The sequence below is a fragment of the Coregonus lavaretus genome (genome assembly GCF_964263955.1).
Source record: "Coregonus lavaretus genome assembly, contig: HAP1_SCAFFOLD_1067, whole genome shotgun sequence".
Taxonomy (NCBI): Eukaryota; Metazoa; Chordata; class Actinopteri; order Salmoniformes; family Salmonidae; genus Coregonus; species Coregonus lavaretus.
Window position 1 is genome coordinate 55,001 of NW_028165065.1, and position 115,962 is coordinate 170,962.

Consider the following 115,962-nt stretch of genomic DNA (forward strand, 5'->3'; position numbering starts at 1 on the left):
GTTGTTGGACAGTATACAGCGCAGTCTCTCCAGGTCTCGTTCCTTCTCTCTAAGGGCCAGCTGTAGTTTCCTCACCTGCTCCTCCCTCTCCTCCAGACCACTGAACTTCTCATCTATAGACCGCTGGACAGAGAAAGAGAACATCAATCATTATTAGTATGCACCCACTCGCCCACCCACCCACCTACCCATCCATCCATCCATCCAGTAAGTGTGTGTTCTTACCTCCAATGCTCTGTCCCTGTCCCTGATGCGTTCTCTCAGTCTGTCCAGCAGAGCATCTCTGGGTTTGGAGCTGTCTGCTGACTCCAGGAGTTCAGAGTACTCCTACAAAGGGTGAGGGATAGGGTTAGTGTGTGTGTGTGTTCATGTGTGCTCGTGTGTGTGTGTTTATGTGTCTTACCTGTAGCTGCCTCTCCTTGTCCTGAAGGGAGTGTTTGAGCTGGGTGATGTGCCTGTCTCTCTCCTGAACCTCCGTGTGTTTCTCTGCCTTGCTCTCCTTAAGCTGAGCCTCTTTAGCCTGCAGCTCAAAGCGAGACTGAGCCAGGACACTGCTCAAGTCCTACAGTGGGACAGAGGACAGGTTACACGCACCACCTACATCATTGCTACAGGAGTCCAGATTGTTCACGCACACACACACACACCCACCCACACCAACACATCCACACACACACACCTGGTTGTGTTTGTCGGTGACCTCCCTGTGCTGCAGTGCCTCCTTTAGGTCAGACTGGAGTCTGTCTTTAGCTCTGCTCAGGTCCTCAGCCTGTCTCTGGCTCTGTCTCTGGGCTCTCTGACTGGCCTCCAGCTCCAGACCCAGGGTGAACAGAGAGCTCTGTAACCCCACCAACTCACCCTGAAGCTGGGCTAAAGCCGCACCCTCACTGCCCCCCTCTGGAGCCTGGTAGAGCGGACCAAACAATGAAGAACCACTGGGGTTAGACTGGTCATGGAGATAGAGAAAGAGGCAAGAAAGGGAGTATCTATCTATCTATCTATCTATCTATCTATCTATCTATCTATCTATCTATCTATCTATCTATCTATCTGTCTGTCTGTCTGTCTGTCTGTCTGTCTGTCTGTCTGTCTGTCTGTCTGTCTGTCTGTCTGTCTGTCTGTCTGTCTGTCTGTCTGTCTGTCTGTCTGTCTGTCTGTCTGTCTGTCTGTCTGTCTGTCTGTCTGTCTGTCTGTCTGTCTGTCTGTCTGTCTGTCTGTCTGTCTGTCTGTCTGTCTGTCTGTCTGTCTGTCTGTCTGTCTGTCTGTCTGTCTATCTATCTATCTATCTATCTATCTATCTATCAACCAACAGTTGGGTTATTATGGCTCTTTATTAACTAGTATGCTGCTGGGTGCTTGTCTGGACCTGTCTGGGGTGTGTGAGGTCTCACCTGAGTGTGCGTGATCTGGTTGCGGTGGGCCATCTCTCTCAGCTTACACAGTGTGGCGTTCTGCCCCTCAATTAGCTGGTACAGCTCCTCGGCCTGAGGAGGACATAGAGAATATTCTGCAAATCACTACTGAGTGTGTACTCAAATGTAGTCACCTGGCTGCGTCCCAAATGGTTCTGGGGCAGCAATGTAACCTCAGTGTAGACCACACACACCTCGTTGTCCTTGGTACTGACAGAATCAGTCAGGCATTGGATGGTGCGCTCCTGGTTCTGAGCTCCCTGGCGGATGGAACGCAGTTCACACTCCATCTCACTGAGCTTCTCCTGCAACTTCTGGAGAGGGAGGGAGGGAAAGAGAGAGAGAGAGAGAGAGAGGATGAGTAAGTAGAGAGAGAGACTAAGGGACATGAAAGAGGCTGTGTGCGTGTGCATCTGTGCACATGCTTGTGTGTGTGCATGTGTGTGTGTGTTTGATGTATAGATGGGTAATGTCTCTCTGTAGCCGTACCGCGTTGTTGGCTTCGCTCTCGTGGATCTTGGTCTGCAGGGACTGGACCTGGAGCTGGGCCTTCTGCAGCTCACTGACACACTGACCTGCTGCACACTCATACTGGTTCAACTGGCTCTGCTGCTCCTCGATCAGAGTCTGGAATACACACAGAAAGACAGGGGTTAACACACACACATTACAGTCCACGTTTACCGAATCTAGCTTCTCTCACAAATTAATACTATGGGAAAGAATCAGTATTCCTATCCAACTGCTCTAGCCAGACCTGAGAGACACAGGGACAGATCTGTATAAGGAAAAGTAACAACGCACTGAGCTGGGTTGTTGGTGACTGTACTTTTGAAACCAAATGTTCTGTTCACCCATCTTTGTATGTTGTTAAAAGCAGATCCATCCTGAGGATATTCTCTTGAGAGCTCCCTATGTTCCTGTGTGTATGTTAAGTGCTCTGTGGTGCCCCTAACGTAACTTACATAACCAGTGTGTCAGCATCTCCCTTAAAGCATTTACATGTGAGCACTCACAAAGCACTCACATCCTATATTTATAGGTTTACACTATACTACGGGAGTAAATCCTACAACACACACGTAAGTAATATGAATAAGTGAAATCCCTGTTAGAATGGGAACATAGGTTAGATGTATGTGGTGGTATGTGGATTGTTATTATGAGCTGACAAAATCTCCTTATACTGTATATATACAGTAGAGGTCCAAAGAGCTACAGTACATATTATAGATACTTACAGGCCCAAGCCAAAAACATACTGTATAGCTATAGTCTAGGCCATTTGAGTAGCACGGTGAGAGATACTGCACATGCCATAGAAATATAATTACTTTGAATTAGAAAGTTATATGATTTCTAGTAGTTATATGCCTATGGTACATGCTAAAATATAATGACATCCACTAGCCAACCAGCATTGAGACAGATGCCTGGTCTGACATTGTGCGGTAGTATCAGGGCTTGCTGCCTCCAAGGCTTATTGCTGCTGTGAAAATAGGCCAATAGTGGTGCCACTCCATTCCACGTCTCCCCATGCGCTAACCTAGTTTAGTGAACAGGGCTGGGGCTGGCTGAGCCCTGAAATCACATTCAGATTAAGGAATACTCCTAAATCAGACACACACAGACACAGCCTGAATCTCTGTCACCGACTATAGTCTATACTGAGGCTCACAGAGGAGCTAGAGTCGAGATGATTGTGATTTCAGAGCGCATAGGGCTACTGTACCAAAGCACCCAATGAACCTTCATTTTATTCCAGAGGATGCTACATATCTTCTGTATACCCTGTTTGGTCTTCATTTCATGGACCTTGTGTCACGGCCTGGGTCTGGGGACTCTTTAATGTTGAGCCAGAGTGTTAGTTTCTATGTTTAGTTTTCTAGGTTTATGTTCTAGATCATGTGGATCTATGTTGGCCAGGGTGGTTCCCAATCAGAGGCAGCTGATTCTCGTTGTCTCTGATTGGGAACCATACTTAGGCAGCCTGTTTGGCACAGTTAATTGTGGGATCTTGATCTGTATAGGTTTGTGTTGGTGAACCGTTAGACTTCACGTATCGTTTTGTTGTTGGTGTTAAAGTACTCATTAAAAGATGTACGCCTATCACGCTGCGCCTTGGTCCGGTTCTTACGACGATCGTGACACCTTGGTTAGACTGCAAGGTAACATGACATTTTTTGCAGTAATACATTGAGTTTAAGTACAGGGCTACAGCTTTAAGAATCCGGGATAAAACTTGATAATGGAAAGAGTACCTGGATTATCAACACAGTTCTCACCAGTCAGCAGATTTCTGTAGCAGCCCCAAGGCAAATACCTGCTATATGCAAGTAATAATTTGAGGATATACACTGAGTATACAAAACATTAAGACATACACTGACCAGGTGAAAGCTATGATCCCTTATTGATGTCACTTATTAAATCCACTTCAATCAGTGTAGATGAAGGGGAGGAGACAGGTTAAAGAATAATTTTAAGCCTTGAGACAATTGAGACAATGATTGTGTGTGTGTGCCTTTCAGAGGGTGAATGGGCAAGACAAAAAATGTGTCTTTGAACGGGGTATGGTAGTAGGTGCCAGGCGCACCGGTTAGTGTCAAGAACTGCAACGCTGCTGGGTTTTTCATGCTCAATAGTTTCCTGTGTGTATCAAGAATGGTCCACCACCCAAAGCACATCCAGCCAACTGTGGCAAACATTGGAGTCAACATGGGCCAGCATCCCTGTGGAATGCTTTCGACAACCCTGTAGAGTCCATGCCCTGTTGAATTGAGGCTGTTCTGAAGGCAAAAAGTGTATGAAGGTGTTCCTAATGTTTGGTATACTCAGTGTAGATAGATCATACACAGCACCTCAGGTTCTACAGATGTATGATCTTAATTTGATCACCCTGTTGCGAGACATTTAAAACATGTACAGTGGGGAAAAAAAGTATTTAGTCAGCCACCAATTGTGCAAGTTCTCCCAAATAAAAAGATGAGAGAGGCCTGTAATTTTCATCATAGGTACACGTCAACTATGACAGACAAAATGAGATTTTTTTTCTCCAGAAAATCACATTGTAGGATTTTTAATGAATTTATTTGCAAATTATGGTGGAAAATAAGTATTTGGTCAATAACAAAAGTTTCTCAATACTTTGTTATATACCCTTTGTTGGCAATGACACAGGTCAAACATTTTCTGTAAGTCTTCACAAGGTTTGCACACACTGTTGCTGGTATTTTGGCCCATTCCTCCATGCAGATCTCCTCTAGAGCAGTGATGTTTTGGGGCTGTCGCTGGGCAACACGGACTTTCAACTCCCTCCAAAGATTTTCTATGGGGTTGAGATCTGGAGACTGGCTAGGCCACTCCAGGACCTTGAAATGCTTCTTACGAAGCCACTCCTTCGTTGCCCGGGCGGTGTGTTTGGGATCATTGTCATGCTGAAAGACCCAGCCACGTTTCATCTTCAATGCCCTTGCTGATGGAAGGAGGTTTTCACTCAAAATCTCACGATACATGGCCCCATTCATTCTTTCCTTTACACGGATCAGTCGTCCTGGTCCCTTTGCAGAAAAACAGCCCCAAAGCATGATGTTTCCACCCCCATGCTTCACAGTAGGTATGGTGTTCTTTGGATGCAACTCAGCATTCTTTGTCCTCCAAACACGACGAGTTGAGTTTTTACCAAAAAGTTATATTTTGGTTTCATCTGACCATATGACATTCTCCCAATCCTCTTCTGGATCATCCAAATGCACTCTAGCAAACTTCAGACGGGCCTGGACATGTACTGGCTTAAGCAGGGGGACACGTCTGGCACTGCAGGATTTGAGTCCCTGGCGGCGTAGTGTGTTACTGATGGTAGGCTTTGTTACTTTGATCCCAGCTCTCTGCAGGTCATTCACTAGGTCCCCCCGTGTGGTTCTGGGATTTTTGCTCACCGTTCTTGTGATCATTTTGACCCCACGGGGTGAGATCTTGCGTGGAGCCCCAGATCGAGGGAGATTATCAGTGGTCTTGTATGTCTTCCATTTCCTAATAATTGCTCCCACAGTTGATTTCTTCAAACCAAGCTGCTTACCTATTGCAGATTCAGTCTTCCCAGCCTGGTGTAGGTCTACCATTTTGTTTCTGGTGTCCTTTGACAGCTCTTTGGTCTTGGCCATAGTGGAGTTTGGAGTGTGACTGTTTGAGGTTGTGGACAGGTGTCTTTTATACTGATAACAAGTTCAAACAGGTGCCATTAATACAGGCAACGAGTGGAGGACAGAGGAGCCTCTTAAAGAAGAAGTTACAGGTCTGTGAGAGCCAGAAATCTTGCTTGTTTGTAGGTGACCAAATACTTATTTTCAATTTGTCTGTCATAGTTGACGTGTACCTATGATGAAAATTATAGGCCTCTCTCATCTTTTTAAGTGGGAGAACTTGCACAATTGGTGGCTGACTAAATACTTTTTTCCCCCCACTGTAGTGTATTTGAGGTTTAAAAAGGCTTCTCTACAAAAATTTCCATAAATTATAATACATATAATAATTCACATTTCCTGTTGCTGCATGATTATTTTCCTGCTTTAGCAAACTGGCTCAAATGATGGTCCTACATATGTATCTACATATGTGATATCTGATATGGTTTCCAAGTTCTAGTTTCTTTCTCAGCTTTGAACTACCAAATAAACACTGATTATTATCTACTATTTTGGCATACTTTTTGACAGAATTTTGGCTTACTTCATGAGAGCTCATTGAAAAGCACTTGCAGGCCAAAATGGCTGAAGCTACAGATGTAGGATCTTAATTTGATCACTCTTTTGTTACTGAGAAATGTCATGCACAGCAGGAAATGCAAACTCGTTGTGTATTCGAGATTTAAAAACCCTTGTAATTTCCGCTTTAAAATGTCAGACTATTTTCCCTAATTAAAAATGTATCAACCCCTACAAAATGTTTTCCATTAATTACAATACACTTAATAATTCAAATTTCCTGCTGCTGCAGGATTCTTTTCCTGCTGTAGCAAACTGGCTCAAATTAAGTACATCTGTACTGTGAAGATGACAATATCATACTATGTTTGTTAATGTGCCTCTGTGGTAGGCCAACCATGACAGCTCCACTCTCTGAGCACACACATTCATTAGTATGGCTGACTGGCCTGAGTGCTCTACATGAGAATCCCTCACTGCTTTTAACACACAGACAGACATCTGAAGGATTGTATGATGTGCATCTAGGCACATAGACACCCAAGTCATACAATGATCTCAAGACACACATGCACGCGCACACACACACACACACACACATTGATTCATGTGCTTGGAGCGCACATCCTCTGTGCATCCTCTCTGGAGAGGGAGAGGGGGTAGGAGAGGTTAAAGTGATGTAGATAGACAGCTGGATTATCCAGCTAATTAGCCAGGAGCATGGTGAGATCAAGGAATGTTCTCACGGTTGGGAGCACTGCACTGTGTGCTGAATTCACAGATAACTAACTAACCTTCTGGAATAGTCTCCATATTCTGAGATTTGTATATCTGTAGATGATTAAATATGCTACAAAAGGTTTGTAGTAAAATAAAGCATCCTATCGAAAGAAAAAAACTCATTTGATTTCAGCTACTGCTCCAGTAGCTGAAAAGTGGAAACTACAGACCAGTGGTGAACCAATGCCCAGAGCTGACTTGAGAGCTGCAGTGTTATACCTGGTGGGGACGTGGGGGAGGACACTCATGATACAGATCCTCCCACAGCTCTTCCATCTCAGCCAGGTCCAGACCCCCATCCATCCCTCCATTCTGCCTGATCAGAGGGGCCTCCAGGTCGGGCACATGGCCATGGATCTCCCCCTCTCCATTCGGACCTCCATTCGGAAAACCCAAGGCCGGCTCATGGAAGCTCAGTTTGGAGCCTTCGCTTCTGGGGCTGTGTCTGTTGAGTACAGGCAGTCTGCTTCCCTTGGGGCTCTGGACTGGCCGGTACACACAGTTCTGGACCAGGCAGAGGGCCAGTGAGAGGCGGGAGGCCGACCTCAGCGGAGTCACCAGGTGGTGCTCCTCGGAGAGGGAGTCTGAGAACCGATCATCCAGGGGGTCCTGGGGATACTCTAGCCCCTCGTCCCCGTCTTGGATTGCAGACAGCTGGCTAGATTCTCCTGCTATGTCCAGGGAGTCTATAGAGGGGCTGGAGCTGGCTCGGGCCGCCAGGGTACGGTCGCTGTCCGAAGCCCGGGAAGGAGGGTTGGACCCAGGGATCAGCGTGAGCGAGGAGGGGGTCCCCTCTGGATCTTTCTCCCCTCCTCTTCCTCTTTCTCCTCCACTCACACGTCCTCCTCCAATCACGCTAGCCGAATACCTCGTCGATGGGTCGCAGGAAATACTCCGTGCCAACTTCCTGGGTACTTTACACACAGCCTCGTAGTCTGAGTCCGCCACTCGCCACGCCGTGCACCCTCTGCATTTCCTGGGTGAACGCGTGACAATCCCACAGCGCTGTGACCCCACAGCCGTCACCTCTGACGCAGGCCCTGCGCATTGTGGGGCATGCCCATGATGATGATGATGGTGACCCCCGAACTCTAACCCCTCCTCAGCCCAGGACTCATACAGAGAGTACACCAAGTCCTCCTGGAGCAGGGCACAGTACTTAGCATGGGTCAGACTGGACATATCCACCATACCATCCCCCTGTACCCTTCCTCCCCCTCCTCCCGTATCCCCAGGCCCAGTAATGGCCCCTCCACCACTGCCTCCCTCCTCCCTGTTGGTCTTCCGGTAGAGGCCACCAATGAGGCCCCGTAGCCGGTGTTTCTCCTGGAGCAACCTCTGCAGCCGTTCAATGGACAGAGCCTCCACCCGGGCAATCACCGTATCAAACCTATACATGCGGTCCAGCATGAAGGCACACTTGGAGCAGGCGAACTCGCCGCGGCCGTCGCGGATCAGCTCTCGCCCCAGGGCGTGGGACAGGAGCACCTGCAGGTTGAGTTTGGAGGCGGGGTGGAAGATCCATCGCCGTTGGTTACCGCAGAGCTCCCTTGCGCAGATACGACACGCCTCCTTCATTCTGATGTCCAGCATTCCACACACACACACTCAAGACGGAGGTCATTCACCTGAGCTTGGTTTTTCGTGTTAAGACTTTAGTCTAATGCTGAAACACCTTTGTTTTTAATGATAAACAAGCACCTTTGTATTAAACTTCAATTTTCCTCAAGAAGAATGAATGGCATTCCCATATCCCCAGAGTTCTTCTACTGTGTCTCCTCTGATGCTCCTTGGGGGGGGGTTGAGGTCCTGGTTGCTGTTAAGTGTATAAATAATAAATAACATTTGATTGGAGGAGGTGAATGAGATAAATGAGATGCTGTTATTAGCTCCAGTTTGACTGCTCATCCATCAACATCTGTGTATTAAATCATTTAAGATGTGAATATAGACATATTGCAGGTAACAGTCCTCTTCTCTTTTTTTCTCTCTCTTCAGAAGAGATGCAAAACAAATAGCAGCCACGTGGTTTCAGACAAATAAATACCACTAAAATTCAATATTAACAACAGATAGACAGACATTGGAGAAACTAAAATATTGTTACTGGTAGCCTGCTGAGGGAAAGCAGACCGCAGCAAGCAAGAGATGATCACAAAATCCAATCCTCTAGATTTAATGGCTTTTTTTTTCTTTTCATATTCTGCCCAGAGTTGCTGTTTCCATAGGAGTATAAAGACGTTGGATGAATTCTAATAGCATATTGCTTCTTTGAGCAGCAGATGGCAGCCAGCAAATCGTCCAGTATCCTTGGTCACCGATTCTGTTGCATTCCGTAATGGAAATTCTGATGCAATGACTTAAGTCCGAAAGGGAAATATAAAGTCATTCTGGTGTCATATTCCCTTAATACACATGAGCCTTTGCTCCTTTCGCTCCCGGTTGTTTCATCTCGCGTTTCCCAACGCAAGAAAAACATGCGCCTTTCGCTGCATCACTTGGTTTGGCTGTCATGGGAGGCTCGCACTGTCAGGTTGATCATCACCGGCTACCACGGTATCCCTTTAACCAAACACCGTCACGGCAGAGAATTGACACACCAAAACAATTATTTCGGTAGCGGCAATCAGGTCCTACGCAATCCTTTGAGATTCATTCATTATTTATTATATCAACTGTGAAGATAGCGCGCGTCAGCCCGGGGGTATTGTAGATCCTTTTGGCAGATAATGATGTGGCAACGTTGTAGCACTGGCAAGAACGGCTGCAGCGGCGGAGCGCACCATTTCATGCATTAGGGGTGCAAGATATCGAATCGTCTATATCAAGAGATTAAAAAGTAGCCCTATATGACATGATAATACCGCTTTTACTGTCATATAATAAGAAGTTAATTTAAAGCTAAGTTTCGATCAAATTTGTTAAAGATGTTGAATAAAATACTTTGATAATCTACTAAATGTCCCCCGGGGTGCCATGAGTTATTTCGGTCCAGTATACACTAAACAATGTATTCGCTTCATTGAACAGGTGAAATGCCTATTACCATTTAGTAGGATATAGTGACATTAGTGACGCGCTGAAATTAAATGTCTTTATATTCACAGTGTTTGCATGAACTCTTACACGATGTAAAGTAGTAGATATATTTTAAATATATATATATATAAAAAAAGAATAACATAATTTTCTCTGATTTGGTCATTAACCACCAGATGATATTTGGCCTTTTATGGGGGCAATATAATTTAAAAAATAATATTATGATTACATTTTTACCCCCTTTTTTCTCCCAATTTCGTGATTATGATCTTGTCTCATCGCTGCAACTCCCCAACAGGCTCGGGAGAGGCTAAGGTCAAGTCATGTGTCCTCCGAAATAAACCGCGCTTCTTAACACCCGCTCGCTTAACCCGGAAGCACCAATGTGTCAGAGGAAACACAATTCAACTGACGACCAAAGTCAGCCTGCAGGCGCCCAGCCTGCCACAAGGAGTCACTAGAGCGCGATGAGCCAAGTGCCTTAGACAGCTGCGCCACTTGGGAGGCCGGCAATATCCATTTCTAAAACCGAACTACAATTTAATTTCATAAATACATAATTTGATATCACATTCAATGTGGAATTTATTTAATATTTAACAAAGCAAAGAAACATTTGCCTCATATAGCATGTTTAGATAATGGCTCACATGGCCTCCCGAGTGGCGCAGCAGTCTAAGGCACTGCATCGCAGTGCTTGAGGCGTCACTACAGAACCGGGTTCGATCCCAGGCTGTGACCGGGAGTCCCATAGGGTGGTGCACAACTGGCCCAGCGTCGTCTGGGCTAGGGGAGGGTTTGGCCAGGGGGGGCTTTACTTGGCTCATTGCGCTCTAGCGACTCCTTGTGGTGGGCCGGGAGCCTGCAGGCTGACTTCAGTTCAATGGTGTTTCCTCCGACACATTGGTGCAACTGGCTTCCGGGTTAAGCGGGCGGGTGTTAAGGAGCACGGTTTGGCGGGTCATGTTTTGGAGGACGCATGACTCGACCTTCGCCTCTCACGAGCCCGTTGGGGAGTTGCAGCAATGAGACAAGATTGAAAAAGGGTGTAAAATACACACACACACACACAAAAAGATAATGGCACACACACAGCCAGCCAGTCAGAGGGTTCACTTGGACTACAGTATAATTTCCAGTGAACAGGCAGAGCAGGCTCCATAACCTTTCCTTTCTAGCCTCTTCTATATGCAAATAAGATCTCATAAATAGACTTACAAGTAAAGGCCATTAATGCATTTCAAAGCAGAGGGGATACATTTTACATAGAGTTTCCTATTGTCAAAACATATCAGGAAAATGCTTCCATAATACTGAAGGTGGATGGTTCCGATGTTTACTCTATCTCACTCATTATTCATAATTAATGGAAGAAAACCATAAAGCTTCCCATTTATATAGTCCAGATCTGCCATGTATGACATAATTGAATGAGTGGGATATACCAGTAGTGGGTGGATAACAGTGTTAGCTACAAAACTGAACAGATCTGAACAGATGGCCTGGCCACGGCTCTCATTCCTCCGAGTGCTGCTAAGTGCTGCAATAAAGTGCTTCTATTCAACTCTACACTTAGGGCCAGGAGTATTTCCTGACGTTACCACATACCCTGACCAGGAAAAACTCTGGACCCTAGTTATAGCATATGGCAATCAAGTCATGTGGTCAAGAAAAAATCCTGGACGTATTATTGTATTGTATTGTATTATATTATAGAACTGTATATCACAGGAGGCCCAGGCTCCAATGGCTTCAACCAGGCACCTGTATGCAATGTATAGATTACTACACAAGGCTATCCATCACAACTAGCCATAAGGAACCGTGTTGTAAAGCAGAGAGGGGAATACCATGACACTATAGGACAAGGGGGCCATAAAACTGGTTACTACGACTACAAATGCTACAAGGACAGAACAAAGAGAGCGACATTAGTGGTGCAGTGTGCACAGGCACTGGTGGACGGGTGACCGCTATTGTAGCCTGTGCTGTGAATGAAGGGATGTAGAGTGATATGTTGAAATGAAGGTAAACCGGTTTTTATGTTTTGATTTAAATTTATGATTGCATTTTTGGCCACATGAGGGATGCTGCCTCATATCAATCATATAAACTCACTTACTGACAAGGGTAAACCAATGACATCAAAACATCACATTGGCTACACCGTGAGTGCACAACATTTCAAATACGGTTTGGCTGTGTGAATAAATGAGCTGTACAAAACTACATTACCCAAAATGCTTTAGGCTCAATGGAATCCACAGTGAGCAGTGACTGTGTATCCCTGAGGGTGTACAGACAGACAGTCATGCACTCACACTGTGACTTCACATATCAGCTTTGGTCCTCAAAATAACATGTTGCTTCAAAACAGAATTTTACATGGCTAGAGATTACTACTAGGCCCAGGTCTCCCTTGGAAAATTGATTTTGTTATCCCCAAAGGGACAACTTTGTTATATAAAGCCAAGAGTAAGATATGAATCACAACAAAAACCTGTGTTTGTGTGATTGTGCTCATACTTACTATGCTTCATTTTCAAACCCATGTAGGCTTGATTGCCTTACTATATGATAGTGTATGAAGAGGCAGCCATTTTCCCTAAGGGCAGAGCTGACCTTATGTCCTAGCTCAGCTCCTCATAGTGCCTGATTATGAGTGGCTTAAAATGATAGTTTGAGAGTGGTTGGGGGTCCTTGATTAAGCTTGTTGAGGATTTGGGATTTAAAATGAGGACTGTTTAAGTACGAAAAATCCTCTTCAGTAGAGTCCACTGCTAAATCAGAGTTGCTTCAAACTCCTCTTTAAGCATAGACTGCAATCAAGTAAGAGAGAGCTAGAAATAACAAATCATGACAAAAAAACAGCACTTTTCTCTCCTCTTCTTGGGAACAACATCAAATGAGATAATTTATTTCCTTTCCATTTTGTGTTCTAGCCTAAATCTAGCATAAATAGCATCAGCTGCCACTGTCCTTTCTCTACAGCCCACCACAGTACATTTCTTTCATCACATTTCTCTCTCCTGGACGGCCTGACTGTCACGATCGTCTAATGAGGAGAACCAATGCGCAGCGTTGAAGGTGAACATATTATATTTATTAAATGATCACACGATCAAAACAATAAACAACGATGCGTGACGTCTATGGTTACAACACAAACCAACACGAACAAAATCCCACAAACCCGAATGAAAAACAGACAGTTTAAATATGGCTCCCAATCAGAGACAACCAACGAACAGCTGACACTCGTTGCCTCTGATTGGGAGTCACTAAGGCAAACATAGAAAACAACAAACCAGAACCCCCAACATAGAAACACACCACATAGAACAAACACACCCTGGCTCAACAACTAGAGTCCCATTGCCAGGGTGTGACACTGACATTTTGATTGACTTCATTAGCCGTGGTGTCTGGGGAACCAATTAGAAGCTAGGTGTTAGTGTCTGTCTTAGACAACACAACTTGATATCTGTGTGTGATGTTTAGGTAATTTGCTGTCATTTATTGGGCAAATAAATACTAAGTTCAATACATGCCATTGCCTATTCCTGTTCCTCTCATTCATTCATTTTCCACTTGCAAAGACCCCTCCTACTCAGTCTTTAAAGAAACTGACATCGATTGGCCTTTAAGTGTAATAATGATCCATTCTGCCTGAGTGACAGCCAGCTAGCAGTGGGACAGCATCACTGTGTGAAATCTGAGCTGATATTGGTCCTGACAGGGACATTTGCATCCCAGAGCCAAGCTGATTTACAAGGTAAAATGCCTTTAGAGGCACATTGTGGCTTTGACTGCATCTACTGAGAAACTCCCACTACAACAAATATGTGTAGGATTCAAAGCTGCCGCCAGATGACAAGAGCCAAGAGCCTTGGGAGTCAAAGTGAGAGAAATACACAGGATCATATCATACTAATGAATGGTTATGACTAGCAATAGATAATGACTAAAAATTGATAATGGCTCAGAAGAGATACAGTTGAAGTCGGAAGTTTACATACACCTTAGCCAAATACATTTAAACTCAGTTTTTCACAATTCCTGACATTTAATCCTATAAAAAATGCCCTGTCTTAGGTCAGTTAGGATCACCACCTTATTTTAAGAATGTGAAAATGTCCGAATAATAGTAGAGAGAATGATTTATTTCAGCTTTTATTTCTTTCATCAAATTCCCAGTGGGTCAGAAGTTTACATACACTCAATTACTATTTGGTAGCATTGCCATTAAATTGTTTAACTTGGGTCAAACGTTTTGGGTAGCCTTCCACAAGCTTCCCACAATAAATTGGGTGAATTTTGGCCCATTCCTCCTGACAGAGCTGGTGTAACTGAGTCAGGTTTGTAGGCCTCCTTGCTCTCACACGCCTGTTCAGTTCTGGCCAACTTTTCTATAGGATTGAGGTCAGGGCTTTGTGATGGCCACTCCAATACATTGACTTTGTTGTCCTTAAGCCATTTTGCCACAACTTTGGAAGTATGCTTGGGGTCATTGTCCATTTGGAAGACCCATTTGCGACCAAGCTTTAACTTCCTGACTGATGTCTTGAGATGTTGCTTCAATATATCCACATAATTTTCCTTCCTCATGATGCCATCTATTTTGTGAAGTGCACCAGGCCCTCCTGCAGCAAAGCACCCCCACAGCATGATGCTGCCACCCCCGTGCTTCACGGTTTGGATGGTGTTCTTCGGCTTGCAAGCTGCACCCTTTTTCCTACAAACATAACGATGGTCATTATGGCCAAACAGTTCTATTTTTGTTTCATCAGACCAGAGGACATTTCTCCAAAAAGTACGATCTTTGTCCTCATGTGCAGTTGCAAACCGTTGTCTGGCTTTTTTATGGCGGTTTTGGAGCAGTGGCTTCTTCCTTGCTGAGCGGCCTTTCAGGTTATGTCGATATAGGACTCGTTTTACTGTGGATATAGATACTTTTGTACCTGTTTCCTCCAGCATCTTCACAAGGTCCTTTGCTGTTGTTCTGGGATTGATTTGCATTTTTCGCACCAAAGTACGTTCATCTCTAGGAGACAGAAGGTAAGTCCTTCCTGAGCGGTATGACGGCTGCGTGGTCCCATGGTGTTTATACTTGCGTACTATTGTTTGTACAGATGAACGTGGTACCTTCAGGCATTTGGAAATTGCACCCAAGGATGAACCAGACTTTTTCTGAGGCCTTGGCTGATTTCTTTTCATTTTCCCATGATGTCAAGCAAAGAGGCACTGAGTTTGAAGGTAGGCCTTGAAATACATCCACAGGTACACCTCCAATTGACTCAAATGATGTCAATTAGTGGTTGAAAAACGAGTTTTAATGACTCCAACCTAAGTGTATGTAAACTTCCGACTTCAACTGTAACTGTTGATTACCAAAATAACAAGTGACAATGATCAACCAAACACTCTTGATCAAACCGACAGGTATACAGTATGGATACACTACACTGTACTGCAGCTTTATTTCAATTGTAGGCCTGTGAGGTGTAGAGTGACACTTTTTTACATTTTAAATAAAGTTGGATTTCATTTCACTTGACACACTGTACCTATTCTATTTCTATGATCTAGCTCCACTCCAGTCAACACACACTCATAAGCCTGTTATGCTGTTATTTGTGTAATGTGAGAACCCCTCCTCTCAGAATATGACTGATGAGAATGTGTGCGGTCTGTTCATAAATACATCTTCACATCATTTGTTTACCACAGACTAAAATAACCCAGGTCCCCTCCCTTCAGGCCGACAGCTCCCAACACAATACACAGGGATTAACAGCCATAGAGACATCAACACAGACTGATCTAGGAACGCTTTATTACTCAGTTCTAGCAGCTGTTATTAACTGAGAACGTATGTGGTTATCTTCTAACAATGGGTACTTTACTTTCAATGAATTCAATGAACAGCAAAGAAACCAAAATACTTTAGTGGGTTATTTGATTTTCATGTACTTTTCTTTAGATGGTGACTACATATTCTGTAGTGCATGATGTTAACTTACTCTGTGTGACTGTCTGTCTGCTATGTGTTTGTTATCCAATAGAGGGCATGCTCTCACCAACAGAGTGGGATCTGGCTAAAGTGGGTAGTGACACTCAACAGTAGTACCTAACACCTCAAAGTGCAGACTCTTTTTTTAACTTAATAAAGAACTCAAAGCTGCAATATTAAGCAATATTAAGTACGTTTCTGTGTTCACTTCAGGATGCACTCACCTGCATCTCCTGCTCAATGCGCAGTCTCTCCCTGCCAAGCTCCTCCTGGTAGAACTGTAGGAGAAACAGCTGGGTTAGAAAATTAGGTTTGTGTGTGTGTTGTGTTTGAGTGATGGTGATATCTGTCCGACAGAGGGTAATATCTCCTTCTCAGTAAAGAAGTACAACAGCTGTAGTGATGATCAGATCCTTCAGAGAGTAGCGGAGTACACAGTGTTCTGTTGACATTCTTCCAGCAACATGCAACACTACCCCTCCCTGCCTCCTACCACAACAACACAACTTAACACATCACACAACACAACAGACAGATTGAACAGAACCAGCTGCATGGGTTACAGTAGACAAAGTGGCTTGCGAAAGTATTCACCCCCCTTGGCATTTTTCCTAGTTTGCTGCCTTACAACCTGGAATTAAAATATATTTTTTGGAGATTTGTATCATTTGATTTACACAACATGCCTACCACTTTGAAGATGCAAAATATTTTTTGGTGTGAAACAAACAAGAAATAAGATTTTCAAAAACAGAAAACTTGAGCGTGCATAACTATTCACCCCCCCCAAAGTCAATACATTGTAGAGCCACCTTTTGCAGCAATTACAGCTGCAAGTCTCTTGGGGTATGTCTCTATACTCTGGGCTCCCGAGTGGCGCAGTGGTCTAAGGCACTGCATCTCAGTGCTTGAGGCATCACTACAGACCCCCTGGTTCGATTTCAGGCTGTATCACAACCGGCCGTGATTGGGAGTCCCATAGGGCGGCGCACAATTGGCCCAGCGTCGTCTGGGTTTGGCCGGTGTAGGCCGTCATTGTAAATAAGAATTTGTTCTTAACTGACTTGCCTAGTTAAATAAAGGTTTAAAAAAAGCTTGGCACATCTAGCCACTGGGATTTTTGCCCATTCTTCAAGGCAAAACTGCTCCAGGTCCTTCAAGTTGGATGGGTTCCGCTGGTGTACAGCAATCTTTAAGTCATACCACAGATTCTGAATTGGATTGAGGTCTGGGCTTTGACTAGGCCATTCCAAGACATTTAAATGTTTCCCCTTAAACCACTCAAGTGTTGCTTTAGCAGTATGCTTAGGATCATTGTCCTGCTGGAAGGTGAACATCCGTCCCAGTCTCAAATCTCTGGAAGACTGAAACAGGTTTCCCTCAAGAATTTCCCTGTATTTAGCACCATCCATCATTCCTTCAATTCTGACCAGTTTCCCAGTCCCTGCCGATGAAAAACATCCTCACAGCATGATGCTGCCACCACCATGCTGCACTGTGGGGATGATGTTCTCGGGGTGATGAGAGGTGTTGGGTTTGTGCCAGACATAGCGTTTTCCTTGATGGCCAAAAAGCTCAATTTTAGTCTCATCTGACCAGAGTACCTTCTTCCATTTGTTTGGGGAGTCTCCCACATGCCTTTTGGCGAACACCAAATGTGTTTGCTTATTTTATTCTTTAAGTAATGGCTTTTTTTCTGGCCACTCTTCCGTAAAGCCCAGCTCTGTGGAGTGTACGGCTTAAAGTGGTCCTATGGACAGATACTCCAATCTCCGCTGTGGAGCTTTGCAGCTCCTTCAGGGTTATCTTTGGTGTCTTTGTTGCCTCTCTGATTAATACCCTCCTTGCCTGGTCCGTGAGTTTTTGTGGGCAGCCCTCTCTTGGCAGGTTTGTTGTGGTGCCATATTCTTTCCATTTTTTAATAATGGATTCAATGGTGCTCCGTGGGATGTTCAAAGTTTCTGATATTTTTTTATAACCCAACCCTGATCTGTACTTCTCCACAACTTTGTCCCTGACCTGTTTGGAGAGCTCCTTGGTCTTCATGGTGCCGCTTGCTTGTTTGTGCCCCTTGCTTAGTGGTGTTGCAGACTCTGGAGCCTTTCAGAACAGGTGTATAGATACTGAGATCATGTGACAGATCATGTAACACTTTGATTGCACACAGGTGGACTTTATTTAACTACAGTGGGGAAAAAAAGTATTTAGTCAGCCACCAATTGTTCAAGTTCTCCCACTTTTTATCATAGGTACACGTCAACTATGACAGACAAAATGAGAATTATTTTCCCAGAAAATCACATTGTAGGATTTTTAATGAATTTATTTGCAAATTATGGTGGAAAATAAGTATTTGGTCAATAACAAAAGTTTCTCAATACTTTGTTATATACCCTTTGTTGGCAATGACACAGGTCAAACGTTTTCTGTAAGTCTTCACAAGGTTTTCACACACTGTTGCTGGTATTTTGGCCCATTCCTCCATGCAGATCTCCTCTAGAGCAGTGATGTTTTGGGGCTGTCGCTGGGCAACACAGACTTTCAACTCCCTCCAAAGATTTTCTATGGGGTTGAGATTTGGAGACTGGCTAGGCCACTCCAGGACCTTGAAATGCTTCTTACGAAGCCACTCCTTCGTTGCCCGGGCGGTGTGTTTGGGATCATTGTCATGCTGAAAGACCAAGCCACATTTCATCTTCAATGCCATTGCTGATGGAAGGAGGTTTTCACTCAAAATCTCACGATACATGGCCCCATTCATTCTTTCCTTTACATGGATCAGTCGTCCTGGTCCCTTTGCAGAAAAACAGCCCCAAAGCATGATGTTTCCACCCCCATGCTTCACAGTAGGTATGGTGTTCTTTGGATGCAACTCAGCATTCGTTGTCCTCCAAACACGACGAGTTGAGTTTTTACCAAAAAGTTCTATTTTGGTTTCATCTGACCATATGACATTCTCCCAATCCTCTTCTGGATCATCCAAATGCAATCTAGCAAACTTCAGACGGGCCTGGACATGTACTGGCTTAAGCAGGGGGACACGTCTGGCACTGCAGGATTTAAGTCCCTGGCAGCATAGTGTGTTACTGATGGTAGGCTTTGTTACTTTGGTCCCAGCTCTCTGCAGGTCATTCACTAGGTCCCCCCGTGTGGTTCTGGGATTTTTGCTCACCGTTCTTGTGATCATTTTGACCCCACGGGGTGAGATCTTGCGTGGAGCCCCAGATCGAGGGAGATTATCAGTGGTCTTGTATGTCTTCCATTTCCTAATAATTGCTCCCACAGTTGATGTCTTCAAACCAAGCTGCTTACCTATTGCAGATTCAGTCTTCCCAGGCTGGTGCAGGTCTACAATTTTGTTTTTGGTGTCCTTTGACAGCTCTTTGGTCTTGGCCATAGTGGAGTTTGGAGTGTGACTGTTTGAGGTTGTGGACAGGTGTCTTTTATACTGATAACAAGTTCAAACAGGTGCCATTAATACAGGTAACGAGTGGAGGACAGAGGAGCCTCTTAAAGAAGAAGTTACAGGTCTGTGAGAGCCAGAAATCTTGCTTGTTTGTAGGTGACCAAATACTTATTTTCCACCATAATTTGCAAATAAATTCATTAAAAATCCTACAATGTGATCTTCTGGATTTTTTTTCTTCTCAATTTGTCTGTCATAGTTGACGTGTACCTATGATGAAAATTACAGGCCTCTCTCATCTTTTTAAGTGGGAGAACTTGCCCAATTGGTGGCTGACTAAATACTTTTTTCCCCCACTGTAATTATGTGACTTCTGAAAGTAATTGGTTGCACCAGATCTTATTTATGGGCTTCATAGCAAAGGGGGTGAATACATATGCACACACCACTTTTCCGTTATTTATTTTTGAGATTTTTTTTTAATAAGTTATTTTTTTCATTTCACTTCACAAATGTAGACTATTTTGTGTATGTCCATTACATGACATCCAAATACAAATCAATTTAAATTACAGGTTGTAATGCAACAAAATAGGAAAAACGCCAAGGGGGATGAATACGTTTGCAAGGCACTGTAAAAATGAAATTAATTGATTCTGAAGTAGATTAAAGCATTACATTTTACTTCGCCATCTTATGACAACTTAATTGACAACGGAATATGGATGTCCGACTCCTAAATCAAGACATTGTTCGATTTTGACAACTGATAGGATATTGAAAAATATTTTTATTGGGTAAATACCTTCAGTAACCTTTAGTGGACTGACATGGGCTTGAACACACAAATAGGCGTGTCTATGTGCTTTTTGACAGGGGTGTTTATTAGTGTGTTGCACTGTGTTGCACTGTGTTGCACTGTGTTAGCTATAACACAGCAAAACAGGTGTGTTTCCACATAATAGACAGATGTGTTTGAGTGTGTGGGGACGGGGGAGATATGACGAAGAGGAGGTGAGGTATGGGAGAAGAATGGGTATGGATAATTTTTGTTGTTGTTTTTTTTACTTCAATTTATTCAGGGGATCCCAACTGAGAACAGGGTCTCATTCACAATGGTGCCCTGAGTACAAACATTTTCATAATCAAGAAAAAGGAACATTCCAAATAAAAAACAATAATACAATTTCAACAAATAAACCATTACAATCAATCGAAACAACTGCAATCCTCAATTAATTAATTAAACACCAGAGTTATAAACTGCCCTAGTGGCACCAGGGAATCAAGATGAAAGGTTATTCCAACAATTGGGGGCAATAAAATTAAAGGAGGTCAGTGGCAACCCGTCATTCTGCCCCACGTGTTTTGAGCCCCACCTGTTTAGCTAAAAAAATGAATAAAATAACAATAATAATATTGGCCTGTTTTTCATGTTATTATGGCATTCATTTGTGTCATTTTGCAAACAATAAACAACAGATTTATGTAGGCCCTAACAGTTTATGGGCAACGTTTGTCACCAGTATAGTGCAATTAATGTATTGTTTAGTGTTTTGTAGTGGCTTTGCTGGCATGCATCTAAAAAAATTGGTTGAGTTTGCCCAACCAGGATTAACATGCTAAAATCGCCACTGGTGAGGTATCCCAGAAACCATGTGTATGAAGCGATGAAGCTATGCACCTGTTATTATAGGTCTGTACACACTACAGGAACTCAATCAGTCAAATACAGACAATACATAAAATAACACAATCAATCATTGAACCACAATCAATCAATCATTGCAGACCCGACACAGGCAATTTTCACATAATGGGGATGGTACGTACCTCTGCATCGCTCTCTTTCTGCAGCAGGGATGAGGAGAGGTCCTCTACCTGTCCCTCCAGCTCTCCCACCCTCAGTGTCAGGACACTCTTCTGTTGACTCAGCTCAGTGATCATAGCCTCCTTACAGCGCAGAGCACTGGTCAGCTCCCCGATCACCCTACAGAAGGGGGAGGAGAGAGGGGTCAGTGCCATAGACACAGTGGGCTAAGTTTGACTTCCTCAATTAGTGTGAAGGTGTGTATTGAAACTTTTAGGTCACTGGTTCAAATCTGGCTCGAATGACGATGTACAGTTGAAGTCGGAAGTTTATATACACCTTAGCCAAATACATTTAAACTCAGTTTTTCACAATTCCTGACATTTAATTCCCTGTCTTAGGTCAGTTAGGATCACCACTTTATTTTAAGAATGTGAAATGTCAGAATAATAGTAGAGAGAATTATTTATTTCAGCTTTTATTTATTTCATCACTTTCCCAGTGGGTCGGAAGTTTACATACACTCAATTAGTATTTGGTAGCATTGCCTTTAAATTGTTTAACTTGGGTCAAACGTTTCGGGTAGCTTTCCACAAGCTAAGTTGGTTGAATTTTGGCCCATTCCTCCTGACAGAGCTGATGTAACTGAGTCAGGTTTGTAGGCCTCCTTGCTCGCACACGCTTTTTCAGTTCTGCCAACACATTTTCTATAGGATTGAGGTCAGGGCTTTGTGATGGCCACTCCAATACCTTGACTTTGTTGTCCTTAAGCCATTTTGCCACAACTTTGGAAGTATGGTTGGGGTCATTGTCCATTTGGAAGACCCATTTGCGACCAAGCTTTAACTTCCTGACTGATGTCTTGAGATGTTGCTTCAATATATCCACATAATTTTCCTTCTTCATGATGCCATCTATTTTGTGAAGTGCACCAGGCCCTCCTGCAGCAAAGCACCCCCACAGCATGATGCTGCCACCCCCGTGCTTCACGGTTTGGATGGTGTTCTTCGGCTTGCAAGCTGCACCCTTTTTCCTACAAACATAACGATGGTCATTATGGCCAAACAGTTCTATTTTTGTTTCATCAGACCAGAGGACAGTTTGCAGTTGCAAACCGTAGTCTGGCTTTTTTATGGCGGTTTTGGAGCAGTGGCGTCTTCCTTGCTGAGCGGCCTTTCAGGTTATGTCGATATAGGGCTCGTTTTACTGTGGATATAGATACTTTTGTACCCGTTTCCTTCAGCATCTTCATGCTCCGGGATTGATTTGCAGTACGTTCATCTCTAGGAGACAGAACGCGTCTCCTTCCTGAGCGGTATGACGGCTGCGTTGTCCCATGGTGTTTATACTTGCATACTATTGTTTGTACAGATGAACGTGGTACTTTCAGGCGTTTGGAAATTGCTCCCAAGGATGAACTAGACTTGTGGAGGTCTGCAATTTTTTTTCTGAGGTCTTGGTTGATTTCTTTGGATTTTCCTATGATGTCAAGCAAAGAGGGACTGAGTTTGAAGGTAGGCCTTGAAATACATCCACAGGTACATCTCCAATTGACTCAAATGATGTCAATTAGCCTATCAGAAGCTTCTAAAGCCATGACATCATTTCTGGAATTTTCCAAGCTGTTTAAAGGCACAGTCAACTTAGTGTATGTAAACTTCTGACCCACTGGAATTGTGATACAGTGAATTATAAGTGAAATAATCTGTCTGTAAATAATTGTTGGAAAAATTACTTGTGTCATGCACAAAGTAGATGTCCTAACCGACTTGCCAAAATTATAGTTTGTTAAAAATAAATTTGTGGAGTGGTTGAAAAAATAGTTTTAATGACTCCAACCTAAGTGTATGTTAACTTCCGACTTCAACTGTATGTGTGTTTACCTGTCTCTATAGGTGTGTGATGCGGGGTGGTGAGACTGGGTCTGGAGATTCTCCTCCTCTTGGCTGTCCTCCATATCCTCCAAGAGGGGCTGGGAGCTCGACCCAGCCAGGGAGGCCATCCTCTCAGCCTCACTTTGCGCTAGCTGGGCCTCCTGGAGGAAACACATGAAAAGGTCTGGGTGTCCGTCTGTCTATTTAAAGCTGATCTAATAATCAAACAACTAATTTCATCTCAACAAAGAACACAACCATTGTTCGAACAGTTTAATTATGTGTGTGTACCTCCTGCAGGAGTTGTATCTTGGTCTCCAGCAACTCCTGCATGTGGTCGATCTCCTGCTGTCTCTCCTCACATCGTCTCTGCAGCTCTGCCTCATTGTGACTGGACAGGCTCTCTGCTGTCGTCCTATTAGAAGAGAGGAAAAAAGAGGGGGGATTGTGATTGGTCAGGCTGTCTTCTGTTGTCCTATCACAGAAATGAAACAAGAGGCAACATCTATCAATAACTACCAACAGTCATCCACTGTGCACGTGCACATACACTGGTGTTGCTTGTTATTGCGCCATCGGTGCTGGGCAGACCAGTGGCGTCAGACCTTTAGGTTTGTAGTACAGTCAGGTCAGGACTAAGACAGGATATGAAGTCATATGAATTATCCCTGCTATAGCTCATGGGATACCCTAAACCTCCAAGCTACGCATAGAGACCAGTCACACACCCAAGGTGTAAACTTTTATTGAGTTAACTTTTAGTTCTGTGAGAGCGCCACAAAAACTTCACGCAGACCAAGGCTGGAATTTGGTCGAACTTGCCATAGCTATCATTATCAACTATTATCATCTCTCACAGTCTCACGTCAGAATTGGACGTTCATCCATGTTTCTCAAACGTCAAATTTCAAAGTTCTTCCAAACGTCAAATTTCAAAGTGTTTAAGGTTAAGTTTAGGCATAAACTCTAAATTGTTAAGGTTAGGGTTAGGTTTAGGGATTAACTTAAGGGTAGGCATTAACTCAGAATGGTTCAGGTAAGGGTTAAGGTTTGGGATAGGCTTAAAACAAAAATCTCTAAAACAACTTTCTATCACTGGATTTCAACATGCATCCTTTAGCACCAGTGGCAGATGCCTACACCCATCTGCCATCCCCTTCCACAATGCCCTAGCAAAACCAAAACCTACTTGAAGGCAACAGCGCTCACTGTTGCCCCTAGTTGCCGGTTTCCATGTCATCTCCCGACGTCCTCAGATATGGATGGACGTCGAATACTGACTTATATCATGGGTGACCTGGATGATCATTATGCAGAGTCTTTGTTTACAAATTACTGCCCCCACACACACACACACATACACACACACAAATTTGGGTCATACTTGCGAACATAAGCAATGGTAAATGGGTTCTTCCAGCTCAAAATGCATATCAGACAATTAAAATGGTTGATTTACTTGCATGTGACAGAACGCTAAATTGTAGCTTGTCCCATCAGATAACATGGCACACGTTAGCTCTATGCTAACTTCAATAGGTGGCACTGATCATATCCTGGCACAAGTGCATCAGCAAATTAAAATCGTTGAAGTAGTTGGACATGTTCATGGATGGAAGCGTCCTTAACATACTGTACCTAAGTCCAACAGCACATTCTGATCAACAAAGCAACTATCACTTGTATTTGACTGACTGATAAAATTGCTCTCTGTGTAAAGTGCCTAGTCCATGTAATCGTCACAGATTGTGGCAAGGGTTCGAATCCCACCTTGAAATGTTGATTTACATGTATTGTGTAATAGTGTGTTGAAAAAGGACGCCAACAGCTTGAAAACTAAGATTATTCATGAATTTAACGAGCTACCCCTATCTTCAGCCTTGCACACAAACACTGCTATTACCTAATAATCATATTGCATAGGCACCAGCTACAATTCTGTCACATGCAAGTAAATCAACTTTTTTCATTGGCTGATATACATTTTGAGCTGGAGAACCCATTTAACTTTAAATGGTTGCTTCTGTTCGCAAGCATGGCCCCACTGTATTCTGAACACTGGAAGCATCTACTGTGCCTTCGGAAAGTATTCAGACCCCTTGACTTTTTCCACATTTTGTTACGTTACAGCCTTATTCTAAAATTGATTAAATAAAACATTTTCCTCAGCAATCTACACACAATACCCCATAACGACAAAGCGAACACAGGTTTTTAGAAATGTTTGCAAATATAATACAAATAAAAAACAGAAATACCTTATTTATATAAGTATTCAGACCCTTTGCTACGAGACTCGAAATTGAGCTCAGATGCATCCTGTTTCCATTGAATAAGATAACGTAACAAAATGTGGAAAAAGTCAAAAGGTCTGAATACTTTCCGAATGCACTGTACATCTGAGTCTACCTGGTGGTAGTAGTAGTGTCTGTGTGTGTATGTGTATGTCTTTCAGTATCTGTTTCACTGAGTCACTCAACGACGCCATCCCAGAATTCATGCTGTGGATCCCAAAATGGCACACGCCATCCCGTCTGCTCTGTACGTATGTTCTATTCCTCCTGTCCTCTCGTCCTCTGCACTCCTCTGTTTTTAACTCGGACCATCTGACTATCGCAGACGGCAGCTCAGATAACTAGGATTATTTTGAACCAGACTGTGTAATTGTACTGTCTGTCAGCATCGAGTGGCTGATACTGCTGGGCAGTCTAACTTGTGGCCATTAGGATAAGCTTTGGCCTTGGAACTAAACTAGATATTTATATTATGACAATGAACTAAACACACACTCCCCCACACACAGGAATACACTCACAGCACACACACACACACACACACACACACACACACACGCACACACGCACACACACACACAAACATAAGTGCTTTTACGTTGCCAAAAGGTCCTTGCATGAAGGCCCTCGCATACACTACACTTGACATACAGTCCAGTCCGTCATTGCATGTGTCCTCGGCCTCTTACCCAGACTGAAACTAACATCAAAACATCAAACTCAGAACAATAGTGCTCTGCCCAGCTCTTGATGACGCCATGTGGGGTAATAATGACTCAGCTGATCTGATTTCCATATTATTACAGTAATGTAATGTTGATTAGCTGCCATGTGAGCAGTAAGGCAGGGGGAACACAATGTACCCATCACACCAGCTGTGGAACTGGCAGTGATTAGGAGCTAGCATGCTGAAGGGTCCCCTCCATCAGAAACATATTTACTGCTGAGACCAACACACGCCACCTCTGATCATCAATCTTTCTCAGGCTATGGACTCTAGGCTGGAGGCTAGGGGTGGGGGAGTTGAGGGCACAAGCCAGCAAAGTGGACCTTTAATCTCATAGCAATCTGATGAATACACAGAATATGTCCATCAAATTGATTCCCCTTTTTAAATTCTAAGCCTAGCGGCAACAGCAGGGGTTGGGGCTGGAGGGGGTTAGGGTTGACATGCCAGGTATTGCCTTTCATATCCCTGTCTGCACGCCAAGATATCAGTGTTGCCCTTTTGGAGCTGGAAAGTGTGCGATCCAATTGGTTTGGACACCAGGAGTGAATGTGTGTGCGTGAGTATGTGTGCACCGTGTGCGAGTGTGCGTGCAGTATGTGCAATGTGCGTATGAACATGTGTGTGTACACGCTCCTGTGCGTGTGTGTCCTGTCCTCTCTCACCCCACCAGCTGTGGAAACATGATCTGAGGTGTTATCTCTAAACATTAGATTGTACGCTGTGAGGACTCCCTACTGATCACTGGTTTATGCCTCCAGTTTTAGTCTGCTATAGGCTTGTTAGCCAGCTATAACACCATCTTAGTGAGAAACAGCCTTGTTAAGTCCCATCAAACAAAGACAAACACTCACCAGGGTGTTTAACCCTTCCGTAATCACTTTGGCAAATTGTATTTCTGCATACAAGCGAAGCATGTCGTATGTAGTCATAAGTCTGTCGGTCTTTGGAAAACATTAAAATAATTGCATTAGATTGGTTTTGTACTATGTTAGAGAGGCGGGTCTTGAAGGGCATTTCAGGAAGGGTAAAAAGGACAGTATTATGTGGGTGGATACAGTATGTGGCATTGGTGATGTCATTGTTAGGCCATTAAGGCCATTCACAGTGCATGGATACAATCTGTTGGTTGGCTGTCAGTCTACATTGTAATTTAATTTGACGTCAGTCTAAGAAGTGTCAGATATTCAGATTAATGACTAAAGTCGGTCAATACATTCATTCAACAGTCAGTCTGGATGTGTTGTACTGTACTTACAGAGCCTTGTCAAGAAGGTCTTGTTTCTCCTGTAACTCCTGCTTCAAGCTCTCCACTTCTACTTTCAACTCGATGTTCTGAAACAGAGGTGGGATGGAACATGAAATTATTACTTATTGTACAAAAGATTGGAATTATGTATGATAGCACACATGACATTGTATTATCATCACCCTAACCCACATCAAAAATGATTAATCTCAAAAGATAAGAAATATCAAATATAAATTTTAAAACAAGTGAATGGAGTCATATAAACTCAAAGAAGTACAGACACCACTAGTACAGTAAAACACAGGAAGAGAGTTGCAGTCTCACACCAGCTATACATAGTGACTGATACAGAACCATAATCACAATATAGTGGCTATATACAGGAAAGCCAAAGTTCCAAAAGCTGGGCCTAAAATAGTGTATAAGAGATCATACAAAAGATTTTGTGTGACTCTTACGTGGATGATGCTAAAAATATTTGTTGGTCTGATGTGATTAATAAGGATCATCCAGATGCTACATTTGATTAATTTATGAAATTGCTTCTTCCAATTATTGATAAACATGCACCTGTTAAGAAACGGACTGTTAGAACTGTTAAGGCTCCATGGATTGATGAGGAATTGAAAAACTGTGTGGTTGAAAGAGACGGGGCAAAAGGAGTGGCTAATAAGTCTGGCTGCACATCTGACTGGCTGACTTACTGCAAATTGAGAAATTATGTGACTAAACTCAACAAAAAGAAGAAGAAACTGTATTATGAAGCCAAGATCAATTATATAAAGAATGATGGGAAAAAAAACTTTGGGAGTACTTTAAATGAAATTATGGGCAGAAACACAAACACTCCATCTTTCATTGAATCAGATGGCTTATTCATCACAAAACCATTTGATGTTGCCAATTATTTTAATGATTACTTCATTGGAAAAGTGGGCAAACTTAGGCAGGAAATGCCAACAAAGAACAGTGAGCCATTGTACTCATGCATAAAAAAAAACAAATAATGAAAGAAAATCATTGTAAGTTTGAATTTTGTAAAGTTAGTGTGGGAGAGGTGGAAAAATTATTGTTATCGATCAATAAGGACAAACCTCCTGGCATTGACAGCTTAGATGGAAAGCTACGGAGGATGGTAGCTGACTCTATAGCCACTCCTATCTGTCATATCTTTAATCTGAAAGTCTTTGTCCTCAGGCCTGGAGGAAAGCCAAAGTCTTTCCGCTACCCAAGAGTGGTAAAGCGGACTTTACTGTAGACCTATCAGCTCGCTGCCAGCTCTTAGCAAACTGTTGGAAAAAATTATGTTTGACCAAATACAATGCAATTTCTCTGTAAACAAATTAACAGCAGACTTTCAGCAAGCTTAAAGTGAATGTCACTCAACATGTACTGCACTGACACAAATGACTGATGATTAATTGAACTAAATTGATAAGAATAAGATTTATGGGAGCTGTACTGTTAGATTTCAGTGCAGCCTTTGATATTATTGACCATAACCTGTTGTTGAGAAAACGTATGTGTTATGGTTTTTCAACCTCAACCATATCGTGGATCCAGAGCTATCTATCTAATAGAACTCAGAGAGTGTTCTTTAATGGAAGCTTCTCTAATGTCAAACATGTAAAGTGTGGTGTACCACAGGGCAGCTCTTTAGGCCCTCTAGTTTTTTCTGAACTGCCACTGGCATTAAACAAAGCATGTGTATCGATGTATGCTGATGAGTCAACCATATACGCATCAGCAACCACAGCTACTGAAGTCACTGAAACCCTTAACAAATAGTTGCAGTCTGTTTTGGAATGGGTGGCCAGTAATAAACTGGTCCTTAACATCTCTAAAATTAAGAGCATTGTATTTGGTTCAAATCATGTCCTAAGTTCTAGACTTCAGTTGAATCTGGTAATGAATGGTGTGGCTGTTGAACAAGTTGAGGAAGCTAAATTACTTGGTGTTACCTTAGATTGTAAACGGTCATGGTCAAAACATATAGATTCAATGGTTGTAAAGATGGGGAGAGGTCTATCCGTAATAAAGAGATGCTCTGCTTTTTTGACACCACACTCCACAAAGCAAGTCCTGCAGGTCTAGTTTTATCCAATCCTGATTATTATCCAGTCATGTGGTCAAGTTCTGCAAAGAAAGACCTAGTTAAACTGCAGCTGGCCCAGAACAGAGTCACACGTCTTGTTCTTCATTGTAATCAGAGGGCTAATATTAATACTATGCGTGCCAGTCTCTCTTGGCTAAGAGTTGAGGAGAGACTCTTAGCCAAATAGCAACACCTCAAGGCACAACGCCTCTCCCCAATGTGACCTACTTGTTGTGTGTATATACTGACATGAACGCTACCGGTCAAAAGTTTTAGAACACCTACTCATTCAAGGGTTTTTCTTTATTTTTTTACTATTTTCTACATTCTAGAATAATAGTGAAGACATCAAAACTATGAAATAACAAATATGGAATCATGTAGTAACCAAAAAAGTGTTAAACGAATCAAAATATATTTTATGAAATAGCCACCTTTTGCCTTGATGACAGCTTTGCACACTCTTGGCATTCCCTCAACCAGCTTCATGAGGTAGTCACCTGGAATGCATGCGATTGAGCCAAAGGTAGGGGTTATACAGAAGATATCCCTATTTGGTAAAAGACCAAGTCCATATTATGGCAAGAACAGCTCAAATAAGCAAAGTGAAACAACAGTCCATCATTACTTTAAGACATGAAGGTCAGTCAATACGGAACATTTCAAGACCTTTGAAAGTTTCTTCAAGTGCAGTTGCAAAAACCATCAAGCGCTATGATGAAACTGGCTCTCATGAGGACCGCCACAGGAATGGAAGACCCAGAGTTACCTCTGCTGCAGAGGATAGGTTCATTAGAGTTATCAGCCTCAGAAATTGCAGCCCAAATAAATGCTTCACAGAGTTCAAGTAACAGACACATCTCAACATCAACTGTTCAGAGGATACTGTGTGAATCAGGCCATCATGGTCGAATTGCTGCAAAGAAACCACTACTAAAAGACACCAATAAGAAGAAGAGACTTGCTTGGGCCAAGAAACACGAACAATGAACATTAGTGGAAATTTGTCCTTTGGTCTGGAGTCCAAATTTGAGATTTTTGGTTCCAACCGCTGTGTCTTTGGTGTGGGTGAACGGATGATCTCCGCATGTGTATTTCCCACCGTAAAGCATGGAGGAGGAGGTGTTATGATGTGGGGGTGCTTTGCTGGTGACACTGTCCGTGATTTATTTAGAATTCAAGGCACACTTAACCAGCATGGCTACCACAGCATTCTGCAGCGATACGCCATCCCATCTGGTTTGGGCTTAGTGGGACTATAATTTGTTTTTCAACAGGACAATGACCCAACAAATCAAATCAAATCAAATTTTATTGGTCACATGCGCCGAATACAACAGGTGCAGACATTACAGTGAAATGCTTACTTACAGCCCTTAACCAACAGTGCATTTATTTTTAACAAAAAAAGTAAAAATAAAACAACAACAAAAAAAGTGTTGAGAGAAAAAAGAGCAGAAGTAAAATAAAGTGACAGTAGGGAGGCTATATATACAGGGGGGTACCGTTGCAGAGTCAATGTGCGGGGGCACCGGCTTGTTGAGGTAGTTGAGGTAATATGTACATGTGGGTAGAGTTAAAGTGACTATGCATAAATAATTAACAGAGTAGCAGCAGCGTAAAAAGGATGGGGTGGGGGGGCAGTGCAAATAGTCCGGGTAGCCATGATTAGCTGTTCAGGAGTCTTATGGCTTGGGGGTAGAAGCTGTTGAGAAGTCTTTTGGACCTAGACTTGGCACTCCGGTACCGCTTGCCGTGCGTTAGCAGAGAGAACAGTCTATGACTAGGGTGGCTGGAGTCTTTGACAATTTTGAGGGCCTTCCTCTGACACCGCCTGGTATAGAGGTCCTGGATGGCAGGAAGCTTGGCCCCAGTGATGTACTGGGCCGTACGCACTACCCTCTGTAGTACCTTGCGGTCGGAGGCCAAGCAGTTGCCATACCAGGCGGTGATGCAACCAGTCAGGATGCTCTCGATGGTGCAGCTGTAGAATTTTTTGAGGATCTGAGGACCCATGCCAAATATTTTCAGTCTCCTGAGGGGGAACACACCTCCAGGCTGTGTAAAGGCTAATTTACCAAGAAGGAGAGTGATGGAGTGCTGCATCAGATGACCTGGCCTCCACAATCCCCCGACCTCAACCCAATTGAGATGGTTTGGGATGAGTCGGACCGCAGAGTGAAGGAAAAGTAGCCAACAAGTGATCAGCATATGTGGGAACTCCTTCAAGACTGTTGGAAAAGCATTCCAGGTGAAGCTGGTTGAGAGAATGCCAAGAGTGTGCAAAGGGTGGCTATTTGAAGAATGTTAAGAAATATAATTTTTTGGTTACTACATGATTCCATATGTGTTATTTCATAGTTTTGATGTCTTCACTATTATTCTACAACGTAGAAAATAGTAAAAATAAAGAAAAACCCTTGAATGAGAAGGTATTCGGAAACTTTTGACCGGTAGTGTATGTGTAACTGATAGATGCACACACACACACTACGTGTTAATGTTTTTAAATGTATGTAAATTGTAAAGCCTTTTGTCTGTAATGTCTTTTTCGTTATGTGTCGGACCCCAGTAAGACTAGCTGTTGCCATTGGCGTTGGCTAATGGGGATCCTAATAAATCAAATCAAATAGACATAGTCTGGGCATATGAGTCTGGGCATATGAGTTGATTGGCCTCCTTAAGAACACTTGATGTGGATTGGCTCTCACAATGCCTGCATAATAACATTGTATGTGTTCCTGTCACTAAGCCATGAATACACTATGATAAGTAGGACAGTGTTGTGGACTGTAGTGTAGATGGACTGCGTTATGGACTGTAGCTGGACTGCTGTATGGACTGTAGATGGACTGCGGTATGGCCTGTAGCTGGACTGTAGCTGGACTGTAGATGGACTGCCGTATGGACTGTAGCTGGACTGTAGATGGACTGTGGTATGGACTGTAGATGGAGTGTAGCTGGACTGTAGATGGACTGCGGTATGGACTGTAGATGGACTGTAGATGGACTGTGGTATGGACTGTAGCTGGACTGTAGCTGGACTGTAGATGGACTGCGGTATGGACTGTAGATGGACTGTAGATGGACTGCGGTATGGACTGTAGATGGATTGTGGTATGGACTGTGGTATGGACTGTGTGCACTGTAGCTGGACAGTGGTATGGACTGTAGATAGACTGTAGATGGACTGCGGTATGGACTATAGTGGACTCTGTGCTGATGCCTCAGTGCAGGTGTTGCCCCAGTACTGAGAGATGAGAGGTGTTTGAGAGCTACAGTGTTGCTGTACAAAGCACCTGTACTGCTGTGCAAAGACCCCTGACCAGCAGAGGACACAGTATACCCTCCTTGAAACCCCTACCTTCCAAATGCACCTACTGTTTTGTCTTGTACAGTATCCATTGTCTCCTATCCCCCTCAAACACCTTCCCACTGCTAGCCAGCAACAGCAACCCTACACTCACAACCTGTCCTCTCTCCTTCTCACTCCCAACCCCCCCTCGTTACCCCTCATGCAGTAACGTTACAGTGTACAGTCAGTAAGCAGTTACACCGGCGGGTCCCGGTGGCAATAAATTAGTAAAACCAAAAGCTTACCTTGACTTGGAAGAGTTCCAGTGTTATGTTGGATAGTCATAGCCAGCTAGCTAACATAGCATCCCTCTGTTTGAGCAGGATGTTTCAGTAGGCTAATCTAGCTAGCTGCATTTGCTAGCTAAGTAAGTGAAACTGAAAGTGAAAAGAAATTACAATCTCTTTCTATGTATATTTCTCACTTGCTTCTCCTTTATTTTGGAAGAAATTAATTTGTTCAAAACTGTTCAACTATTGTCTTTCTCTCTCTTTGAGCCAACTACTCACCCCATTTTATGCACTGCAGTGCTAGCTAGCTGTAGTTTATGCTTTCAGTACTAGATTAATTATCTGATCCTTTGACTGGGTGGACAACATGTCAGTTCATGCTGCAAGAGCTCTGATAGTTTGGAGGACATCCTCCAGAAGTTGTCATAATTACTGTGTAATTCTATGGAAGGGGGTGAGAACCATGAGCCTCCTAGGTTCTGTATTGAAGTCAATGTACCCAGAGGAAGACGGAAGCTAGCTGTCCTCCAGCTACACCATGGTGCTACCCTACAGAGTGCTGTTGAGGCTACTGTAGACCTTTGCAAAATAGTGTGTTTTAATCAATTATTTGGTGTCATGTGATTATATTTAGTATAGTTTTATCTAAAAATGATAACTTTTTTAAAAAAAATTTATGAAATTCACTGAGGAGGATGGTCCTCCCCCTTCCTCCTCTGAGGAGCCTCCACTGTTGTAATGTAACATCAGTGGGAACATGGCATTCCGCTGTCACAGAGGTTATATTTAGACCAGGGGGAATGCAGAGCAGCTTTGGGGCTTAGACCAGGAGTCAGAGGTTAAGAGACACATTTTGTTTACCTGCTCTAACGGACACAGCAAGCCAGGACAGGACAGGGCTCTGAGGCTAGGGATTTGGACTGTAGATAGACTGTAGATGGACTGCGGTATGGACTATTTGAAAAATGGCTTGGGAATGTGATTGTCCAATTTTGACCCTGGAAAAGAAGAGGACAGTCTCTCTCCATCTCTTTCTCTTCATCTCTCTCTCTCGCACTCTCTCTCGTCAAAGTTAGCTCAGAAAGAGTCAAACGTTTTCTCTCCAAAATTCAAATTCAATCTCTCTCCCTCCCCGTCTCTCCCCCATCTCTCTCACTCCCTCCCTGTCTCTCCATCCCTCTCTCGCTCTCTGCCAGTCCTGTGGTATTACAGTACTTCCTCCAGTGTAAGTCTATTGAATTGTAGAAGTAGCTTTGTCTTCTAGCCAAAGGTGTTCCAGTGTATCACAGTGTATCACACTGTCACAGCACAACTATCTGTCTGTCCTTAACACTCACACTGACCCTGCTGGCTACACATGCCTATACTGCCTACACGCCCATACACACACACACACACACACACACACACGCACGCACTTTAACACAAACACTTAGGAACACACAGACACTCACTGCACGTGCCTCCATAGCTCACCCACTCTGAAACTGGCAGGACATCAAAATACTCCACATCAGCATACTCAGGGTCGTGAGTCGACCAGCTCTTGGTAATGGCACGTGGGTAATGACTATGCCATCTCCTTACAGTGTGAAATATTGATCTCTAACATAATACATTTTGGGGAATAATGTGTGAAATATTGATCTCTAACATAATACATTTGGGGGAATAATTCAGCAAAACATTGACCCAAGAGCAATGTTCATATGACAACAGTCATTTAGCAGACATTGTTATCCAGAGCGACTTTCAACAATTTCATGACAACTCATCACAATGTATGCTCTTACACATAGCTACAATTGGTATGTACAGTAGACCAATTTTCAAATCAAATCCAGTCAAATCTAGATAAGAGGAATACCTATGTGAGAATTATGTTCATTGACTACAGCTCAGCGTTCAACACCATTGTCCCCTCCAAGATCGTCACCAAGCTTAGGACCCTGGGACTGAACACCTCCCTCTGCAACTGGATCCTGGACTTCCTGACGGGCTGCCCCCAGATAGTGAGGGTAGGCAACATCACCTCCGCCACGCTGACCCTCAACACGGGGGCCCCACAGAGGTGTGTGCTTAGTCCCCCCCTGTACTCCCTGTTCACCCACAACTGCGTGGCCACGCATGACTCCAACACCATCATCATCATGATAGGCCTGATCCCCGGCGACGATGAGACAGCCTACAGGGAGGAGGTCAGTGACCTGGCAGTGTGGTGCCGGGTCAACAACGTCTCCCTCAACTTCAGTAAGACCAAGGAGCTGATCGTGGACTAAAAGGAACGGGGGGGCGAGCACACCCCCATCCATTTCAACGGGGCTGCAGTGGAGCAGGTCGAGAGCTTCAGGTTCCTCTGTGTCGAAATCACTAAGGACTTAAAATGGTCCACTCACACGTGCACAGTCGTGAAGAAGGCATGACAGCGCCTCTTTCCCCTCAGGAAGTTGAAAAGGTTTGGCATGGGCCCTCAAGACCACACCACTCTGATTACACACTCACACACACACATAACATGCGCACACGTTTATGCTGACTCTACACACACGCACACACACTCCAAAACAATCAACATTTACGATGCTGCGACTCTGTTTATCATATATCCTGATGCCTAGTCACCTTAACCCTATGCATATCTACATCTATCACTCCAGTATCCCTGCACATTGTAAATATGGTATTGGAACTGACCAGCTTCTTACTTTCTCATTTGTATTTCTGGTGTGTTGTTACTCTACCTTAAGCTATTGTTAGTGCTACATTGATTTTCAGGGGCGCAACCTTCACTGGGGATGGGGGGACGGGGAGACGGGGGGGGGGGGGGGGGGCATGTCCCCCCCACATTCTGAAATTGCATTTTTGTCCCCCCCAGTTTTATCATTGGAATGTGATATAAAACAAGGCAACGGTGTGCTTTAGGACCATGCGGACGCCTCCGAGCGGTCGGGTAGGCTGTTTGGAGTGTTTATCTGACTGGATAAAAAAATATATATGTCCCCCCCACTTCTAAAACCAAAGTTGCGCCCCTGTTGATATTGATTACTGCATTGTTGGATTTGGCGCTTGCAAGAAATACATTTCACTGTACTTTATAAAGCATTACTTTTCACATCATGAGTCACTGCTTGACAGGCAGACAGATACTGGGATGTTTTCCTGTTATCCACAAAGCTCTAAATATAGCAGTCTATCGTGCACATGCTATTGCTGCCCCACCTACCCCCTCAGCCCACAGCAACAGTTCCCGTTATAACTAGACATGCACTGGAGTGGTACGAGGCGGCCGTGATTGGCCTAGACCTGGGATTAAGAGTAGTGCTAGGCCTATTCGCTTACATACTCACAGTTCTGAAGACATGTACCCACATACAGTACGGTATATGCCACAGATAGATCCCTATACCGACATGCATGCACATAGATTGGGATGAAAAAGCACAGTCAAACCCATTGCAGAAGAACAAATGTGTTAAAAACATGATTGCACTCAAGCTTGGACTATATATAGAAATCCTCTCATTCCTACTATTGGCCTGGACAGTGAGTGTAAACCAAGACAACAGAAACTGTGCCAGGGAATTAACTGGATCATGCGGATCTACAAAGAAATAATACAACGGCAATCTTTATCTGAGACAATGAAGACAATGAAGTGACCGCATCATCATATTGTCTTGCATGGTCTTGAAGTGAGACTCCCCTTATATGTCCATTTGATGATGTGATATTGAGTCTCCAATAAAAGGTTATTAAACCGATTAAGCTTTAACTGTACAGTATGAGATATTGAGCACCACAGGGCTTAATACCCAATTATAACATGATAAAACATGAAAGTGACAGTTTGGTCGAACCTCTCTCCACTCAGTTAGCTGTGGCATGCAGAGATAGAGAAGGATAAGTCAGAGCACATTCAGGTCTTGTTTGTTTGGATCAGGTCAGCCATCTTGGAAAAATACAAACACACACGCACACACACGAAAGCAAGCATGAAAGCAAACACACACGCACACACACACACACACACACTAATCTATCTACCTATCTGGAGTGGTGGTCTATAGGGATTCTGGAGAATTGACCAATTTCCATATGCACACAGACAACAGCTGGTTTACAGAGTCACCGTAAACACACACACACACCTAAAACACACACCCCGTATATGATCTCACACACCCTTCCATCAACACCTTTCTAACATGCATCTCAGGGGTCAGGCAGCAGGCACCCTGTGCCCCAGACTGCTGCCCTTTCCCTGGGATTAGGAGCTGTCTGTGTGCCAACCTTGTCTGGGGGTAAGACCATAGGAACTATGATAGCTATACAAATACCTATCGCATGGCTCCCTGTAGTAGGACAATGACATCACAGGGGAAGGACGTGCTCCATTCTCCACAGAGGGACACACACGGTAGCCTGGTCCCAAATCTGTTTGTGTTGTCTTTCCAACTCCTCTGGTCATTTTGCGCCAAACAATACTCATCATGAAGAAAAGGCCATATATATTTATTTAAAATCTTCTTCTCTCCAGCTAGAGTTTGGCACAATTCTATTTCAAACAGGAGCAATGACAGATAGTGTGTATTAACGTGTGCCAGTTACTCACCGTTCGGTAGACATGATCACTGCTGTCCTCGTACTTCTGCTGGATCCTTTCCTCCAGGAAGTAGATGCGGAGCTTGAGGCTGAAGTTCTCCTTCTTCAGGTCATTGAGGTGCTGCGAAAGAGTACGGTAACCGTTAGACATGTCCCTTAAAAACAACGGCAACCCGCAGACATGTCCCTTATACGTCAGAGAATACGGTACCCATTTGACATGGCCGTATTATAGGAAAATACGGTAACCGTTAAAAAATATGGTAACCATTTGACATGTCCGTGATATCGATCAGAAAGTCCGGTAATCGTTAGATATGCTATGGCTTCTTCCCGGTGGGCATAATATATCAGTCATCGCTTTTGCAGTGTCAAGTGAAAAAACAATGGGAAAAAAGATAGATATATACAAATACTACAAAAGCGGCTTCCTGAACTCTAGGAAGCCACGGCGAATCCAAACACACACACTAACGCTAAAACACACACACATGGGAGTGTTGTTGGGCCGTTTAGCGACGCAGAGGGCTACTCCGCGGCCCGGGCGGTCAGAGCTGTGGCCATGATGGCTCCATGGTGTGTTCTGGAGAAGAGGGGGCCGAACACAGGAGTTTATTTTACTGACACAGACATGCCTGGAATCTCAGACAGCCAGGAGAGAGAGAGAGAGAGAGAGAGAGAGAGAGAGAGAGAGAGAGAGAGAGAGAGAGAGAGAGAGAGAGAGAGAGAGAGAGAGAGAGAGAGAGAGAGAGAGAGAGAGAGAGAGAGAGAGAGAGAGAGAGAGAGAGAGAGAGAGAGAGAGAGAGAGAGAGAGAGAGAGAGAGAGAGAGAGAGAGAGAGAGAGAGAGAGAGAGAGAGAGAGAGAGAGAGGAGAGGGGAGAGCGAGTGTGGTGGGGGCAGTTATATGGGATGACATGCACATGTGACATGTAAGGCGATCACCCCAGAGAGAGGGAGAGAGAGAGAAAGCGGTAAATAGAAAGAGGTGCTAGGTGGTCGGAATGATCGTACATATCCTCTCTCTGTCCCCTCTCCTTACTCTGTGTAAACTTTAAAGCACATGTGAATGACCAGCTGAAACTCGGTACCCTGACAACATCATTCTTATGTAACATGTTAATAAACGTAAACATTATACTGTACCTTCCTATCCCACACTCGGTCCATTCGTCAGTCTATCTGTGCACAGGTACATTGTATCTTAGGGCTGAGTCATCAAATGAAATCTATAGAAATCTGCCTTTTCACTCAGATCTACAATTGACATCAATGTATGATACGCAGTGGTTTGAGTTACACACAGATTTCATGTTCGGACACATAGACGGACTGTTGGGATGGACAGATACAGTAGAGCAGGGGTGTCAAACTCATTTTGCCCCACAGGCCGCATTCGGTCTTCACCGAGGTCCGGAGTGCCGCACTGATTTTTAAATAATATTTCTGCCTGTACCCCTCTGAAGACACCAGATAGGTGTTAGTAATATGGTGATGGCCTCTCAAACAATACGAATCATATGCATGTAAGCACATTATGTACAAGCGTACATACTTTAAAGGAGATACATATAGAATTTTCAGTGGATCATTGGCATTACAGGTATTCTTGGGGTAGGCCTAAACAATGACTTTTCAAGGGTATTTTGTTGGCTATGCACTGACTGATTGACTGGGCACCTATGACATCATCATTAGTCAACCTTGTCCCTCTGCAGATTCAGTGACTGTGTCCATTAATGTCTAGAGTTACAAACAGTTTCTTAAATAATTCACCAGAGACACGGGCCAGGCACCAAGCTTATTTAATCACCACGTAACACGAGGACGACATCACTGCTGTGTGTTTAAAAACAACAACACACACGTGGCGAGTTGCCGGGCCGTTGTAGAAAAACGAAGAAATTCTAATAACACACTGGACATTTATTTGTCGACGGGAGGTACAACAGCCACGAAGGCATGCCATCGCCCTCACACACAGTCACTTCCCCTCACACTTCCTCTGATCAAAGAACCTGTGCATCACGGTTGACAACTCCACGGTGTCCCCCTCCAAGAGTGCAAAGAACCTTGGCGTGACCCTGGACAACACCCTGTCGTTCTCCGCAAACATCAAAGCAGTGTCTCCCTCCTGCAGGTACATGCTCTACAACAGGGATGGGCATCATGAGAGGCCGCAGTGGCTCGCGGGTCTGCATACCCACATCCATACCCACATCCATACCCACATCCATACCCACATCCGTACCCACATCCATACCCACATCCATACCCACATCCATACCCACATCCATACCCACATCCATACCCACATCCGTACCCACATCCGTACCCACATCCATACCCACATCCATACCCACATCCATACCCACATCCATACCCACATCCATACCCACATCCATACCCACACATGCAGTCAGAGTTGGCCCTAGCTTTTTTTGAGGGCCCCCCACCTTGCAAGCAAAACATTTTAGCTGCATCCCTCTTGACAGAGGAGAGAAAGAAATACGTTTTAGAGTTAATTTCCTGCAATTTTACACATTTTGCCATGGGGCGGAGAGAAGATTTAGCAATTTTATAACTAATTTCATGCAATTCTACTAATTCTGCCATGGGGCGGAGAAAATAATTTGCCGTTTTATAGCTAATTTCCTGCAATTCTACAAATTTTTCCATAGGGTGGAAAGAAATGTTTGCAGTTTTTTTTTGTGACTTTGAGACAGATTATAAGCTCTATAACTGTAGCCCGAGGCATGCACTGGATAAGAAGCTGTGTTGGGTATGTTCCATCCCTCAGACAGTTTCCCCAGAACAGGTGCTTTAGCAAGGAATCTGAACAACAACAAAGACTTTCCAACATTACATGTACACGATCGGAATGACTGACCTGACCAGGAAGAACCTATCGCTAGGGTTCAGAGTTTTCCCTGGTGAGGTCACGTGGTTAAGAAGAGCACAGGGTCTTCTTAGTTATCGGTTTTTACAAATGTTTGTTGTGTAGACTGTTGTTTTAGTAGACTGAATAATTTACTGTAACATCCAGGCTCTTGCAACAGCAGCTGGCCTGCTTGTTCCACTCCTCACAGATTGGTTTTCAGTCTGCTTCATTACAGTACATTATGGGCCCACAAGATGTAAACGACAAGTTAACACAATGAGGATACAAAGGTTTTGAGCATTGAATTATGCCCCAAAAGAGAAAGAGGAGAGCTCACCTGTTCAAACTCTCTCAGAGTGTGAGGTTGGAGAGGAGGAGAGTTGTCTGTTTCATCACTACATACATCTGAATCGAGAGAACATCAGAACCATTTAAAACTTTTTTATTACATGGTAATTACGGTTATTACATAGGCAGGTAAAATTGTTATTGCAGTTTAGTCACATTCTTACTACTTTACCCTGCAACTGTTTCAAGTTTTAGTTTCCCATTTAGTGTCACATGCACACAAGTACAGTGAAATGTCTTTCTTGCAAACTCAGAATCGAACAATGCAATAATCAATAACAATGCAATACTAGAGAAAACGCTGTTCAGGAGCCTGTTGGTGTCAGATTTGATGCACCGGTACCGCTTGCCGTGCGGAAGCAGAGAGAATTGTCAATGGCTTGGGTGGTTGGAGTCTTTAACGATTTTACTGGGTCAAAGCTTTGGGACAATCAGGAAGTCAAAATAAAAGGGGTTACCTGTCATGTGACCTGTGCTCCTGGATGGGGACTCCTCAGAGTGAGACACGGTGAGTAGCCTACACACACAAACACACACACACACAGATATTTAACCAGAGTGTCTCTGTGGTCAATATTGCCTTACAGAAATAGTTGGATCATTTTTAGCATCACATACTACATTCAGTACATACACTACCAGTCAAAAGTTTGCCCACACCTACTCATTCAAGGTTTTTTCTTTATTATGACTATTCTTTACATTGTAGAATAATAGTGAAGACATCAAAACTATGAAATAAGACATATAATAATAATATGCCATTTAGCAGACGCTTTTATCCAAAGCGACTTACAGTCATGTGCGCATACATTTTTACGTATGGGTGGTCCCGGTGATCGAACCCACTACCCTGGCGTTACAAGCGCCATGCTCTACCAATTGAGCTACAGAGGACCACATATGGAATCATGTAGTAACCAAGAAAGTGTTAAACAAATATTTTATATTTGAGATTCTTCAAATAGCCACCCTTTGCCTTCATTACAGCTTTGCACACTCTTGGCATTCTCTCAACCAGCTTCATGAGGTCGTCACCTGGAATGTATTTCAATTAACAGGTGTGCCTTTTAAAAGTTAATGTGTCAAATTTCTTTCCTTAATGCGTTTGAGCCAATCAGTTGTGTTGTGACAAGGTAGGGGGGTATACAGAAGATCGCCCTATTTAGTAAAATACCAAGTCCATATCATGGCAAGAACAGCTCAAATAAGCAAAGAGAAACGACAGTCCATCATTACTTTAAGACATGAAGGTCAGTCAATACGGAACATTTCAAGAACTTTGAACGTTTCTTCGAGTGCAGTCGCAAAAACCATCAAGCGCTATGATGAAACTGGCTCTCATGAGGACCGCCACTGGAATGGAAGACCCAGAGTTACCTCTGCTGCAGAGGTTAAGTTCATTAGAGTTACCAGCCTCAGAAATTGCAGCCCAAATAAATGCTTCACAGAGTTCAAGTCACAGACACATCTCAACATCAACTGTTCAGAGGGGACTGTGTGAGTCAGGCCTTCATGGTCGAATTGCTGAAAAGAAACCACTACTAAAGGACACCAATAAGAAGAAGACACCTGCTTGGGCCAAGAAACACAAGCAATGGACATTAGACCGGTGGAAATGTGTCCTTTGTTCTGGAGTCCAAATTTGAGATTTTTGGTTCCAACCGCCGTGTCTTTGTGAGACGCGGTGTGGGTAAATGGATGATCTCTGCATGTGTATTTCCCACCGTAAAGCAAGGAGGAGGAAGTGTTATGGTGTGGGGGTGCTTTGCTGGTGACACTGTCTGTGATTTATATAGAATTCAAGACACACTTAACCAGCATGGCTACCACAGCATTCTGCAGCGATATGCCATCCCATCTGATTTGGGCTTAGTGGAAGTATCATTTGTTTTTCAACAGGACAATGTCCCAACACACCTCCAGGCTGTGAAAGGGCTATTTGACCAAGAAGGAGAGTGATGGAGTGCTGCATCAGATGACCTGGCCTCCACAATCCCCCGACCTCAACCCAATTGAGATGGTTTGGGATGAGTCGGACGGCAGAGTGAAGGAAAAGCAGCCAACAAGTGCTCAGCATACAAGCAGCCAACAAGTGCACATGGGATCAGAGTTTAATCCTATCAGGAGGTCTTACAGTCACAATACTGCTTCATCCAGCTACTCCCCAAAAACGAACACCACACAGCTGCTGCTTTCAGTGTGTCATACACGCAGCCCCCCCCCCCCCCCCCCCCCCATAAAGATAAAGGGGTGACCTAATTAAAGACAAAGGTCAAAGCCTCACTGGGTTGAGGGATATCCTGGATGAAGCAGTATTGTGACTGTAAGACCTCCTGATAGGATTAAACTCTGATCCCATGTGCACTTGTTGGCTGCTTGTATGCTGAGCACTTGTTGGCTGCTTATTAGCCAAAGCCAAGAGGGACTGAAACAAACAGACACAGAGTAAAGGAAAACCATACATTGCTTATCACCTCTTCAGTTCTATATTTGACTAAGTCTATCTCTAAAATCGTAAATTTTTTATGCAGTACCTAACCTTTTCTGCAATTAATACCATAGCATTGTTGCCTGGCCTAACAAGCAATACAATAAAAGTTACAACAAGTTTGCTAAAGTAGAATTAACTGCCACACATGCCACAGTTCTATGATTCTATGCCATAGACTGTTCCTTAACCAGTTGTTGGGCCAGAAAATAACTATGTGGTTTTTGGACAGCTGAGCAGCTGATGCCCGATTAGTGAGATGGTTAGTGCTATCCGGGATCCTTGGGACGTACCTACCCTAAACCCTAACCCCTATCCTTACCTTAAAGCCAGACTCAAGTCCCAAATAAAATGTCACTTTATAAATACACTACATGACCAAAAGTATGTGAACACTTGCTCGTCAAACATCTCTTTCTAAAATCATGGGCATTAATATAGAATTGGTCCCCCCTTTGCTGCTATAACAGCCTCCACTCTTCTGGGAAGGCTTTCCACTAAATGTTGGGACATTGCTGCAGGGACTTACTTCCATTCAGCCACAAGAGCATTAGCGAGGTTGGGCACTGATGTTGGGCGTTCCAATTCATCCTAAAGGTGTTTGATGGGGTTGAGGTCAGGGTTGAGGTCAGACCAGTTAAGTTCTTCCACACCGATCTCGACAAACCATTACTGTATGGACCTCGCTTTCTGCAGGGGGGAATTGTCATACTGAAACAGGAAAGGGCCTTCCCCAAACTTAGAAGTTGGAAGCACAGAATAGTCTAGAATGTGATTGTATGCTGTAGCGTTAACATTTCCCTTCAGTGGAACTAAGGGGCCTAGTCTGAACCATGAAAAACAGCCCCAGACCATTATTCCTCCTCCACCAAACTTTACAGTTGGCTCTATGCATTTGGGCAGGTAGCGTTCTCCTGGCACCCGCCAAACCCAGATATGTCCGTCGGACTGCCAGATGGTGAAGCGTGATTCATCACTCCAGAGAATGCGTTTCCACTGCTCCAGAGTCCAATGGCGGCGAGCTTTGGCATTGCGCATGCTGATGCTTGGCATTGCGCATGGTGATCTTAGGCTTGTGTGTGGCTGCTCGGCCATAGAAACCCATTTCATGAAGCTCCCGACGAACAGTTCTTGTGCTGACGTTGCTTCCAGAAGCAGTTTGGAACTCGGTAGTGGGTGTTGCAACCGAGGACAGGTGATTTTTACGCACTACTCGCTTCAGCACTCGCCGGTCCCGTTCTGTGAGCTTGTGTGGCCTACCACTTGGCGGCTGAGCCGTTGTTGCTCCTAGATGTTTCCACTTCACAATAACAGCACTTACAGTTGACCGGGGCAGCTCTAGCAGGGCAGAAATATCTATCTATCTATCTATCTATCTATCTATCTATCTATCTATCTATCTAAATGTATAGCTGAAAGATTCATTTGACATTTGGGTCATTTCAAAGTGATACAAATGAAGGTTTTACGAATTGTCAGTACAGCAGCTTAGTTTACAAATTTACAGGTCAGATTTATCCAGGTAATTATGATGCATAGTCAGATTGATCATTTCTCTCCCACAAGTTCTATCTGTTCCTCTGATCCATCCACAACTTCAGCAACACATCAACAATACATATATCTAGCTATATCCTCCTCATTACAAACGAGACTCATTATAAATGAAAGTTGAGTGATACAGAATAAAAGTGTAATTTAGCTGACAAATACATGTCGTAACTGTAAAAAATATTGGAGCCTGGCTGTCAGTCCATCTGTGCGTCTGTCTGTGTGACAGCTGATGATGCGGTGGAGCGCAGATTTTTTAAACACTGGCAGGTCTGTTGTTACAAAGTTGCTTTGATGTTGCTAGTTTGAGTTTCTGAATGAAAACGGGAATTGTGGGCGATTTTCATTCAGCAAGGGATTAAGAATATTTTCTTGCTAGTTGCACCATCATTTAGACTCCTCAGCACGACCAGTGCATGCTGAACACTATGGATAATAATCACGAAAGCCAGCTCTGTCTACTGGTAAGTGAAGCAACGCATTGCTAGCAAATGTACATAGCCTACCGGTGGGTGATTAGCCTATAGCCACGGGAAGTAGGGATGCTGAGGGTGCAGCAGCACCCCCTGAACAATCAGAATTTTAAAAAAATTATAATTAAAAATAATAATAATTTATTCACAAAAGTAGTGCACTGGGCCTTTACTAGTCCTGTACAACTTGCAGACTCTGGAGTTGTTAGCTGGATAATTGTTTTCCTCTTGGATGTTGAGTTTACTATTTCAACCTTTTGATGGCAAATTTATAGTTGCTGAGGGTCGACTTTTCCAGGCAAGTGTTTGCACTGCAAGAGATCAAGCAGATACAGTGAGGGAAAAAAGTATTTGATTCCCTGCTGATTTTGTACGTTTGCCCACTGACAAAGAAATGATCAGTCTATAATTTTAATGGTAGGTTTATTTGAACAGTGAGAGACAGAATAACAACAAAAAAATCCAGAAAAACGCATTTCAAAAATGTTATAAATTGATTTGCATTTTAATGAGGGAAATAAGTATTTGACCCCCTCTCAATCAGAAATATTTCTGGCTCCCAGGTGTCTTTTATACAGGTAACGAGCTGAGATTAGGAGCACACTCTTATAGGGAGTGCTCCTAATCTCAGTTTGTTACCTGTATAAAAGACACCTGTCCACAGAAGCAATCAATCAATCAGATTCCAAACTCTCCACCATGGCCAAGACCAAAGAGCTCTCCAAGGATGTCAGGGACAAGATTGTAGACCTACACAAGGCTGGAATGGGCTACAAGACCATCGCCAAGCAGCTTGGTGAGAAGGTGACAACAGTTGGTGCGATTATTCGCAAATGGAAGAAACACAAAAGAACTGTCAATCTCCCTCGGCCTGGGACTCCATGCAAGATCTCACCTCATGGAGTTGCAATGATCATGAAAATGATGAGGAATCAGCCCAGAACTACACGGGAGGATCTTGTCAATGATCTCAAGGCAGCTGGGACCATAGTCACCAAGAAAACAATTGGTAACACACTACACCGTGAAGGACTGAAATCCTGCAGCGCCCGCAAGGTCCCCCTGCTCAAGAAAGCACATATACAGGGCCGTCTGAAGTTTGCCAATGAACATCTGAATGATTCAGAGGAGAACTGGGTAAAAGTGTTGTGGCCAGATGAGACCAAAATGGAGCTCTTTGGCATCAACTCAACTCGCCGTGTTTGGAGGAGGAGGAATGCTGCCTATGACCCCAAGAACACCATCCCCACCGTCAAACATGGAGGTGGAAACATTATGCTTTGGGGGTGTTTTTCTGCTAAGGGGACAGGACAACTTCATCGCATCAAATGGACGATGGACGGGGCCATGTACCGTCAAATCTTGGGTGAGAACCTCCTTCCCTCAGCCAGGGCATTGAAAATGGGTCGTGGATGGGTATTCCAGCATGACAACGACCCAAAACACACGGCCAAGGCAACAAAGGAGTGGCTCAAGAAGAAGCACATTAAGGTCCTGGAGTGGCCTAGCCAGTCTCCAGACCTTAATCCCATAGAAAATCTGTGGAGGGAGCTGAAGGTTCGAGTTGCCAAACGTCAGCCTCGAAACCTTAATGACTTGGCGAAGATCTGCAAAGAGGAGTGGGACAAAATCCCTCCTGAGATGTGTGCAAACCTGGTGGCCAACTACAAGAAACGTCTGACCTCTGTGATTGCCAACAAGGGTTTTGCCACCAAGTACTAAGTCATGTTTTGCAGAGGGGTCAAATACTTATTTCCCTCATTAAAATGCAAATCTATTTATAACATTTTTGACATGCGTTTTTCTGGATTATTTTGTTGTTATTCTGTCTCTCACTGTTAAAATAAACCTACCATTAAAATTATAGACTGATCATGTCTTTGTCAGTGGGCAAACGTACAAAATCAGCAGGGGATCAAATACTTTTTTCCCCTCACTGTAACTGCACTACCGTTGGACCCCAGTAGGCTGCCTTTATTGTTGAAATTGTCTATGCAAATTAGAAATACCTTTTACTGCTGTTTATAGCTCACTCAACTTGTAAATGTAAATGTTACAATACATTAGAGTAGCCTACATGCTTGTAGGCTACAAGCAAACTAGAACACCATCTTCTGATACTGACTGATCAAAGGGTGGCTGGCCTAGCGGCCGCTTGAGAACTCTGATAGATCACATTATTACGTCTTGCCTGGGTTTGTTTACATTATGTCTTGCCTGGGTTTGTTTTGTCGCCCAACAGTTTGATATTGCATAAATACAAATTACATAAATGAGACATACTGAGTCTGGCTTTAACCATAACCATAACCCTTACCTTAACTATTTTTAAACGTCAACTTCAATGGGGTAGGGACGTCCCAAGGATCCCGAATGGAAATAACCTTAATGAGATGGTGGCCCACTGGCCCTGCTGCTGATGGGTAAACAAAAGGCAGTGGCTGCAGACCAGACTTTTGGGAGAAGGGTTCAACTGCAGCCCGCAATTTGGGACATTCCTGCATATGGGCATTCCTGCATCTGCAGGAACCCTTCTTATCCTTCTATCGGTTTTTAAGCTATGACTCCAGTACATAGGTGGGAGGCAGGGGGCGCTCTAGTACAGTAGAGGGCGGTAATGCACCATAATGTTGGATGCCAACCGCTGATAAATGCCACAGAAGAAGGAGAGGCGGGGGCGACAACAGTAGCTAGCTATAGCTAGTACACACCGGTAGAGTGTCCATTGCCCCCGCCTGTCGGGCACTGTTTTCCTATAATTCTATTAACGACGGTGAGGGCAGGTATTCAGCAGGTGGGAGCAAAGGATAATACTCAGATAATACTTTTATTTCCCTTTTGACTCACATACGGAAGTGGCACACAAGCATTAAGATGTCGTGCTCAAGGGGGGGCCGTTCATGCAGGAACCAATGGGGTGCTCGAGCGGGGGCTGTTCATGCAGGAACTAATGGATTGCTCGAGGCAGGGCAGGGGGGGACGGGGACGGGGACGGAATGCCCACATGCAGGAACACCCCGAATTGCAGGGCTGCAGTTGCACACTATTGACTTTTGGGGGGAAGAGCCGAAGCTTCTGCAATCTGCCCATGTGCTGATGTCGTTCTGTGCATGTGTACATTCTCTACTTTACGCGTAGAGAATAGGCTACTCAGGCGAGTAAAAACTGGGGTTACACCTCTTAAATTCATCTTAAATCATAAAACAGCGTACTTAGATTATCCTATGACTCGCCGAAAGTGGAACAACTGTGATGTATCTCGCCATCACGGTTGACAACTCCATTGTGTCCTCCTCCCAGAGTGCAAAGAACCTTGGTGTGACCCTGCACAACTGTCGTTCTCCGCTAACATCAAAGCGGTGACCCGATCCTGCAGGTTCATGCTCTACAACATTCGCAGAGTACGACCCTACCTTACACAGAAAGCGGCACAGGTCCTAATCCAGGCACTTGTCATCTCCCGTCTGGATTACTGCAACTCGCTGTTGGCTGGGCTCCCTGCCTGTGCCATTAAACCCCTACAACTCATCCAGAACGCTGCAGCCCGTCTGGTGTTCAACCTTCCCAAGTTCTCTCATGTCACCCCGCTCCTCCGCACACTCCACTGGCTTCCAGTTGAGGCTCGCATCTACTACAAGACCATGGTGCTTGCCTACGGAGCTGTGAGGGGAACGGCACCTCCTTACCTTCAGGCTCTGATCAGACCCTACACCCAAATGAGGGCACTACGTTCATCCACCTCTGGCCTGCTAGCTCCCCTACCTCTACGGAAGAACAGTTCCCGCTCAGCCCAGTCAAAGCTATTCGCTGCTCTGGCACCCCAATGGTGGAACAAGCTCCCCTACGACGCCAGGACAGCGGAGTCACTGACCACCTTCCGGAGACACTTGAAACCCTACCTCTTTAAGGAATACTTGGAATAGTATAAAGTAATCCTTCTTCCCCCACCCCCCATAAAAAAAAGGTGGTTGTCCCACTGGCTTTCATAAGTTGAATGCACCAATTTGTAAGTCGCTCTGGATAAGAGCGTCTGCTAAATTATGTAAATGTAAATATAAATGTTCAGTCACTGTATGCATGTGCCCTAAATGATGTTCAGTCACTTTAACTCTACCCACATGTACATATTACCTCAATTACTCAGACTAACCGGTGCCCCCGCACATTGACTCTGTACCGGTACCCCCTGTATATAACCTCCCTACTGTTATTTTATTTTACTGCTGCTCTTTAATTATTTGCAATTTTTTTCTTAAACTGCATTGTTGGTTAAGGGCTTGTAAGTAAGCATTTCACTGTAATGTCTACACCTGTTGTATTCGGCGCATGTGGCAAATACAATTTGATTTGATTTGATTTGAACTGGACAATTACATATCTGGAACCATGCCACTGTTTCTCCAACAATCTTGTTACTTCCACACCTCCTTAAAGATAAGAGATAATTGTGCCATCAGTTGCTATTGATTGTGTCTCTCTCATCTTGTGCATTTATTGGCTGCCTGTTATCAAGAACCCCAGTTCCAAATTAGCAGAAACTATAAAAGTATGCCATAGTATCCAAATGTTGACACTATTACGTACTTCGAGGTGTCATGTGACTGGCAGGCCGTTCTATTTGATATCGGTCGTTTTACCCTGCTCAGACGTTGCGTGCATCAACCAATGGTTGCGTGCTACGTCATCAACTGTGTCATCGACTGACAGATTGCTATAACATAATGAATTTGTTAGCTGATATGTAAAATACCTATCCAGGCGTTGTAGGATCTGGCAGGCGTGGAACTCGCCCATAGCCATCTGTACAACATCAAACGATGTATCGATAAGTAAATGTATCGAAAACCGTCCCAATCCTATTTAACTACTTGTTTTTGTAAATTACTTGTCTTTTGTGTGCTATGAAGAGCGTTGAGATTCTTTTGAAAAGCGCTATATAAGTTCAATAAATTATTATTATTACCATTATTACTATTATTATTATTATTATTATTATTAAATAAACTATACATGGCCTAATTAATGGTCTAAATTACATAGGCTATAGCTTGGACGCACGAGTTTATGACAGGGTGTTCTTATTTCTACAAAATATTATCTCCACATAATGATTCCAATATTAAATGTAAATGTAAATATACACGCCAGAAAATGTTGGACGGTTTGTAAATGTTTAGGAGATCTTGCAAATCTGCTGTCAACACCATAATAATAATAAAGGCCTTGATAAATTATCGCAGGCTGATTATTGTGGAGAAGACAATTCCAGTAGATATTTTCGATTTCACCCTCAAAGACCATTGTAATTGTGAAACCACCACCTCGGAAATTAAACCTTTATTCCGATAACAATAATTTAGACCGCAGGCTATTCAATCATGCCACCATGCACATTCTCAAGCCCGAATCCTAGAACGAGAATTGTACCTTTCAGACTCACTCCAGGTCTGTTCTGGCGATGAGGTCCAATCCATATATTCCGTCAGTTAAAGGGTAACCTTTCGGGGAAACCCGAGCATATCATCCTGCCATTAAAGGTTTCGATAAAAATACGAAATGTTTGTGATGGGTTCCCCAACCATTACTGCGTTTGGAAGAGGCTGCGTCTCGAGACGATGCGTGCCTTGAAATGGGCCACGGATGCGGCGGTGGGGGTGAGGGGGTGGGGGGTTGGGGGGGTCCTCCACACCCCTCCTCCAGCTCAAGGTAAAAGTCGCAGGGTTGCCTCAAATGTTTCTAAGGTGTCTATGGGGTTTGGGAGAATATTATGTTTAAGATAGAATGTCTGCCAACAACAATTTTTAGAATAGGCTACATATTTTTTTAATGGGTAAGCCTACGTATTTATGTGATGATTCACTGTTCTCTTTAGCCTGATTTTCAAAAAGGTTTAGACCAAATGTCATACTTCAAAATTGAGACCAGGGGCAACTCTGTTACAATCCAATAGGTTTATTATGAGTTTTGAAAAATGTGTATTTGACTGTTTTACTGTTTTGTTATTGGAATAAAGTGAAGTATGTACATGTGTGATACAGAACAGCCTACATGTGGTACTGTGTGCATGAAATGATGTTGAGGTACATAATGTGTATGATCACATAGAATGTCATGTGTGTGTGTGTGTGTGTGTAGATGAGTTGTAATGTCCCTAAGAGGCACTAGATGTCCCCATAAGCTTTACAATTACTGTTTAACCAGCAACCTAGTATGGGCTACTGTATTGTGTTTGAACAATACAATAATAACTTTAATATATCAACCATTAGAAGTGAAAGAGTCCAACATTAAAAACATATATCATATGAAAAATATCTGATACAATCTTGACACAAGCTGCAGCTCTGTACAATATGTGTCCTTTCAAATGTCTGTGGTTTGTGGTAATCACAAAGGGGGTTCAGTTCAGGCTAGAAATATTGTTTCGTTTATCAGCTGTGTCACATCAGTTTAAAGTCTTCTGAGAAAAGTCACATGGTTTCTCTGGTTCCTCTCTATTATTTTAATTTCTAGGTCCACTCCTAACTGGCTTCCACGTATGTCTCGATTCATGCGTCTTCCCAAAAACGATGCAGGTCTGGTACGGGGCGGGCGTGGCTCATTCAGGTTACCATCGGAGATGACCCAGATGGCAGGGGTGTGTTGGTTCCACTCCATGACCTGCACCTTGATGTTCTCTACTGTGCAAATCTCCTCCAGCTCTGGTTTGGTGTCTGGAAGCCAGTCAGCCATGAACCTAGCGTATCATTGTCCTCACAAATGTTCACCGTCACCTCTGGCTGCTCCCCGAACAGGACATCTGAGGGAGAGAGACGGGTAGTGGGGGAGGGAGGTGAGGCAGAACGATGGGGTCAGGTGTTAATAAATTGACAGGTGTTGCAGGTAAGCACTGTGAGGTGGATCGGAGGCAGGTTCCTGCCTTTCTAGGGAGTTTTTCCTAGCCACCGTGCTTCTATATCTGCATAGCTTGCTGTTTGGGGTTTTAGGCTCGGTTTCTGTATAGCACTAAAGAGGTACCAGCAGGTAACCAGTTAAGAGGTACCAGCAGGTGTCTTCATAATAGCAAAAGGCAGCTAGTCAGTGGTTCCTGCTCCACATGCAATTGCTTTGAGTTTGGAGTTATTAGTTAAACTATGACACCATCTGGATTGCATTTTCTAAGCAACACATATATTGTAAACTACCTTCATTAGATACACTTCGATTTCAAAACTATAAGTCCTACAAACACATGCTTAGTACTGTTAGACAGGTAAGAACCGTGGGATTATGATACAGCGTGACTATTACAGAGCCAGAGCAACAGCAGGCAAAGAAAAGAAAAACAAATATATATAGTCTACTGTATATATTGTTTGTCAAATTTTCCCCATGTTGGGGAATAAGATATTTGAAAGTCTAGGTTTGAAATAAAATATGTCACCAATTACCATTACAAAATGTTACTTAAAAAAAGTAATATCTTTTACCTAATTGTGGCGCTCTAAACATGCACAAATTCCCATAGGAACAGCCATTTTAAAACACCCTAGAGTCTATTAACGCACTGGTGCATCAATTTAAGTAACATAATTAAGAAATGCCATCAAAATCTGTCAGTTTAAACTAGAGGTATCTGTTTTTTTGCATGGGCTGTGTCTCAATCCGCCGCATCCGCTTATGTCGCCCTTCCGCATCTGTGGTGGAAAGTGTCAGAGCTACAGGCTCAGACCTGAACACAAACCCTGAAAATTGGTCTTCTCACAAAAACGTCTGTAGCATCTGAACGGGTTGGCCTATAAAACTAATCTGACCCCACTGTAGAAAGGTGACTCTCACGAACATGATGGTGTTCTCCGTTTTGCTCTATGCCTCCCACAAGTGTCACAAGACTCGTCTAAAGGTAACCCATGCAAATTAATGGAAGTATGGAGATAGTTTTGTGACAACAAAAATAAGGGGTTAAATATGTGTCAAAAAATATATATACAGTACCAGTCAAAAGTTTGGACACACCTACTCATTCAAGGGTTTTTCTTTATTTTTACTATTTTCTACATTGTAGAATAATAGTGAAGACATCAAAAATATGAAATAACACATGGAATCATGTAGTAACCAAAAACATGTTAAAGAAATCAAAATATGTTTTATATTTGAGATTCATCAAAGTAGCCACCCTTTGCCTTGATGACAGCTTTGCACACTCTCGGCATTCTCTCAACCAGCTTCATGAGGTAATTACCTGGAATGCATTTCAATTAACAGGTGTGCCTTCTTAAAAGTTAATTTGTGGAATTTATTTCCTTCTTAATGTGTTTGAGCCAATCAGTTGTATTGTGACAAGGTAGGGGTGGTATACAGAAGATTGCCCTATTTGGTAAAAGACCAAGTCCATATTATGGCAAGAACAGCTCAAATAAGCAAAGAGAAACGACAGTCCATCATTACTTTAAGACATGAAGGTCAGTCAGTCTGGAACATTTCAAGAAATTTGAAAGTTTCTTCAAGTGCAGTCGCAAAAACCATCAAGCGCTATGATGAAACTGGCTCTCATGAGGACCGCCACAGGAATGGTTACCAGCCTCAGAAATCGACAATTATCTGCACCACAGATTGCATCCCAAATAAATGCTTCTCAGAGTTCAAGTAACAGACACATCTCAACATCAACTGTTTAGAGGAGACTGCGTGAATCAGGCCTTCATGGTCGAATTGCTGCAAATAAACTACTACTAAAAGTCGCCAATAATAAGAAGAGACTTGCTTGGGCCAAGAAACACAAACAATGGACATTAGACTGGTGGAAATCTGTCCTTTGGTCTGATGAGTCCAAATTGGAGATTATTGGTTCCAACCGCTGTCTCTTTGTGAGACGCAGAGTAGGTGAACGGATGATCTCCGCATGTGTGGTTCCCATTGTGAAGCATGGAGGAGGAGATGTGATGGTGTGGGGGTGCTTTGCTGGTGACACTGTCAGTGATTTATTTAGAATTCAAGGCACACTTACCCAGCATGGCTACCACAGCATTCTGCAGCGATACGCCATCCCATCTGGTTTGCGCTTAGAGGGACTATCATTTGTTTTTCAACAGGACAATGACCCAAAACACACCTCCAGGCTGTGTAAGGGCTATTTGACCAAGAAGGAGAGTGATGGAGTGCTGCATCAGATGACCTGGCCTCCACAATCACCCTACCTCAAACCAATTGAGATGGTTTGGGATGAGTTGGACCGCAGAGTGAAGGAAAAGCAGCCAACAAGTGCTCAGCATATGTGGGAACTCCTTAAAGACTGTTGGAAAAGCATTCCTCATGAGGCTGGTTTAGAGAATGCCAAGAGTGTGCAAGCTGTCATCACATCATCACATACACGTGTTTAGCAGATGTTATAGCGGGTGTAGCGAAATGCTTGTGCTTCTAGCTCCGACAGTGCAGTAATATCTAACAATTTCACAACATATACCCAATACACACAAAAAAGTAAGGAATGGGATTTAAGAATATATACATATATGGACAAGCAATGACAGAGCGGCATGGACTAAGATACAGAATAATATTATAGAATAGAATGCAGTATATACAGTTGAAGTCTGAAGTTTACATACACTTAGGTTGGAGTCATTAAAACTTGTTTTTCAACCACTCCACAAATTTCTTGTTAACAAACTATAGTTTTGGCAAGTCGGTTAGGACATCTACTTTGTGCATGACACAAGTAATTTTTCCAACAATTGTTTACAGACAGATTATTTAATTTACAATTCACTGTATCACAATTCCAGTGGGTCAGACGATTACATACACTAAGTTGACGGTGCCTTTAAACAGCTTGGCAAATTCCAGAAAATGATGTCATGGCTTTAGAAGCTTCTGATAGGCTAATTGACATCATTTGAGTCAATTGGAGGTGTACCTGTGGATGTATTTCAAGGCCTACCTTCAAACTCAGTGCCTCCTTGCTTGACATAATGGGAAAATCAAAAGAAATCAGCCAAGACCTCAAAAATAAATTGTTCATCCTTGGGAGCAATTTCCAAACGCCTGAAGGTACCACGTTCATATGTACAAACAATAGTACGCAAGTATAAACACCATGGGACCACGCAGCCATCATACCGCTCAGGAAGGAGACGCGTTCTGTCTCCTAGAGATGAACGTACTTTGGTGCGAAAAGTGCAAATCAATCCCAGAACAACAGCAAAGGACCTTGTGAAGATGCTGAATGAAACAGGTACAAAAGTATCTATATCCACAGTAAAACGAGTCCTATATCGACATAACCTGAAAGGCCGCTCAGCAAGGAAGAAGCCACTGCTCCAAAACTGCCATAAAAAAGCCAATCTACGGTTTGCAACTGCACATGGGGACAAAGATCATACTTTTTGGAGAAATGTCCTTTGGTCTGATGAAACAAAAATAGAACTGTTTGGCCATAATGACCATCGTTATGTTTGGAGGAAAAAGGGAGTTTGCAAGCCAAAGAACACCATCCCAACCGTGAAGCACGGGGGTGGCAGCATCGAGCTGTGGGGGTGCTTTGCTGCAGGAGGCAAAACAGATGGCATCATGAGGAAGGAAAATGATTTGGATATATTGAAGCAACATCTCAAGACATCAGTCAGAAAGTTAAAGCTTGTTCACAAATGGGTCTTCCAAATGGACAATGACCCCAAGCATACTTCCAAAGTTGTGGCAAAATGGCTTAAGGACAACAAAGTCAAGGTATTGGAGTGGCCATCACAAAGCCCTGACCTCAATCCTATAGAAAATCTGTGGGCAGAACTGAAAAAGTGTGTGCGAGCAAGGAGGCCTACAAACCTAAGTCAGTTACACCAGCTCTGTCAGGAGGAATGGGCCAAAATTCACCCAACTTATTGTGGGAAGCTTGTGGAAGGCTACCCAAAACTTTTGACCCAAGTTAAACAATTGAAAGACAATGCTACCAAATACTAATTGAGTGTATGTAAACTTCTGACCCACTGGGAATGTGATGAAAGAAACAAAAGCTGAAATAAATAATTCTCTCTACTATTATTCTGACATTTCACATTCTTAAAATAAAGTGGTGATCCTAACTGACTTAAGACAGGGAATTTTTACTAGGATTAAATGTCAGGAATTGTGAAAAACTGAGTTTAAATGTATTTGGCTAAGGTGTATGTAAACTTCCGACTTCAACTGTACATATGAGATGAGTAGTGCAAGATATGTAAACATTATTAAAGTGACTAGTGTTCCATTTCTTAAAGTGGCCAGTGATTTCAATAGGCAGCAGCAGCCTCTAATAATGGCTATTTAACAGTCTGATGGCCTTGAGATAGAAGCTGTTTTTTATTTTCTCGGTCCCAGCTTTGATGCACCTGTACTGACCTCACCTTCTGGATGATAATGGGGTGAACAGGCAGTGGCTCGGGTGGTTGATGTCCTTGATGATCTTTTTGGCCTTCCTGTGACATCGAGTGCTGTATGTGTCTTGGAGGGCGGGTAGTTTGCCCTCAGTAATGCGTTCGGGAGACCGCACCACCCTCTGGAGAGCCCTGCGGTTGTGGGCGGTGCGGTTGCCGTACCAGGCGGTGATACAGCCCGACAGGATGCTCTCAATTGTGCATCTGTAAAAGTTTGTGAGGGTTTTAGGTGATAAGCCACATTTCTTCAGCCTCCTGAGGCTGAAGAGGCTCTGTTGCGCCTTCTTCACCACACTGTCTGCGTGGGTGGACCATCATCTGTCGATGACGGAATGTCTAGAATGGTCTCTGTATGAGAAGCAAATCTGTAATCCTGGAAGGAACCACAGTATACTGTTAAGGCCATCAGAATGGACCATGCTGACTTCTCTATTCGCGATAATGATGTGGATGGCGAACTGAACTGCCGAGAAGGGATGGATCCTCTCCAGAGTGGCGGAGGAGGGGTGGCCGTTGTGGAATGGAAGGAACTCCCAGGAGAGAGAATTGAAGAGGTGGAGGAGAGAGAGATGAAATGATGGTAGAGAGAGGTGTTGGAAGAGAGGGATGAAGTTTAAAAGGATGAGAAAAGGAAGAAAGGATTAAATAGAAACCTCATATTCGTTTTTTCGTCAACCTTGACAATTACAGGCAGCATCCAAGTCAACTCACTATAAGATTGTGATGAGGAAGTGGAGAGGAGGGCCACGTCAAATCAAATCAAATCAAATTTTATTGGTCACATGCGCCGAATACAACAGGTGCAGACATTACAGTGAAATGCTTACTTACAGCCCTTAACCAACAGTGCATTTATTTTTAACAAAAAAAGTAAAAATAAAACAACAACGAAAAAAGTGTTGAGAAAAAAAAGAGCAGAAGTCAAATAAAATAACAGTAGGGAGGCTATATATACAGGGGGGTACCGTTGCAGAGTCAATGTGCGGGGGCACCGGCTAGTTGAGGTAGTTGAGGTAATATGTACATGTGGGTAGAGTTAAAGTGACTATGCATAAATAATTAACAGAGTAGCAGCAGCGTAAAAAGGATGGGGTGGGGGGGCAGTGCAAATAGTCCGGGTAGCCATGATTAGCTGTTCAGGAGTCTTATGGCTTGGGGGTAAAAGCTGTTGAGAAGTCTTTTGGATCTAGACTTGGCACTCCGGTACCGCTTGCCGTGCGTTAGCAGAGAGAACAGTCTATGACTAGGGTGGCTGGAGTCTTTGACAATTTTGAGGGCCTTCCTCTGACACCGCCTGGTATAGAGGTCCTGGATGGCAGGAAGCTTGGCCCCAGTGATGTACTGGGCCGTACGCACTACCCTCTGTAGTGCCTTGCGGTCGGAGGCCAAGCAGTTGCCATACCAGGCGGTGATGCAACCAGTCAGGATGCTCTCGATGGTGCAGCTGTAGAATTTTTTGAGGATCTGAGGACCCATGCCAAATCTTTTCAGTCTCCTGAGGGGGAATAGGCTTTGTCGTGCCCTCTTCACGACTGTCTTGGTGTGTTTGGACCATGATAGTTCATTGGTGATGTGGACACCAAGGAACTTGAAGCTCTCAACCTATTCCACTACAGCCCCGTCGATGAGAATGGGGGCGTGCTCAGTCCTCTTTTTTTTCCTGTAGTCCACAATCATCTCCTTTGTCTTGGTCACGTTGAGGGAGAGGTTGTTGTCCTGGCACCACACGGCCAGGTCTCTGACCTCCTCCCTATAGGCTGTCTCATCGTTGTCGGTGATCAGGCCTACCACTGTTGTGTCGTCGGCAAACTTAATGATGGTGTTGGAGTCGTGCCTGGCCATGCAGTCATGGGTGAACAGAGAGTACAGGAGGGGACTGAGCACGCACCCCTGAGGGGCCCCCGTGTTGAGGATCAGTGTGGCAGATGTGTTGTTACCTACCCTTACCACCTGGGGGCGGCCCGTCAGGAAGTCCAGGATCCAGTTGCAGAGGGAGGTGTTTAGTCCCAGGATCCTTAGCTTAGTGATGAGCTTAGAGGACACTATGGTGTTAAATGCTGAGCTGTAGTCAATGAATAGCATTCTCACGTAGGTGTTCCTCTTGTCCAGGTGGGAAAGGGCAGTGTGGAGTGCAATAGAGATTGCATCATCTGTGGATCTGTTGGGGCGGTATGCAAATTGGAGTGGGTCTAGGGTTTCTGGGATAATGCTGTTGATGTGAGCCATGACCAGCCTTTCATGACAAGCTATAAAGGGATGATGGCAGTTGGTGACAGAGAGAGAGGTGGAACTCCAAGGAGAAAGAAGAATGAAGGAGAGATATGGAAGAAAGAAGAATGAACTGGGCACATACTGGTTGAATCAACGTTGTTTCAACGTCATTTGTCAATGTATTGTGACGTGGAATCAACGTGGAAAATACATTGGATTTGAAAAAAAGTCATCAACCAGTACTGTTTTCATCTCATTTCAACGGGCATTGTAAAAATTGGAAATAGGGTAAAACTTCAACTTAAATACACTATATGACCAAAAGTATGTGGACACCTGCTCGTCGAACATCTCATTCCAAAATCATTGGCATTAATATGGAGTTGGTCCCCCCTTTGCTGCTATAACAGCCTCCACTCTTCTGGGAAGGCTTTTTACTAGATGTTTGAACATTGTCTTCCTTCCATTCAGCCAAAAGAGCATTAGTGAGGTCTGGCACTGATGTTGGGCGATTAGGCTTGGCTCGCAGTTGGCGTTCCAATTCATCCCAAAGGTGTTCGATTGGGTTGAGGTCAGGGCTCTGTGCAGGCCAGTCTTCCACACCGATCTCGACAAACCAATTCTGTACGGACCTCGCTTTGTGCACGGGGGCATTGTCATGCTGAAACAGGAAAGGGCCTTCCCCAAACTGTTGCCACAAAGTTGGAAGCACAGAATCATCTAGAATGTCATCGTATGCTGTAGCGTTAAGATTTCCCTTCACTGGAACTAAGGGGCCTAACCTGAACCATGAAAAACAGCCCAGACCATTCTTCCTCCTCCACCAAACTTTACAGATGGCACTAATCATTTGGGCAGGTAGCGTTCTCCTGGTATCCGCCAAACCCAGATTTGTCCGTCGGACTGTCAGATGGTGAAGCGTGATTCATCAATCCAGAGAATGCGTTTCCACTGCTCCAGAGTCCAATGGCGCCGAGCTTTACACCACTCCAGCCGACGCTTGACATTACCCATGGTGATCTTAGGCTTGTGTGCGGCTGCTCGGCCATGGAAACCCATTTCATGAAGCTCCCGACGAACAGTTCTTGTGCTGACGTTGCTTCCAGAGGCAGTTTGGAACTCGGTAGTGAGTTGCAACCGAGGACAGACAATTTTTACGCGCTACGCACTTCAGCACTCGGCGGTCCTGTTCTGTGAGCTTGTGTTGCCTACCACTTTGCGGCTTTCCACTTCTCAATAACAGCACTTACATTTGACCGGGGCAGGTCTAGCAGGGCAGAATTTTGACGAACTGACTTGTTGGAAAGGTGGCATCCTATGACGGTGCCACGTTGAAAGTCACTGAGATCTTCAGTAAGGCCATTCTACTGCCAATATTTGTCTATAGAGATTGCATGGCTGTGTGCTCGATTTTATACGGGTGTGGCTGAAATAGCAAATTCCAATCATTTGAACGGGTGTCCACATATTTTTTGTATTTATAGGGTACATTGACTTAACCTGACTAACAGGTTGTTACATCAATCTAATTTCAACATAATCATCAGAACTATGTATATGTTGATACTGCGTTGAAAATTCCACTTAGAAGCATACAAAAACATTTTCATCCTATCCTCAATATACATGTATATCAAGTCTACCATCCAGATGCCTACCTCTCTGCAGAAGCGTGTATTCATGGATGCCAAGGGAAGCCAGGCTTCCCCAAATAATTGACATTAATATACAGTGGGGAAAACAAGTATTTAGTCAGCCACCAATTGTGCAAGTTCTCCCATTTTCATCATAGGTACACGTCAACTATGACAGACAAATTGAGAAAAGAAATTCCTGAAAATCACATTGTAGGATTTTTTATGAATTTATTTGCACATTATGGTGGAAAATAAGTATTTGGTCACCTACAAACAAGCAAGATTTCTGGCTCTCACAGACCTGTAACTTCTTCTTTAAGAGGCTCCTCTGTAATCCACTCGTTACCTGTATTAATGGCACCTGTTTGAACTTGTTATCAGTATAAAAGACACCTGTCCACAACCTCAAACAGTCACTCTCCAAACTCCACTATGGCCAAGACCAAAGAGCTGTCAAAGGACACCAGAAACAAAATTGTAGACCTGCACCAGGCTGGGAAGACTGAATCTGCAATAGGTAAGCAGCTTGGTTTGATGAAATCAACTGTGGGAGCAATTATTAGGAAATGGAAGACATACAAGACCACTGATAATCTCCCTCAATCTGGGGCTCCATGCAAGATCTCACCCCGTGGGGTCAAAATGATCACAAGAACGGTGAGCAAAAATCCCAGAACGACACGGGGGGACCTAGTGAATGACCTGCAGAGAGCTGGGACCAAAGTAACAAAGCCTACCATCAGTAACACACAACGCCGCCAGGGACACAAATCCTGCAGTGCCAGACGTGTCCCCCTGCTTAAGCCAGTACATGTCCAGGCCCATCTGAAGTTTGCTAGAGTGCATTTGGATGATCCAGAAGAGGATTGGGAGAATGTCATATGGTCAGATGAAACCAAAATATTTTGGTAAAAACTCAACTCGTCGTGTTTGGAGGACAAAGAATGCTGAGTTGCATCCAAAGAACACCATACCTACTGTGAAGCATGGGGGTGGAAACATCATGCTTTGGAGCTGTTTTTCTGCAAAGGGACCAGGACGACTGATCCGTGTAAAGGAAAGAATGAATGGGGCCATGTATCGTGAGATTTTGAGTGAAAACCTCCTTCCATCAGCAAGGGCATTGAAGATGAAATGTGGCTGGGTCTTTCAGCATGACAATGATCCCAAACACACCGCCCCAAACACACTTCGTAAGAAGCATTTCAAGGTCCTGGAGTGGCCTAGCCAGTCTCCAGATCTCAACCCCATAGAAAATCTTTGGAGGGAGTTGAAAGTCCGTGTTGCCCAGCGACAGCCCCAAAACATCACTGCTCTAGAGGAGATCTGCATGGAGGAATGGGCCAAAATACCAGCAACAGTGTGTGAAAACCTTGTGAAGACTTACAGAAAACGTTTGACCTGTGTCATTGCCAACAAAGGGTATATAACAAAGTATTGAGAAACTTTTGTTATTCACCAAATACTTATTTTCCACCATAATTTGCAAATAAATTCATAAAAAATCCTACAATGTGATTTTCTGGATTTCTTTTCCTCATTTTGTCTGTCATAGTTGACGTGTACCTATGATGAAAATGACAGGCCTCTCTCATCTTTTTAAGTGGGAGAACTTGCACAATTGGTGGCTGACTAAATACTTTTTTCCCCCACTGTATATAGAACAAGTATTTGATACACTGCCGATTTTGCAGGTTTTCCTACTTACAAAGCATGTAGAGGTCTGTAATTTGTATCATATGTACACTTCAACTGTGAGACACGGAATCTAAAACAAAAATCCAGAAAATCACATTGTATGATTTTTAAGTAATGAATTTGCATGACATAAGTATTTGATCACCTACCAACCAGTAAGAATTCCGGCTCTCACAGACCTGTATGTTTTTCTTTAAGAAGCCCTCCTGTTCTCCACTTATTACCTGTATTAACTGCACCTGTTTTAACTCGTTATCTGTATAAAAGACACCTGTCCACACACTCAATCAAACAGACTCCAACCTCTCCACAATGGCCAAGACCAGAGAGCTGTGTAAGGACATCAGGGATAAAATTGTAGACCTGCACAAGGCTGGGATGGGCTACAGGACAATAGGCAAGCAGCTTGGTGAGAAGGCAACAACTGTTGGCGCAATTATTAGAAAATGGAAGAAGTTCAAGATGAAGGTCAATCACCCTCAGTCTGGGGCTCCATGCAAGATCTCACCTCGTGGGGCATCAATGATCATGAGGAAGGTGAGGGATCAGCCCAGAACTACACGGCAGGACCTGGTCAATGACCTGAAGAGAGCTGGGACCACAGTCTCAAAGAAAACCATTAGTAACACACTACGCCGTCATGGATTAAAATCCTGCAGCGCACGCAAGGTCCCCCTGCTCAAGCCAGCGCATGTCCAGGCCCGTCTGAAGTTTGCCAATGACCATCTGGATGATCCAGAGGAGGAATGGGAGAAGGTCATGTGGTCTGATCAGACAAAAATAGAGCTTTTTGGTCTAAACTCCACTCGCCGTGTTTGGAGGAAGAAGAAGGATGAGTACAACCCCAAGAACACCATCCCAACCGTGAAGCATGGAGGTGGAAACATCATTCTTTGGGGATGCTTTTCTGCAAAGGGGACAGGACGACTGCACCGTATTGAGGGGAGGATGGATGGGGCCATGTATCGCGAGATCTTGGCCAACAACCTCCTTCCCTCAGTAAGAGCATTGAAGATGGGTCGTGGCTGGGTCTTCCAGCATGACAACGACCCAAAACACACAGCCAGGGCAACTAAGGAGTGGCTCCGTAAGAAGCATCTCAAGGTCCTGGAGTGGCCTAGCCAGTCTCCAGACCTGAACCCAATAGAAAATCTTTGGAGGGAGCTGAAGGTCCGTATTGCCCAGTGACAGCCCCGAAACCTGAAGGATCTGGAGAAGGTCTGTGTGGAGGAGTGGGCCAAAATCCCTGCTGCAGTGTGTGCAAACCTGGTCAAGACCTACAGGAAACGTATGATCTCTGTAATTGCAAATAAAGGTTTCTGTACCAAATGTTAAGTTCTGCTTTTCTGATGTATCAAATACTTATGTCATGCAATAAAATGCAAATTAATTACTTAAAAATCATACAATAATAATAATAATAATAATAATATGCCATTTAGCAGACGCTTTTATCCAAAGCGACTTACAGTCATGCGTGCATAATTATTATTTTTTTTGTGTATGGGTGGTCCCGGGGATCGAACCCACTACCTTGGCGTTACAAGCGCCGTGCTCTACCAGCTGAGCTACAGAGGACCATACAATGTGATTTTCTGGATTTTTGTTTTAGATTCCGTCTCTCTAGTTGAAGTGTACCTATGATAAGAATTACAGACCTCTACATGCTTTGTAAGTAGGAAAACCGGCAAAATCGGTAGTGTATCAAATACTTGTTCTCCCCACTGTATATATATAATTTTTATTTAGTCTCTCTGAGTTTCATAATTTTCCTTCAGTTCACAAGAGGCTGAATGTATCTCACAGGAGAAAGCATCCGAGCGAGCGAAACAGTGCCCCTCTGTCTCTCTACGTGTAGGCCATCTATCTGATGCTGTCTGGTCCAAACGAGTATGACATTGTTGCCGCCCGTAGCATTGAAGGCAAGGGAAGCTAGCAAGCATTTGGCCTTCCTTGATTAAAACAAGTATGAAAACTTAGCCAATCAGCATTGAGCTAAACTGAGCGAAGTCAACTGTGAATGGACCTGGCGCAGGACCTCAGACTGGGGCGAAGGTTCACCTTCCAACAGGACAACGACCCTAAGCACAGAATGGGAGAAACTCCCCAAATACAGGTGTGCCAAGCTTGTAGTGTCATACCCAAGAAGACTCGAGGCTGTATTAGCTGCCAAAGGTGCTTCAACAAAATAAAACCAAAATGTTTGTACCTTTGCCACATACCACAAGGTGGCAATAAGAACATTCTTAGTAGGCATAGGTTGCAGTAATCCATTCTCCCTGCCTCACTCCACTTTGTCGATAGTTGGAATAGTTGATGCTCATCAATTTAACAACTATTTCAAACAAGAATGAAATGAATTGACTCTGAGTACCGTAGTATGAATGTATTTTACCATAACACACTCTACACATATTCTATTTACTCATTGCGTAAAACTGTATGTAAATGGCATATATTATAGGCTATATCCTAGGTAAGCATGAAACGTGGTGATGCCTTCAAATTATGTAGGCAACGCCAAGCACATTTATCTTAAAAAATTACAAACAGTCCCTTTATAAGTCAGAATGTTGAGTTTGAGACAAAATATCCACAGGAAAGTGTTATTAACCCGACTTCAAAATGCGGGTTTCTGTGTGTGGGAATCAAGATTAGTTTACTCGTGACCAAAGGCACATGGACATGTAAGTACATGCACACAGCACATGGATGTAACCAAAGATTGTCTATTTTATTGACAAGATAGTCAAGTGACCGCTCTAACAATGGAAATGGAAATACAAATACAAAAATGGAGGAGGAGGCGCGATCAGGTGGGACCATTCTAGCCAATGAGAGGGCAGATAAGAGTGTGAACAACCGACCATAGAGCTAGATAGAGGACTCATCTTTGTATCTGTGGCTTTATAGCATTAGTAACAGCATGGGCAGCCCCATTGAGGCTATCTCCATTTTAATGTAGTCAATTTTCTTCTTCTTCATTGGTTGATTGCTCCCAACTCATAGGAATCACCTCCCTTGACTACTTTAAAATGATGGAAGTCCATGCTCAATGGCAATGTCCATGCTAAAACAGGTTATATCCATGATGAGTCGTCTATCTATCTCTATGACAACAGGCACAACAACAATTTAAAGTAATTTTTTCAAAGTAACCGAAGTCTGCAGGTATTTACATGGTTTTGCGTGTGCCAGGTGATATACATTTTAATTGCAGTACTGGCACTCTAAAAAGTTGGGTAAACAATACTTTCCTGTGGATATTTTGTCTAAAATTTCGATAGAGTAAGTTCAAATGTAATTTCATTCAACATGATGGCTTGTAAGGAAAACTTCGACGATTTTGGATTGCTATCTTTCAGACTGTATATCAAGTATTCCTATTATAAGTCTGCTTTATTAGGCAATGTCCTAGGCTGCTCTGAGAATAATCCAATCGTTAAGTTTGAGAACTTTGAAACAAAGCAGTGAACAGCTGACGTCGAGGTTCATTAAAAGCTGTGTGTGTAACTCATAGAGATAGGGCACTCATCTTTGTATCTCTGCCATTATAGCGTCTGTGACAGCATGGACAGCACCCTTGAGGCTATCTCCATTTTAAAGTAATTCATTTTCTTCTTCAAGATTGGCTGATCCCTCCTGATTACACGGTTTGACATGACTCCAACAAGGTCACTAGGAGGGATCAGCCAATGAAGTTGAAGTCCCACCCAGTTGACTACATTACAATGGTGGAAGCCCTCAATGGTGCTGCCCATGCTAATACAGCCTTTTAGCCACTATAGAGGCCTCTATCATTCTCTATGGTGTAGGCTAACTCCACTGATAGTAGTGATCACATTACCATTAATGGAGAGAAGGAGCAGACAGTGCAATCCTCCGCTGTAACTCGGTATATATCCTTTTCAGTGTACAGTTCAGATTTTTCATTTTGGATGAGGTGTTGCATGAATACGGATATTTAAAATTGTATTTAATCAATGCAATGGTAGAAAGAATTAGCTGCCGGTGGGAATATGCATTTTCCTACTGTCTCTTGTGGCTCCTGGGATTCTCTACACTATGAACAAGGTCGGAAAATAGTAATTTGACTTCATATGGGTCGTTCCACCAATTCGGTGCCTTTTGAGAAGCATAACTTTCACAAAATTTCACAAAATGACATAATGAGCACATGTTCAACTTCAAAAAACACGTTTCTCAAGAGGTTAAATAAAAGAATTACTATAATAAGTACTTATTACGTGCAAAATAAAGTAACAGGGTTGACTGTAACAGGGGGAATGGGAGTTGTTGTGTGCAACAGGAAGTGGCAATTGAATGCTTCAAAATGTTGTATTTATTTGTATCTATGGTAACAGGGTTGATGTGTTATGCTCGACCCCGCTTAGTTTTCACCAGAAAATTGCCAAAAAGCAGCTCACCTGCTTTTACACTATGATTTTTAGATGTTCAATATTTCTTTTGAATTAAAAAAAGGAATAGTTTCACCATATTAAAACGAGAGTTCAGTTCAGTTCACGTAACAGGGCTGAGCTTGAAATGAGGGACAGAAACAAATGAATGACCAATCACATGAAATAAATAATCATCTTCAGAAATGACTAGGGTTTACAATGATAGTGAAAACTTGGAGACATTTTGTGGGTTAAAATATTCCTAGAAGTCATAGAGGATGCACTGAGGGACATGTCAAAATACAGAATTTTGGTACTTTAGCAAGTCTTTATTCATATTAAAAATCTGATTGATTGAATTCTCCATGTGGTCTATATTAAGGGCACTTCATTTAATATAACAGGCTTTGAAAATTCAATATTGGTGCACAATCTTGACTTAAAATATCAAAGGGACTCAAACGGCACTCATTTGGTGGAACGACCCATCTCACTATTTTATGTTGCGTAATCATGACACGGTTTAACCTGTTAACCTGGTCTACACATTCTTAGAGGGCAGCTTCTGTTAGGTCATCATTCTTCAGTGGCTTATTCATTCATTCATTCATTCATTCATTCATTCATTCATTTAGATCAGTGTTAAATGGAGAGGAAGTGCCTCCTGCTACTTTTCAACTGTAACACCAGTGTTACACTTAAGTGATAATTCCCGAGAAGCCAGTGTTTGGAGGATATATTGGCACGGGTGTTGATGGCAAACCGTGCCAATATATCCTCCAAACACAGGCTTCAAGGGTATTATCACTTTTATACAACAGGTTACCAACATATTCAAATAGTGATTTACATATTTTAATTAAAAACTTTATTTTTATTAATTTATTCATACTGAACAAAACTATAAACACAACATGTAAAGTGTTGGTCCCATGTTTCACGAGCTGAAATGAAAGATTCCAGAAATGTTCCATATGGACAAAAAGGGTATTTCTCTCAAATGTTGTGCACATATTTGTTTACATCCCTGTTAATGAGCATTTCTCCTTTGCCAAGATAATCCATCCCCCTGACATGTGTGGCATATCAAGAAGATGATTAAACAACATGATCATTACACAGGTGGACCTTGTGCTGGGGACAATAGAAGGCCACTCTAAAATGTGCAGTTTTGTCACACAACCCAATGCCACAGATGTCTTAAGTTTTGAGGGAGCTCGCAATTGGCATGCTGACTGCAGGAATGTCCACCAGAGCTGTTGCCAGAGAATTAAAGGTTCATTTCTCTACCATAAGCTACCTCCAATGTCGTTTTAGAGAATTTGGCGGTACGTCCAACTGGCCTCACAACATGTAACCACGCCAGCCCAGGACCTCTACATCCGGCTTCTTCATCTGCGGGATCGTCTGAGACCAGTAACCCGGATAGCTGATGAAACAGAGGAATATTTCTATCTGTAATAAAGCCCTTTTGTGGGCCCACCCATGACCTGCCCAGTCATGTGAAATTCATAGATTAGGGCCTAATTAATTTATTTCACTTGACTGATTTCCTTATATGAACTGTAACTCAGTAAAATCGTTGAAAGTGTTGCATGTTGCATTTTAACATCATAGACTTAGCCGGTGGTAACTTGTGGAATAGACATTGGCTGGAATGCGGTTTTAACCAATCAGCATTCAGGATTAGACCCACCCTTTGCATTATAGTTTATACACCCTGGTGTTATATTAGGGCATTTTTCCTATTTTGTTGCCTTACAACCTGGAATTAAAATAGATTTTTTGGGGGTTTGTATCATTTGATTTACACAACATGCCTACCACTTTGAAAATGCAAAATATGTTTTATTGTGAAACAAACATGAGCGTGCATAACTATTCACCCCCCCAAAGTCAATACTTTGTAGAGCCACCTTTTGCAGCAATTACAGCTGCAAGTCTCTTGGGGTATGTTTCTATAAGCTTGGCACATCTAGCCACTGGGATTTTTGCCCATTCTTCAAGGCAAATCTGCTCCAGCTCCTTCAAGTTGGATGGGTTCCGCTGGTGTACAGCAATCTTTAAGTCATACCAAAGATTCTCAATTGGATTGAGGTCTGGGCTTTGACTAGGCCATTCCAAGACATTTAAATGTTTCCCCTTAAACCACTCTAGTGTTTCTTTAGCAGTATGCTTAGGGTCATTGTCCTGCTGGAAGGTGAACCTCCGTCCCAGTCTCAAATCTCTGGAAGATTGAAACAGGTTTCCCTCAAGAATTTCCCTGTATTTAGCGCCATCCATCATTCTTTCAATTCTGACCAGTTTCCCAGTCCATGCCAATGAAAAACATCACCACAGCATGATGCTGCCACCGACATGCTTCACTGTGGGGATGGTTTTCTCTGGGTGATTTCCATATGTTTGGGGCGTCTCCCACATGCCTTTTGGCGAACACCAAACGTGTTTGCTTATTTTTTTCTTTAAGCAATGGCTTTCTTCTGGCCACTCTTCCGTAAAGCCCAACTCTGTGGAGTGTACAGATTAAAGTGGTCCTATGGACAGATACTCCAATCTCTGCTGTGGAGCTTTGCAGCTCCTTCAGGTTTATCTTTGGTCTCTTTGTTGCCTCTCTGATTAATGCCCTCCTTGCCTGGTTTGTGAGTTTTGGTGGGCGGCCCTCTCATGGCAGGTTTGTTGTGGTGCCATATTCTTTCAATTTTTTAATAATGGATTTAATGGTGCTCCGTGGGATGTTCAAAGTTTCAGATATTTTTTTATAACCCAACCCTGATCTGTACTTCTCCACAACTTTGTCCCTGACCTGTTTGGAGAGCTCCTTGGTCTTCATGGTGCCGCTTGCTTGGTGGTGCCCCTTGCTTAGTGGTGTTGCAGACTCTGGGGCCTTTCAGAACAGGTGTATATATACTGAGATATTGTGCCAGATCATGTGACACTTAGATTGCACACAGGTGGACTTTATTTAACTAATGATGTGACTTCTGAAGGTAATTGGTTGCACCAGATCTTATTTAGGACTATTTTGTGTATGTCCATTACATGAAATCCAAATAAAAATCCATTTAAATTACAGGTTGTAATGCAACAAAATAGGAAAGACGCCAAGGGGGATGAATACTTTTGCAAGGCACTGTAAATGAAGCCCGAAAACTCCCATCAACCTTGCCTTGGCCCCAAGTCAGAGCAGATCCAATGAGGCCATGGTCCAGTGAGTCCCAGGAGCCTTGTCCTCGATATTCTCGCACTGCAGCCCTGGGAAAACATTGACCCCCTGTTTTATGGTATGTAGTAGTCAGAGACCGTAAAGGTAGTAGTACGAGACTTGAAGAGAATGAGTAAGTGAAACTGAATTAGAGCCATCTCTCTCTATCGCTCTCTCTCCCTCTCTCTCAGTGTTTGTTGTGTTTTCTTTCACCTGTCTGGTGGGCCCAACGCTCTGGAATAGGATGGTTACATCTCTGGATACACCTGAAGAAGTTTAGTTTGACTAGTCTAGTCCTTTTCTAGTCCTTTCTAATTAACTAGTGCTTTGGATTAGACTATAAAACAAGGCATTGACTCTCAGTGATCTGTCTGTGTTATTGCGTAATTGCTGATTGATTGACATGTTATTGGCGAGAACACATATACTGATAAGCAATACAGTGCTTTCGGAAAGTACTCAGACCCCTTGACTTTTTCCACTTTTTTTTGTTACGTAACAGCCTTATTCTAAAATTGATGAAATTGTTTTTTTCCCCGTCATAAATCTACACAGAATACCCAATAATGACAAAGCAAAAACAGGTTTTTAGAAAAGTTTGCAAATTTATAAAACATGAATTACTGAAAAATTACATTTACATACACTACCGGTCAAAAGTTTTAGAACAACTACTCATTCAAGGATTTTCTTTATTTTTAATATTTTCTACATTGTAGAATAATAGTGAAGACATCAAAACTAGGAAATAACACATATGGAATAATGTAGTAACCAAAGCAGTGTTAAACAGATAACACAATATATTTTATATTTGAGATTCCTCAAATAGCCACCCTTTGCCTTGATGACAGCTTTGCACACTCTTGGCACTCTTGGTGTTCTAAAATTTTTGACCGGTAGTGTAGGTATTGAGACCCTTTACTCAGTACTTTGTTGATGCACCTTTGGCAGCGATTACAGCCTTGAGTCTTCTTGGGTATGATGCTACAAGCTTGGCACACATGTATTTGGGGAGTTTCTCCCATTCTTCTCTGCAGATCCTCTCAAGCTCTGTCAGGTTGGATGGGAGCGTCGCTGCACAACTATTTTCAGGTCTCTCCAGAGATGTTTGATCTGGTTCGAGTCCGGGCTCTGGCTAGGCCACTCAAGGACATTCAGAGACTTGTCCGGAAGCCAGTCCTGCGTTGTCTTGGCTGTGTGCTTAGGGTCGTTGACCTGTTGGAAGGTGAACCTTTGCCCCAGTCTGAGGTCCTGAGCGCTCTGGAGCAAGTTTTCATCAAGGATCTCTCTGTACTTTGCTCCTTTCATCTTTCCCTCAATCCTGACTAGTCTCCCAGTGCCTGCCGCTGAAAAACATCCCCACAGCATGATGCTGCCACCACCATGCTTCACCGTAGGGATGGTGCCAGGTTTCCTCCAGACGTGACGCTTGGTATTCAGGCCAAAGAGTTCAATTTTGGTTTGATCAGACCAGAGATTCTTGTTTCTCATGGTCTTAGAGTCTTTAGGTGCCTTTTGGCAAACTCCAAGCGGGCTGTCATGTGCCTTTCACTGTAGAGTGGCTTCAGTCTGGCCACTCTACCATAAAGGCCTGATTGTTGGAGTGATGCAGAGATGGTTGTCCTTCTGGAAGGTTCTCCCATCTCCACAGAGGAACTCTGGAGCTCTGTCAGAGTGACCATCGGGTTGGCCACTGTGTTCTTGGGGACCTTCAATGCTGCAGACATTTTTTGGTACCCTTCCCTAGATCAGTGCCTCGACACAATCTTGTCTCGGAGCTCTACGGACAATTCCTTCGACCTCATGGCTTGGTTTTTGCTCTGACATGCACTGTCAACTGTGGGATCTTAAATAGCCTGGTGCACCTTTTCAAATCATGTCCAATCAATTGAATTTACCACAGGTGGACTCCAATCAAGTTGTAGAAACTTCTAAAGGATGATCAATGGAAACAGGATGCACCTGAGCTCAATTTCGAGTCTCATAGCAAAGGGTCTGAATACTTATGTAAATAAGGTACATTTCTTTCAAATAAAATAAAATTAGCAAACATTTCTAAAAACCTGTTTTCGCTTGGTCATTATGGGGTATTGTGTGTAGATTCAAATAATTTAATCAATTTTAGAATAAGGCTGAAACGTAACAAAATGTGGAAAAGGTCAAGGGGTCTGAATACTTTCCGAATGCACTGTATATCAGCTATTAAACAGTATATGATCTGATGATCTATCAGGGGGAGCCCCACCTGAGTGCAGCTTACGCTGTAATGATGAATTACTGGGCGTACTTCACTCCCTCCTCCTCTTCATCATCATTGCATGTTCAGAGGGTAAGTGGTACTTACAGTGTTTCTACAGTATACCGATAGTGGCAATGAGATTGTTGGCAAGATGGTTAAATCTATTTCCTGCCCATACAGGAAGTCCTATCAAAGCATGGCTCTGTTCTGTGCTGGGTCTTCCATTGCCCATCAGATCGTCTTCATCCCAGGAGTGGTGATTGGTGAGTGTGTTTCAAAGAAATTGGCATTACTGTTACGCTCTGTTATATTCTGGCATGACCAAACTGTAGCAAAATGTTGTGCAACAGAAAAGGTTTCGCAATGGAAACGAGAGTTTCTATTGGACAAATTCAGGTAGGTCCCTCCCTGTTTCATTCCGTTTCCTTGTTTGGTTCCTAGAGAATACAAATACCTGAAACTTAGCTAGTGTTTTGCTTTATTTGGAGAAATAAATGTTTTGTCGTTTCTTTATGTAAATGCATTTTTGTTGACATTATGGAGGCCTATTTCTACCACTGCTAACATCACTACCTTTATTTTGTGAATAAAACCACATATTTACATCTTATCCTTTGCCTCCTGCCTGCCGGACGCACATACATGTACCACAAGGTGGCAATAGTAGACCTACTTATTATTGGTTGTTTCTGTATTCCATTCTGTCTGTCTGACTCCACTTTGCTGATAGTTCTATAGTTGCCGCTTTGATAGAAAAAATTCATCAGTTTGACAACTATTTAAACCATGAATGTAATTAATTTATTCGCATTGCGTAAATCTCTGGGTGCGTTCCTATGCTTAGACGTTGCTGACGCCTGACAGATCGTACAACTCCTAGATAGGTATTTTAAGTATCATCTAACCACATCATGTTATAGCAATTTGTCAGTAGATGACACAGTCGATGACGTGGCACTCAACTATTGTTTGTTGCGTTACCTCGCCTTAGCTGTGGAACGCTCCCTATATATAGCCTAGGCTACTCTGAGAATAATCCAATCATGAAGTTTGTGAAGTTTTTTTATTTTATATTTGTACTTTTTTAAATTAACAAACAACAAACATCAACAAGTGAAAGAGGAATATTCACATACAAAAAATATACATACAAACTTTTTACATTGCCAGGGATCCTACACAAACAAATCATATTGATTAATAGTACTACAGGTTTTAACTGCCATTTAGTTTTTACTTTTAGTTAAACTAGTGCCAAAAGTGTAGCGGGTGATTTGGACGGAGTCAGGCGCAGGAGGGTAAATCACAGAATAAATGGTTTATTCTGCAATACAGCGGCACGCAGCAATGAGTAAAACACCACAATGCGGTAATAACGGCGCACTGGAGAAAACAAAGCACACGGGTGAAAATCCCGGCGATACAAATATAGTAACCTCCACAATAAACAATCACACACAAAGACATGGGGGGCAGAGGGAATACTTATACAGGTACTGATGAGGGGATATGAACCAGGTGTGTGTAATAAACAAGACAAAACAAATGGAATGATGAGATGAGGAGCGACAGTGGCTAGAAGGCCGGTGACGACGAACGCCGAAGCCTGCCCGAACAAGGAGAGGAGGCAGCTTCGGAGGAAGTTGTGATAAAAAGTTAGGTTTTGAATCAGACCATTTTATTTTGTGAATATAAAATTGACCTATAATTATAAGCTTTTGGATTAAATATACTACTGGAGGAAAACCAAACTTCCGGAGGACCTATCATACTTTCACTCCCTCCTCTCTACCTTCTCGTCCTCTTTATCCACTGCTAAAGCAACTTTCTATCACTCTAAATTTCAAGCTTCTGCCTCTAACCCTTGGAAACTATTTTCCACCTTCTCCTCCCTCCTTAATCCTTCACCCTCTCCCTCTCCCTCCTCCCTCTCTGCGGACGACTTTGTCAATCAATTTGAAAAGAAGGTTGACAACATCTGCTCCTCATTCACTCAGCCTATTGAGTCCACTGGTCCCACTCACACAGAACTACCCTACGCCTTGACCTCTTTCTCCCCTCTCTCTCCAGATAAAATCCTGCGACTAGTGAGATCCGCCCAACAACCTGCCCGTTCGACTCCATCAATAGAAATGGTGCTGGAGGGAATAGCGGCCGTTTTACAGGCTCCTGACCAATTGTGCTATTTTGTGTGTTTTTTTGCACAGATCTAAACTTTTTTGTACATAATGTTTCTGCTATATTTTCCTATGACTGAAAAGAGCTTCTGGACATCAGAACAGCGATCACTAACCTCAATTTGAATGAGGATTTCCACTTTGATGAGACAAATGACATACTGCTCATCCCGGACCAGGCCCAAATCCCCGACACTCGAAGAAGGAAGAGGCGGTTTTATAGAGGCTGGTGTGCGGGATACCTGACGAGACTACGATGGCGAGTGGATAAACCGCCTCTACCCTCTGTTCTATTGGCAAACGTGCAATCACTGGAGGATAAACTGGACCAGCTCCGTTCGAGACTATCCTGTCAATGTGATCTGAAGAACTGTGATATCCTATGTTTCTCAGAGCTGGTTTTTCTATACATCGGCAGGACAGAACGGCAGCGTAGGGCAAACTCAGGGGGGTTGTGTTTCTTTGTTAGAACAGCTGGTGTGCAATCTCTAATATTGACAAAGTCTCGAGGTTCTGCTCGCCTGAGTTAGAACACCTCATGATAAGCTGTAAATCATACTATTTGTAGAGAGAGTTTTCATCTATATTTTTCGCAGCTGTCTACTTACCACCACAAACCGATACTGGCACTAACACCTCACTCAATGAGCTGTAAAGGACCATAAGAAAACAAGAAAATGCTCATCCAGAAGCGGCGCTCCTAGTAGCCAATGATTTTAATGCAGGAAAACTGAATTTGTCGTACTTATTTTTTTATTTCAAATTATTTTACCCCTTTTTCTCCCCAATTGGTAGTTACAGTTTTGTCCCATCGCTGCAACTCCCGTACGGACTCGGGAGAGGCAAAGGTTGAGAGCCATGCATCCTCCGAAACACAACCCTGCCAAGCCGCACTGCTTCTTGACACACTGCTCGCTTAACCCGGAAGCCAGCCGCACCAATGTGTTGGAAGAAACACCATACAGCTGGCGACCGAAGTCAGCGTGCATGCGCCCGGCCCGCCACAAGGAGTCGCTAGAGCGTGATGGAACAAGGACATCCCAGCCGGCCAAACCCTCCCCTAACCAGGACGACACTGGGCCCTCATGGGTCTCCCGGTCACGGCCGGCTTCAACACAGCCTGGGATCGAACCAGCATGTCACCTGTGCAACTAGAGGTGAAAAAACTCAAGATCACCTTCACCTTCACGCATACAAAGCTCTCCCTCGCCCTCCATTTGGCAAATCTGACCATAACTAGATCCTCCTGAATCTTGCTTACAAGCAAAAACTCAAACAGGAAGTACCAGTGACGCGCTCAATGCGGAAGTGGTCCAATGAAGTGGATGCTAAGCTACATGACTGTTTCGCCAGCACAAACTGGAATATGTTCCAGGATTCATCCGATGGCATTGAGGAGTTTACCACATCAGTCACTGGCTTCATTAATAAGTGCATCGACGACGTCTTCCCCACAGTGACTGTACGCACATATTCCAACCAGAAGCTATGGATTACAGGCAACATCCGCACTGAGCTAAAGGCTAGAGCTGCCGCTTTCAAGGAGCGGGACACTAATCCGGACACTTATAAGAAATTCCGCTATGCCCTCTGACGAACCATCAAACAGGCAAAGACTCAATACAGGACTAAGATAAAAAACCTACTACACCGGCTCCAATGCTTGTCAGATGTGGCAGGAGTTGCAAACTATGACGGATTACAAAGGGAAACCCAGCTGAGAGCTGCCCAGTGATGCATGCCTACCAGACGAGCTAAATGCCTTCTATGCTCGCTTCGAGGCAAGCAACACTGAACCATGCGTTAGAGCACCAGCTTTTCCGGATGACTGTATGATCACACTCTCCATAGCCGATGTGAGTAAGACCTTTAAACAGGTTAACATTCACAAGATTTGCAACTTGTCTGTTTACACTAGCCTTGGATGTGGTGTGGCCAAAGCCACATCCCTGCTTCATGTGTGAGTGCAGCTATTAGTATGCCGTAAATACCATAGTACATAGACAAACAAAAAAAGGAAAGCAATTCAAACTATACAGGAGCATCTAAACCATATTGCACATAGTATTTTCACAGTGAACACCACTCTCTGCACCTGGTAGCTGGACTTACTGACAGGCCGCCCTCAGGCGTTGAGGGTAGGCATCAACACATCCGCCACGCTGACCCTCAACACGGAGGTCCAAACATAGTCGTGAAGAGGGCACGACAACGCCTCTTCCCCCTCAGGAGGCTGAAAAGATTTGGCATGGGCAAATCCTCAAAAATGTCCTAAGCTGTACCATTGAGAGCATCTTGACTGGCTGCATCACCGCTTGGTATGGCAACTGCTTGGCATCAGACTGTAAGGCGCTACAGAGGGTAGTGTGTACGGCCCAGTACATCACCTGTTTACCAGGCGGTGTCAGAGGAATGCCCTAAAAATTGTCAAAGACTCCAGCCACCCTAGGCACAGACTACCGCACGGCAAGCGGTACCGTAGCGCCAAGTCTGGGACGAAAAGGCTCCTGAACAGCTTCTACCCCCAAGCCATAAGACTGCTGAACAGTTAATCAAATGGCTACCCGGACTATTTGCATTGACCCCATTTTTTTTGTTGCACGGACTCTATGCACACTCGCTGGGCTCTACCCACACACTCACACATACCACAATGACACTCCAACAAACACACACACACACACACACACACACACACACACACACACAGTACATTGATGCCACACACACACTACATGGACACACTGTGACACTCTGGCTCCATGGACTTTGATTATTGAGCCAGGGTTGTTCATTTTCATTGTTTGGGTGTATTTCTATGTTGGGTATTCTAGTTGTTCATTTCTATGTTTGGTGATTGTTCTTGATTAGTCATATGACTCCCAATCGGAGGTAACGAGTGTCAGCTGTCGGCTCGTTATCTCTGATTGGGAGCCATATTTAAACTGTGTGGTTTCTCCTTGGTTTGTGGGTTTTTGTTCCAGGTTCAGTCATAGTCACTGTAGGACTTCACTATCGGCATTTGTTTGTTGTTTTCGTGGTTGCTTTTATTTAAATAAAGTCATCATGTTCACTCAACGCGCTGCGTATTGGTCCGCTTCCTCAGACGATCGTGACACACACACACAAACACACACACACTGCATCACCACATTGACGCCACACACACTCTCACATATAGAAACTCTTTCACACTCTTCACATACGCTGCTGCTACTCTATTATCTATCCTGATTGCCTAGTCTCTTCTACCCCTACCTACATGTACATATTACCTCAACTACCTGTTTGGCTAACAGAGCAAAAAATTAATGTATATTTGGCTAACAGAGCAAAAATGCTGTCTACTGGTATTAAGGTAATTATTCCAGGGACATGTAGTCTGGGAGAGCCGTTGTCTTTACACTTTTACCACTCAAAGGGGGGTATGTGGTGTAGATGTCTCCCACACTACCTCCGGAGAGATTTGAATCTAGATCCGTCTCTTTACACTGCACAAGTATCTCTCATGGATCTAGTTTGTGTCATCAAAGTAGTGTAGTGTAGTTTGCCTCATCTTTACTACTTTGCATAATGACACCCTTTTACCGTGACACACATCCCGTAAATGCCCTAATCATTCAAATGTATTTTCTGTTCAAGTAGGTTACACATTCTAACAGAGTAGCTTCTTTAAGGTCCACTATACTCTTAAGTGGTCATTAATCTGTCTAGTTCTGGAAGCAAATCTTTAAATTAATGCTTTTAAGTGCTATCCTCTGGGGATCTAATGTAAATGTTGTCAATTTCCATTCCATTCAACTCAATTTCCTTCATGTCCTCTGAAAGATGAAACACTATGGTCTTCACATGTTAACTGTGTGTCTCTCTCTTCCACAGTGCTAGGAGCCAAAGTACTGTCGTCTGTCATCACAGTGTGACAAAAGGAAAATGTTGACGCCTTGTTTTATTGTATGCAGTAGTAGTACACACACACTTAAGTTGTCTAAAGAGAGAATGTTAAAAGTAGACTGAGTGAGAACAAAAGGAATCTCTCTCTCTCTCTCTCTCTCTCTCTCTCTCTCTCTCTCTCTCTCTCTCTCTCTCTCTCTTTCTCTCGCTCTGTGTTTGTTGTGTTTTCTTTCACCTGTCTGGTGGGCCTGACCAACGCCCTGGAACAGGATGGCTACATCTCTGGATACATGGGCTTCTACCTTAAAAGGGTTAGTTAGCTAGCAACAGTGGTGTAAAGTACTTAAGTAAAAATACTTTTTTGGGGTATCTGTACTTTACTTTACTATTTATATTTTTGACTACTTTTACTTTTAGGACTCACTAAACACAAATGCTTTGTTTGTAAATTATGTCTAAGTGTTGGAGTGTGCCCCTGGATAACCGTAAATAAAAAAACAAGAACATTGTGCCGTCTGGTTTGCTTAATATAGGGAATTTGAAATGATTTATACTTTTACTTTTAATACTTAAGTATATTTTAGCAATTACATTTACTTTTGATACTTAAGTATATTTAAAACCAAATACTTTTAGACTTTTACTCAAGTAGTATTTTACTGGGTGACTTTCACTTTTACTTGAGTAATTTTCTATTAAGGTATCTTTACTTTTACTCAAGTATGACAATTTTGGGTACTTTTTCCACCACTGGCTAGCAAGTCCTTTTCTTTTACTAGTCCAATCCATTAGGATATTAGACTAATAAGATCCTGACTCTGTGAGTAATCTGTCTGTGTTGTTGCATAACTGTAGATTGATTAGCCTGATCCCAGGTCTGTTTATGCTATCCTGCCAACTCTCGTATGGTCATTGTCATGCTGTTGGGTGTAAACACAGCAGGGGTTCAAACTGTAGAACCCAGTTCCTACATTTGAATATAAAAATGGATTTTATCAAACAAAACTATGCTAATTTTATCTCTGGTACCCTTAGGGTGACAAATCAGAGCAAGATTACTGAACGTAAGTACATTATTTACCTTCAGAGGTGAATGTATCAAACCAGTTGCCGTGATACGTTTTTTGTTGTTGTGCACTCTCCTCAAACAATAGCATGGTATGTTTTCACTGTAATAGCTATGTTTTCACTGTAAATTGGGCAGTGCAGTTAGATTAACAAGAATTTAAGCTTTCTGCCCATATAAGACATGTCGATGTCCTGGAAAGTTTTCGGTTACTTACAACAGTCATGCTAATCACATTAGCGCACATTAGCTCAACCGTCCAAAATACGGGACACCGACCCTGTAGAGGTTAATATGTGGTTGGGGAAACCCTTAAAAATGAACACATACTGTATTTATGAGCAATACAATATAGGTTATTAAATAGTATATGATGTAATGACCCATCAGGGGGAGCCCTACCTGAGTGCAGCCTATGCTGTGATGATGTCTTATTGGGAGGGTGTCCTTCACTTCCTCCTCTTCCTCACCATGATCCATCGCATGTTCAGGGGGTAAGTGCTGATGCCCTTTCTCTATATCATGTGTCTTTCGTAAAGACTGTTCCTACGGTAGAGTGCCATAGTGCACATTTCATTGTGTAAACATTCCTATCACAATAGTGGCAATGCTATTTTCGTCAGTGAGACAGTCAATAGAGGGTTATCTATTTCCTGTCCATACAGGAAGTCCTATCGCAGCATGGGGCTGTTGTGGGCGGGGTCATCCATTGCCCTGCAGATCGTCTTCATCCCAGGAGTGGTCATCGGTGAGTGGCCTTGTTCTAAAAAGTATTCGAAACACTCCTTTCCTTGGAATATTTCCAAGGAATAATCGCAGAGCCAACATTCTTTGATAGGTGAATGCAGTGGTCCACTGCTTCTATTCCACTACTAACATTCCAGTATTGTAATGGTATGGCTTTTTGTGTTTTTATAGGTAAATATAGTTCAAAAATATGTCCCGCCTTCTGGAGGAATACTCCCTTCTTGTTGTTGCCTGTATGGGGAGCCACCCTGCTTTCAGTAGGCCCAGAGAGCTGCCAATCATTCCTGCAGACAAGGTTGCAACAGAGCAAAAGAGAAGTCTCCTTTATCATCCTGTTGATCTGATCCTGTTTGTGCCACTCAAATAAAGTTCAGGAGATGTTTACTGTACATGGAAGCAATTGAAATCTAAAGTTAGACATTGAACACATTGTAAACGTGTATTAATTCCTCCAATCTCTCTCTCTCTCTCTCTCTCTCTCTCTCTCTCTCTCTCTCTCTCTCTCTCTCTCTCTCTCTCTCTCTCTCTCTCTCTCTCTCTCTCTCTCTCTCTCTCTCTCTCTCTCTCCCCCTTTCTTCCTCCCTCCCTCTCTTTCCCTCCCTCCCTCCCTCACTCCCTCCCTCTATCACCTAGGTGGTCCTAGACTGTCCTCTGGATACGTGCTTCACCTACATCAACCAGTATGAGGACCCTGTGGCCTTCCCTAAAGTCATGCTGAGTCCTAGAAAAAGAATAAGTAGAACAGACATACGGTTGTTCTAAATCCCACTGTCTGTTGCGGCAGACCATCCTTACTGTCCCATATTGCATGTCAGTGTAATCACCATTGTGTATAGCATACCCGTGGATGTAAAATGACATTTGTCCTGTTATGTGATTGCTCTAGATGCTGGTGTATTTGTTCTATGCGTTGCCTCTGCTGGCTGTGTTCATTTACGGGCTGAGGACACCTGGCTGTACCTGGATGCTGGACTGGACAATCTTCTTTGCGGGGGCCATAGCCCAGGTAACAGTCATATTCAGTGCAATGACCTACTACTACTGCACTCTTATGCATCTCTCTTTGTCTAACATGGAGGGATGTATAGAATAGAAGCGATGGTGTATTGGAAAAGCTATATACAACCTCCTCTAAAACACCCCTACTCTTTTCCTCTTCCCCAGACCCAGTGGTGCCATATCGGAGGATCACTCCACTCCCGTACCTCCTTCACATACCGGGTCCCCACGGACAAATGGTTGACTGCTATGATTCTAAACAGGCTGTATGTAGGTGCACCTATCGTCTTAGCCATCCAATGCCACATCAGCCCTACATTCTGCATGCCGACTGTACCCAAGGGAGAGACCAACCTGGAGAAGGACAACTAAGCCCAAGAGACTACAATTCTCATCAAGCATGGACTCTGTGAGCCACTGGACCAGAATGCTACTGACAGACCAAGAACTACTGTACGCACAATCCTAAGGCCATGGAACTCAAATGTTTGGGGCTGCGAACCACCTGAAGCTTCTGGAAATGGGACCCACCAGCTCCACAAAACCCATGTTATATGAGTCTAGAACACCTGAAGCAAATTACACCTGAAGCTCCTTTTGTTGGTTGGAGCCTTTTGGGTAAAGTTCACCCATGTCTACAGCCGTGCAATACAGTTTAAACAGCCAAAACTGAATCCTGCTACTTGCCATCTATTCTGCAGCAGCACTCCCTATATGGACTATTGGAGCCAGATAAATCCTTTGTGGACATGAGCCGAGGTTTACCTATCAGGCTTGTGAGTCAGTGAGAGACGGGTCTGAGGCGGTATAGTTGGGACTAAAAGGCCTATAAACCTGACACTGATACTGGCCTTCATTGCCTCAGTCATGGATTATTAGAGCCGACTGTCACTGAACTGTGAAACTGTGGACCATGTTGAGGACTAGGGGATTTAGAAGCTGGGCGACTGTGTAGTACTGCTGCTGATAAGACAGATAACAGGGCCTGTTTCACAAGATGTGGTTGTGATTTGAGAGACCCCTTTAGGAGACCATGGCATGAGGAGACAAATGGTTAGTCAGTATTTATGAATCAAATGTTAGTTAGGTAGGTTATTTTTTAGAGCGGTTGGGTTAGAATTACTACAATAAATGGTTGTTATGTGAATATACACTGCTCAAAAAAATGAAGGGAACACTAAAATAACACATCCTAGATCTGAATGAATGAAATAATCTTATTAAATACTTTTTTCTTTACATAGTTGAATGTGCTGACAACAAAATCACACAGAAATGATCAATGCCAAACCGGTCATGCTGGAGGATGTTGCAGGCAGCAGAACATTCTCCATGGCGTCTCCAGACTCTGTCACGTCTGTCACATGTGCTCAGTGTGAACCTGCTTTCATCTGTGAAGAGCACAGGGCGCCAGTGGCGAATTTGCCAATCTTGGTGTTCTCTGGCAAATGCCAAACGTCCTGCACGGTGTTGGGCTGTAAGCACAACCCCCACCTGTGGACGTCGGGCCCTCATACCACCCTCATGGAGTCTGTTTCTGACCGTTTGAGCAGACACATGCACATTTGTGGCTTGCTGGAGGTCATTTTGCAGGGCTCTGGCAGTGCTCCTCCTGCTCCTCCTTGCACAAAGGCGGAGGTAGCGGTCCTGCTGCTGGGTTGTTGCCCTCCTACGGCCTCCTCCACATCTCCTGATGTACTGGCCTGTCTCCTGGTAGCGCCTCCATGCTCTGGACACTACGCTGACAGACACAGCAAACCTTCTTGCCACAGCTCGCATTGATGTGCCATCCTGGATGAGCTGCACTACCTGAGCCATTTGTGTGGGTTGTAGACTCCGTCTCATGCTACCACTAGAGTGAAAGCACCGCCAGCATTCAACAGTGACCAAAACATCAGCCAGGAAGCATAGGAACTGAAAAGTGGTCTGTGGTCACCACCTGCAAAACCAGTCCTTTATTGGGGGTGTCTTGCTAATTGCCTATAATTTCCACCTGTTGTCTATTCCATTTGCACAACAGCATGTGACATGTATTGTCAATCAGTGTTGCTTCCTAAGTGGACAGTTTGATTTCACAGAAGTGTGATTAACTTGGAGTTACATTGTGTTGTTTAAGTGTTCCCTTTATTTTTTTGAGCAGTGTATAAAAAAAATATGTTTCTTTGAGGATTTGCACTCTGGTCCTGTGTGGGAGTGTCCCCTGATATGACTGTCCAAATAATATAATATAATATAATAATATAATATGCCATTTAGCATAGCTCTATTCTTGTGAAATACTCTGTTAACTTTCCCATGCCAATCTGTCTGCCTATTGAGGTAACAGGGAAGAGATTTGTCAGATACTGAAAGTATTGTGGATAGATGCTCAGTCCTTCACTGTAACATTGTTTTTTGTCATAACAATTTTACCATAACTACTGATTCTGGGGCAGATATGTTTTTCAACCACCTAATGGTTTAGCTTTGGACTGGGGGAAATCCTAGGTCTGTGCTTAGGGGCAACTTCTGGCTGGAGTGTTTTCTCTAAGCAGAATCTATTACAGTTCCCAACTCTCATTGAGCAGTATGTCACTGACTATACACAGGATCCAATGTCATAATCAACCAGATGATGATGATATTGACATCTGAGCTTTCGTTTCTGATTGATGATGTCATTGGATCCTGTGTATAGTCAATGTACAGGTGGCCTAGTAAACTTTGCCCTGCCTGGCAGGTCGCCTCTGCTGTCATCAGCTGATAAGAAGTGAACCCCCAGCTAGACAGTATTGTCAAACAAAATCAAACTGTTGACAAGACAGTTTATCTCAGAGTTCTGTTTTGAACCAAGTTTGATGTCTGGAAAGTAAAAGCACAACATGCTTTCTCTTCCCACAAGTGCTGTCACTTCCCACATGTTGAACTGAACGCCAAACACTGTTGCCTGATTTCAGCAAAGTCAATCAACTTTAAGAGCACAATTCTAACCAGAGTTTATATAAATATGATCTTATTTTCTCTCTCCAAAACCTCTCTGTTCCACAGTTTCTATCCCAGTGAATCAGGCTGTGACAGAGAGGGGGGTCAGATCTCAGAGCCAACTGAGTCAAGGCGACAACCCAAAGTGAGATTAAACTAGGTCTAACTGGTGTTGGTATTGGACCCAGTCCTTTAGATTTTCTTTCCTTTATTGGGTTGATTATTTTAGATCAGGGGTATTCAACCGAGGTACTGCAGGAAATGTTTTATATAAAAAATATATATATATACGTTATTTTATTATTTAAATGTTTTTATGAATATTGTTAGCAACAACAGAATAAACCAATTTGAATGACATGCCTACAGGAGAAAAGAGGAGACTATTTTCTTTCTACTGATGTCAACTTTCTTTCTCAACTCCTAATATTGAGCAAATTACACTCATTGGAGCCAATTACACTCACTGAAGTATCTGACATAAGGCTTTGAAAAAGCACTGCAAATAGGCTACCAGTGCAGCAAGTGCCGCTGGCTGCTGGTAAGCTTTCTTGAAATTGACACATTTCTTCCAACACATGGCTAACCTTTGTTTAACCAGCTAAACAGCTGCTCTGAGTGAAAATGTGTTTGGAGTTACCTTTCTAGCTAATATACTATGTTGGAGTTTACACTTCCTCTTCACATTATATTGTGAGGAGGTCAAGATAATGAAACTATCTACCAAATCTATTCATTTTAAAATGTTGATTACTTCTCCTTGCCTTTATCATTCACCTGTTAACGTATGATGGGGGTCCTTGGATCACCGGTTTACCTGGGAGGGGGTCACTGGGCAAGAAAAGGTTGAAGACCCCTATTTTAGATATATTCTCATCTATTGGGTCCATTCTTTTAGATGTACTTTCCCTCCACAATCTATTCAATAGAGTCAAAAGAGAGTAGAAAACTGCTTCTGTGATCCCAGGAAACTATTGGCCAGAATGGCCTCTTTCTCTTTCTAGAGATTGAAGTAAATAGAGGACATAGAAATACAAAGGCTTTCAGTTGGGTTCATTCCTTTGCTTTAGGAGGCATGGGTAAGATACAAACCACTCTCAATCTTCATTGTTTGAGGTACTGTATAGAAGTGATGTGGTAGAGAAACAAAGAAATAAAACTAAGAAACTCTGAAATAATAGCATTGGAGCCCAGCTTCATCACAAAACTGACCAGATACATTGTCGTCGTTCATTTGTTTTTGCAGCTTTATTAAGAATGGAACACAACAGCAGGACAGGAAGTCATAACAACACCAAAAAAGGGATGACGACCAATCAAATATCAGAAGGACCAGATTCATCATGAGTCATGGCATCCTACCCATCACATATTGGAGCCGTGCAAAGATTGGGACTATTGACCACGAGCAGTTATCTTCGTAAAGTTTTGTCCCAGTCCGCAGTATTTCGATCTATCCTATTTTATTCCATCTAGATCAATGGGTCTGTTTTAGTTGTTAGTTGAGAGTACATGACTGAACAAGGGTCAGGTATCAATTAGATATCAGTCAATCACAAACAATCAAACACCACAGTATTTACAGTACAGAGAGAGGCAATCAAAGGGTTAGCTTCGTTACTTTTGATTGTAAGAATGGTATATAAAAGAAAAAAGTATTACATTGCCTTGTTGGATTATGAAAAAAATCAACATACTGTATATTAACTAGCGAAGAGTCCATAATAAATAGAAACATTACATGAAGAGATAGCGAATATAAAAAAATGCCATGTAAGTTGAATAATAAAACAGACCTGCTATTCAGGAGTCCTAAGGAAACGTAACAAGTACAGTATACATACAAAAGCTCTGGGTTATTTGAGACTGAAAGCGAACTAGCTCACTTGCATTAATTACATTTGTGCTTTATAAACAGAATACTAAAATGAGTATGTTCTGAGATGTAGAACAAGCTTCAAACTTTGCAGAACACACACTCGAATAGCATAGACACTCTCACACATACACACGCACAGATGCACACAAACACACACGTCACTGTCTTTATGTTTAGACAGTGAGAATAGGTTATCCATAGACATGCCAAGGATTTGCTGTTTCTAATATATTAGCGACCGTGTTAGCGAGAGAAAAAGTATTACTGTTGTAACGGACCTGGGGTAAACAAAATCAACAACAAAGGGACAAATCCTAAATTGAGATATGTATACGTAAACAATGAACTTTTTTGCACTGATGTCAATAGATAATTTGCATGAAAGTTTTGCACACATACAGTATCTCAAGTGAAATTTCAACCCAAAGAGACAGACTGAAATAGGTCAGGAAAAAATAAATATAAACTATTGTCGATTGTGAGGCCTGATTGGTCCCCTCAGCCACAGGATAGGTCAGGGGTCAGGCGCAGGGCATTATGGGAGGTGTAGTATTTGGTTCAGTAGTGGCTGTGTGTGTCCTCTTCCCTCTCCCTGTGTGCCTCTCCTCTATGTCTCCTGTGGTTCCTGCGCTCCCGGCGCTGGCCGTGGTGGTGGTTGCGGCGGTACCGGTGGGATCGCTGAGCTAAGGTAGGGGAACACAAAATTGGTGCAGTGACAACATTTACCATTCTGTTTCTTATAGAGCCCATATTAGAGTGAATAAACAGATGTTAAATGGCTTACCTGGGTGAATAAATGTTTGTTATCCAAAAAAGGTTGCATAACATAACAAATGTGGATTTTTTTATAACAAAATCTGGTGTTTGTCACTCACACTTTGTGCAGATGATCTTGGGCCGGTCCCAGGTGCCGTCGGCCCGGCAACGCGAGGTGGGGATGTGGCGCTGGTAGAAACCTTCGGCACACTGGTAACGCACAACCGCATGTATGTCATAGTGGGACCGCCGACGGCCAATCAGATGGGTGTTCTCCATGGCGGGTGGGGTTCCACACAGCACTGTCAGACGGGCCGACAATAACAATAAAGTCAGTCTCGAGCAACAAAGTCTCTGTCTCTCTCTCTCTCTCTCTCTCTCTCTCTCTCTATTTCTATTAAAGGAGCTAGGCTTCAGGCTATCCCATAAATCCTTGCTCTAGGTCTCATTCCACAGTGTCAAAATTACATCAGGGTAACAAAGAGATGCATTTTGGGATTTCAGGAGCAGATCTGAAGGCAAAACAGTCACTGGCAATTTAATGCCAGCTTTATACAAGATGGCAAATGGTGGCTTTGTAGCCCAAGTAATTATTCGTAGGGTGAGATAAAATGCGAACAGAGAGAGAAGGAGGTTTCTGTTAAGATCAACTGGGAGTAAAAAAAAAGAAAATGCGATTCAGACTTCTGTGTGTTATGTCAGCAAGTTTGGAGCTTTATACACAAGCTTCTTTTCACACATTTAGGCCTAGATTAAATCAGTTAAACCGTTAACTGGTGATAGCAGACATCTGCATATCGGATGTTTTGGCGGTGTCGGAGGTGGAACTGCGTTGGAGCCGTCAAATCAGTGAGCAGCTGCCCTTGTGGTCATTGTCACGAAGCCACACCCGCCCCACTCCAGTTAGAAGTTCAGAACAAGAGAGTGTAGGCTACAAATAAATAATTATGCTCAAATTGAAAAATCATTCAATGAAATAATGAGGAATTTCTATCATCCTAATTGAGGTGTAGATTACATCTCACATTCCAGTGTTCTAACTTGTAAAGAAGGCTGCATGGGATTGACTCCGTGCAGCCAATGGCAATGTCCACTTTAGGTATAATGTCAGGAGCCGCTTGTGGATTTTACAGCTCTAACACAGTTCCACCTCCAACACCGCCAAAAACAACCGCTATATTGATGTTGGCTAAAGCGGATATGATTGAATCAAGCCCTTAACGGAAAAAGACAGCATTGTGCACCACCACCGCTTGTCACACTGCTGCCTATTGAGGTTTGACAGCCTGCATATTAATTGGGTTGTTTCTAGGGGAATTTCAGTGCTTTAGAAATAGCACTCTCTTCTGTCTGTCGATAAGGCAAAAAAACTGATGTATGACAATGTGTCTGGTGCTAGTCAATAATAACCTGTTGAACTAAATAATAAATTGACACGTTTTACCAAAAGGCCATATTTCTTCTGGCATTTTCAGTTGATAAAACTGTCATTGTGCTCCTTATACTCAGGGCTGATGTCATGTCAGTGCGTTTCATTGCCACTGACATTCTATTGACAAAACAGAACAGTCACCAGAGGATACAAGGCTTTGTAGAGTAAATTGAAGGTTTTGGAACATAATATGAAACAGTATTTCCAAAATCGTTATTTGCCATGATGACTCAACTAAAGCCTTTTGAATGTTCTTGTGCTCTTTCAAATGAACATAACATCATGTTTCTAGCCACAGCCCAGTCTAATGCCGCTATCCAGTAGGAACCCACCGTTTTGAAAACACTTTTTGAGGACGTTATTGCCATGTAAATGCATCATTGTTGTTTTCCCTGTGCCTTTCTTGTAGACATGGAGCTAGTTGTACAGGTGCTATGTTAGGTACTGTGATCCTACCTGTGCCTTTTTTGCAGATGTAGGGCAGGTTATAGTTGCAGGGCACATCGTTCCACTTGCCGTCCTCATGGGCGATGGTCACCACACAATCCTCTCCGCCCGCAAAGAAGTTATCAGGCTGGCTCTCTCTCCAGTTCTCATATACCTACACAATACAACACAATTATGTTACATTGTAATCATATTCTATTATACTGTAGTCATGCTAAATTGGCCTTAAACCTGTTACTAATAATAATCACCCAGTTATACGTACATCTGTAGATATACTTTACACACATTATTCCAACTGTGAGGATCAAGTACAGGTATAAATCACATACTGTATATTCACCAACTGAGCATAATTTGACATTTTATTGACAGAGAGGAATATCGAATCTAACCAGGTCATTGACATCAGTCCATTGGAAGTCCTCCTCCACGGTGCGATCATTCAGGCCAATCCAGGCGTTATCATGGCCCAGACCGTTGATGAACTCCTGCTCTGTGACTGAGATGATACTACTCAGGTGGGCGCTGTGCTCTCTGCAGTCCTTCTCTGCTTCCTCCCAGGTGTGTCTGTGAGAGAAGTACCTGAAGTGGAGAAACAGGTAGATGTCATATCAATAGAATAACATACAAGGAGATATTATACAAGGAGATATTGTGTTATTGTTATTATTATTTTGTACTTTTATATTTTACTGCACTGATGACAGGTAGCACGCAAGTAAGCATTTCATTGCACTGTTTACACCCCGTTGTATCCTGTGTATATGACAAATAAACGTTGATTTGATTTTGAGATTCATGTTTAGAGGCAAGGTTTGTAGAAAGGTCTTCTTTTCTCACGTACCTGTAGCAGTGGCCATGGAACTTTCTCCATCCATGGTCACAACCCTCAACATCTAAGAGTAGAGGGAGAAAGGAGAGAGGGGGAGGCATGGAGGGAGGAGAGAGGGGGAGGCATGGAGGGAGGAGAGAGGGGGAGGCATGGAGGGAGGAGAGAGGGACAGGCGAGAGAGGTAAGAGTATGGAAGATGGGAGGGGGCAAAGAAAGACAGATAAAGGAGGCAATGAAGAGAGAAGGGGATTGAGTGAAAAAGGTAGGGGAGGGAAAGAGATAAAGGAGAGTAGGAAGATAGATGAATAGAGGGACGGTGACAGAGAAAAGAAGAGAGAGAGGTGGATCAAAAAGAGAGAAGATTATTCTTATACCCTTTCCACCTTTCATCCAGTATTGTGCCTCTCAGGACCTGCAAGGACACACATCAATGGTGTTAAAACCCTGTGAGACTGAATGAAACACTAAACCTGCAATCATGGATCCCGCATTTCCATTCTCAGCACACGTTGTTCCTTTCTCTGCATGGTGAGGACTCATTATTGTGCATTATGGGGACTCATTAATAACTCTAAGGGTTATGGATTCATTAATCCTCATTGCTATTAGTGTTTCTGCTCACACGGGGGAGGACAAATGAGGAGTGGTAGGCGGCTGTCTGACTCTGAAACCAGCGAGGTGCGTGTGTGTGTGTGTATGCACTTGTTTGTGTGTATGTTTTGGTGTACATATATCAGCCAGCTCTCTGCAGCACAGTGACAGGTACATATACACTGCCTGATAGCTGGTGAGTGATACTGCAGGGATACAGCTGTAAGCGGATACTGCACATAACACTGATCAAGATGACCTGGACCACAGCCGGCTGCTACACTGCTGATAGCAGACAGGCAACATCATCCTGAACCCTGTAGATACTGTATCTAGGTATTTACTGTCGACACGTTTATAGAGCTACACATATAGAAGTAGCAAAAACAAAACATCACAAATTGAGATATTATTTTCCATAAGGGACTAGCTTCATGGGGAAATGTGAGACTTGAGTGAAAGCTCAATTAAAGCATTCTCCTGTATAATTTGGAGAAGTGTAAATACCACTCCTCTGTGTATTTTAGATAAACGTTTTCTCTCTCTCTCTCTCTCTCTCTCTCTCTCTCTCTCTCTCTCTCTCTCTCTCTCTCTCTCTCTCTCTCTCTCTCTCTCTCTCTCTCTCTCTCTCTCTCTTTCTTCTCTCTCTCTCTCTCTCTCTCCATCTCTCTCTCTCTGTTTAGGCTGTGTGTATTGACTACGTAGTGTGTGTGTTTCCATGCTCTCGCCGTGTGTTGACCAGTGTGTATGCACTCTCTTACCCTTCTCACAGGTGTCTCCTGCGTAGCTGGGCAGACAGAGGCAGACAAATGAGTCGATCTTGTCGATGCAGGTGCCTCCATTTAGACATGGATTGGACTGGCAGTCATCCACGTCTGTCCGAAAAAACACACACAACACAGGTTGGAGAGCCCTAGAGTAACCATCCACTTTAGACTAGTTCACTCAAGTTCACTGGCTATGCGCACAGACCTTGCACAAATACTTATTCCGGAAAGAATTCCAGCTAAGTGTGGTCTAAAGTTAGGATTTGGGATAGAGTAAAGAGCTAATATGTCCACAGCTCTGACATTCTCCCAAAGGTCATTCATTGGTGTGACACACAGGAAAGATTTTTCCTACGTTTTCTATGTCCATCAACTGAAGCAGTGGGCTGTGGTTGCTGTGGGTACAACACTAACTAAATTCATATCACCAGGAAACTGTATCCAAAACCAATTTGAAGACCATTCCTGAATTTGTCTTTAGCCTAGCGGTTAAGAGCGTTGGGCCAGTAAGGTCAAAAGGTCGCTGGAATAAATCCCAGAGATAAGGCATCCCCCCGCACCTCTCTGATTCAGAGGGGTTGGGTTAAATGTGGAAGACGCATTTCGGTTGAATGCATTCAGTTGTGCAACTGAATGCATTTCACCCTTCACTTTCTAACACTTGCACTTATTTTCTTACTAGCACTGACTGCTGATAGCTGCTTTATTGAGGAAAAGTTTGAATTACTATGACTGTGATACTGTATGTGGTCGTCTTACCTAGCTACCTTAAGATGAATGCACTGACTGTAAGTGGCTCTGGATAAGAGCATCTGCAAAATTACTAAAATGTAAAGGTAAATGTTTTGTAAGGGAGGAGGATAATTTAATTCTCACCATGGCAACTCAAGATTACTGTGGATGTTTGTGTTTTCCTCTTCTTTGTCCCTCTCCTTCATGAATCAGGGCGCTCTGAGAGTACTTCAGAGCCAATTAACTTATTTCATTATTCCTGTGCGAAGCTCAAGGTAGCGAAAGCTCTCTCTCTCTCTCTCTCTCTCTCTCTCTCTCTCTCTCTCTCTCTCTCTCTCTCTCTCTCTCTCTCTCTCTCTCTCTCTCTCTCTCTCTCTCTCTCTCTCTCTCTCTCTCTCTCATTCAATTCAAAGGGCTTTATTGGCATGTTTACACTGCCAAAGCAAGTGAAATAGATAATAAACAAAAGTGAAATAAATAATCAAAAATGAACAGTAAACATTACACTCACAAAAGTTTCAAAGGAACAGAGACATTTCAAATGTCATATTATGGCTATGTACAGTGTTATAACGATGTGTACAAAGTACCTTGATGACAGCTTTGCCAAGAGTGTGCAAAGCTGTCATCAAGGCAAAGGGTGGCTATTTGAAGAATCTCAAATATAAAATATATTTTGGTTTGTTTAACACTTTTTTGGTTACTACATGATTCCATATGTGTTATTTCATAGGTTTGATGTCTTCACTATTATTAGAAAATAGTTAAAATAAAGAAAAACCCTTGAATGAGTAGGTGTTCTAAAACGTTTGACCGGTGGTGTATGTGAAAGTAATGAAGATATTTTAAATAGTATTTGAACCCAGGTCTGCTCTCTCTCACTCTCTCTTGTCCCTGTTTCGCTCCAAGAGGGCTTCCTATGACCCCTCAAATCTCTTCACATCGCACACAAACACAACAACAGAGATATTTTGTTCACATTCACAAGAACAACTTCTGTATTCTCCTGAGGGCTGAGCTTTCTTGAAGAAAAAAAAAGACATTTAATTGTATTTATTACATTTATTTGACAAGGACAATTCTGCTTCTTTATGTTACTGCACCAGATGTCGATGGTGTGGTCCTGTGTGGCTCAGCTGGTAAAGCATGGCATTTGCAACGCCAGGGTTGTGGGTTCAATTCCCACAGGGGACCAGTACGAACAAATATGAAAATGTATGCACTCACTACTATAAGTTGCTTTGGATAAGAGCGTCTGCTAAATGACGAAAATGTAAAAAGGGAGGTTGTCTGACAATACGACGATTTCAGAAAATGAGAATACTGACCCACAATTTTTAAAACTTTTCCCTGTAAATCTATAGTATTATGCTGGAAGCAGAGTTGCCAGCTAAATACAGTAATTTTGCTTTACAGCAGGCATGCTGGTTTAATAGTGCATTACTGTAAAGAAAGCACATCTTTACAGTAATTTAACAAATTATGTTTTTTACACATACAGTACTTCTAATAATGTATTGTTAAACCAACATTGAATTGGAATTTACAGTATAATTTACCAGTTACACCTAAAATCACCCAGAGTCCATTGCAATGTACGGCAATTTACTGTAAATAATTAATATGGTACATTGCTGTTAGTTTTATTGTATAATACTGTAAAACCAACAAAAATTAACAGTAAAAGAAAAATATGCTATAGAAAGGAAAAATTACTTTGCGCCAGTAATAAGGGTCAATTTGGGCTAGATGTGACACTCTGGCTCCACGGACCTTTATTCTTGAGCCAGGGTTGTTCATGTTCATTTGTTTTGGGTGTATTTCTATGTGGGGGTGTCTAGGTTGTTGTATTTCTATGTTGGGTGATTGTGCGTGTTGTTATTCATTGACTCCCAATCGGAGGTAACGAGTGTCAGCTGTCGGCTCGTTATCTCTGATTGGGAGCCATATTTAAGATGTAGGTTTTCTGGTGTTAGTTGTGGGTTATTGTTTCCATGTTCTATGTTCAGTCTGTGTACTGAGGACGTCACGGATCGTGTTTTGTTTTGTCGTGTGTTTCTTTATTATTAAATAAGTCATGTTCACTCGCTACGCTGCGCATTGGTCTCATCCTTACGACCGCCGTGACAGAATAACCCACCACAAGAGGACCAAGCGGCGTAACAAGCAGGGTGTCCAGGAGCCGACGCCCTTTCCAACTCTAGCGGATATCCACTTCGACTGGGTCAAGCCGCGTGAGGAGGAGAGAGGTTGGACTTGGGAGCAGAGGATGGAGAGTCTGGAGAGTCTGGCGAGGAAGATAGATGCCTGGTCCACGGGGAGGAGAGACCCCCAGAAAATTTTTGGGGGGGGGCTCACGACGTCGGGGCAGAAGGTGTACGGCCCGGAGGAGTGCAAGAGGTTGGCAGATATGGCCGCCAGTACAAGGGGGCTACTGGGTAAAGCAGGGAAGGAAAGTGTTGAGGCACGGCATGAGGTACTGGGGTGTGTAACCAGTTCGGTCCGGCCCGTTCCTAGTCCCGAGGTGCAGCCAGTAGTGTGTGTTCCCCGTACGGTACGGCCTGTTCCGGCCCCTCGCACTAAGTGTACGGTGCGCGTCGCCAGCCCGGTTCAGCCTGTCCCTGCACCACGTAGGATGCCTACGGTGAGCGTCGCCAGCCCAGCCCGGCCTGTTCCTGTGCCACGTAGGAAGCCTACGGTGCGCGTCAGACAGCCAGAGTCTGCCGTCTGCCCAACGGGGCCTGAACTGCCCGTCTGCCCAACGCCGTCTGAACTGTCCGTATGCCAAGCGCCGCAGGAGCTGCCCGTCTGCCATGAGCCTGCTAAGCCGCCCGTCTGCCATGAGCCTGCTAAGCCGCCCGTCTGCCATGAGCCTACAGAGCCGTCCGCCAGACCGGAGCCGCTAGAGCTCTCCGCCAGACAGGAGCAGCCAGAGCCTTCCGCCAGACAGGATCAGCCAGAGCCTTCCGCCAGACAGGATCAGCCAGAGCCTTCCGCCAGACAGGATCAGCCAGAGCCTTCCGCCAGACAGGATCAGCCAGAGCCTTCCGCCAGACAGGATCAGCCAGAGCCTTCCGCCAGACAGGATCAGCCAGAGCCTTCCGCCAGACAGGATCAGCCAGAGCCTTCCGCCAGACAGGATCAGCCAGAGCCTTCCGCCAGACAGGATCAGCCAGATCCTTCTGCCAGACAGGATCCGCCAGAGCCAGCCAGCCAGGATCCGCCATTCAGTCCGGTGCTGCCCCTCAGTCAGGTACTGTCCCTTAGTCCGGTGCTGCCCCTTAGTCCGGTGCCGCCCCTTAATCCAGTGGGGTTTAGTTGGGGGGTGGTCATGAGGAAGGGTAGACTAAAGCGGAGAGTGACTAAGGTGGAGTGGGGACCACGACCTGGGCCAGAGCCGCCACCAGGGACAGACGCCCACCCAGACCCTCCCCTAGACTGTATGCTGGTGCGCCCGGAGGTCGCACCTTTAGGGGGGGGTAATGTGACACTCTGGCTCCACGGACCTTTATTCTTGAGCCAGGGTTGTTCATGTTCATTTGTTTTGGGTGTATTTCTATGTGGGGGTGTCTAGGTTGTTGTATTTCTATGTTGGGTGATTGTGCGTGTTGTTATTCATTGACTCCCAATCGGAGGTAACGAGTGTCAGCTGTCGGCTCGTTATCTCTGATTGGGAGCCATATTTAAGATGTAGGTTTTCTGGTGTTAGTTGTGGGTTATTGTTTCCATGTTCTATGTTCAGTCTGTGTACTGAGGACGTCACGGATCGTGTTTTGTTTTGTCGTGTGTTTCTTTATTATTAAATAAGTCATGTTCACTCGCTACGCTGCGCATTGGTCTCATCCTTACGACCGCCGTGACACTAGAAACAAGCTGTTTTCCCTTTAGTAATGTTGCAAACATATCAAATCTGCTCTCAGTTTATTCAATATAGCACCCAGAAGCTTCAGTAAAGCATTGCAAATCATTGCAAAAAGAAAAAAGTGGGGTGATTTAATTCTTTTAAAAAAAGAAAAAAATAGTCTTAGCTCCATCCGTCTCACCCGAAAGAATGAGATTGGCTCCTGAAACGTACAATTTGAATCTACAGTAGGCATAAGCTATTATTGTAAAGAAATACAGTATGTTAGAATAATTTTTACAGGAAGCTTCCAATTACAGTTAATAACAGTATATTTCAGCATTTTACCCATAATTCAGTGCAATCTACAGCATTCATTCTGTAAAACACAGTTATGGGATTTTACTGTGTATTCTACAGTGTTTTACTGTTGAATGCTGTTCACAAGCATTTCGCTACACCCGCAATAACATCTGGTAAACACGTGTATGTGACCAATACAATTTGATTTGATTTGAAATTGCCGAAAGGTCTTAAAGTGCAAGTCTGACTCATAATACCGTCTTCTTTTCTCAATTATGAATAACTCCAAACGCACTTTCTACTACTGTATAATGGCTCAACCTAGAACATTAATTTCAATCCTTTAATTCAAGGTTGAAAGGCACCAAACTGTGCTGTCAATGTCACTTCAAACTAAACTATACGCTATGTTCTGAGAGTTGATAAGGGCTTGAAAACTAAGACTAAAAAAGCCCTCGGAAGAATGTTGCAGAAAGGTTGTCAGACAAATCAAATCCAGACTGTCTAGACCTTCTGATGGGACCTTTGTACCATCAACCCCCAGTTCTGTATGTCTGGACAAACATAGCACATGGGCTTTGAATTCCACTGACAGGTTCTAGGCTACATCAAATAGAAATGAAATGTAAAGAAGTGACATCAGTCAAAGTCACTACACTCTTAGAAAAAAGGGTTCCCAAAGGGTTCTTCAGCTGTCCCCATAGGATAACCCTTTTGGTTCCTAGTAAAACCCTTTTTTGGTTGCAGGTAGAACCCTCTGTGGAATGGGTTCTACATGGAATCAAATCAGTTATACTTGGAACCAAAAGGGTTCTACCTAGAGCCAAAAAGGGTTATTCAAAGGGTTCTCCTATGGGGACAGCTGAAGAACCCTTTTAGGTTCTTGATAGCATCTTTTTTTCTAAGAGTGTAGTATCACCTGAAATCTGTTTTGCAGTGCTCAGTTACTTCCATGACTGTTCTAGGGGTGCATCTCAATAGTCTAAAGTGGCTTCTGCTCTTCGTCACTTCTCCTTCATCAGAACTTCAATTCCATAGGCATCACTGTCTTTGGAGTCAGTGTCACTGTCTTTTGTCTCTGGTGATCACTTCACCCCAGCATGACCTTGAACATCTCTTCACCCCGTAACATTTCTCTCACCTCTTTGAGTCCAAGTCAACATTTTCCAACATATCAACCCACATGCATACACACACCTTGTCTCGAAACACACAATGCTTTTGTTCCATATGAATGTTTAATCCTGTCATGCATAATGCAGAGGAGTTAGGGAGAGATCTCCTGAGAGAGATAATACCGCAAATACTGCTGCACACACACGCACACGCATGCACACACGCACGCACGCACACACACACACACAGGCCTGCCTTGGCATCATGCTCTAAGCCCATTCTCTGTCTCACAGCTCTAGAAGCCAGCAGTACCCAGTTGTATAAAATTGAGCACACCGCCATGCAATCTCCATAGACAAACATTGGCAGTAGAATGGCCTTACTGAAGAGCTCAGTGACTTTCAACGAGGCACCGTCATAGGATGCCACCTTTCCAACAAGTCAGTTCATCAAATTTCTGCCCTGCTAGAGCTGCCCGGTCAACTGTAAGTGCTGTTGTGAAGTGGAAACGTCTAGGAGCAACAACGGCTCAGCCGCAAAGTGGTAGGCCACACTAGCTCACAGAAGCACGCAGCACGTAAAAATTATCTGTCCTCGGTTGCAACACTCACTACCAAGTTCCAAACTGCCTCTGGAAGCAACGTCAGCACAATAACTGTTTTTCGGGAGCTTCATGAAATTGGTTTCTATGGCCGAGCAGCCACACACAAGCCTAAGATCAACTTGCGCAATGCCAATCGTCAGCTGGAGTGGTGTAAAGCTCGCCGCCATCAGTGGAAATGCGTTCTCTGGAGTTATGAATCACACTTCACCATCTGGCAGTCCGACGGACGAATTTGGGTTTGGCGGATGCCAGGAGAACGCTAGCTGCTCGAAAGCATAGTGCCAACTGTCGAGGAGGAATAATGGTCTGGGGCTGTTTTTCATGGTTCGGGCTAGGCCCCTTAGTTCCAGTGAAGGAAACTCCATATTAATGTCCATGATTTTGGAATGAGATGTTCGACAAGCAGGTGTCCACATACTTTTGGTCATGTAGTGTACCTCCTCACCACAGCAGACAGGTAAATACAATGAATGTCTGGCACTGTCTCGTCTCACAGGTATTTACATTTACATTTTAGTCATTTAGCAGACACTCTTATCCAGAGCAATTAGGGTTAAGTGACTTGCTCAAGGGCACATCGACAGAGCCTTGTTGGCTGGGGGATTTGAACCAGCAACCTTTCAGTTACTGGCCCAATGCTCTAACCACTAGGCAACCTGCCGCCCTGTAGGTATGTGATGGAAGATCATCCTGCAGGGTTTGTGAGTCTGGGTCAGGGCTGAGGTAGAGAGGTAGTCAACCTTATGGGAGAAAGTCACTGAGATTCATTGTCACACAGAAACTGTGGAGTGTGAAGAAATAAAGGGAAGGAAGTCTTATGACAACTGACTTTCTATCATGACTCCTATAGCCAACAAGTTACTACCTAAAGTAGTTAATATCCTGGCAGTATTCAGACAGTTGCTGTAAGCTAATGTTGGAAGTCACCACACACACTGTTAAACAAAATGAGTTGGTTTAGTTGGTGTGTCTGATCTGACCTTCCATTGTGAGTGTGTAACAAAGCCAGCCAAGTGAGAGCCAGCAGGCATGGAGAGGAGATTGACCTTGACAACCACAACAATACTTCTGACCCCTAACCTCTAACCTCTATCCCCTAACCCCCTGCCTAAAGGGTGATGGAGAACTGGACCTTAGACCTAACATTAATATATTTTAAGACCTCTCAGTTCCACACAAATTCACACACATGCATGTGTCTGTGTGCATGCATGCGTGTGTGTATTGTAAACTCACCGATCTCACAGTTCTCCCCTGTGAAGCCTTGTGGGCAGTAGCAGCTGTAGCCCTTGCCCTGAGGTAGACACTTCCCTCCATGCAGACATGGGTTGGTCACACAGGGCTCCCCCACACCTGAGAGAGAGGGGGGGGGGGGGGGGGATTAGATTATGGAGAATTAAGAGATTTTTAATTCATTCATTTTTAGATGCATGAAAGACCTCACTCCTCAGAAAGGACTCGTGGACACACCTAAATGGATGGAGATTCACTTACACAACTACAGAGGACGGAAGTCTACTGACATCATCAGACTTCACTCACATGGACTTACTGTCACGGTTTAAACACAGCTCCTTGACTCTAAAGGGGGACAACGCATTTGGTGAAAACGACTTGACTCAATATGAAATAGTAGCCATCATCCGCGTCCCCTTTGAGGGAGTAAAGCACAGGAGAACTTATATCTCCTCTATATCTTCCTGAAAGAGAGGAAGGATAGTGCAGCTGAAATGACCTTGGTAGGTTTTCAATTCTAATTTCAGTGATAAGCAAGGCACCTGGTTTAGCTATCTAAGCACAAACAGACGAGGTACAGTAACTCCCTAAGCCCTATGGTTGCAAGTCAAACAGTATGCATGTAGATCTTATATTTTGCCGTGCTGTTGTCAGGTATAAGGTTTTGAGATATCCTTAGACTGGAGGGCAGAACTCATTTTTACACTAACCATCTTCAAGTGTAAATAAATGCAACTTTGCCAAGAGCACAGACGCTTCTGATCCCCCTTTCTCTCTTTCTTACTCCATATAGATCTGTTTCTCTTTCTCTAATCTGTACAGTATAGAGATGCATAGCCTTCACAGTACACACACACACATATGGACGCACACACGTGCATACACACACGTACTCACACACGCACACACACACGCACACACGCACACACATACACACACACAGACCACCTCTACCTCCACCTAAAATGACTGAGCCATGCAGTTCATGCAGCTCTCTCCCTCTCTCTCTCTGCCAGCAATGGCTCCATTGACCTCTGCTATGCTGGACAGGCAGGGAAGTGCAACGTAACCACAGCACTCTGCTGATTCTGCTGATACTGGGTTAAAACACCACTGGCACCAGGAAGGACAGTCAACCAACCACACTGCAGGAGCACAGTCACACAGTGCATTGTGGATAGAGTAGTAATGGGAGTTGAGTGGTAGAACCAAGTACAGGGTGGTGGTGAACAGTCATGATCCGTATACGCACCATTCTGGAGTAATGGTGGTAGTGTGGGCATCACCATAACTATAACTAATGCTTCTTCATAAAGATCTATTTTCTTCTGAAAGACACTATGCCTAGACCCAAACTTCAACCACCCATCACCTTTCTTCCTGTCTCTGTTGTCATGGTTACCATATGGAAAGTGATCCCGGGCTCGATCGACAGAGGGGAGAGAGGGCAAAGAAAAAACTTCAGATGTGGTACGAAGAATAGAGAACGGACCAGAGACAACATACTGAGCACTCAGGCCCCCCTATCATTCAGCCAATCATTGTTCACAGGATAATTAATAATTTCCATATCAACGGTCGCCATGACGCCTGGTTGTCCCCTAAGTGGCTCGTTAAGGAACCTTGTAGTCTTTGAAGGTGCAGACTCACCCGCTAAGAATCTTTGTTCTGTTCCCGCCCTCTGACACTTAGGAGTGTGTGGGTCTGTGTGTGTATGTGTGTGTGAGTGTGTGTGTGATCTTGCTTACATTGTGTGTGTGTGTGTGTGTGTGTGTGTGTGTGTGTGTGTGTGTGTGTGTGTGTGTGTGTGTGTGTGTGAGTGTGTGTGTGTGTGTGTGTGTGTGTGTGTGTGTGTGTGTGTGTTTGTGTGTGTGTGTGTATGTGTGTGTGTGTAATCAAAGTGGTTTGAATTTGCATGAAATTGATGTTCACTTTGATCTTGTCTCATTATGTCTGAGGCTAAATAGCTAATTTAGCTCATCACTTAAACTGCTGATATGAATTATGATACAACATAATCATGATATATTGGAACGAATGGTAGAGGTTGGAGACCTTGCAAGCGCAATCTTGTACGTTCACATGCATGTGTGTGTGTATAAGAGACAGAGTGTGTGTCTGCATGTACAGCGCTGCTTGAAAGTATGTGAACCCTACAGGGCTGGTCATTATTTTGCCATAAAATATTAAAATAAACATTAAATCCTTATCTAAACCTCAATTCGTAATAAAGACATTACAAGTAAATGACAGAAACAAAAAAATAATGATATATTTTCATTGTGTATTTAACTAAAGTGGTTTATTTAACAGAAACTCAGATTTGATGTGTGCAAAAATATGTGCACCCCTTCAGTCAATAGCTTGTGGCACCTCCATTAGCGGCGATAACTTGGACTAAACATCTCCTGTAGCCAGTAATCAGTCTCTGACATCTGTTTTGAGGGATTTTTGCCCACTCCTCCTTACAGAACTCAGCCAATTGAGTGAGGTTTGAGGGGTGTCTGGCATGAACTGCCCGCTTCAGGTCTTGCCACAGCATCTCGATTGGATTTAGGTCAGGACTTTGACTTGGCCAATCCAAAACACAAATCTTCTTTCTCCTGAGCCATTCTTTGGTAGATTTGCTTGAATGCTTTGGGTCATTGTCTTGTTGGAAGACTCTTTTTCGGCCCAACTTTAGCTCCTTGACTGATGGCCTGACATTCTGTTCAAGAATCTCGTGGTATACCTCAGAATTCTTGGTTCCCTTAATGATGTGGAGTCGTCCAGGTCCAGAGGAGGAAAATCAGCCCCATATCTTGGGATAAGGATATTTTGGTGGTAGGCAGTGTTGATTGTGACCAAAAAGGTCCATTTTGGACTCATCCGTCCAGAGAATGGACTTCCAGAAACCTTCAGGTTTGTCCAGGTGGTCTTTGGCATAGTTAAGACGGGAAGTTTGGTTCTTTTTTGACAGCAGAGGCTTCTTCCTAGCAACCCTCCCATGAATAGCATTTCGATTCAGTGTTCTTCTTATTGTTGAAGCATGCACAGATACCTGAGATGCAGCAAGGGAGCTCTGCAAATCTCTAGATGTTATATTTGGGTTGGCTTTTACATGATTTATTATTGTTCTTGTGGCTCTTGGGGATATTTTGGAAGGGTGTCCACTTCTAGGCCGAGTTGCTGTCATGTTAAATGCTCTCCATTTGTAAATGATTTGCTTCACAGTGGACTGATGGAGCTCAAAGAGATGATTTTATAGCCTTCCCCAGACTGATGTGCTCTCACTATTCTCATTCTGATGTGATAAGGTGGTGTTGAAGGAGTCAGGCGCAGGAGGATAAATCACAGAATAACAGGCTTTAATCGGCAAAATACAGGTTTACGCAGAAATGTGTCAAACACACTCCAGGGCACAAAACAGGTGCACTAGAAAATACAAGGCACACAGGAAAATACTCCCGTCTAACAAAATACACGAGCTCCACCAAGCTTCACTGACAAGGGGGCAGAGGGAACACTTATACACAGACTAATTAGGGGATTAGAACCAGGTGTGTGTGATAACGAGACAAGACAATTGTGATGATGATTGGGGCGGCAGTGGTTAGTACTCTGGTGACGACGAACGCCGAAGCCTGCCCGAACAAGGAGAGGAGGCAGCCTCGGCCGAAGTCGTGACAGTACCCGCCCCCCCCTTAATGTGCTTCTTCTTGAGCCACTCCTTTGTTGCCTTGCCTTTGGATCATTGTCATGCTGGAATACCCATCCACAATCCATTTTCAATGCCCTGGCTGAGGGAAGGAGGTTCTCACCCAAGATTTGACAGTGCATGGCCCCGTCCATCATCCCTTTGATGCGGTGAAGTTGTCCTGTCCCCTTAGCAGAAAAACACCCCCAAAGCATAATGTTTCCACCTCCATGTTTGATGGTGTTCTTGGGGTCATAGGCAGCATTCCTCCTCCTCCAAACACAGCGAGTTGAGTTGATGCCAAAGAGCTCGATTTTGGTCTCATCTGACCACAACACCTTCACCCAGTTTTCCTCTGAATCATTCAGATGTTCATTGGCAAACTTCAGACGGCCCTGTATATGGGCTTTCTTGAGCAGGGGGACCTTGCGGGCGCTGCAGGATTTCAGTCCTTCACGGCGTAGTGTGTTACCAATTGTCTTCTTGGTAACTATGGTCCCAGCTGCATTGAGATCATTGACAAGATCCTCCCGTGTAGTTCTGGGCTGATTCCTCACCGTTCTCATGATCATTGCAACTCCACGAGGTGAGATCTTGCATGGAGCCCCAGGCCGAGGGAAATTGACAGTTCTTTTGTGTTTCTTCCGTTTCTGAATAATCGCACCAACTGTTGTCACCTTCTCACCAAGCTGCTTGGCGATGGTCTTGTAGCCCATTCCAGCCTTGTGTATGTTTACAATCTTGTCCCTGACATCATTGGAGTGCTCTTTGGTCTTGGCATTGGTGGAGAGTTTGGAATCTGATTGATTGATTTCTTCTGTGGACAGGTGTCTTTTATACAGGTAACAAACTGAGATTAGGAGCACTCCCTTTAAGTGTGTGCTCCTAATCTCAGCTCGTTACCTGTACAAAAGACACCTGGGAGCCAGAAATCTTTCTGATTGAGAGGGGGTCAAATACTTATTTCCCTCATTAAAATGCAATCAATTTATATATATATTTTCTGGATTTTTTTGTTGTTATTCGGTCTCTCACTGTTCAAATAAACCTACCATTAAAATTATAGACTGATCATTTCTTTGCCAGTGGGCAAACGTACAAAATCAGCAGGGGATCAAATACTTTTTTCCCTCACTGTATGATATTGTAAAATCAAACTGGGTGCAGAATAGGGCCCACCTGTCCTGGCGAGGATTCAGCCTCCTCGCTGCCCGGATGTACTCCAGGTTACGGTGGTCCGTCCAGACGAAGAAAGGGTGATTCGCCCCTTCGAGCCAATGCCTCCACACGGTCAAAGCTCGGACAACAGCCAACAGCTCCCGATCACCAACGTCGTAGTTCTGCTCCGCCGGGCTGAGCTTCTTAGAGAAGAAGGCACAGGGGTGGAGCTTGGGTGGCGTACACGAGCGTTGAGACAGGACATCTCCTATCCCAACCTCGGACGCATCCACCTCCACTACGAATGGTAGCGATGAATCGGGGTGGGCCAGTACTGGGGCTGAGGTGAACAGACCCCGCAGTTTGCTTAAGGCCAGGTCAGCCTCAGCAGACCAGCGGAGCTGGGACAGCCCACCCTTCAGCAGGGAGGTAATGGAAGCTGCGACCTTGCCAAAGCCCCGGATAAACCTCCGATAGTAGTTGGCAAAGGCAAGGAAGCGCTGCACCTCCTTAACCGTAGTTGGAGTCAGCCAATTACGCACGGCTGAAATGCGATCTCCCTCCATCTCCGCACCTGCGGTGGAAATGCGGTATCCAAGGAAGGAGACGGACTGCTGGAAAAACATAGACTTCTCTGCCTTAGCATAAAGGTCATTTTCCAACAGTCGAGCCAGCACCTTGCGAACCAGGGACACATGCTCGGCGTGCGTAGCGGAATACACCAGGATATCATCGATGTAGACCACTATACCGCGACCAAGCATGTCCCGAAACACCTCGTTCACAAAGGACTGGAAAACTGAGGGAGCATTCATCAAACCATTGGGCATCACCAGGTATTCATAATGCCCCGTGGTTGTGCCGAATGCTGTCTTCCACTCATCTCCCTCTCGGATACGCACCAGGTTGTACGCACTCCTGCGATCTAATTTGGTGAAGAAGCGCGCTCCATGCATTGATTCAATCACCGAAGAAATGAGGGGGAGAGGATAACTAAATCTTATCGTCTCTCTGTTCAGTGGTCGATAATCAATGCACGGACGCAGACCTCAGTCCTTTTTCTTCACAAAGAAACTTGAGGAGGCAGGTGAAGTGGAGGGACATATATACCCCTGGCGCAGGGACTCAGTGACATAGGTTTCCATAGCCACCGTTTCAGCCTGTGACAGGGGGTATATATAACTCCTGGGAGGTACAGCGTCTACCCGGAGGTTTATCGCACAATCCCCCGCCCGATGAGGTGGTAATTTAGTCGCCTGCGTTTTAGAGAACGCTTGCGCCAGATCGAGATATTCAGGGGGAATGCGCACGGTGGAGGTACTGTCTGGACTTCTCACCGTGGTTGCACCAAAGGAAACATCTAGACACCCTGACACTCTCACGACCACCCCATGAGAGCCCTCTGCGGCCATGAGAAGGTGGGGTTGTGGAGTGCTAGCCAAGGGATACCTAATACCACAGGGAAAGCAGGAGATTCAATAATCGAAAAAATAACCTGCTCAAAATGGTGACTGGTATCGTGACTTCTGTAACAAAACCGGACCCTATTGGTCGACTATCGAGTGCTCTGATGGGGAGTGGAATGGATAGGGGAACCAATGTTATGCCTTGACGGCGTGCGAATGCCCTGTCCATAAAGTTCCCAGCTGCGCCTGAATCGACTAGCGCCTTACACTGGGGAACTACCATGACATCGGGAAAGTGGATAGGTAGGGTACAGTGCGCAGCAGAGGGCTCTGAACAAGTGTGGGTGTTCGATATCTGGGGTGATGCGTGAGTGCCCTGCCTGCCGCCTCCCGGCCCAAAATAATGTTGACTACGACGTGTAGTGTATTGTCCTCCTCCGCTCTCTCGGCCAGCGGCTCCACCCAGCTCCATCGGCTCGGGATCCGAGTCGTCCAGGGTGGAAACGGGCAGACCCCTACCAGGACGTCCTCTGGCTGCCAGCAGGTTGTCCAAATGAATGGCCATGTCCATCAGTTTGTTGAAGGACAACATGGTGTCTCGGCAGGCTAGCTTCCGTCGGACGTCCTCCCACAGATTGGCCGGAAATGGTCAATCAGGGCCCGCTCGTTCGAAGGTGATCGAAGACCGCCCGAAAGAGGCGAGCGAACTCCCTGTAGTCCTTCCAACGCGGCTCCTCCTTCGTTCCACACCGCGTTGGCCCACTCCAGGGCTTTCCCACAGAGGCAGGAAACGAGGACGGACACCTTCTCCCGCTCCGATGGTTCCGGCCTGATGCTGGCGAAGTAAAGCTCCAATTGGAGGAGGAATCCCTGGCACAGCGCCGTCGTCCCATCAAACGCCCGTGGTCGGGATATCTGGATCCCTCTGGGTGCTGGGGTGTAGGTGGCTGGATCCGGTTGGCCAGCTGGTCTCGACAGATCGGGTTCTTCAGGTCATCCAACGCCTGGAGAGGAGAGAACCCGATCTGTCGCTTCCTCCAAGCTGGCCAGCATCGTGGAATGCTCCTGGACCTGTGCCACGACTCCAGGCATGCGCTCTTCTCCCGCTGACTCCATATTTGGGTGGGTGATTCTGTGATAAGGTGGTGTTGAAGGAATCAGGCGCAGGAGGGTAAATCACAGAATAACAGGCTATAATCCGCAAAATACAGGTTTACGCAGATCTGCGTCAAACACACTCCAGGGCACAAAACAGGTGCACTGGAAAATGCAAGGCACACAGGAAAATACTCCCGTTGAACAAAATACACGAGCTCCACCAAGCTTCACTAACCTTCACAATAAACAATCACCCACAAGGACAAGGGGGCAGAGGGAACACTTATACACGGACTAATTAGGGGATTAGAACCAGATGTGTGTGATAACGAGACAAGACAATTGTGATGATGATTGGGGCGGCAGTGGTTAGTACTCCGGTGACGATTAACGCTGAAGCCTGCCCGAACAAGGAGGGGAGGCAGCCTCGGCCGAAGTCGTGACACCTGATGTCCTCTGAGATCTCTTTTCCTGGATGGGTAACACCAAACTGACCGGGTTTCTTATCTCTATCAGTGTCCCGCCCAACATTTTTCCTAACGATCTCTCCTTTGATTGGTTCATTTGGTAGCTAATTATTTACCCACCCGATTCTTGATTTAACCAATGCAACTTGGGGTTCACTTATTTTTGCACCTGCACTAATTCCTTTTTTATTTTATTTTTTATTTTTCTACTACACGCATGGTTTCCTCTACACCAACATATGATATTGGTAAATATAAACCTGTTATGTCAGATCAAAAAGATTGGTTCTGATTAAATGAAGATTTCATGGTAATAACTGAAAAAATCTGTAATTGCACAAGGGGTTCACATACTTTCAAGCAGCACTGTATGTGATTGTGTGTGTGTGTGTGTGTGTGTGTGTGTGTGTGTGTGTGTGTGTGCGTGCATGTGTGTGTGAGTGTGTGTTTACCCATCACACAGAGGGTAAAAATCAATACCCAGGTTAGAGCTGGGACGATAAACTGAAAATTATTGACACCGACTATACCGACCACTTATCGTGGGCATTTTTCTGAAATCGTTCATTATGGTAAGTAGCCTATACTAGAGAAATGTGAAGTTTTAAATAAAATAAGTTTGCTAATATGGGTGATTGTTAATGGGAAAATGGATAGCTACAGCATCCAAACTAGTAGTAGTAGTTTAAAGGGAAATAAAACAAAACTGTGGTTCACATTGTTGTAAATGTATAGTTAAAATCGTTATCGTATTAATTCAGGCAATGTATCGCGATATGGATTTTTGTCCATATTGCCAAGCTCTGACCCAGGCTATGATTTGCGTGCAGGCTGATTCCATCTTCTACATAGCAGACTTTTCTTAATGACATCCTCACAATAATCATCATGCTGGCTATTCTTTTCGGTCTACAATACTAGACAGATAAACACAACATCTAACAGGAGTAAAACTAAACGCAACCACAGTATGCCATAGTAATTGGGTAAATTCAACCCTTGATATTAATGTGTATTTGGTCTATGAACATAGTCATTGCTATAATTTCTTTCCAGCTCCTGTGCTACGCTTTAGATTATCGATGTATTTTCGTGTTTCATAGCGACTGACACACTGAGTTAATCCTTCTAAGGTCAATTTTGTGCTGAGGTCAGGTGCTAAGGCTAGCGATGTGTTGCTGCTACCGTGCCACTAGTATGTTGCCGTATCAGTCAAGGTCAAGACTAGCCATCACAAACATCACTGTTGGGAGCCTTTATGATAGCCAGAGGACCAATTAAATACTTTAGTGTGTGTGTGTGTGTGTGTGATTTGTGTGTGTGCGCACACAAATGCGTATAAGCCAGATTAGCCTACAGTGGCTGGTCGTTCATTAAAGCGAGTGGAGCAGAGAAATCAATAGGGCAGAGAATGAGCTGACAGGCTATCCTTTCACCCTGCACCTGACACCAGGACCTATGCACCAACACACCAACAGACAAACAGACCAACCAACTCAGAGAAGCAGCTTGTTTTGACCTACAGCTCATTCAAAGCCACAGAGAAGGAGAGGGATAGAGAAATGGAGAGCAAAGGAAAGAGAGCGGGTGAGAGCGAGAGAGAGAGAGTGAGCGAGAGAGAGAGAAAGAAAGAAAGAGAGGTGAAAGGTTGAGTGAGCGAGAGGTGAAAGGTTGAGAGAGAGAAGGAGAGAAAGAGAGGATTTATGAAGGTGTGAGAAAGATATAAAGAGGATGTGATAGGGTTTGGGAGAGAGAGAGAGAGACAGAGGAGGGCCCTTGAGGCTAGTATATAAAACATGAGCACCCTCTCCTGCAGCCCCTTATTGATTACACAGCCTGATGAGGTCCACTCTGATCCAGTCAGGAAAAACAAACATTTGTCACCTCTGTACTCTGACAGAACACAGAGAAAGAGAGAGAGAGAAAGAAAGAAAGAAAGAAAGAAAGAAAGAAAGAAAGAAAGAAAGAAAGAAAGAAAGAAAGAAAGAAAGAAAGAAAGAAAGAAAGAAAGAGAGAGGGAGAGAGAGAAAGACCCAGTATCCCATGAGCTCCTCAATCATTTTTTTCTGTTTGTGTAGTGGGGCTGCTAATGTATGGGATGGAAATAAGGGGTTAATACAGGTCAGAGGCTATCAATTCAATGAACAACACCACATAACATTATCTGACGTCCCTGTCAATACTTTTCACTTTTATAAACCACAGTCTTTGGTTACACATTTACTCATCACGCTTCAGCCTCTGAGGAATACACAGCATATCTACCAATTATGTTTATAAACCCTAGATTGCTGATGCTATGTAGAACCATTGAGAGGCTTTGAAGCCACCGGTCGTATATTGGCACTCCCCAGTAAGAGCAGTCCTCCATAGGAATTAATGGAATTCTACAGTTTTTAAATGTAATGTTTCAAGGACAAAATTACATGTATTTATGTATTTTTGGTGTTGTAGTGGCGGCAGGTAGCTTAGTGGTTAAGAGCGTTGTGCCAGTAACCGAAAGGTCGCTGGTTCTAATCCCCGAGCCGACTAGGTGAAAAATCTGTCGATGTGCCCTTGAGCAAGGCACTTAACCCTAATTGCTAATGTAAGTCGCTCTGGATAAGAGCGTCTGCTAAAAATATATATATATATATATAACATTAGTAATCTAAAAAAGTTATACTTTAAGGAAAATGTTTTTATATATTTTTTCATTTTAGATGTTTATGTTTAGCTCACATTATATAATTTAACAGTGTGCATTAAGGTGTCTATAATAGAATACATGTGGCAAAAAAGAATGTAGACATGAAAAAATGCATAAGCTATAGCTTCCAAAATAGTTTTTACAACGGTGGGGGAGTGTCAAGATGGAGACGTGGTGGCTTCAACACAGCTCCCCCTATCAGTAATCTGGTGTATATATAAATAATTGATATCTACCACTGTTGACAACATGAACTGTTGCAAAGAGAGCAAAATAAATCACCACAGAAATGTGTAATGCAGGAATGCCTAAGGGGGAGGGGAGGGGCAGGTAATATGATGATTCAGCTACAAGCCTCATTCATTATCAGGTGAGAAATAGCTCTGGAGAGAGAGACACTACAGCAGGTGCTAGATATACAGAACTCAAACATGCCTGTGAACTTCATCAGGGCTGTATCTATGGAGGCATGACTACCTTCCTATTCCCTAGTGGGAGGACCTACAGGGTGGGTCTGGTATGAGGTGTATTGTAGGTCGAAAGGCAAAACGCTATTATCTCTGAATTGAAAAACAGATTGAATAACAGCAGTGAGGAAACAAACGTGGGGATTGTACACGTACCAGACTGGGCCATGATAGACAGAAATGGGAAAATATGATGTTGCTGTTTTGTTCAGCTTTGTGTGGAATTTTGTTGATTAAAAATAATATATAATAATAATAGTAATAATTACATGAATAATAATAATATATGCCATTTAGCAGACGCTTTTATCCAAAGCGACTTACAGTTGTGCATGCATACATTTGTTGTATGGGTGGCCCCAACAGGAATCGAACCCACAACCCTTGGTGTTGTAAGCTCCATGGTCTACAGACAGACAGACAGACAAACACACAGAACTTACCAGCTGAGCCCAGAGTTCCGTTGCTCCGGTTGAATCCGGCACTCCTGCCACCCTCCTCGTCCAGGTTGCTAGGCAACCCAGAGCCCAGTGCGTGAGACCAGGCTGTATCTTCTTCCACTGGGGGTCCGGAGGGCAGTGCCAGGGGCCCACTCTCTGGCCCCTCACCTCCCTGCTCTCCAGATCTCTCCACTGAGACCCAGGAGAGGGATGGGGAGGCCTCCCTGGAGCTTCCCTGGATGACTGAGGCTGAGGGTGGAGGGGCTAGAGCTCCAGTACCTGGTCTGGATGGAGGGGAAGAGCCTCTGCTGTCTGACCCAGCTGTGGAGCTGCTGACTGGGGGTTGGGTTGTGCTGCGACTAGCTCCTGACTGCCCCTTCCTTGTGGTTCTCTCGTTGGATGGAGGGATTCTGAGTTTGGGATTGATGGTTCCAACGGGGAGACTGGATCTCCCCTGGATCTCCCCTCTCGCCTCTTCGGAGGCCCCCTCAGCACTCCCCTCCTCCTCTTTGACCATCGCTCTCCATCTCCCAGCACTGGCCAGGCCATCTGCTCTAGTGGCACTAGTGGTAGCATCTCCCTTTTTCCTATCATCCGGCTGGGGCGAGATCTCACCTTTGGATGGGGCCACTCGTACCCACGTCTCCCCTTTGGGCTGAGTGGTGTCTGGGACAGCCTCCCATCCTATAGGGGTGGAGGAGGAGGCAGAGGACTGGCTCTCTGAGGCTGGGGTAGAGGTGAGCGGAGCTGGGGAGGATGAGGGCTCACCAGTGGGTGGTATGTCATCTAGGTCCCCCAGCCCTAAGCTATCCCACCACCCATGACCCCATGAGAGTAATCCTACAGGGGGAAGAAAGAGAGGAAGTTAAAGGAGGCAGTGGGAGAGATAGGATAGAGAAGGAAGGAAAAAGGAATGAGAAGAGGGAAGGGGCAGAAAGAGAGAGAGAGATCATGCCAGAGCATAGCGGAGAGCATATCTTGAATTCACTGTGTGCTTCCTGAGAGACAAAACCAATACTTCTAAGCCTTTCTCTTCTATTGTGTTGCTATTTGTTTTACCATCCCAGAAAACCCTTCATTAGAAGAAAAGGCTTAAATAATGCAGACAACAATGTCTAAGGTTCCCATCTCTGTTAAATATGTATGCCTTTGGGTTGAATGGGGCCAGAGAACATATCTGTATTAATGAAGCTTAGACTACTGAAAAGGGCAGTAAGACAGTTTTTGACCCAGACTAACGTGCAAGCACGCATTCACAAACACAGTCTCTCTTTCTCTTTCTGTCTCTCGCGTTCTCTCTTTTCTTTCTCTCTAGCTGTTTGTCTCAGTATCACAACCAAAATAAAGCAAAAAGTCCCAACTAACCTGGAGCAGGAGAGACAGGAGAACCGGTGGGCACAGTCTCGCTCTCAGTCAGAGTCCCCTCCGTAGTTCCCTTTCTCTCCCCCTCTGGACTGCCTGTTCCTGGGGTACCTTCTGTCACCCCTACCAGGTAGTTCCACGGCTTCCACATGGACTTCACTATCTTGGCCATCACCTTTAGACAGAGACCCCCATACAGCCAATACAATGAATATACTGTAATACAATAAACAATACTAGAGCCAAAAAGTGCCTGTATGCCAAAGTACCCTGATGATACAGTACTTCTAATCAATCAATATTGTAAAAATGTACCAACCTTTCTATCAGTGGGGTCTGGGTTGGAGGGTGATAACTCCTCTTTCTGTGTGGTAGAACTTGAGCTGGGGCTGGGGGTGGCTGGAGGTCTGAGGAAAGCTCCAGAGTTAGGGTCCATGACTCCCAGGTCTCCCCAGGCTAGAGAGCTCTCTCCTGGGCTGAGCTGCAGGGTGACATACCCCTCAGAGGACTCTGAGGACCAGGGGTCTGAGGCTGAGAAGATCAACACACTGAATTACAGTAATAATAACCAACAAAAAACAGGCGCTCTATATGTGCAATAGAATATAATTTTAGATCCGGATAAAGTTTCTTACAAGAGTGGGCCTCTTCCTCCAGATCAACCAATCCTGTCCAGTTCGAGAGTGTGAGGTCATCAGAAGGTGAAAGGTTACGGCTCTCTGTGAAGATGGGAGAAAAAGGAGGATTATTAATAGAAAATCCTTCTTGCCATTCAACCATATTGAAAACTCATTACTCTACATCTATCCATTCAAATCCTAACCCACCGGTGGTCGCGGGGCTGCTGGTGGTCTCAGTAGCCAGGGAAAGGCTGTCTGTTCCTGGAGTGTCTGTGTCACTGGAGCCGGTAAGGTAGCTCCAGGGCTTCCACAGAGATGCATAGATCTTAGAGATGGAGCCTGGCTTCTTTACATTCCCTGATGAAACCATAAGGATTTGAAGAGCATGCATGTGCAGGAGATGTTCAAACCAATTGAATGAACAATGACCGAGGGTTCATGGAGAGTATGTGCAATAAATTCCTGTCTAATTAATCATCTCTCCTCTTCTCTCTAAAGCGCTCTTCCACTTCCTAGAAGTCTATCCAGCAGTTCCAGTATATAACAAAGGTTAAGACAAGAGGATTCTAATATCCCATAACTCTTTGCATAAATGAGGAATAATTCTAAACAAAGGGACCAGCTATGCTACAGTAGTTTGAGTTCCCATGAATCAAATTATTTTAACAAAACCGGTGTTGCTATGGTTACGTCCATGGCAACGCATGTCATGGTGGGCAACAGCATCGTCATGGTTACTTCACAAACCATCGAGGCGATTCAGTAGAGATGGTCCAGTCGTCATACCTCTAGGAATACTTTGTAATCAGTGAATGGAGGAAAGGTCTTGGATGTTTTATCATCATGATGTTAAAATATGAACTTTGTGTTTATCAGTGACTCATGTAAGAGAAGTTTCCATTTTAGCCTAACATTGACAATGTAACCTATTAACTTTGAACTTGATCTCTTGGACTCCAGATCTGGACTTCATTCTCACCTCTGTAGCAATAGGCATCATAGAGTGGTGTGGCGTCCGTAGCATTGGCAGATCCGCTGCTGGTTGTGGTTTCATTGGTGTTGGGTACAACGGTCCGGACCCCTGGCTGGTCCCCTCCACAACCATGCCTGGGCTGGGTGATTGGGTAGCGGACACTCCCGTCAGAGAGCCAGCCTGGAGCACAGCTGTCCAGCCCAGCCCTCCAGGCCAGGTAGAGCTGCCCCACCGTGGCCAACTGTCCCCCCAGGGAGATGCAGCGGTCTGAGGCAGAGGACAGAGACAGACGCCCTGGGACCCATGAGTGGAATACCTCACCTGGATAGAGAGAGGGGAGGGGGGAGGGAGAGAGAAGGAGAGAGAAAGAGAGCGATAGAGAGAGAGGAAGTTCTGACTCAGATATCTTTATTGTCCTTTCACAAGCCTACAAATTCACAAGCCAATTTTATTAAAGTGACTCAGGAGTGGAAGTGAGATGCTTCTGTGTGTGTGTGTTTGTGTGTGTGTGTGTCTGTGTGTGTGTGTGTGTGCGTGTGGGCATGTGTATGCGTGCGTGTGTCTGTCTCACCGTCCAGTTCCCTGGCGAAACAATAGACATCAAACAGCTCATTAGGGTCTCTATTTCCATAATTCCTCACACCAGCCGAATACTCCTGTTGTCCATAGCAACCACGCTCTGGTGACTGGATAGGATAGCTGTGGAGATAATGTTAATAGAATCAGAGCCAGAAAACTAGCCTCTTTGTTTGCACCAAATGTTCAAAGTATCAAATTATGGCTGTCCTCCAAACAGTATGCGGTGAGTTTTATTGTAAGTGAGTGTTTGGATGTGACAGGGGTGACCGGTGAGATGTTTCTGTCTGTGTATGTGTGTGTGTGTGTGTGTTTGTGCCCTCACCGGACAGTCTGGTCGGAGAGCCATCCGGCAGCACAGTTGGCATAGCCATTGTAGAACATTGCCCACAACTGGGTTGGCGTGGCGATGAGGGCGGAATTCTCCTGACAGGCCCAGTGGGCATCATCGAATGAGAGGGCGTAACGGTTGCTAGGAGACCGGTAATGGAATACCACACCTGAGGAGAGAGACACAGAGGTGAGGTGACTGACAGACACTTTCTCTTTCTTTCTCTCTCTCTCCCCCTCTCTTGCATTTTTCTCTTTCTTGATCAACACTGCAAGGACACACACATAAAGTAAAAAATACTTTGTAAATGTATTGACTAAAAACAAACAAGCACTCAATTCAGTACAGTCCCGAGGGGGCTGTTTTAGCAGCGTACGACACAGTCACACACAGGTTTGTGTTGTGATGCTAAGTGTGTCTTTGTCTCAGACAAACAGAAGGGCGTTTGTGCAATCAATTAGATCATTAGGATGTTCATTCACCGGCGAAGGTCACTCAATGAAATGTTACTCTCCATGTGGCAATGTAAGACAATCAATTATGCTAATATCAACATCAGAATGTAGCAGATGTTTTCTCACTTTTTGTTCACTCCTCTGCACCTGCAGTAGTATATTGGATGTGCAGGACATAGCCCTACTTTGAAATATTATACAGATGCACTGGTTGGCAACCAAATAGGTTCACTGTCCCCATTCTGAACAGATCAATTGGAAAACCTCTGTGTTCTTTTAGCTGCATTTCATGAAAGAGCAGTGACAGTCACAGGGTACTTGTCATTGGTATTCAATCCATGCACTTCACATTAATTACAGTGTTAAGGACTTTTAGTCTGTTAATATGAACCAATAACGAAAACAGAAGCAGAGCAAAGTAAGACTGGAGAAAGTAATTGTGATATTGATATGATGAATCAATGTAATAAGTGTTTAATAAGATAAAGGAGGCTTTGTACCAACACTCAATGTGAAGGACCAATGGTCATTAAGTAAAAGGGCACATTTTCCCACTGAGGTTTCTAAGATGCCATTAATGATCATTTGAAGGGACAAAGAGCTTGGTTATCCACCGTATGGATTTGTCTAGCTTTCAGAAATATAATAAGTACGCTTTTTTACTATTGATGAACTCTACTGTGTAAAATGAGTGTAAAAAAAAAATGTAAAAATTAGAAGTGATTCACAATACACACTAGTTAAAGAATTCAAAGAAGATCCTTCTTGTAATTGTTGCAAACAAAGATATACTGTAATAAATTGGAGAAAAAAAGGTATCTCAACTTCAATTACAACAGCATACAGTCAGCTACAGTATAAACCCCTCACCCATGACCACAAGGGGCAATATGTCTCGCTCGTAGTTGTCTCCCACGACAACCTGGCAGTGGTAGGTGCCTGTGTCTTTGCTACGGAGGCCTGAGATCTCCATGGTAGCATTTAGGTTGTTGGCAGCATATCCAAGCAACCTGACCCGCCCAGCGAAAGCCTTATTCACCTTCACCACGTCACCTTGGGCAAAGAAATAAAAAATATACATTTTTCTATGAAAGTGTATACTCCACATCATTTTGTCATAATGAATGACCTGTTAATTTCATAGCGTATTACAAAAATCCAAATGTGGGATGTTTAAGTCCATGTTGATTGAAAATAATATCATGCTGGTTGAAACAGTCTACGACCATGTTGGTTGAAACACTATCATTGAATCATTAGCTTTAATTTAAGACTATTGTTACTTTCTTTACTTTTGGCTGAGAGAACCATCTGCTCCAGGGGACCCCCCTTTCCTCCATGTGGTACCCAGGTTCGGGTCCACTGGATCTGGGGAGGCTGGCTGGAGGGTCTGGGCTCACTGGGCTTGTGGGTGAAGATGCAGGGGAGGTGGGCGAACCCGGCCAGAGGCTCTTGTATGGTAGGGTGGGTGACTCTACGCATGTTCACTATGGAGGCTGCCTCGCTCACACCTATGGAGAGGAGATGCAGGGAAGAAGAAGAGAGACAGGGTCATGAGGGAAAAAGGGAAGAAGAGATCAAATGTACTCCTATGCGTACACTCAATATGGCGGCCGATCCACCCATCACAGAACATTGACTTGAATTGTCATTCTATTTCTATGGAAGCTCCTCAAGTAAGCTAAGACAGACAGGAGTAATGGTTAGTGTGACAACGACATGTTCCGTCAGTTTGGTCTAATAGAGCC

At 43.9% G+C, this 115,962-nt stretch overlaps 3 protein-coding genes and 1 pseudogene across 4 annotated transcripts in view; 1 reads left to right on the forward strand and 3 right to left on the reverse strand.

Moving 5' to 3' along the window:
- LOC311116318 (myomegalin-like) overlaps positions 1 to 8,488 on the reverse strand; it is a gene marked incomplete at both ends in the record, with an annotated part of 50,422 nt that extends 41,934 nt beyond the window's left edge. The window contains 8 exon segments of the mRNA XM_084191413.1: positions 1 to 123; positions 226 to 327; positions 404 to 562; positions 680 to 904; positions 1,392 to 1,484; positions 1,607 to 1,726; positions 1,902 to 2,039; positions 7,115 to 8,488. The exon segment at positions 1 to 123 is cut by the window's left edge and continues 15 nt beyond it. Coding sequence (XP_084047539.1) covers positions 1 to 123; positions 226 to 327; positions 404 to 562; positions 680 to 904; positions 1,392 to 1,484; positions 1,607 to 1,726; positions 1,902 to 2,039; positions 7,115 to 8,488 — 2,334 coding nt within the window.
- A 7,205-nt stretch (positions 8,489 to 15,693) lies between these two features.
- Positions 15,694 to 52,068, reverse strand: LOC311116320 (CDK5 regulatory subunit-associated protein 2-like; the record flags this gene model as incomplete). The annotated part of the gene is made up of 9 exons (XM_084191415.1): positions 15,694 to 15,705; positions 16,175 to 16,228; positions 21,190 to 21,346; positions 23,050 to 23,201; positions 23,332 to 23,455; positions 27,320 to 27,396; positions 37,606 to 37,716; positions 40,811 to 40,878; positions 51,948 to 52,068. 9 exons carry the CDS (start codon positions 52,066 to 52,068, stop codon positions 15,694 to 15,696), a joined length of 876 nt encoding a protein of 291 aa, XP_084047541.1.
- A 1,090-nt stretch (positions 52,069 to 53,158) lies between these two features.
- LOC311116321 (transmembrane 6 superfamily member 2-like) lies at positions 53,159 to 81,368 on the forward strand (annotated as a pseudogene). The gene is made up of 8 exons: positions 53,159 to 53,218; positions 78,403 to 78,495; positions 79,641 to 79,744; positions 79,916 to 79,998; positions 80,169 to 80,349; positions 80,631 to 80,711; positions 80,884 to 81,003; positions 81,162 to 81,368. The product of its transcript is annotated as a transmembrane 6 superfamily member 2-like (transcript).
- A 5,026-nt stretch (positions 81,369 to 86,394) lies between these two features.
- On the reverse strand, positions 86,395 to 115,725 carry LOC311116322 (neurocan core protein-like; the record flags this gene model as incomplete). The annotated part of the gene is made up of 17 exons (XM_084191416.1): positions 86,395 to 86,519; positions 86,712 to 86,894; positions 88,481 to 88,625; positions 88,867 to 89,056; positions 89,319 to 89,370; positions 90,659 to 90,772; positions 98,497 to 98,613; positions 109,901 to 110,737; positions 111,263 to 111,434; positions 111,579 to 111,790; positions 111,895 to 111,978; positions 112,087 to 112,236; positions 112,859 to 113,173; positions 113,424 to 113,551; positions 113,754 to 113,928; positions 115,085 to 115,267; positions 115,507 to 115,725. Coding segments are annotated over 17 exons (3,401 nt in total), but the record flags the coding sequence as incomplete, so codon positions are not given.
- Positions 115,726 to 115,962: the final 237 nt, after the last annotated feature.